The 140,903-nt window shown below is 50.5% G+C and overlaps 3 protein-coding genes and 1 long non-coding RNA gene across 6 annotated transcripts in view; 2 read left to right on the forward strand and 2 right to left on the reverse strand.

Moving 5' to 3' along the window:
- Positions 1-4,391: 4,391 nt before the first annotated feature.
- PHLDA2 (pleckstrin homology like domain family A member 2) lies at positions 4,392-6,447 on the forward strand. Its single transcript, XM_020970807.2, has 2 exons — positions 4,392-5,110; positions 6,026-6,447. The coding sequence occupies exon 1, from the start codon at positions 4,640-4,642 to the stop codon at positions 5,063-5,065; it is 426 nt and encodes a 141-aa protein (XP_020826466.1). The 5' UTR covers positions 4,392-4,639; the 3' UTR covers positions 5,066-5,110; positions 6,026-6,447.
- A 3,734-nt stretch (positions 6,448-10,181) lies between these two features.
- On the reverse strand, positions 10,182-103,413 carry SLC67A1 (solute carrier family 67 member 1). Of its 3 annotated transcripts, none has more exons than XM_020970821.2 (11): positions 103,259-103,413; positions 98,218-98,433; positions 95,271-95,368; positions 94,378-94,523; positions 73,699-73,831; positions 37,729-37,844; positions 35,133-35,243; positions 31,969-32,069; positions 19,980-20,081; positions 17,999-18,119; positions 10,182-10,459 (listed from the first exon to the last, which is right to left on the reverse strand). In XM_020970821.2, the coding sequence occupies exons 2-11, from the start codon at positions 98,383-98,385 to the stop codon at positions 10,254-10,256; spliced, it is 1,302 nt and encodes a 433-aa protein (XP_020826480.1). In that variant the 5' UTR covers positions 98,386-98,433; positions 103,259-103,413; the 3' UTR covers positions 10,182-10,253. The 3 variants fall into 3 exon arrangements, with proteins under 3 accessions (XP_020826480.1, XP_078004825.1, XP_020826479.1); XM_078148699.1 differs by lacking the exon at positions 103,259-103,413 and adding an exon at positions 101,086-101,196; XM_020970820.2 differs by lacking the exon at positions 103,259-103,413 and having other exon boundaries at positions 98,218-99,071.
- Positions 103,414-129,922: 26,509 nt separating this feature from the next.
- On the reverse strand, positions 129,923-139,537 carry LOC144455107 (uncharacterized). The gene is made up of 3 exons (XR_013483772.1): positions 139,451-139,537; positions 132,524-132,576; positions 129,923-131,602 (listed from the first exon to the last, which is right to left on the reverse strand). It is a non-coding gene; the product is annotated as an uncharacterized LOC144455107 (long non-coding RNA).
- Positions 138,947-140,903, forward strand: part of CDKN1C (cyclin dependent kinase inhibitor 1C) — a 2,502-nt gene continuing 545 nt past the window's right edge. The window contains exons 1-4 of the mRNA XM_020970867.2: positions 138,947-139,138; positions 139,472-139,966; positions 140,362-140,617; positions 140,725-140,903. The exon at positions 140,725-140,903 is cut by the window's right edge and continues 545 nt beyond it. Of these exons, the coding sequence (XP_020826526.1) occupies positions 139,474-139,966; positions 140,362-140,612 (744 nt within the window). The 5' untranslated portion in view covers positions 138,947-139,138; positions 139,472-139,473 and the 3' untranslated portion in view covers positions 140,613-140,617; positions 140,725-140,903. The remainder of the gene's footprint in view (positions 139,139-139,471; positions 139,967-140,361; positions 140,618-140,724) is intronic.

A 140,903-nucleotide genomic window follows, 5' to 3' on the forward strand; every position in this document is an offset into this window, starting at 1 on the left:
ACAGCCAGAGGGCCGCAGGTGCGGACTGAGGAACTAAGGCGATAATGGCCGGTGGGGCAGCCCAGGGCAGGGAAAGGGCGTGAGGGCTGCTACACTTCCCAGCTCTGAGGCCCTGGGGTGAGAGGCTTCCCCTTTTCATCCTCAGTTTCCTTATCTGTAAAATGGGGATATTAATGCCTGCAGTCCCTGCCTCTGAGGGCCCGCAGTGAGGGCCTGAGGGTCGTCAGGCCTTATGAAGAACATGTTACCAGGCAGGCTGTACTATCAACGCTCTCCCTCAGAGCACTGACCATGCTAGCTCTCAGTCTCTCATCTTCCTCCTTTCTGGGCCTCAGTTTCCTTCTCTGTATATCTGGAGATGGAGGAAAACATGGAATAGACAAGACGATCTCTGTTCTAAGGCTTCTCCCCACTCCCTCACTCCACGGTCTGAGGGACCTTGAAGTCTGACTTCGGGATTTTAGAAAGGCTTTCATGGCCACAGGCATCAGAATCTGTTTTCTCTTGCTGGTCCCTCTGCTTTGTGGGTAAAAGGACTGAAGCAGACTCCTGGACCATCTAGTCCAATCCCCTTGTCTCACAAACAGGGAAACCCCAAAGCCTGGGAGGGCTTGGGTGCTCCTGAGGTTGGCTGAGGAAGGCTGCTATGCAGCCAGGTCCCCAGGGGAGCCCCGGGAGTCATCTCTGGGCTAGCTCCTCTTCACCAAATGGCCCAGAGAACCCCCAGCTTGTTTCCCAGGTGATTTAGAGGCTTTTACAAAAGGAAGAGGGGAAATGGGATGACGGGCAGCAGGGGAGCCAGCACGCTTTTCCAGTTTCCCGACCAAGCCAGTCTTTGCCTGGTTGGCCCAGACCCTGCCATCCCAGCAGCCTGGGCTAGTTGAAGGCGGGATCTGGCTTTGGAGCCTCTCTAAGGTCCTCCCAGGAAGCCACGGCTCACCCTAGGTGGATGGCACGTTCTATCACTGACTGTATGTCCCTTCCTCCTTCAGCCTGAGGAATTAATTCACTCGCTTATTCACTCATTCATTCATTCATTCACTCACTCATTCACTCATTCATTCATTCATTCACTCATTCATTTATTCATTCACTCACTCATTCACTCATTCATTCACTCACTCACTCATTCATTCACTCCCTCCCTCATTACTCCCTCATTCACTCATTCATTCATTCATTCACTCACATATTCACTCACTCATTCACTCATTCATTCATTCACTCACATATTCACTCACTCATTCACTCATTCACTCATTCATTCACTCACGCATTCACTCATTGGCTCATTTATTCATTCACTCGCTCACTCATTGGCTCATTCATTCTTTTAGCAAGCTTTGAACACCCACCCATGGCCAGGCCTTCTGACCCTCCCAGTAGCATTTTCTCGGCACTTTTTTTCTGGTGGCCTTATCACTGTCTACCTGGCTGGGAGTTAGGGAGGGATGGGGAAGAGCACCCACTGACCTTGAAGCCAAGATTCCTGAGCCTGAATAATGGCTTGGACCCTGACTAACTCTGGGATCATCGGCAATTTCCCATCCTTTCTCTGAATCTGTTTCCTCATCTCTGAAATGGAGATAATAATCCTTCAAGTGCTATGTCCTGGGGCTGCTTGGGGGGAAAGCCCTTCACAAATGGAAGGTGTCATTAATGGCATCCTGCATCTCCTTCCCATCCCCCTCCCTCCCTCTTACTGGGCTCACAGGACTCTTTGGATCCAAAGGGCCCAAGCTCCAAGACTGTTATTAAATTGCCCTGTTCCTTCTCTAAGATAAGTCCAAGAAGGCTGACTGAGGGGAGGACACCTCATGTCACTGAGACCAAGAAAACTGGAACTGCAAAGAATATCATGGATAGAGTGAAAAATGGAATGTCAAAGCCAGAAGGGCTCATGGAGCCTAGAACCTCAGAGACAGGAGAGAACACATGGAATACTGGAACTGCAGGGAACCTTAGAACACAGGATGTCAAAATTGGGAGGAACCTTAGGGTGTTGGAATATCAGAGCTGGGAAGGGACTTCAGCGACCTCAGAGCTGGGAGGAACCTTAAACTTTAGAATACGTGACATCAGAGCAGGGAAGGGCCTTAGAATATAGAGCCCAGAATTTCAGAGCTGAGAGAGACCTTAGAACATGGAATGTCAGAACTAGAGAGAACCTTTGGACATCAAACATTAGAATCGGGAGGGAACATGGAACCTGGAATATCAGAACTAGGAGGGAAATTATAATATAGAACATGGAATGTCAGAACAGGGAGAGGAGCTGGCACCCAGAGCACTGTATATATGTGCCTCACCTGTAAAATGGGGATGATAATATCGCCTACCTTCCGGGGTTCTGGTGAAGATCAAATGAGCTAACATGCATATGTGTGTGTGTGTGTGTGTGTGTGTGTGTGTATATATATATATATATATAATATATATATATATATATATATATGTGTGTGTGTGTGTGTGTGTGTGTGTGTGTGTGTGTGTGTGTATGTATATTTACAAAGTGCTTAGCACTCATAGGGGCTTGATAAATGCTTTTTCCTTCCCTCCCCCATTGTTTAATCAATGACTAGATTTCCAAGGTAGGACTCAAAGCCAGGGCTTTCTGGGTCTCCTACCTCCTGCTGCCTTGACAAATTCGGGAAGGGTATATTCCCAGCGTCGGACTCCACATCTTCCTCTTATGGCCCCAACAATACTAAAAGGTGGAACCTGCCAGAGCTAGGCAGTGGGCAGGGCTTTATGTGGCCAGAGGCCCTTCTTTAGGCTCTGTCCCTTTGGGGCACAGGACAGTGCTGGACAGAGGAGCCCCAAGTCCAACAGGGCTGGGCAATGGAGGCCAGGCAGGTGTTTCCTCCCAGCCTTCCCCATTAGCAGCGCCTGGGCTAGGTCTTCCCTGTCCTCCTCCAAAATCGAATAGCTCATGGGGCTCTGGCCTTCTCTGATCAAGTCATTGGGTCATAGACTAATGGGTTCTAGAGGAGGAAAGTGAGGTTAAGGGCCATGAAGTGACTTCCAGCAAGCACAGAGGCAGAATCGGAATCCAGATCCGCTGGCTCCCAAACCCAGTTTCTTTCTATTCTTCCGTGCTGCCCTCTCCTAGGGCTCCTCGGGGTGGTTTAGCTGCTGTCACGAAGGGAGCAGTCCCCCCTGATCCTCTCACATTCCGAGGCGGAGGCGGGGCTAATGCTCAGGCAGTGTGGTGTTAGGGACTCCTGACTGCGAGAACCTCAAGGGGTGGAGTCAGGCTTTTCTAGTCAGCCAGTCTACAAGCATTGATTAAGCACCTACGATGTGCCGGATACTGTGCTAAGCACCGAGGACAAACTAATGCAAAACTTTGATTCTCCCCCCGGCCCAGCATAGGGCTCAGAATCAATGGGGGTGGGGAAGGTCACCCAGTCATCTAGCTGGGAGTCGGCGCGAGCAGCCGAAGGAAAACGGAGCCTGGAGTAGCTGGCTGGTGGGCGGACTTGGCTCAGGCTGAGAGGGGGAAGGCAGGAAAACCCCATAAAGTGCCCTGAGTGGGGTATCTGCTGGTAGGGTAGGATTTCTGGGTACGAGCTGAGTTAGGAGGCTGTAGAGAGGGGGTGGCATGATCCTCCCGCTGTCCAGGAACCCGAGTTCAGCCCAGCACGGAGTTGGGTGGGGCGGAAGCTCTTTCTTCCCAGGGAAAGTATTGTTGAGCTTGGGGATCGGGGCTCGGGGCTCAGGGCTCAAGGGATGGGAAGGAGATGAGTCACGCCTGGGCTGGGCCGGTGAGGTAGGAGCCGCATTCCTGGGCAGCGTCCACGCCTCTGAGATTGGCAGACAGGGAAGGAGGACGGAGAGCAATCTGGGGGAAGGGAGGTCACAGGGAGCGGGGGAGGGGGTAGAGGTGAATGGAGTTGGGTAGAGGAAGAAAGGAGAAGAAAGAGAAAGAAAAAGAAAGGATGAAAGGTGGAAGGAAGGAAGGAAGGAAAGAAAGAAAGAAAGAAAGAAAGAAAGAAAGAAAGAAAGAAAGAAAGAAAGAAAGAAAGAAAGAAAGAAAGAAAGAAAGAAAGAAAGAAAGAAAGAAAGAGGGAGGAGAGAGGGAGAAAGGGAGGGAAGAGGGTGACGAGGAAGCCCAAGGAGAAGGGACCGCCAAGGACAGTGAGTACTGGGGGCGGCGGGCTGGAGACTGGTGCAGGGGTGGGGGAGGGAAGGAAAGCGAGGGTGACAGATGGGGCAGGAGAGCGGGCGGGGGCGATCTGGGGCCCCGGAAAGACAAAGGGTCCAGCCTGGGGCGGGGCGCCGGCCGGTGTCTGTGGCTCACATGGAAGCCACCGGGCTGGCCTGGGCCGGCCGGGAGGTGAAGGGCGGAGCAAGGGGGCGGGCTTTGGGGCGGGAGGAGGTGACCCTGAGATAAAGCCGCGGCTCGAGGCCAGCAGCCTCAGTGCCAGCGTCATCCCAGCTTGAGAGTGGAGCTTTTCCTTCCGCGCCCGCCGCGCGCCCAGGAGCCTCACCGTCCGATTGTCCGGCCGCTCCTTCTGTCTCGCCAGACCAGCCTGGGCGCTGCGCCCTGTCTCCCTCTCTGTGCCTGTGCCGTCGCGGGCGCCACAGTCTGTCCACGCTGGGGTCCGACGGGCTGGGGTCAGCTGGATCAGGAACCATGAAGGTCCCGGGAGCTGTGCTGCGCGAGGGCGAGCTTGAGAAGCGCAGCGACAGCCTCTTTCAGCTGTGGAAGAAGAAGCTTGTGGTGCTGAGCACCGACCGCCTGAGCCTGTTCCCCGACGGCCCGGCGGCGGCTCGCCGAGGCGCGCGCCCTAAGGAGCTGCGCTTCCACTCCATCCTCAAGGTGGACTGCGTGGAGCGCACCGCCAAGCACGTCTACTTTACCATAGTCACCAGAGACCGCAAGGAGATCGACTTCCGCTGCCCGGACGAGAGCTGCTGGAACGCCTCCATCACCATGGCGCTCATCGACTTCCAGAACCAACGGGCCATCGAGGATTTCAGGAGCCGGCAGGAGCTGGAGCGGGAGCGAGAGCGGGAGCAAGCGGGGCCGCCTGAGCGCAGGCTGGCCCGCGCGCCCTGAGCCTCCGCGTCGGCCTATCCGGCCCAACCTGACTGAGAGACCCAGGTGAGGCAGCTGGGGGAACGGATGGGCGGACACGGCATTCCTGCCTTCCCCTTCCCAGCTGCATCGCCCCGGGAACGCAACCTCGAGCCCGGCTCCTGGAGTCCAAGCGGTGGGACGGGTCTCCAAAGGCTCAGACTCAGACTAGGGAGGGAGCGCGGGTCCAGGACAGCTACTTTACGGGTCTAGCTCCTGACTCTCTGGTGTTCTGATTTTGGAGTGGGAGGGCAGGACTGGGATCAAGTGGGGGGGGAGGGGTGCGGGGAGGCCCGGTCCACGCTTCCCCTAGGGAACCAGGCCCAGGCGGACCATATGGTCTTCCACGGGGAATTCGGGGTCGCTCCCAAGGCCAACCTCCTTCCTCCACCGGCAAAACCTCGGGCTTTTCTCGGGCCAGGATCACCAAAGCTTTATCTCCTGCCTCCAGGACAACCCCCCTTCCCCTTTCTACGTGTCTCCGTGTGGTTAGTGGGATGAGCGAAGATTATTCTAGAAAATGATAGGAGGAGGGTATTAAGGCTGGAGGGGACCGCTGAAGACCGCATCCTCAGTATCCTGGAGGATATATGCCCTGGGAGAGACCAGATCCTTGGAGACCTTCGGGGCCTGGCCTCACAGCTGTAGAGTTTGGGGACCTACCCATGGAGGAAGTGGCCTGGGAGCCTCTCGGGGTTTTCCTCAGTGTAAGCTGGGGGACAGGTTAGAGAGTCTGGCTGCGAGGTCTCAACTAGGGCTTTGGAGCTCTGACTGAGCCCTTCTGCTCCCGGGTAGATCTAGGCTACGAGTAGCGTTCCCTTTGCTCGGGTTATCTTCAAGAGGCGCCCCGTGGTTCCCTCCTATCTCTAGGCCGGAAGGAAGCTCCCCGCCCTCCACTGCCCCACCTTAGCACTGACCCGTTTCTTCTGTTCTCTTCATTAGAACATTCTGGCTGGACCTTGATGGGGAGCTTGTCTTGCCCTGAAAGGCTCCCTGGAGGGCCCGTGAAGGAAGAGATGCTGAAGCTGAGAGCCAGATCTCCCTGCCGGCAGGGAGAGCCCCCCCCAACATGTGCCTCTGGGGCCAGACTTAGGGGGGAAGTGGAACCAAAGACTTTCCCACCAGGGTCTGGGAGCCAGCTGCCGGTTCCCGGGGCCCGCGGTGCAACTCGGACACCTATTTATAAGTTGTGAAGGCTGTGGCAATTCGCTCCTGGAGGGGCGGACACTGCTTAAGTTATTTGTAGTATCTATGTATTTGTATTTATTTGTGACTAGCTGGCTTCAAACATTCTGTCTTAATAATTTTTTTTTCATAATGTGTCCATTCCAAATAAATTACTTGCAATGTTCACTTTTTTATTAGCATGCTGTGGTGCGGTGAGGTTCATTTTCCACCTAAATTTGGGATTTTGAGGGATAGAGGCAGCAGATGGGAGATGCCCAGAGGTGGGGGCCCCAGAGGAACAGGGCTGAGGCTTGAACCCTTGGTTAGTTTCCTAGGGGTGCTGAGACGGGACAGCCAGGGTACCCTGGGATGTACAAAGACCTTTGGTGGATTCCAGGACCATAGTGTGACCTTGGCCCCCCCATCCCCCCATTTCCGGCAGAGTGATTTGCCCTCAGGCCTTTGGCTCTGCTTGGAGTAAAATGTCTCCTTTCAAGATTTCCTGAAGTTCTTGGAACTGGAAGAGTCATCGGTGGTGAAATCAGAGATCAAAGGGCCATAGATCTGAAGCACCTTTTGGCCATTCACTTCCTGCCTTTCAAAGGGCAGAAGCCTGCAGCTCCTGGGGAGGCTGAGAGTAAACCAAGGTTGCAGCAGGGTCATGACTGGGAGCCCAGAGCTCTGGACTCCCAGCCCAGCTCCCTTGCCTGGGCTCCTAGGCAGCTGCTGGGAGCTGGCCCCAGGTGGGGAGGGGAAGGCAGGGCCCTTTTGATGCCCTCCATGGACGTGGATCAGATGCTCTGGGTCGGGAGGGACCAAGGTGTGAAAGGAGGGTGAGACAGTCTTGGGGAAGGGAGGGACCCTGTTCTATACCCATAACCTGTGCTCTTGGGTTGGGGGGGGAGGATTGTCACTGCTTTGAAAGGTATCTGGGGGAAGAAGCTGGAAATGGGCTGGTTCCCTCACTGCCCTGGTGCTGTGGGAGGCCGGAAAGCTGGAGTTTGGTAGCATGAGCCCAGGCTTCCACAGGCTTCCACAGTCCCTCCTCAGCCATAGACTTTCTCCCTTGGTGTCTCTGATTTCCTCCCTCAATGTCCAGGAAAGCCCAGGGAGGAGAGACCCTGGTTGGCTCTGGTGAAACCTATTTCCTGTGTCCCTCTAAATCAGCTGGCAAGCACATTCCTCACAAACTCTTCATAGCATCTCAGTGTTGGAGCCTCAGACATCCCTTCCACACCCCTCCTCCCCAAAGCCTGAGCGTGGAAGGGGACCTGATGACCAAGACTCAGCTTCTGGAGGTCTGCTGCACACTTCCCTCTCTTCCCCAGCCTAAATTTCCTCAGCTTGGAAAGCCTCAGAGCCTGCTCTGCCCAGAGATGCTTTCTGGGGAGAATCGAGCCTTTGCTAGAAAGGGCAGCTGTGCTTGGAAGTGAGCTCCAGGTCTACCCAGGCTCAAGCAGTATTGGGAGGGGGAGGTTAGAGCATGGCCTTCAGAGGTAGCTGGGGCTGTTTGAATGAGCTCCAAGATTCTGATTGGAAATCCGAGGGAGTGGTGTTAAGCTCTCCACAGACAAGCCCTTCTTTCATCTTGCCCCAGACACCCAGACCAGCCTCTGAATTCTCACCTGCTGCCTCTCCCTTACAGATGGCCCTGACAGATGCCAGCCTGGCATCCTACTTTTCTGGACCCCCATTTTACCTCACCTCTTCATCCATGAGCTCTCTGGAGGAAACCTCTCCTACCTCTTGCATTGTGCCTTCAGGGCTTAGGACACACTAAAGGAGCCATTGTGTGAATAGAAACTTCCTGGAGCAGGAAGGTACTTTGGCAGCCTCTGGAACTGCAAGAGAACTCTCCTCCTGTCCCTTGGTTTGGGGCTCAGGACTCTCCCTGGAGCGAGTGATACCAGGATGTGGGTCTTGGTCTTTGGATTTCCAGGGCCTTGAATGCAAGAGGTGCTTAATAAATGCATGTTCGCTGATGGCTGGATGGGTGAGTAACCAGACCACAGGGACTAATGCCAGAGCTCCATTCCTTTGGGGTAAGGAGTGCTGACCGGCTGATGACCCTGGAGGAACCCCCCTCCAGGATACCGTGGTTGGCCATACCCACACTGGGCTGAATGAGGGCACAGCACAGGGAAATGCTGCTACCTGACAGAGGTCGGAGGTGGTTTGGGGTGAGAGCGCTAGCCCCTGGGTGGGCTGGGCATCATTCTGGGGCCTGAGGGAAGGGGAAGGAGAAGGGCCCTGGATGGGGCAGTCAGGGCTTCGGGGAGTACTCCCTCAGACCTGCTTGGCTGAGACCAGATGCTGCAGGGGTCATCTGACCAGTCCAGGCTCTCAGTTTCCATACCCTTGGGCCTCCTTTGGAAAAACCATCCCTTCCCTGGGGAAACTTTTCACTCTTGGCCCCAGGCCCAATGAGGCCTTTTATGTAGGAACCTGGGAACTGGTATGGGCCCTTCCCTAGTGGGGCCGCACAACCCATCTCAACAAGCCCTACTGTGAGCCCATCCGCCCAGACAGAGGTAATAATTGTCTCCAACCATTCCATTTCTCAGGCCTCCAAACTACTGGGGAAGAGCACTGATCACTGAGTCAGAGCTTGTGGGTTCAAATCCCCGCTCTGACACTAACTTCTTGGGTACCCTTGGCCAAGGTACTTGGTTTCAGTTTCTTTCCTCATCTGTTAAACCAGAGTTGAGTGGCCCCTGAGGTCGCAGACTTCTGGCATCCTCTGACTCATGGACCAAGGCAGCTTGGAGCTCAGTTTAGATTACGGCCAGGGGGCCAGCTCAGCTCTGTATCATCCCTGTCTGCCCCCCCCCCCCAAACGCTTATTTCTTCAGGTCCATAGGGGAGTGAGAGGGGTCGTGGTGAGCAGTCAGGAGAGTCAGGTTCTAATCTGGGCTCTGTCACTAAGTAGCTGTGTGACCTCAGGCAAGCACTTTCTCAGCACAGTGCCAGGCATGCAGTAGGTGTTCAATAAATGCTCAGTAACTTGACTTTCCTCCTCTCTGTGGCTCATGGTTCTGATCTATAAAATGAAGATGGGGAGGACTCCATGGTTTCTTAAATTTACTTGACTGGGGTTCTTAAAGTGGGTTCTTGGCTTCCACCCAGAGCAGGCGCGAAGGAGCCCAGAACATGGCGGTTGGCATGCCTTCTCTGGGTAATTCTGTTCTCTTTCATGGACTCTCCGATTCAGCACCTCCCTCCAATCCACTCGCCCTTCTCCTCCAGCCTGGCCTCCTGTCTCCCGTCTCTCTTCCCTCCTCCTTGTCTCTTGTCACAGCCACCTGAGCCACCTGCCTAATGTTCTGACTGTCCCACTCCTGGCTCCAAAGCCTTCAATGGCTACCCCCAACTTTGCCTAACAATGAAAGCAGAAACTCCTGGCCCTGGCACTCAGTGCCTTGTATTACTTGCTTTAAATCCACCATCCAGGCTTATCTCATACTTCCCTTCATGTTCTCTACATTCTTGTTCTTGACCAGCCCTTTCCTACCTCCATGTCTTTGTCCACACAGTCCCCCATACTTTGAAATGCATTCCATCCCTATGCCCTCTATTAAAGTCTTCAGGGCCCAACTGAGAGGCTGCCTTGTCTCCTTGGACCCTCTACTCTACCTTGTTTCCTATGCATCTGTGTCAGGTCTCTTCTATGGACTAGAATCTTCTTAAGGGCAAAGATAATGTCACTTTTTGTATTTGCTACACCAGTGCAGAGCACACAGTAGGAAATTAACCAGTCAGTGTGTGGTGATTGAATAAAATTCCTAGGACTCTGTTCCAGTCTGCCTCCTCCAGGAAGCCCCCCTGATGACTATGGCTCACAGACCATGCTTGAGGATGGTCCGTTCAAGCCTTTCCACCCGGTGACCTTCTGTTTGCTGGACTGGGCTGGGCATGCAGGGAGCCTGCATCATCAGAATAGAGGGCTCCCAAGGGCCCAAGGCATTTATTGCAGGGGTGGGGGGAGGGGGGAGGGGAAACAAGCTCATCCTTGGAGCAAAGATAATGGAGACTTCTTGACATTCTGGGGAACGTTCTTCTTGTACAGATACAAGAACAGGAGCAAGTTGACGGCAAACTGCAGGTGGCCAAAGGCTGCGACTCCAAATCTCTTGTACAGGAGGCCGCCAATGGTGGGGCCGATGGTCCGCGTCAGCGGCTGGACGGAAGCACAGATGCCTAGCATGGCTCCTGGGGGCCAAGGGAGAGAGTCATTAGGCACAGCAGTCAGGGTCCAATGGAGGCATTGATCCTCCCCAACCGCAGGTCATTCTCCAGTGGGGAGTGTAGCATCCCCAGAATCGCCAGCTCAGAGCAGGACAGAACCTTAGAGGACAGCTCGTCCAAACTCCTCACTTTACAGGGGAGGAAACTGAGGTGCAGAGAAGGGGAAGTGAGTTTTCCAAGGCCCCACAGGGAGATATGACCAAGAAGCGGCCCTGATGCCTTCAGGAGCAGAGGACTACCCCCAGAGGATCCCTGTGGAGAGAGGTCATCCTCTCTGGAGACCAAGCAAACAGCTGGACTCAGGACTCAGCCGTCTGCCGCATCCTCCATTTTACCCTCACATGCTAAGCCCTGTTCAAGACCCATCTCCTCCATGCAGTCTGCCTGGATTGCCCCCACTCCACTCTGGGGGCTCCATTATTTCCACCCCTGTTTTCCTCTGCCCTCATTTGCCGGGGTACTCTTTCTTAGCAGACTTAGAGCTCTCTGAGGACTGTGCCTTTGGGCCCTAGGGCCGGGACAACGTCTGAGGGGAGCTAGAGTGCAGATGGGACCCTGTTTGGCTTTGGACTCCTGCCTCAGACATGGACTAGGGCAACCCACTGTGGTTTCCCCGTCTCTTAAACGGGGATAATGATAGCACGAGCTTCCCAGGGCTGTTAATCAGTGTATCATAAGTACTTGTTCACTGATTGATTCCCAAATCCTAGACATCAGCTCTGGTGAAGGGGGCAATGTGATGTCAGGCAAGGGAGCTCAGACAGCTAGGTGGCATAGATAGCTTCTGTGCTGGCCCCAGAGTCAGAAAGGACCTCTGACAGACCGGATCACCCTGGGGAAGCCAATTCTCCACCTGCTTCAGCTTTCTTCTCTTTTCTAAGACGAGAATAGTCAGCATAGCCCTCAATGGACCTCCCAGGAGATGGCGTGGCCAGGTGCTTGATGAGAGGTAGTGTGCTAAGAACAAAGCCAGCTCTCAGGAGGGGCCCAGCAGCCAGGTCTTGGATAGACCAGGTGCCAAGATGCCAGGCCCACAGGAGCTTCCTGCTGCCCCCAGCTCCCGGGCCACAGAGTGTGTCAGGTAAACAGGAACAGAGGAGACTGGCAACGTGGCTGAGGAACAATAATTCTGGTTCTTGCTGGCCAAGAAAGATGTTATCAGAGTGGAGAGCCAGCCCAGTCCCCAGAAGACAGTGTGCTCCCTTCCTGTAAGAGAGAGCACCTGGGCTTTCTGGGAAGCCCTGGCGAAGGAAGGGGCGTCTCAGCCTGGGCTACCCCGAGAGCTCCTCGCCAAGCTGGAAGTAGGGCTGAGGCCAGTGGCCAGAGGCTACCAGGCTCTGAGTTGTCTGACCCTCCTGGGCATCTTCCCTCCACCAGGGCCCCGATGGCCTTGGCACCAGTGCCCCCTGCCATGTCCAGCCCACCCTCGCCTTGGCCTCAGCTTTTCCTGCCCCGTCCTCAGCTAGGCTGGTCCCCAGACAACAGACATCCTAATTCAAGCTCCTGGGCCTGTCCCCTTGGACTATCGTAGCACTGAGCCCCCTGTCCAGCCCCTCCCCTCTCCCCTCTGTCCTTCGCAGTGCCCCCCAAAGTTAGCTTTCTCCTGGATGGCTCTGGCCTGTCCCAGCCTGCTCAGTGGTTCACTATCCCCTACAGAGTATGGCCAAGCACCTCACCTGACTGGCTGCTCTTCTTCCTCATTGTCATAGCCGACATATAGTGCAAAGCAGTGGAATCAGCCAGTGGGCATTTCTTATTAAACACCTATTAGATTGGGCACTATTTTTATTTCCATTTTATACCTGGGGAAACTAAGGCTCAAAGAGTGTGTGAGGTGGGCTTCAAACTCAGGTTTTCCAGACCTCTAGTCACTGCGACACCCCATCCTTCTCCATTAGTGATACTTTCTTTTTTTTCCCCTCTTTTTTTTTTAGGCAATTGGGGTTAAGTGACTTGCCCAGGGTCACACAGCTAGTAAGTGTCAAGTGTTTGGTCCGAGGCCGGATTTGAACTCAGGGCCTCCTGACTTCAGTGCGGGTGCTCTGAGATCTACTGTGCCACCTAGCTGCCCCTTCCATTAGTGATACTTTCCATTAGACTATAAGCTTGCTGAAGGCAGGGGCTCTGTCCTTTCTTGTGGGGGGTATCCTCAGCTAACCAAGAACAGGAGTGACCTAATAAACATCTGCTCCCTTTCTGCAGTGGGTTGCCAGAGCCCTCCTCGAAGCCTGCCCAGCTTGGAAGGACTGGGCAGGGGCTGGCTTCTCTTGTCAGAGCCTTCTAGAGCCAAGGTCACTTCCCTGCTCCCATGAGCCTTTGTACGAAGATGGTATCTGCCCTTGTTGGGAACTGGCTGAGCTTCCCATGGCCAGGGAGGCTGCGGGCTGGCATTGGCCCACTGCAGGGAGGGCTTCTTGGCAGCAGGCTACAGACTAGTGGTGGGATATAGAGTCACAGGGGCTGCTGGGGCCTGGGAAGCAGTCGTTGCTCCATCACAGAATCTTGCTTCCACAGCCCTTCACGGGCCTCGATGACTCTCGCCTCTAATTCAAGCTTCAGGCAAGGCTGTTGGCATCAGCCTAGGTGAATGTGGATCTACTCTAGGCCTTCTGGGGCATAGATAGGGTCTGCAGCCCCTGCCCTCGGGGAGCGGACTGTCCAGTAGGAAAAATGTGATTCCCAGCACCCCAAGACTCATGGAGCCTTTCTTCCCCTTCCCCCAAGGGATGGGCCCAGCTTCCATCAGGCAGGCCTATGAGGTCACACTTTAGGATACCACTGGACATCAGCCAGTGGTCAAACATTAACACCTGCTTGTGTGCTCTGGGGATCAGTGGTTTGTGGGGAGTAGGAAGCTCCCTTCCACCCACAAAGACAGAAAGCCAGTGGAGGAGGCAGAGCCCTGGAGTGACAGGAACTGGGATAGAATTCTGGATCTTCCTTTACTGTGTGACCTTGGGTCAGTGCCTTTGCTTCCTTGGACAATTGTTTCCTCATCTGTAGGTCTAGTGAGCCCTGGGGTCTTTTCCTAATCTTAGTAAATAATTGTAGCCCAAACCCTCTTGGGGGGGGAACACCCAGGTCACTTCTGAGGCCACAGGGGTGGGGGCTGGGTAAACAGCTGTTCTCAGGTTGTTGGGGCACATGCTCCCTCCATATCCCAGGTCTGGCAGGCAGCCAGCCCTGCCTTGTGGGAGAGGGACGTGGAGGAGACACAGACCAGTCAGGGAATGAGGGTCCCAAGGAGAGCGCTTGAGCCGCCAGGCTGATGCAGGACTCCCAGAAGGGCCTGCAGGTCTCACTCTGGGCTTTTTGTGGCAGGGGGCAGGCGGGCGGGGAAAGGCCTGGGCACTGCTGCTGAGCTGTGGAGGAGTCCTCCTGCCCTTTCTCCTTGACCAACTCATTCCAGTGAATAATTATCCAGGGCCTGCTGTCCTCAGCCCTGGGGACACAAGACGAAAAACCTGCCCACCTCCTAGGTTTATACTGTGTGTGTACACGTGTGTGCGTGTTTGTGTGTGTGCATGTCTGTGTGTATGCGTGTCTCTGTGTGCATGTGTGTGCATGTGCACGTGTGTCTGTCTGTCTGTATGTGCCTATGTGTGCATGTGTGTCTCCGTGTGCTCGTGTGTGCAGGTGTGTTCCTGTGTGCATGCGTGCGTGCGTGCGTGTGTGCATATGTGATCACAAAATGGACACAGAGCATGCCCACTGCAGAGAGTGATGGGCGCAAGAAGGGAGTGTTTCCTCTTTGCATTAGGACCCCCAGCAGGGGGCCTTGTATATAGTAGGTGCTTAATATGTGCTTATGGTATTGGCTGGGAGTGGATCAGAGAGGATTTGAGGAAGGAGAAATCAGGGCTGGCTTCCCAGAGGAGACAACTGAGGTCTCGAAGGATGAGGAGGCAGGTGTTCCTCCTGGCCTGGGGCTCCTGCTATCCAGCCACACAACCCAAAAAGCCCCTGGTCACCCAATGATGGGGGCAGGCCATGTGGAGAATGGCGATGTCTGGGACAGAGGATGAGAATCAGGGGCAGGGATGGATTAATTCCGGGGTCCTGGGGGCTGGGCAGGGTCTAGGCCAAGGGGAAAGCAGGAAGCCTGGGGCCTCAGGCAGAATCCCTGGCTGAGAAGGAGACCAGCAGGAATCTGGAGCCCACCACTGATGTTTACCTTGCTTTGCCTCTCTGATCCTCAGTTTCCTCATCTGTAAAATGAGGGGACTGGCTCGGTAGTCCCTCCCAGCTCAAACTCGCTGTGATTCTGTGGGGCTAGGCATCTCTCCAAGGCTGCCTGGCTGTGCTGACTTGGGGCCAAGGCAGGTGGGGTGCTTACGCACCTTCATGTCGTTGAGTCCCCCCGCCCCCTCGCCCCTCCCCGTCCACCCCCCCAGCCCCAGGCCCCTTGTCCCCCAGGCCCCAGATACTGTGGATTGGGTGGGGGGAGGAGGTGAGGAGCCTGCTGTCTCGTCAGGGCTGCCCTGGGAGAGCCAGGGGAGAAGCCTGGCCCTGGGCAGGGCCCACTTACTGTAAGCCCAGGCTGTGGGCAGAGCCGCCCTGCCTTGGCTTCCAGAGAGCCACCCAGGATCAGAAATGGGTGGCAGGTATTTTAATAGCGGCCTTTCTCCCAGGAAGACGCCCACACCGCTTGCAGACAGCTGCTGCTCCAGATCCTGAGAGCAATTAGCTGGAGCCATCTGCATGCCTACGAGTTCCCAGAGCCCCGCTCTGGGAACAGAGGAGCTGATTCTTTCTGAAGGAAAAGGGCAGTGGGCCAGCGCGGGGCCGTGCCCAAGCCTCCCAGGACCTGCTTCTCCCCACCCACTTTCCCAAGGTGCCCACCTTGGACAAGGGACCTTCCCTCTCTCTCCCTCGATGCCACTAAGTGCTCACGGGACCCAGGCCAGCCCATGGCTCAGGCTCCCGGCTCTCTGGCCTCAGCTCCTACATGTCCTCCCCAGCCAGCCTGGCATCCTCTGCCCACTGGACTTCTTCCCACCTCCATACAAGGCTCACACTGTTCTTCCCACCCTTCTCCTCAGCCATGCCACAGCCTACTCATCCTTCAATCCTTTGAGGCCTGACGGGAGTCTCACCTCCAACATGAAGCCTCCTCTGCCCTGCCCCGCCCACACTCATCTTCCCATGGCAGGATATCCTTCCTCTGGTCTCATTTCTCATTTCAGTCCTGGGTGGGGGCGGGGATGAGCTCTCCCTGCCTCCTGGGAGCAAGCCTGATTTTCTCAGTGGCCTAACTCCCCAGAGGCTGCCGGCACCCAGTCTGCTTCTTTACCATGTCCACTGGAGTGGCTGAGCACAGAGCTAGGCACAGAGGGCAAAGAGAAGTGTCCTATGTCTGGGGCTGAGGCAGCTGTTGAAGGTGCCATCGGCAGATGTGGCAGAGGGCTGACCCACAGCTTCCAGCTGCTGCCCTGGGCCACCCTCACCTGTCAGACCTGGCTGCCCTGGGCCACCCTCCTCTGTCTTCTCAGCCATCAGACCTGGCTGCCCTGGGCCTATATCCCACACGCAGGAAGCTCAAATGGTCAAGGGGTAGCTGGAAGGAATCCTTTATGGCCACCTCAGCCAATCCTGTCATTTTACAGATGAGGAAACTGAGGCTCAGAGAGGGAAGACACAGGCCCAAGGTCACACAGCCAGCAAGCAGAGAGGCCGGCCTTTAGACCCAGGGTGCTTCGGGGGCTCAGTCCCCTTAACAGGCTGCTCAGCCCCAGCTGAGGGAGAGAGGGAGGTGCCTGCCTGGGATTCAGTCCTTCTCCCCTCAGGGGAGGGATGGAGGAGGACAGCCCTTTACAGGCAGGAAGCTGTCTCCTGGCTCTCCACAAAGAGCCTTTGAGCTGTGGCCTGGCTCTCTGACAGCTTGCTTGGTGTCACCTCCCCCGCTCCTTGCAGGCCCGCCCTTCTGCCCCAGAACCATTTCCTGGGGGCCGTACCCAGGGGAGCCTTGAAGGGATCTTGGCTTTCCAGGTGGCCTGGAATTCTGGGGAGGTTAGGAGGAGCATAGACTTCTCTTTGCTGGACCTGGATGCACTAGGGAGTGGGAACCTTCAGACACCCACCCACCCGCACCCAGCACTATGAGTTACTGACCTCTTAAATAAAGTCCACAACTCAGAACCTCTTGGCCTATGTCATCACTCACCCCATGGGTCGGTCAAGCTGGACAGCTGTCTGTCCCTGAATATTCCCCTTGCCTGCCCACCTCCCACTCTTTGCTCAGGCTGTGCCCAACACCTGGAACGCCCTTCCTTACCCTCTTTGCCTATTGAACTCCTGCTAATTGTTTAATGGCCAGTTCAAATGCCACCTTCTCTGGAAATACTTGTGGGGAATGATCTTTGCCCAGGCCCTCACACAGCTCAGTACTAGCCCCCTCTGATGTGTGGCTCATTCTGTGTTTTGTACCCAGTACCTCAAGTTTGTGCCTTACTCCTTCCATGAGGCTGTGAGCTCCCTAGGTCAGAGATGGGACAGGTCTGATCTCAACTCTGTATCAGCGTCTCTGACCAAAATGGGTCTATGCACACAGTAGGTACTTAATTAATGCTTGTTGAACAAATGGGTGGATGAAGATGTGAGAGGTAGAAACAGACAGGACTTCGTGGCTGGGGCCGGGCCTCTCCTCAGGCTGCCCCTCCCTGAGAAGGGGACATTCCAGGATTCTCCACAGCTAAGCAGGGAGGATGGGATGAGATGGGATGGGGTAGGATGGAGCCTCCCATGTCGAGGGTGCCCCTTGGGAAGGGCTCCAGGCAGGGCTAACAGCTTTTGTCCCATTCATCAGAAAGGCAAGTTGAGACAGAGAGGCCCAGTCAGCAAGAGGCCTGTGCAGGCCCAGAGTGGCTCTAACTACTGGGATACCTTGCCTCTTGGGGGATGGGGATGGCAAGAGGAGGGACTGTTCCTCCCCTTCCCTTCTGCCACTCCCACCCTGGCCCTCACCATTTATTACCCAGCTTGAGACTACTATGAAGGCTGCCTGACTATTCTCTCTGCCTCTAGTACCAGACTGGTTATTCCGAGGCACTTCTTTGACCCCACCCCTCACCTGCTCTAGGATTCTCTGTAGCTCCCCATTGCTCAGCCCTTGGACATGGCATTCAAAGCCCCCTCAAGCTGGCCCTCACCCATTCTATCTCCTCTCTACAAGGCCAGACTTCTCTCCAAGCAGGCTGGCCTCCCCTCCCTGAGGCTGCCTTTCTCCAAGCAGAGAATGTAGTATCTCTTTTCTTATCAGTTGAGTCTCATCAGCCCAACCTTGCCTCAGCTTTTTGCACTGGGAAGTTTATCTGGGGGGGGGGGGTGGATGGTGGGAAAGGGGGTTTGAGGAGAACATAGGTCACCAGACAGACTGGGCTCTGCCATGGGGCACTCCTGAGGCTGGCAGGGCTGTGCCAGCCTCTCCCACACACCCACGGACCCTAGCCCTGTGCTGAGAACAGAGACCGTGCTCAGGGGGGCTGCCGACCTGCTGCCTCTTACCTGTGTCTGACGGGGGCACCGACTTGGTCAGCATGCTGTCTGTGACGATGTTCATAATGCACATGCTGAACACCAGGCCGGGGACAATGAGGCAGAAATGGAAGACGTTGGTCATTAGGGCCTGTGGGATGGAAGAGTCTTTCAGAGACCACCAGGACCCTCCCAGGTTGGGTGAGGGGCTCCTCAGGTTAGAGTTCTGTGTGCCACACCCAAACCAAGTCTGTGGTGGAGAGAGCTGTGTGTTAGTGTGGGTGTGCTTGAACACGTCTGTGTGAGACAGTGTGAGTGTGTATGAGTATGTGTGTATATATGAGAGTGTGTGTGTAACAGTATATGGATGTGTATGAACATATGTGTGTGAGAGAATGGGTATGTAACAGTGTGAGCATGTGTGTATGAGTGTGTGTATGAACATGTGTGCATGAATATGTGTGTATGAGACTGTGTGTGTATGAGAGATTGTGTAACAGTGCATGAGTGTGTGTATGAAAGAATGTGTGTTTAACATTGTATGTATATGTGTGTGTGTATGAAAATGTGTGCATAACAGTGTGAGTGTATGGCAGACTATGTGTGTAACAGTGTATGAATGTATGTATAAATAAATATGTGTGTGTATAAGACAATGTGCATCTGACAGTGTGTGTATATGGGTATGTGTATGTGTCTGAGAGAATTGTGTGACAGTGTATATGGGTGTGTGTGTGTGAGAGAAAGGATCAGTGTGTGTGTGACAACAGTGTATATATGAGAGAGTGAGTGGGAGTGTGTATGAGTACGTGCAGGTGGACTGCACATACTGAGTGGACTCAGTGGGGGACACTTGCCTGGGAAGCTGTAAGAACTGACTGGTCTACCTGGCTAAGGGACTGGGTCCATTTGGGGCTGGGCTGGGGGAGGAAGTCAGATGTTCCCTCAGGGAGGCTGATGCAGGGGTAGGCTGGGGTGAGGAAGCTGGCATAGACAGGGGGGTGGGCAGGCATCAGAAACCCCCCTTCCTCCATTTCCCCGGTGAACTGGCCTGGCTGGTCCAGCCTGGAATTCTGCCAGTCTTGGGAGCGTCCAACCAGCCCTGAGAATATCTCGGTCCCTCCTAGCTTTCACTTCACCTTGGCTCTCACAGCCTTCTCTGCCTTTGGGCAGAGGGAAAGGGGGAATCACTGTGAAGGCCCAGCCTGGCCTGGCCCCTGGGTGAGCATGCCCACCCTCTGGGCACTGCCTGGGCCGCTAGCTCCATGTCCCTGGGGAGCCACTGGCCCTGGTCCTGGCCTCTTGTCAAATCAAACAGGACCCTTCGCACCAGCTGCGCAGAAGCCATTGCTGGGAGTGAGCCATCCATCATGCTCATTGAAGGCCACACTGGGTAAGACACGAAGTCCCTAATGTGGCATCCTGTTCCTGGCCTTGGCAGCAACCAAAGCAGGCAGCAGTGATGTGGGTGGGCCGGGAGGACTGAGCATCGGGGCCAGGCTTTGTTGCTGACTCTGTGTTCCTTCCCATCTGTAAAGTGGGGGGTTAACCAGATGACATCCAGGATTCCTTTCAGGGCCGACATTGGTGCCCTAAGCCAAAGCAGACATCAGCTCCACCACCGCCTAGCTGTGGGACCCCAGGCCAGTCCCTTCACACTTCCTGGGCCTGCTCCATTTCTGCCTCTGTCTAGGGAGGGAGAGGGCTGGACTAGGCACCCATGGGTCCCTGCTAGCTCTGAATCCTAGAATTCTACAAGATTCTTAGTGCCATATGCTCTCCTATATGAAAACTTCCGCATTGGTGACTAGTGAGAGAATGTCAAATGAGGGAATGAGGAAACAAGGCAATAAGAGAGTGAATGAGCGAATGAGGACATGAGTGAATGAATGAGTAAACTAATGGCTAGATGGGCCAATGACCGAACAAATGAATGAGGAACAGGTGAGGAGCACAGGGTAAGGACGAATGCTCAGAGCGAGGGAAGGAGCCAACGAATGACGAGTCTCACCATAGCCAGGCCCACGGAACTGAAGACAAAGATGCTGGCCTGGAGCAAGGTGTCCTCGGAGTACCGCTCAGTCAGCTGCCCTACAACCAGGCCTTGGACCACCTGAGGAAAGGAGATTTGGATCATCATGAATAGGGTGGGTCGAATACCACGAGCGAGGCATCTACCAAGATGCCAGGGACAATCCCAGGGCATATAAGGCCACTGCTGGGACAAAGGGCCCCAGGCTTCAGGGCCTGTTGCTCCCCAGTTCAGTGACTGTGGCAGAAGGGCCTTCGAGGTTGGCAGGCCCAGGAGCAGCTGTGGGATGGGACCCACACAAGCTCAGCTGCAGGGAGTTTTCTTCCAAGTTCTCGTCCCCTTTCAAGCTGCCTGCCTGCCTTGAGGTTCACTCCAGGTGGGGATCATAGAAGGGGAGAATGAGGAAGGGATTTCAGGGTCACTGGTCTGGGCATCAGGGAGTTTTGTCTGCCTGAGAGCTGCGGAGGGCCCTTCCCCCAAAGAGTTAGGCTTCCCCACTCTGAAGGCAGAGAGTGAATGTCCATATGGGCAGAAGTCGGGTGGAGAAAGGGCCACCTGAAAACAGGCAGTCATTAATGAGAGTAGCTAGCATTTCAATCAGGCTTGAAGGTCTGCAAAGTGTCACCTCCTTTGATGCTGACAAAAATCCTGTAAGGCAGGTGCTCTTATTGTCTTCATTTTACAGATGAGGAAACTGAGGCACAAAGTAGTGAAGTGACTTGCCCAGAGTAACCTAGCTGGTAAGTATTCCAGGCAGGATTTGAACTCAGCCTTATCCTCTGCTCCAGCACCCTGTGTCATCTGGCCACCCTCTTCCACCCTGGAGAGGATGCAGTCAAATAGAGACAGCCTGGGGCAGTGGAGACAGTGCTGGACCTGGAGTCAGGAAAACCTGGGTTCAGATCCTGCCTCCTACACTTGCCAGCTGTGTAACCAGGCATGTCATAACATCAGTCTTAGTTCTTAGCCCCTGCCAGAGATGTCTCAAGCACCACACGAGAGACAAAACAAAGCACCGGGTTTAAAATGCCCCATAAAAAGACTTAGATGACTGATTCAAAGTGAAGTGAGCAGAACCAGGAGAAGAGGACTCTGTGCACAGTAACGGCAACATTGTAACGATGATCTACTGTGAAAGACTCAGCTCTTCTCTGCCATACAATGATCCATGACAGTCCCAAAGGGCTCGTGATAAAAAGCGCTATGGAGTCTGACTTTTTTTTTTGTGCTTTCTTTTTCTTGTGTTTTTTTGCCTGTGTTTTCTTTCACAAATGACTAACATGAAATATGTTACTTGCCTTTTTGTCTAGGGGGAGGGGAGGAGGGGAGGGAGAAAATTTGGAATTCAAAATTTTTAAAAAATGATAAAAATTGTTTTTACATGTAATTGAAAAAATATTTGAAAATAAATTTTAAAAAATAAAATGTTTCATGCAGTTTAGTTACCATCATAAATGAATGGGAACTCAAGTAGTCACCTCCTTTTCACACTAAGGTGTCAAGGACTGATAGCTTAAGATTTGACCTCTGTCAGAGGTATATACATTTTCAAAGAGGAGCCAGGAGCCAACAATAAGTAAGTCCTTGGAAATGACCAGTGGCATTTCAGGTGACCAGGAGCAGGAGCAGGAAAGATACCACTGCGTCAGTCACCCCAGTGGATCTCTGGACATTCTCTACACGAGCAACATACGGCGGCTTTTGTCCTCCTGGCTGGGGATGGAGAGGCCCTGAAAGGCCTCCCCTGGCTGGGAGATGGTGAATCAGCAGCTTCTGCCATAAAACCAGGGCTGGGGCCCAGCCGGCCAGGGAGGGACTGGCTTTTCATGTATGTCGCAAGATTCAAATTAAAGTGGGAGTTCTCTTTCTCATGTCTGTTCCTAGTGGGATGAGTAACGGTTTCAAATCTGTCTTGGCCTGAGCAGAGCCCACACCTGAGACTCCATGGCCTTACCTTTCCCTGACCTGACTAGGGCCTGGGCTTGGATCTGGGCCCCGCCCCTCACTCATGCTATGACCCTGACCCTGTTGCTCCCCATTGGATGTCCCAGATGTACAATGAGATCCTGCCTCACTCTGCCATTCTGCTTCTGTGGATCTCTGCTCTGTCCTGAGTCCAGGGAAGATCTCTTAGGCCCCATGCATAGGCTTCTAACTCTCTCTGCCCCCCATTCCCAGGTGGGACCTGAGGGCAGCTTCAACTGCGGACCCCAAAGGATTCATAGAACAATGATAACCCTCTGGAAGTACGGCTTTGGCTCCAGCTAGCTATATGACCTTGGCTGAGTCTCTTCCTTCCTCTAGGGCCTCAATATCCTCCTCTATAAAATGAGAAATTTAAAAGTAATAGTTGGGCAAAGAAAGCACTTGACCTTGAGCATGAGACCTTAGTTTGAGCCTGAGCTCTGCTGCCAACTCTTCATGTGACTGACTATGGCCAAGTCCCTGAGTATCTCCAGGCCTTACTTTCCTCTTCTATAGAAAATAAGGTAACTTTACAAGGTCTTTCTTTTCGGGTCATGAGGAAAATACTCTGTAAACCCTTGTACATTTGCTGCACAAATCTTTTGCTGGATGCTCATTCAGGTAATGTCCTCTAACTGGAGGTGTCCCTCAGGGCTCTGTTCTGGGCCCTCTGCTCTTCTCTCTCTACTACCTCACTGGGTGATCTCACCAGCTCCCATGGATTTAAATACCATCTATCTCCATGCTGATGTTTCTCAAATCTACCTTTCCTGCCCCAAACTCTCTGATGACCTCCAACTGCAGATCTCCAACCGCCTTTCAGACATCTCAAACTAAATGTCCAGTAGACATCTTAAACTTAACATTTCCAAAATGGAACTCATATCCTTCCCCCTAAAACCTCTCCTCCATATCCAGCCTGTCAATTTCACTTCCGCACCATCTTTGGATGATTTCACCTCTGCAGCATCTCTGGTCCATTTCACCCCTGCAGCATCTCTGGCTGATTTCACCTATACTACATCTCTTGTCAAATTCACCTGTGCTGCACCTCTGGTCCATTTCACCTCTGCAGCATCTCAGGCCCATTTCACCTCTGTACTATCTCCCTAATGCCCCCTTTCTCTCCTCTGACACTGCCCCTACCCTAGTGCAAAACTTCATTACCTCACACCTGGACTATTGTACCATCTTCCTAGCCTCCCAGGTTGCTGAAAGGAGGCTCACAGCTTCAGGGTCATCCTTGACTTATCTATCACTCACCACCTTCCTCCCCCAATCTAATCAGGTTGTCAGAATCTTGTCTCTGTAACCTCTCCAACACCTCCTGTGTTCAAACCCACAGGCCACCATCCCAGGTCAGATCTTTGGCATAGGTTCTTCATTGGATTCCTGGCTTCCAAGCTCTCTTCTTTCCAATCAAGCCTCTCCTTGCCGCCGAAACAACTTTCCTAGAGCACAAGTCTGACCAGGTCATTCCCCTACTCAGGAACTTGCTTCTAGGATAAAGTACCAGCTCCTCTGCTTGGCATATAAGTTTGGAAAGTCTAACTCCCACTCCCTTTTTGAGAATTATTACTCTGTTTCCCTTGCTCGGCTTCCAATCAAGCTTGCTTCTCACATCCTATGTGACATCTCTCATCTCTGTGCCTTTGAATAGGCTGTTCCCCATACCTGGACTGCCCTCACTCCTCACCTCTACCCATGAGAATTCTTAGCTTCCTTCCAGGCTCAGCTCAGTTGCTACCTGCCCCAACCCACCCCTCCCCTCAAGCCTTTCCGGATCGGTCTGGGTGTTATTGCTCCCTCCATCCCTAAATGTTCTTGTATTTACTTTCTAAGTGATGGAAGGGCCCTGAGAGCCATTTTGTCTTTGTGCTCAGGGCATCTAGCATTCAGAAGGTGCCTAATAAATGCTTGTTAAAATGAATGGATTAGGCTGGGGCTCAGGGGAAGGCCCAACGGCCTGGAGAGAGCCTCAAAAGTGGCAAAGCTGCTGGGGTTGGCCCTGTTTTCCAGGTCAGAACTGTTTCCTTCCAGGGTCCTCAGGTTTCCAACTGCAGGCAGCTTGGGGCCCAGCCTGTGGGGAGGACTTAACTTGAGCTATGGGAGTTAAGGCTGGTTAAATGCAGGCCCAGACCCAGCAGCAGCAGAAGCACAGGGAGAGGAAGGAGGTCTTTCATATGAGGGACACAGGGACAATACATTGGCTGTCTACACAGGCCACAGTGACAAAGGGAAGCTGGTTAACTCTCTGAAATGCCAGTCTAGTGTCTACACTCATCATCTGTCATCTGGACTATTGCATCAGCCTCTTAAGTGCCTTGTCCCTTCCACCGTGTCCTCCATACTACTGCCTTACTGGTCTTCCTAAAGCACAGACCTGATCATGTCACTCTCCAGCACAAGAGCTCCAGGGACCGGCTCCCTATTGCCCCCAGGATCTAATTTAAGCTCAGCTTGCTTCCTTCTGGGATTCCTAAGGCTGCTCTGCCTTTCCTGGAACTCACACCCTGAGCCAACAGGCCTCTGGTGCTTGTCCTGTGCCCTGAGGACATTCCCTCCACTTCTACCAATAGAGAAGTGGCCAGGCTCTTGGGCAGGGCCTGGGACTCAGTCCTCTCTGCATACCCTTTCCCCAGGCAAAGAGGTGTACTGTGTCCTGAGCATCACTCCTAGAAGGATGCCTCCATTTTCTTCCTTCTCTCCTGTTAAAAGGCTTAAAGGAAGTGCCCTCAAATGAACTGTGTGGCTTCTGACCCTCCAGAAACATTCACTCTAAACAGGAGACCTTTGCTCAGTGAGTAGTGGTCACATGAAAGCCTCCAGGCTGGTGGGTGGGCCTTCTGGGGGGGATTCAGAAGAGGAAAGGAAGGAGGGAAGCTTCGGCCTGAGGGGGTGATGTTTGCACCCGCAGAAGACCTGCCGGTGTGAAGGAGATCCCAGAGCAATCAGAGGCCTGCAGGGTGCTCAGAGGAGGCTCGCCATCCTTGGAGGGCTTTCCCCTCGTGAACCTCAGAGGGCTCTGCAGGTGCTGGCAGCATCTCTAGTTCCCTTGAATCATTCCACCATGGTGCAGCTGGCAAAGGCTGAGATTTGGAGGTTCTGGGTACTTGACCCAAGTTAGGCTATTGCTTCACGGCTAGACATGCCCGTGCCTTCTTCCTGCTGGTTCACGGTGCCCCTGAAGCCTCTTCCCCAGGCTCATCTCCCAATTCTAAGCTCTCTTCAAGGCCCAACTCAAATCGTCCCCTCCCCCTTTCAAACAGGCCACTCCCCCCCAACTTTCCCACCTCCTCCCAGCAGCCACTTCTCCTTTCTCCGGGGCCTGCCTTTGGCCTCACTCCCAAGGCACTCAGTCTCCAGTCTGCCACTGACTCTTGCCAAATCCCTTTCATTCAGTTCAACACTCAAAACTTATCAAGTGCCTTCTAGGGCCAGGCCTTGTGTTTGGGGACTAACCCTGCTCCTTGGCAGCCCACAGCTTCCCAGAAACTCTGAGCTGGGAGGAGCTGGGGGGCCCCTAGTCCCCCCTGTAAATGCTGGTCCAGCCTCTGGGAGCCCTCCTGGGAGGGGCAGCTCACATCTCATACTTTACAATTCCTATGGGCAGCCTCTTCCACACAGGGACAGCTGTCATTGTTAGTTGTCATTTCCTTATATGAATCTAAATCCCTCTCTCTGGATTGTCCCTTCCTGGGGGCTCCGGGCTCTGCCTTCTGGGGCCAAGCAGACAAAGGCCAGTCCTTCCCCCATAGGTCAGCCATCCTGATAGTTGATCAAGTTACCCAGTCTTCTTTTCTCCAGCCAAACAACCCCAGCCCCTTCTGCCTTTCTATAGACCCTTTCCAATTCATTAATGTTCTTTCTTATCTGTGGGGCCCCCAAATGAACACAGACCTGAGTTCAAATCCACCTTCAGAAACTTACTAGCTATGTGAGCATGGGTAGCCACTTAACCTTTGTCTGCCTCAGTTTTCTCAATTGTAGAATGGGGATGATAATAGCAGCTACAGCTCAGGGTTATTGAGAGGACCAGATGAAATGTTATTTGTAAAGTTCCTAGCATGGCTTAGTAGGCACACATAATTGGTGCTTAGTAAGTGCTTATGCCCTTTTTTCCTTCCTTTTATGTGCCTTGTCTACTGTGTCTTCTACCTAGCCATTAATTCTTTACACCCAGGTGTCATATTTTACATTTGTCCCCATTGAATTGCATTTCTTACATCTCTTAGCATTTTAGGTGGGGTGGGGGGATGGAACCTTGCTGGGATTGGTGGTCAGAACTGCTTAGGTCTGGGGTTGACCAAGTAGCCTCTGTTGCCTCTTCCAAACCATAGGGACCTTGGCTTACTGTGTGGGCTTAAGTTAAGTGTGGAGGGACTTGGCCAAGGTCACACTTTGAGCCAAGCCACGAAGCTGGGTGTCTTAACTCCTAGGCGGCGTCCTTTCCATCATCGCACTCCTATTGTATACACTTTGGGAATCATAGAGCCTTAGTAACTGCAAACTGTCAGACATAAGATAGCTACTACAGAGGACACTGACATGGTGTGCACATGGACATACCTGTGAGGTGATTGACATCCATCACCTCATTTGAGCCTCATAACTGCCCTGGGAGGGAGGTGCTATAATTATCCCCATTTCATAGAGGAGGAAACTGAGCCTGAGAAAGGCTAAGTGACTTGGCCCCAGTGTCCTGACTGGTAAGTGTCTGAGGCTGGATTTGAACCTGGATTCTTCCTGACTCCATGTCAAGCACTCAGTCCACTAGGCCAGGTAGGTTTTCTATTACAGCCACTGGAATTGGAAAGGACTATCAAAGGTCATCTAGCCAGACCCGCCAATCACTGCCCTCCCTCTCTAGGGTGTTGGCTCTCTCTACCTCTCCTGGCTCTGCTCATAAGTAGGGTCCAATTTCTCCAGTTCCATCTGAAGAACTCTCCCTTGAATCTGCTGTCTCTTCAAGCTAGCTATAAACCTGTTTCTCTAGAACACTTGGAAGAAAAAAAGAAATGAAATGAAAGGAAAGCTCGGGAAAGAGACCAGAGGCTTACATGGAGACACGATACAGCCATGAGGTCAATGGTCAGCCATCTGCAGGAGCTTTCTTTTTTTTTTTTTTACTTTTAGGCAATTGGGGTTAAGTGACTTGCCCAGGGTCACACAGCTAGTAAGTGTCAAGTGTTTGGCCTGGTGTCGGATTTGAACTCAGGTCCTCCTGACTTCAGGGCCGGTGCTCTATCCACTTCGCCACCTCGCTGCCCCAGGAGCTTTCTTTTTGCAAAAAGGTGGAACTGGTTTCTGGAGTGAAAATGATGGAGACTCAGAGGGAAGCAACAGCATCCTCTGGGCATTTGGGAGGGAGCTGGAAAGGAGAAGGGGCAGGGTCTGACAGGAATCCTCCACTTTGGGGGAGTGGATTTCACAGGTTTCCAAATCAGAGTAGGGGCAGTCCCATGGATTAAGATGGAAAATGCTAAAGGAACAGGAGACATGATATACTCTCAAGACAGAAACTCTAAAGGTTCAAAGAAGAATCCCCCAGAGTTGGAAAAAGAGAAGGTGTTTGAAGAGACTGATGTGAGTGTCCAGGGAGCTCACCAGCCAACCCACTGAAATCCTAAAAAGGCACTTCTGGAAAAGAGGCACAAAGACAGGTGAGAGTCTGAACACAATAGCATAGCTCGGGCAATAGCGAGAAGGCCCCCGTTGGGAGCAGGAGGATCCCAGGGGGATAGCACTGATGCTCAGGGTGGAAGAGACAATGGCAGATGGTGACAGAGGGAAGGCACAGCTGCTCAGGTGTTACTCTCCTCTTTCCTCAGCCAGGGAGAATGACCTTTGGGCAGAACAAACACGTGGCTGCCCAAGCTCATGCATGCCCTCGCCTCCCCAGTGGGCACAGGCTCTGGTGGTCTGTGGCCCCTTGTGCTACACTCACATCCAGCCAAATGGGCCTGAGCTACTCCCTTCCCCCAACTCAGCTGGCCCTCTCTGCTCCTTTACTCCCATCATACCGTCTGCCTGGAATACCAACAGTGAAGAAGAAGAAGAAGAAGAAGAAGAAGAAGAAGAAGAAGAAGAAGAAGAAGAAGAAGAAGAAGAAGAAGAAGAAGAAGTAATTATAGTACGCTAATATCTATGTAACACTCTGTGGTTTGCAAATCACTTTGTATCCATCCATCTATCTCTGTATATCTCCATCTATTCATCTATTTCTATCTTCATCTATGAATCTATATATTGATCTCCATTTACCTTCATCTACATATGTATGCACGTGTCTATCTATCTATATATCTATGTATCTATGCACATGTGTATCTATGTGTATGTATCAATGTATGTATCTTTGTGTATGCATGTATCTAAGTGTGTATGCATGTTTTGATGTTTCTATCTGTCTATGCGTCTATGTGTGTATGTATCAATGTATCTGTCTATGTATCTATGCATGCATGCATGTATCTATGTGTGCATCTATGTATCAATATATCTATCCGTGTGTATGTATGTGTATCAATCTATGTATCCATGTATGCACATATCTATGTATCAATGCATCTATCTATGTCTGTATGTCTGTATCCATATATGCATGCATGCGCATGTATGTATATGTATGCACACATGTATCAATGTATCTATCTATGCATGTATCTATGTGTGTATGTGTATCAATCTATGTAGCCATGTGTATGCATATATCTATGTATGTATCTACGCGTGTATGTATGTATCAATGTAACTATCTATGTATGTGTTGACATATCTATCTATCTATCTCTCATGCAATTCTCATAACCCCGGAAGGTAAATGCTATTACTATTCTCCTTTTCTAGAGGCAACAAGTGGGTGAGTGACTTGCCCAAGGTCACAGCTAGCAGCCCAGGGTCTGAGGCAGGCTTTGAATGCAGGTCTTCCTGAGACCCAGCCCAGCAGTCTGTGGGGGGCAGCAGGGGGCTGCCTGTGAGCCCCCTAGGCCCTGCCTCTGTGGTGCCCCAGTCCCGAGTGGGCCTTCCCTTCTTCAGGTTTCAGGGAACTCTTTTGGGGCCCCTCTGCCTGGCTGTCACTGTCCAGGTGATGTCTCAGCTTGTCCACGGGGCAGCTTCCTCAAGGCCGGTCCTGGGGCCTTGGCCATGGCTCGCGCTCAGTCAGTGTCTGATGACTTGAATGCTGGGCCTTCTGCCTGACCCAGGAATCCGTCTGACAGATGCACTCGGGCACAGGTTGGTGCATGGGTGGTGTGACCCTGGAGTCAGGGGAAGCCCGTCGAGGCCCCTCTTGTGTGTTTCCTTGGTTCTATTTTCTCAAAATGGTGCTCCGGCTGGCCTGGGTCCCACTACACGCATATGCAGAACTGAGCATGGCAGCTCTCCACGGGCCCATGTTCCACATTCTGGGGTCCTGCGGTTTGGCTGAGGTGTACAGTCCCAACTTCCCACAAGGCCAGGCGTCTACTTCTTCTTCCCTCTGTCCCCAGGCACCATCCTTAGCCCTTTGGCCCAGGAAGTGACCAGTGCCTGGTGGTGGGAGGCCATCCCTGCAGCCTCAGGCTCAGGCCCTTTGGCCAGACTGAACCAGAAATGCTACACCAGGGTGGAGATGCAAATGATTACCTGTTGAGGGACAGGAGCCCCACATTTGGAGCCAGAGGACCTGTATGATCTTGCCACATTCCTCCCTGCTGTCTGGGCCTCAGTTGCCCCCCTCTGTCAAATGAAGGGGTTGAGTCTAATGAACTCTGAGATTTCTCCCAAATTTGAACTCCTCTGCTTTCCCAGTCTGCCTGGAGCTCTAGGGCCAAGTGGGGAGCCAGGGATTCTGACCCAAATAGAGAAGGGTCATTGGGATATCTGGCAAAGTGCCTGCTGACTGTCCCACCTCTGACACCATGGATCAGCCTCTTGGCTGGGCGTCTGAGAGAGGGACTGAGGCTCCCACAGAGAGACGTCATCCGACCTCTGACCTAATCCAGTCATCTGTCATCTCCTCTTCAGGCTGGCCCCCAGCCCCTAGCCTGGATCTCTTCAGGTATGGGGAGCTCACTGCCTCACACGGGAAGGAGGCAGTGTGCTTCTGGCTGGTTTTGGGGCTTGTGTGAAGAGGGCCAGGCCCTGCCTCTCCCCCAGCCCGGTGTGACTGTTTGTCAAGGATGAGTCTTCTCAACAAAGCTTATCAAGTGCAAACAGAGGTTGGGCTGGGCATTGTAGGGAAGGCAGGCCACCCAGCCCCCACTTCCGAAGGCAAACAAGCCTGGCTTCTTCAGTGGAGACATCTGTGTGTGCTGAGCATCCCCGCCCCCACACCAGGGAAGGTGCTCTCCACTCCAGAGCAGCTGCAGGCTGGACTTCTGGCTGCCTCTGGTCTCTGTAGGAATGGGTGGGCAGCTGCCAGGTGTGCCAGGGCTCTGTAGGGAGGTGGGGAGGGTCAGAGCTCCGGTTCCATTCAGCATGGGGCCATCCAGGCTGGAGCAGGGCAGTGCTATGCTCAGGAGAGCTGGGTGCAAAAGCCAGCTCCATGCTGTACCAACCCTGGACAAGTCCTTCCCGAGCCTCCACTTTCTACTCTGTAAAATGTGGACAAGTCCCTCTGTGGCTGGGCTGGAGGCAGTGATGATGATGTGAGTAGGTTCTGCCCTCATGCTCCTGATGAGCAGCCTGCCTGAAGGCCTCAGTGACAGAAGCCCTTCATCTCCCTTTGGAGCTGGGTCGGGGCTGGACCCTGAGAGCCCCAGCCCAGGGAGTCAGCCGTCAGGGACCGGGAGGAGTGTATGCAGGGGAGAGGGCCTCTCGGGACTTGGCTGCCCTGGGTTCTGCTCCTGCTGCAACAGGGCATCGTTTAGGTCCACTGCGGCTTGGTCTTCTTATCTGTGCATCTTTTTTTGGGGAGGACAGGAGGCACATGGGGGTCTCAGATCCACTTCAGCTCAAAATCACAGTCTGAGCATCCCTTCTGTCAAATGACATCAGCCAGGGCCACGGGTGGGGCTGTGGCCAGAGGCTGAGCTGGGCTGGGGGTCGGCCTCTAGGACCTGGGCCTCAATAGACCCAGACTCAGGTACCTACATAGGCCACAGGAGGACCAAGGCCTGGTTCACTGACCAGGGATCCAGGATTTGGCTACAGGCCTCAGGAACTAGCCTCACCATCCTTCCTGGCTATCAATGCCAAGTCACTTCTCAGATGTGCGTGTCTGTACTGCCTGGCAGCCTGGCTCCTTAGGGACTCCCCTCCTGAATGTCTCTCCTCCCCTCCAAGCCCCTGGGGCTGGAGGGTCTCCCTTGCCCCCCCCCACCAAGCCCCTGGGGCTGGAGAGGGCTGGTGGGTAGAGAAGAGCCTCTAACAGCCACATTTTGTCTTAAAGTGTGCTCCCACAACACCAGCTGCACGTAGCTCCCTGACTGGAAAGTTCTGCAATGAAAACTGATTTTGTTGGCACAAGGGTGTGCCCAGCCTGGCTTCTTTTGCCCAGGAAGGCCCAGTGTGCCCTCAGTGAGGAGCTCTCTAGGCCCTGCTGCCCACCTCTCCTGACCACCAGGAGCGGGTTTCCCAGAGGGGCTCAGCCTCCCATATACCATCACCTGCTGGGTGCCTTTGGGCAAAGGGCTTACCTTCTCTGATCCTCAGCTGCCCTGGCTGTCAGCTAGGGTGGTTGGACTAGATGGTTTCTAAGGAGAACCTCCTAGCTCCCAGACCTATGTTCTGAGGGCCCTCCCTGCCCTGACATTCCATGAACTATGTTCTAGGGTGCCTCTCAGTTCTGACATTCCATGTCCTATGTTCTAAGGGCCCTCCCTGCCCTGACATTCCATGCCCTATGTTCTAGGGTGCCTCTCACCTCTGACATTCGATGTTCTGAGGACTCACATGCATGTTCAGGGTCAAACATGGTGCTGTGGCCTCACTCTCCTTTCCTTCCACCCTGCCCCTCTCCCGGAGTCAGAGGAGAGATTGTATCTGGCCCTGGTGCCCACAGGGCACCTGCGACACTTACCATCTGGAGAACCCCGGAGTAGGACATGAGGTACCCGGCTTGTGCGGCCTCCAGCTCGAAGAAGTTCATGGAGATGATGGAGAACATGATCATAAACAGCCCTGGGGAGCAGGGGAGGCCAGTGAGGAGCTGGGCTGGGAGGGAGGCTGGGGGAGGCCTCTAGGACCGAGGGGAGAGTCCGGGCCTCTCACAGCCACCAGAGCCCTCCCTCTCCTCACAGCCTCTCTGGGCAATGCAAGCATTATTATCACCCCCTTTTCCAGAGGAAGAAACTGTGACCCAGAAGGGAAAGGCCTTGCCCAAGATCCATCCCTTAGTGGCAGCCATGGAACAGAAAGCAGAGCTGCTTCCTCGAGGGAGAGTCTACACCTGCCCTGAGCAGGAGGTGTCCACTTCTTACCTGCAGACCTCCAGAAGGGAAGGGAGCCAGGACCACCTGGAGAAGGCTTCAGTTCTGGGAGGGTCTCCTAACATCCAGCTGCCCTCCGCCCCCGGTCACCGCACCCCTCTGCCCAGTCCCTCTTCCTCGAGATAGCCCTACAGATGCTGGGAGACTCTGAGGGCCCTCCTCTCATCTATAGGAACAGCCTCTCCCTTCCCTTCAACAAATTCTCATGAGACACGGACCCGAGTCCCTTCATCCTCCTGGCTGCTCTCCTCTGAACTTACACTCAGGGCTTGTCTCCCAAGCTTGTTAGAATTGTTTGAAGAATAAGGGTAAATAAGTGGTGAGTGAGAGCCTGGTAGGCTTAGCCATGAGGAAACTTTGGTCCCTGGTTCTCTACCAGATATTTGCCTGCTCAGAAATATTTCTGGTGAACGTCCCGGCTCTGGGCAACCCTGCAGAAGAAGCCACATGGCCCTGGGCACCAGGGAGGTGACTGTGGCTGCGCCCCTTCTTTGTATTTGCACAAACACATACCACACACATGCTTACACACGAGCACACATGCACACATTCTCATACAATGCACACCCATGCACACACACATACACTGCACTCCTGCATGCATGCATACACCATACTCACACATACATGAGTACATGTGCATGCATGCAGACATGCACACACACATGCATGCATACATACCCTCTTCTAGCTTGAGGCTTCACAAAGTACCTGCCCAGCGCGAGCTGTGGGCTTGTGTCATGTAAAGGGGCCTTTGCCTCCTGGCCCAGGATCCCACTGGGGAGCCTCATTTCACATCCTGGAGGAGTGGTGAGAGGCCACATGTGAGGAGGTCCCCAGCAAGTAGGACCAGGATCTGCACCAGGGTCTGCACTAGGGTCTGCACCAGGGTCTGCAGGGTCCCCATGCCCAGAGAGCGTCTTGGGAGTTCGGATCTCAAGCTGGAAGGGGCCTCAAAGGCCTAGTCCAGCCCCAACATTTTACAGATGAAGAAACTGAGGCATTGAGCAGTTAGATGGCCTGTTCAAGGTCACAATGGCAAAGCTGAAGTTTGGGCCCTCACCACTGCCCCACATCTCCCCAACCATACAGATCATGCCCAAATAATCCAGATGAAAGCCCTCTTCAGCCTTTGTCTATGTCCTACCTCTAAAGTACTGGGAGCCTGGCTTCCTTGTGGGGCTAGGGGGATAGCTAGACCACAGCTAAAGGGGTCTAGACACTCTCCCCCGTGGGGGCTGCTCTTTAGTCTGGGTGCCCGCCCTTGGCCCAGCCCCAGGGTCCTGCTCTCTGGGGCAGCTTAGGACAGGAGATGAGTATCGGCCTGGAAAAGTGGGTCTTAGTGGGACACAGTAGGAGCATGAAGGGAAAAGTGGGGTAGGGCAGGCCAGGGAACATCTGAGCCCAGCCCCCACCTCTACCCACAATGGTACCTTTGGTCTAGATTCTGGGCAGGTGGGGACACAGGCACAGAGGCCCCATTGTCTGGGCAGTACCCGCTTCTCAGGGTTTCTGATTGCTTCTGGCTTTAAGGGATTTCACCTGACTGAGGGAGGTGACTAAGGGAGCCAACAACCCAAGCAGATTGAGGCTGTGTTCTGGTTGCCAGGAGGACCCTGCCCAGCTGGGTGATGGGGGTGCCCAGGCAGCCTACCCTTCAGGGAAGGCCAGGGACAGGGAAACCCTGCCCTAGGGACCTTTAGGGGGCTGGGCCCCCAGCCTGGCTCCCCTTCTCACCTTCAGGGCTGCCCCACCCCGACCTGCCTGCTGCCTAACTCTGGGGTCCACAGTGAACCCAGGGGCTGTGAGTGCATGGCTGGGGCCTAGCACCTTCCCTGCAGACCAGAGGAAAGCAGCCTGGGAATGACACATTTGTTCTCAGGGTCAGTCACCAACTCTCCATTTCCTCAGCTGTAAAATGGTGATGATAATACCTACAGCCCCAGTGGGTAGTCGACAGGGAAGCAGCGTGTGAACCTTCACGTGCCCTAGAAGTTGTAGCTGGCATTGTTAAGGGTCCAGCCCAGGAGACCTTTGCCAATGATGCCCACCTATTGGCTGCTTCAGGGTTTCCAAATCACCTTCTGAGGGGCAGTGACGGGGCGCTGCAGTGGATAGAACACCAGCCCTGTAGTCAGCAGAGCCTGAGTTCAAATCCGACTTCAGACACTTACTAGCTGTGTGACCCTAGGCAAGTCACTTAACCCCAATTGCCTCAGAAAAGAAAAAGAAAACACCTTCTGAGTACAATACTGCCATGAAGGGCATGTGAGTCCTATCACATCTATTCTGCAGACAAAGAAACTGAGGCCCAGAGAAAAGTGACTTCACCAAGGTCACACAGAGGAAAGTATCAGTGGCAAATCCAGCATCTTGTTCAGCTCGGCACAGCTGATCTGAGGGAGGCCACCTGCCCCTTGGCCGGCCTGGGCTGTCTGCAGAGGGCAGAGTTGGGGTCCTTGGGAAGGGCCCACCCTGGCCCTGGAGCCCCTAGGACACAAACCCCGAGGAGGGAGTGAGGCTCACTGTGAGGTCAGCTTTGTCTACAAGGGGGAATGGTTTGGGGCTTGGGGCTTTTCTGGGGAGCATCCCAGACAGCCATGGCACTGCAATGGGTATGAGAGGTGGCAGGGGTCAGCGTGTCTAGCCCCCTGCCAGCTGCCAAGTGGGTTTCGGCCAGGGACTCTCCTTCCCCCTGCCTTCCGCCTCCTGTGGAGGCCTGGCCCCTGGCTCTGCTGAGTGGGCTGGGACTCACCTGAAGGAAAACCAGAAAGGATCTTGATGAAAAAGACAGACCCGACTCCGGGCAGGGCCAGCAGGCGGGCAATTTCCTTCAAATCAAACACGCTGGCTGCTGGGGGTGTGCCTGGGGAGACAACAGAAGGGGGTGAGCCCCTGTTAGTACCCACAGTGGAGGAGACTAAGGCCCAGAGAGGGAAGCCCCCATCTATCTGCCCAAGGCTATGCTGGAAGTGAGACTCAGGTCAGGGACTGGAACCCAGGACCTCGCAAAAACAGATGCGATGCCATTGAAACCTTGTCTGAGCACCAGGCAGACCTTGCTAGCAGTCCAGCCCAGACAAAGCCCGCCTGGCAGGAAAGTCAGGACTCAAGGATATTTTTAAAGCATGTTTTACCTTCAAGTCCACTGAATGAGAGAAGAGTGAGCTATCACGGACAGAGAAATGCCCAAGCCTCTTCCACTACCTGCCTGGCTGGCTTTGGGCATGTCACAGAGCCACCCTGACCCTCAGTCTCCTCCTCCATAGAACCAAGGGGACTGGAAGAGATCTCCAACATCCCTTCTATCTCAGTGGATAGAGCACCGGCCCTGAAATCAGGAGGACCTGAGTTCAAATCTGGCCTCAGACTAAACACTTGACACTTACTAGCTGTGTGACCCTGGGCAAGTCACTTGACCCCAATTGCCTAAATAAAAAAACAGTCTTTTCTATCTCTAAGATCATAGGGCTTTCTAGGCCCTTTTAGGTCCTACTTCAATGAATAGTTGGACCTCAGTTTTCTCATCTATGAAATGGGTATAAGAATAGCACCTCCCTCCCAGAGTTGTTAAATGATAATATATGTAAAGTGTTTTGCAAGCCTTAAGGTAGCAGCTGCTGCTGCTACTACTAAGAACAGTTTGCAATTGGCATATCAAACTCCATTCCACTCAGATAAACAAAGGTGTTTCAGGCTCAGCAGAAAAAGCAGGGGGACCTAGGGTCAGAGGACCTGAGTTTGAATTCTGGTGGAGAGCTTTCAACCAGGGGAGGGACTGGGCCCCTGAGAGCGGCTGGATGTAACAACATTCCTGCTAAGTATGACTGTTTCTACCTGCTTATACCCCAGCATCTCCTAAGTTGTGGCACTGTGGGACAAAGCCCTGATCTCTTCACCTTAGTTATAACTCTAACACAAATTCAGGCCCAGCCCAGAGTTTGTCAGACACCCAGTCTAGAGGTCATCTGTGACCAAGGCACTGAGGGACTCCTGAAGGGGGGGATGTCAGCCTAATTCTGGTTTTTTGTTTTGTTTTTTGCTAGGCAAAGGGGTTAAGTGACTTGCCCAGGGTCACACAGTTAGTAAGTGTCATGAGGCCGGATTTGAACTCAGGTCCTCCTGACCCCAGGGCCAGTGCTCTATCTGCTGTGCCACCTCACTGCCCCACCTCACTGCCCCAGTGAGCGAAATTCTGATGGGCGCTTTGGTGGGGGGAGGGCTGGTCTATGAATGAAGAGGAATGTTCCTGCAGGGTGGGTCAGGCAGTGACAGAAGTCAGGCAGAGAGAAGCCAGCCAGGCCTGGGAAACAACACACACACACACACACACACACACACACACACACACACACACACACTCTAACGGCATCTATGTGCTCACAGACAACAGTTCCAGAGAAGGACTCATCGGTGCCATCGTGAAGCAGGTCCAGGTAGATCTGAGAACCCAGCAGGGCCGTAGCCAAGGATTCCCAGAGTCAGCCCTCTGGTTTGTGTGCCTGGACATGTGTGCCTGTCTGTGGTGGATGGGAAATGTCTGATCAAAAGTATGTTTAAAGATCACCCACCATACTCTCAAGTGGCTGCAGCTTCCCCCTTCCTGCCTAGCCTGTGCTGTGTTGCATAGAACCCCCTTCTATAGAAGGCACAAGAGCTCTAGAGCGCTCAGAGCTGACTGGAATCCAGCCCCGTCTCTTAGCTGAAGAGTGAAACGACACCCCAGAGGCACCAGGGGTTTGCCCAAGCCCAGGCGGGCAGTCAGTGGGCAGAGGTCCTCGGCTTCAAAACCCACCTGCTTGCTCCAGCAGCAGGGGGCTAAATTTTTGGGGTGAGTTCTGGCCTCCAAATTGCCAACTGGAGACTGAAATAAACAAGCAGGAAAGGCTCAAACACAACCCAAAAGCCCAAGTTATTCACAAGCCAAAGTGGAGCATATTTGACACCTACCCCCCAACAGAAGACTGGGTGGGGCTCCAGTCTGGTCTCTTCTCTCGTGGACTTTTTGAAGGTCAGTTTGAGCCTTGCCCTGACCCTGGAGGCCTCTCCCTGGCTCTGTGGCACTGCTGTCTGCCTTAGACTAGAAGCAGCTGGAGGGCAGGGATTCTCTCTCTACACTCACACACACACACCACACACACACACACACACACACACACACACACACACACACCCCACACTCACTCTCTACAGCCCCTGGCCTTGGGCTGTGCCAGGCTCTGGCAGATTGAGGTGGGAGCAATGTCTCTCTTTCCCCAAAGCCCAGGAAATCAAAAAGGGGGCTCACTTTGTTCCTGGGGAAACTGAGGCTCAGGTTCACCCTTCTTCAGGCCCCTGACCCCCATGCTTACCTGATGGGGCTCTCTCAGCTTCAGAGGTGGCCTTGGTGTTTGCGGGGATGCACGTGAGGCTGACCAGGGTGCAGATGGCGTTGGCCAAGAAGGCGACATAGGCAGGGGAGTAAATGCTGGGAAGGGAAAAATGTCATGTGTCATAGTCCTGGGATTGATCAGCTTCCCTCCCCCTCTCCCCCAATCATCCCGCCAATACTGCCTGAAGTCCAGAGGCCTGGGTGTGAGTCTGCTCTTTACTGTCCATGTGAGGGTCCTCTCAATTTCAGGAGCTCTAAGTACCCACTAGTGTTAGTGTCCCCTCTTCTGTGGGGGGTTCGGCACTAGATAAGCAAAGACTCTACAGAATGTCAGTTCCCTGAGGGCAGGGACTGGTCCACTTTGTCTCTATATCCTCTGTGCCAAGCACAGAGTGTTTCTTTAATAAATGCGTGTTGATTGTTAAAAGGCGAAAGTGAAATCATCTCTGCCCTCTAAAGGTTAACATTCACCTGAGGGTGGGGGAGGGGAGGCCAACAGGTCCACAGACCAGGAAATACAACATGTGTGCAGAATTTGTATGAAATTATTTGTGGGAGTGGGAGCAAGTCTAATGACTAGAGAAATCAGGGAAGTCTTCTCCTAGGAAGAGATTACAAGGCCTTCTGGGTTTCAGCAGGGGGGGGGGGGTGAGGTGAATGGAATAAGCATTTAGAGTACCTACGATGTGCTAAGTGCTATACAGATATTTTCTGATTTGATTCTCACAACAGCCCTTCAGGGAGGTGCCATGGGAGGGAGGTGCTGTTATAGTCCTCATTTATAGTTGAGGAAACTGAGAAAAACAGAGGTGAGGTGACTTGCCCAGGGTTATTCAGCTAGTAACTCTATGACCCTGGAAAGATGCCTGAGTGTGTGTGTGTGTGTGTGTGTGTGTGTGTGTGTGTGTGTGTGTGTGCATACACAAGACAGAAAGGAGAAGAGAATATCTCAAGGCTTCAATCCAGGCACAAGAAGAGGCACATCCACCCTCTTCTGCCTTCCCTCTCCCCTCTCTCTCCCCCTTCCTCCTCCTCTCTTTCCCTTCCTCCTCCCTTCTCTCCTCTCTCCCTTCTCTCCCTCCTCCCCTCCCTCTTCCCCTCTCCTCTCTCTCCCCCCTCCCCCATCAAGACAGGCCAGCCTACTGCTTCCTTTTGGCTGAATCACAGCTCCCTGAGTGGCGTTGCTGAGGATGCACAATCTTTGGCCCGTGACCCACTCCTCCTTGGAAGCCTGGCCCACAAAGGCCCCATTCAGCCTGTTGGATTCCTCCAAGGATGCTCCCCCATGGGCCTTCGGCCCCTGGGTGATGACATTGGAGGGGGGTGTCAGAGGGAGGGATGCTGGAAGCTAAGCCAAGCCTGGTCAGAAGGCAGAGGGCTTAATGTTGCCTCTGCTCCATCTCCTCCCCCACCCCTACTGTGGACAAGTCACTTAGCCCTGCTGGGCCTCAGTTTACCCCTCAAGAAAAGGAAATGGTTGGATTCTGGCATCCAAGGTCCCTCCGGCTACATGTGCTCTGCTCCTCTTTTGAACCTCAGTCTATAAAATCTACAAAATGTGGGGTTTGAACTCATTGTCATAGAACCGAGATCCAAATGCTGCTTATTAGCTGGGGAAGGCCAGGCAAGCTCCTCCCTCCCCCCACTCCTGCCAGGCCTCAGTCTCCTCATTTGTAAAATGAGGGGGTGGACCAAGATAGCCCTCAAGGTCTCTTCCAGCCACCCCCTGCCCTCCGAACCCTCATTGGAGCAAGCTTCCCTCAGTCCTGGGGCCTCCCTCCAACCCCCTAAATGTACTGGAAGAAGCCTTAGAATTGGCCCAGCTCAGCCCCGGCATAGTGCAGAGAGTCCCAGAGACGGTGGGAGAGCCACTTAGGGGCCAAGGCAGGATTCACACTCAGGTCTTCAGACTTTTCCCAGCAAACCTTCCAGGGCCCTTAGGAGGGCCTGGACTGCAGGATAAGACCATACCAGCTCCCTAGCCACAACCAGAGGCTTTCCTAGGGTTAGAGAGATGAGGAAACTGAGGCCCAGGATGGGGGAGGGCAGGTGCCATTGGCTTTCTTCAGCTGGTGTGGGGGGTGTTGGGCGGTGGAGGGAGGGTCAGAGGACAGGAGAATCATAGGTGGACAGAGCCCATTTTATTTGCCAGACCACCAGTCCAGAGCTGAGCGGTGGGGTCAGAGGCTCCAGACACCGGGATCGCCTGGGCTGGCCCGGGCTTGGGAGGGCAAAGATCCATGAGATGTAGTCGGCCCCTCTCTCCCAGTTTCATGATCTGCTGCCCTGGGCCCCAGGGAGTGTCAAGGGGGGAGGGGAGAAGCAGACCGAGGCTAGACAACCTTTCTCCTCATTCGAACTGTCTGAATGACAAGCCTGGAGGGCAGTGCCCTCTTCATCACTGTTTCCTCATCTGTAAAATGGGGATTGCAGTACAATCTACCTCTCAGGGTTGTCATGGGGATAAAATCAATATTTGTAAAGTTCTTGGTAAACCTTAAGGTGCTAGATGAATAATTAGATTAGTTATTATGATTATTCAATCAAATGCTGCATTTGAATCCAGCTTCTGACACTTATTACTAGTTGTATGACCCTGGACTAATTGTTTTAACCTCTCTGAGCTTCAGTTTCCTTTTCTGTAAAACAGAGATACCAACAAAAGTTGTGATTTGCACACTTGCAAGAGATCTTATGCGTTGGAAGGTCTGGGTTGGCCTCCGTGGTCTCTGGGGAGGTCACACATCACACACACACACACACACACAACACAACACACACACTCACATACATATACACATACATACACACATACCACACACTCACACACATACATACACACACTCACACACACTCCCCAGAGAAGGGTCCCTTGGGCTAGAAGCTCTTTGCCGGGGGTCTCTTTCTCTCTCTCTGTCCCGCACCTGCCCAATCCGGTCTGGCTAAGGGCTCACCCTGCCCATCTGATGAATGGGCCCATTAAGCCTGGATGTAAAATGCTGTTCTCATTCAGTCTGCCTGGGTCTTCAGGGTAAAGTCCCAATCCGGCCTGTTGAGTGGGTGGACAGACAGGCAGGGAAATTGGGGGAGGGGAGAGTGGCAGGCCAGGAGACCTGAGAAGGCAGTTTTTGTTTATCCCCTCTCCCTCCAATACAGGCCTGGCTGGGTCTCTCCATCAGCCTCCATGGAGGCCTTCCCAGATCTAGGGTGTGTGCCTCATTCTAAGGCCAGGACTTCCCCTAGGTACTCAGTACAGAGGGTGGGGAGTGCTGGGGGGCAGGGTCGGGCCAGATGGGCCCACTCCCCCACATCTCCATGGATGAATGGAATACTTTCGAGCTGCTGGAATGCTCTGACCAGCTGCAGCTTGGGGGGAGGGGGGCAGGCCCGTCCCAGGAAGGGGCGGCCGGAAGCAGCAGATCCAGTACAGATGAGGTTGGGGGCAGCTGCTCCACATTCCTGAGGACCATCGTCACTGGGGGCCCAGCTCCGGAAGTCCTGGCATTTTAGGCTCCCCGGGCCAGGCAGGGGAGGGGGGTGACCCCTGAGGCTCCTCATTCATCCTCCCACGTCTTGCAGAAATCCCTCTGACAGGTGCGCCTATAGAGCAATCTTTGGACCCTTTCAGTGATGGAGAGCTCCCTCCCTCTCCCCCAAAGCAACCGGTCTATTGTGGTCTTAATATTAGGGCTGGAAAGAAACTGAGATAACCTTCAATCTGACCTCCTGATTTTACAGAAATGGAAACTGAGGTCCAGAGAGAGGAAGGTGTCTTCGGAGACCTCAGAGCTGGGAGGCTACCTCCAGACCTAGAGTGCGGGGCCCGAGAGAAACCCCTCTTCATCCCCCTACGTTATGTCCCCTGCCCCCTGGCTTTGCGTCCCCTCCCCCCAGACTTTGTGCCTCCTCGCACCGGACTTCGTGCTCCCTCCCGCCCGGACTTTGTGTCCCCAGGGGTCCCCATTAGGATGGAAGCTGCTCCCTTTGCTCATTTTGGACCCTCAGTTTCTGTCACTGGCTGCTTCCCTCCCATCTACACACATGTCCGAGTCTGCCCCCTCCCCCAAACATCTCACTTGACCCTTCCATTCCAGCTCCCCATCCTCCCATCTGCTGCCCTTTGTGGGAAGCTCTTTAAAGCCCCATCCCCTCTCTCTTTAACCCCTTACAGTCCAGCTTCTGGCCTCATCATTCTGCCCAAGCTGCTCTCTCAGGAGTCACCAATGATCTCTTAGGGGCCCCGACCAGTGGCTTTTTCTGGGTCCTCATTCTGCAGGCCTCTGCAGCCCCTGACGCTGTCGGTCACTCTCTCCTCCCGGATCCTCTCCTCTCTCTAGGTTTTCAGGACCCCTCTCCCTCCTCTCCCCTGGTTCTCCCCCTCCCTCTCTGTCTCCGGCATCCCCCTCCACATCACCCCTTTGGAGTGTGGGTGTCCCTCAGGGCTCTGTCCAGGGCCTCTGCTCTTCTGCCTCTATAATACCTCACTGGGTGAGCTCCCATGGACTTAATGTTCATCGATCTCTATGCTGATGACTCTCTAATCTACCTTTCCTACCCCAGTCTCTCTGCTGACTTCCAGCGTCTCATCTCCAAGTGCTTCTCAGACACCTTGGGCTGGATGCCCAAAAGACATCTGAAACAACATGGCCCAAACAGAACTGTGCCCCCGACTCCTCCCTGTTTCTTACCCTCGTCTCTAACTGTTAGCCAAGACCAGCTGTTTTCCCTCCATGACATCTTCTGAATGCGCCCCCTTCTCTCCTCTGACGCTGACACCAGCACCTCACAACTGGCCTAGTTGAGAGAATGAACCCCCAAATCTGGAAGGGTTTTAGAAAGAAATGTGTTTGGTCCTTTGGCAGAGACAGCCAGGAAGGAGGCTGGCCCCTCCACACGTCCTTGTGAGGCGACGTTCTGTAGAGTTGAGACCAGGACAAGGACAGGGACACACCTGCTTGGCCACATACAGGCAGAAGGTCATCTCCCAAAAAAGGCAGTTGGAGGTGTGGAATTTGGGTGGACCTCTGATGAGCCCTGGGTGGGAGCTCACCTCTCAGAGGCATCTCAAAGTCTACAGAAAGCTTAGCAGCTAGACAATGTTCTGGTCACATAAAGCCAGTCAAACAATATTAATAAAGGATAAATAAGCAGTATTTTCCACACCTGCTGGGGGTCTGCCTGCCTCAGTCTCTCCCCCTCCAGCCCATCCTCCTCTCAGGCACCAAAGGGATTTTCCTAAAGCTCAGGACTAACCATGTCCTTCCCTTCCCCCAAACTCCAGTGGCTCCAGTACAAACATCTTCCTTCGTTTGGCCTTTGAAGCCCTTCATAAGCAGCCCCCTCCTCCCTTCCCCAGTGACACCAGCTCCTTCAAAGGCAGATGACGTGGGCTTGGCAATGATCCCTGGGGTTTTCACTCCTGAAGGAGGCATTTTTCCCAAGTGAATAAATCATTCAAGAGAGAAAGCCTGTCCCTGGCTTGGTCGGGCCAGCATGCTGGCATTTGCCCTCCTGGCCAGCCTGTCAGTCAGGGAGGCTCTGGACAGGAAAGAGCCAAGGAGGAACCCGTATTTAGTCATCAGTGACCCTGCTGTGACCTGCCCCAGAAGAGGTCTGCCCCCAGCAGCAGGGAGCATAGGCTCCATTCTTTGCCCTTTGCCCTAGGGAACAGATGCCAGGCTGCTCAGGCAGACAGTGCCTCAAGACTGTCAGGAGAGCCACTCAGGGCCTGATCCGCTACTGGAATGGTTTACAGGCTGGTATAAAGGAAAGAACACTGGCTTTGGAGTCTTAGCTTCCAGTCCTGGTTCTGCCTCTTACAAATTATGTTTCTTTGGGCAAATCATTTCCCCTCCTGTGCCTCGGTTTCCTGTTCTATAAAATAGGGACAGCGTTATTTGCTCTCTTTCATCCCAGAGCTACTGGCCTGTACTGTGGAAATGTGATCTATAGGCCCTCTGCCCCGACTCCCTCATTTCACAGATGAGGGAGGCCGAGGCCCTCAGCTCGGAGTGACTATTGGAACTCAGGCCCTCGGACTCCAGGCTCAGTGCCCTTCCCATTGTGCAACGGTATCGGCTGTTGCCTAGCTCCACGACCCTGCATCTCCAGACTCTGGGTATTTGTGCTAGCTGTGCCCCATGCCTGGCATGCTCGCCCTCCTCATCTCTACCCCCTGGTTTCTCTGGCTTCCTTCCAATCCCAGCAGAAACCGCCCCTGCAAGAAGCCTTTCCTGATCCTTACTCTGAGGTCGCTCACAACGTCTCCTGTCTGTCGTGTGTTTGTATGCAGTGTTTGAACGTTGTCTCCCTTCAGACCGTGAGCTCCCCGAAGGTAGGGATGATCTTTTACTTGTTGTGTTCTGCTCATTGCTTAGCACAGCGCCAGACACACGGTAGGTACTTAACAACAAGCTTGTTTCCTGCCTGACTACGCTCAGTCAGCCTCCTCCCTCCAGGCCAGAACTCCCTGCCCGCCTCAGACAAGAGCCTTCTCCCCTAGGCCTCTGATGGATGGGGGCCCTTCTCATAGGTCCTGCTCATCTCTGCCCCTGCGTAGCCAGAAGAGAGCAGCACCAGGCACCCCTTGGCCCCCTTCCCATGAGTCATCTCTGCCAAGCTGTCCACCCCTCACAAGACAACCAGGAAGCTCGTCTTCACAAGGAAGATGCAGCCCTCACAGGGCCCCCAGTCCTCAGAACCCCCACACCCTGAGTGTCAGCTGATCCCCCATCCCCCCCCACCCCAGAGTCTCAGCTGATCCCCCATCCCCCCACCACACCCCAGAGTCTCGGCTGAGCCCCTGATCCCCTCACCACACCCCAGAGTCTCAGCTGAGCCCCCATCCCCCCACCACACCCCAGAGTCCTGGCTGAGCCCCTCGATTTCTTCTCCATGTCCCCTCTGCTGCCTCCCTGAGGACCCATCTTCTGGCCTCAGCTGCAAAGCCTCCAAGCAGGGGAGACGCCCCTTCTGCCCAGGCAGCCCCTCCACGGTGGCGAAGCTCGTTCTCGGCCCCTCTGCACCCGGTTGGGTTCCCGGGGTTAAGAGGAACAAGGCAGACCCCTCTTCTGTGCAATAGCCCAGTTCACACCCCTAAGAGTAATGAATTCTAAACTTCTTCCCAGCAGGGGGACTCCTGTCTCTACTTTGGTTCAGTTCAGAGCATACCATAGGTGCTTAATCAACGCTGCTGTCCAGAGGAATGGACCACTTGGGGATAAGTCTGGGACAAGTGAACCCATTCACGTATCCAACAAACCTTTCACTGAGCACGCGCCGTGTACTGAGCCCCCACTGCAGGCCTCCCATGCCTTGTCTTGTAGTATGCTGTGTGGTAAGGGCATGGGGAGGTAGACTAAGGCCGGTGGGAGGCTGGAGGAGGCGAAGGGAGGGCTTGGGGGCAGGGGCCAGGAGAGGGAGCTGGGCTCTGACTGCCAGGCTTTGAACACAGTAGGTGCTTGGCAAAGTCAGTCCAGCTTTGTGGCAGGGCCCCTAGGAATGCACTTGCCCTCCTGGGGGGACCACACAGCGGCCCTCGTCCTCCAGTTGAGCCCTGGGACCCCCAGGCTTTAATCCCTGCAGTGGGAGGGGGACGGCCAGAGCCACATGCTCCAGACAGGTGCAAGCCATTGTCCCAGCCAAACAGAGAACATGGTCCGCAGGCACACCCCCGGCACACACACTCCAGCAGCTGGGGGCAGGCAAGCTCCTCGAGCGACAGCTTGCCCCCAACCCCCACCGACCTCCTCCAGGTCCCAGCTGCTGTCTGGCTGATGCTCCAGTCTCCCTCAGAATGTAGGCAAGGTGACTCTCACAGGGGCTCAGTCGTGGAGTGGCTATGTGACCCCGGGCGAGTCACAACTCTTCTCTGGGCCTCAGTTTCCTTCTTTGTAAAATCACGGGATTGGACTTCATGGTCAGCTTTAGCTCTGCGATCTAGTGGGCAGGTGAGCAGAAAAATGGCAGAACACGTACAACCTATCCTCTGGGACGAACTGCCAGTTCCAACAACCCAGACACCCAAAGGTCCATCTCAGTCCTCAAGGGGGCTGGGAAGGAAGATTCCCATCCCTGCCCTGATGGGTATGACAGGGACAGCGCTGGGTCCAGGGGGTAGGGTCCAAGGACCTGGGTTCGAGCCTTGGCTCCAATGACACCATCTTGAGCCACTTCTGCCCCTCTGGGGGCTGAGAATTTCTACGACCTTTTCCAGCTCCAAATTCCAATGTCTAGGCTCGGGGCTCAGCCAGCTGGGGCTGCTGGGAATTCCTGCCGTGCCTCTCAGCCCACCCCAACTTCTAGGGTTCCTAGCACACTCCAGGTTGGAGCACTCTCGCAAACTCGGTCTTGTCTGCCTCCCACAACGACTTCATGTTCGTGTTTCATCTGAAGGCCAATGGGGTAGGGGTGGGTGTGACACAGGTGGCCCTGCGCTGCCCCTTGGCTGCTTGCTGTATCCTGAACTGAAGGCTGCTGGGACCCTTAGCCTGAGTCCAGACCAAAGGTGATGCTGGCCTGGCCTAGGGTGGGGTCACGGCATGAAGAAATAGAAGGGCTGTGGAAAGCATATGGAGGCTGATTGGGTGGGGATGGCACCAAGCTTCTGAACTTGGGCCCCTCCACAGAGACAAGGAAGTTCGGAAAGGGGGAGGTGGGGATCCAGAGGGGAAGAGCAGAGAAGAGCAAGGGTCCTGGGGATGGGGGAGGGAAGAAGAGCCAGCAAAGTGGCCATCCTCCCTTCAGGAAGACCCTCTGAGTGGCCCATCTGCCATTCTTCTATTAGAGGGGTCTGTCAGGGGCTGTCATAGAGAGGGCCCAGGCTAAGCGAAGGTCTCTGGCAGAGGCTTGGGGACCACCAGTGTGCCTCCTTCCTCCCCGCCCCCGTGGCCCTGACCATCCAGGTGCTTTGGGCTCAGTGTCCTCATCTGCCAAATGGGTGGGACAACCCTGGAGGGTGCGCAGGGTGTTTGGAGGAGAGCCCTTGGCATCCTCTCTGCTGTCCCCTAGCCTCCCTCTCTCCCAGCCCCCCCCCATTGATTGCTTCGGGTTCCACCCTCTTGTGCCCAGTGACCAAGCCAACAGGTCCCTCTGCCCCACGACAGGCCTTCAGATACTTCAAGGCCACAGCTAGACCTCCCCTGAGGTGAACATGCTCAGCTCCTCCTCCACGACAAGGTCTCCAGACCCTCTTCTGGACGTTCAGCCCTTCCCCACATGTCGTGTGAGCACAGCACTAGAGTTGAGGTCTGGCCATGGCAGAGGACAGTGGGACTGCCACATCCCCAATCTTGGAAGCCAGGCCCCCTCCACAATGGCAAAGCGTTCATAGGCCACCACCCCGACAGCCCTGCTAGTGTGCATTGAGCTCATAGCCCACTAAGACCCCCAGATTCTTTTTCTGATGGAACCAGGAATTAAGCTTTGACTGAGGGGTCTTCCAGGAGGGGAAAGAAAAGAAAGCTGGCTCAGCTCATGGTCCATCCCTCCTCATCCGGGCACCCTGGTACCCTTTCCCCCAGCAGCAGAGCAGGGGACCTAGAACCCTTCTCCGCCCTAGGGATGCTCCTCGATCCCTGACTTTGCCCCAGCTGCTGATAAGGCTGTGGGGTAAGAGTCAGGGGAAGGGCAGGCCCAGGCCCAGGCCCGGGTAGGTTCCAGGGCTCAGCTCCTCAGAAAAAGCTGACAGAGACAGTGAAGCCACTGGGGTTCCTTTCAGGGTCCTCAGGGCCTGTGGAAGCTGATCTCCTACCAGGGAACAAAGTGGGAGATGGGATGGCAGGGTCAGCTCTAGCGGGGCCAGCCCAGTCCTCCAACCCTAGCCCTGAGAGGAGGAAGGGCTCTCGACCTCCTCAACTCACAGAGAGGGAAACTGAAGCCCAGAGGTAGGGGCAGCTCCAGGGTGGGGGAGATGCCAGGGGTCCCAATTCCCAGCTCAGGGCTCTTTCCACCCCCCCCAAGGGGAATGTCCGTATTTGAGGACTCGAGAAATATCTCGCAGTGACCTCACCTTCCATCATCCCCCTCACCCAGAAAGCCAGCCCCATTGCAGGGGATTGTGGGAGGGTGAATTTCCTGCTCTTTGGCCTTCTGCCTGTGTTGCTTCTAGGAAAGTCTGCATTTCTGGGAAGGCCAAGGGCCCTGGGCAGGACTGGAGGCCTGGAGCCAAGAATGTGGCCAGTCATTCCAGACTAGCCCAGGTGGGAAAGGCCGGGGACCAGCTACCCTGCTTTGGGCTCCCCTAGAATCACAGGAATCAGGGGAGACTCGTTCTCCTGGTGATGAAGGGGACCATGAGCATGCCGGAGCTCTGGGAAGGCTCTGAGTGCAGGCCTTCTGACAGCCTGAGAGAGAGGTCACCAAATACTGGGGAGCCTTGGCTGCAGGGTGGCCCCATCCTGGCAGCTCCTGAGCTGTAAGGGAGTGGCAATCTGCCCTGGTGGAGGGAGAGCCTATACCAACAAAATCCTGCACCCAAGAACTAGAGCAGTGTGCAGACGCAGAGCTGTAACCAGGGTGGGGCCCCTGGCGTGTTGCCTCAGGGTGCTGGAATTGAGAGGGCTCGGACAGCCCTAGTGCTAAGGGTCATCTGGCTAGCAAGAAGAACTGGCCACACTCAGTGGCCCCGCCCCACATGAGCCCTTCTGCAGCCCAGACCATCTCAGTCCCTACTGCCGACTCTACCACACAACTCTGTAGGTGCTTGTGCCACGGCCCTGGGTCTGGATCCCAGATCTTGCACTGCCTCCCTCCGTAACCTTGGACAAGTTCCTTCTTTGTTCTGGTCCTCAATGGCCTTTTCTGTAGAATAAGGGCTCTGCCCCCTTCCTCTGGAAAGCCGGGGCCCCTGAAAGGGGCTGAGATCCTCGTCTCTTCCTCTGCTTCGGGCTGTTCAGGACCAACCTCCATGATGGGAGGCCGCAGGGAAGCCTTCCAAGAGAAGAGGCCTTTCTTCAGGGCTCCGGCTGGGGATACTTGCGTCACCATCTGTGACACGCTATGGCCAAAAACAACCGCAGCTCTGTCTTCTCAGCTCTCTAGAAATCCCAGAGGCCAGGCCTGGCAGCTTGCTGACACTTGGGGTCTATTTTGGGAGGAGGAGGAGGCAGGGCTGGGGCAGCAGAGTTAACTCCTGAATGTTCCCCTCCGGGGTGCCCAGTCATGGACCCAGCCCCAATCCCCCACAGATGGACCAAGAAGAAACAGGGGCAGGGAACCCTTCGACTGAGACTGGGGAGTTGGCCCCCAGCCCTGCAAGCAGTGCCCCTGGGGACCCTGCCCTGCTCCCCAGGCTGCTCCCTAGGGTGCCATGTTGGCATGGATGGTCCTGGAGGAAGACTGGAGACAGGTGGGCATCAGGAATTCAATTTAACTCAATGAATATTTGTCAAGCACCTTGTGTGTGCCAGGCACCTGTGCTGAAACTGAAGGTATAGAGACAAAAACTGAACAGTCTCTGCCCTCAGGGAGCTTCCAGTCCACTGTGGGGCTCCAACAGGTATGCAGAGAAGTAAGTATGAGATGATTTGAGGAGGCAGAGAGCCCCGGCACAGTGGAAATAGGGAAGGCTTCCCTGTCCCCTGAGCTGAGCTTTGTAGGAAGTTAGGGCTTCTAATAACTCCATGGGCATAATTCCACATTGCTCTCCAGAATGGTTGGATCAGTTCACAATTCCACCAACAATGAATAAGTGTCCCAGTTTTTCCACGTCTCCTCCAACATTTGTCACTTTCCCCTTCAATCATTTTAGTCAATCTGATAGTTTATTTATAGGTCAATTTCCAAAAAAAAAAATTAGAGGAAAAGAACCTGTATGTTCTAAAATGTTTATAGCAGCTTTCTCTTTGTGGTGGCAAAGAACTGGAAACTGCAGGGATGCCTATCTACTGAGGAATGGCTGAACAAGCCGTGGTGTGTGACTGTGATGGAATACTACTGTGCCGTAAGAAATCATGGGCGCAGCGATTTTTAGAAAAACATGGGAAGACTTACATGAAATAATGAAGAGTGAAATGAACAGAAGCAGAAGAACGTTGTATGTACTAATAGCAACATTGTTTGAAGAATGACTTTGAGCAAGTAAGTCATTTTGACTGCTATAAACACCCAACTTAATGATAAAGGACGTAGGAAGGAAGACACTGTGTCCAGAAAAAGAACTGATAAATACAAGCATGTCTAGAATAATTTTTCACACACACACACACACACACACACACACACAGACAAACACAAACACCCCTATTTGTATTTAATGGTAGCCATCTTGGGGGGGAGGGGAAAAAAAAGAAATCGACAAGATAATTTTGTTGTATATTTGAAAGGAATAGCAAGTTGTGCAACGGTTGATTTGCAGTTTCATGTGCAATCTTTTCATCATACTATGTTATGGAAATGTTTTTTTATTCCATAAATTAAAGAAAAATTAATATATTTTTTAAAAAGCAAGTTAATACTTCTAAAAGGGAACCCATTCCAGGCATGGGAGGGCAGCTGGACCAAGGCAGGAAGATGCCTTTGGGCTGCGGGAAGGGAGCTATGTGACAAAAACCTAGAGAGTTGGGGGCGGGGGAAGGGAGCCACCCCACGGAGGGCTTTGAAGGCGGAGCAGAAGAGCACCTGTAACCTGCGGGCAAGAAGGAGCCCTGGGAACTTCTGGAGCAGGATAGTGACCACATCAGAACATGAGGAAAAAGGGCTAGAATGGGGCTTTGTGAGGCCAGGCAGTGGTAGCTCCATTTTACAGATGAGAAAACTGAGTCTCAGACAGGCAGTGTCAGAGGCACGATCTGAAGCCAGATCCCTCCTACCTCAATCTCCCTACAACTTCCACTGCTTCTGACCATGCCGCACTAGGTTTGCTCAAAGGAGGACCAGAGCCCACTCTGGCCTAGCCAGGCCATGGCGACACAGGAGTTGGGACCTCCTTGGGGAGAGGGGGCAGGGAGACTCCTAGCCTAAGAGAGGAATGGGGAGGTGGGACGAGTTTCCCTTTTCCCATCTGTTCTCTCAGCGAAATTGCCCCCTCCACGCCCAAGCCTTTGAGATAGGCAACTAGTTACTGATAGACCCACGTACTGATAGCCTGGCCGGCAGCTTGTTACCGGAGGGAGAGCTGCTGAGCTCGGGTCGTAGGCCTCCTGCCTCAAAGCCCTGCCGCCTCCTGAGTCATCAGGTGCCCAGCCATGCCCCGAGCCTTTGGCCAGGCAGTAAATATTTAGGCAGTGGGTTGGGCAAAATGCCACCTCAGCAGATGGGGCTGCAGGGAGGGGCTGACAGCGAGTGAGTTATTTGTGTGGAGGGAGCGTCTGGCACCCCTGGGCACGACCCTCCGACTCATCGGCCCATGTTTCCTAGTCTCCTCTCCGCTACTCCAGGCAGGCTTAGCTGCTCCTCGCAGGGAAGGGACATGCCCACGGTCATGCAGCCAGAAAGAGCTGCGCTGGGACTTAGTTTTCTTCTCTGTAAAGTGGGGAACATAAGAGTGGGCTGGCGAGAGGATCAGATGACAGAGAGCTGTTCTGCCAAGTGCTTGGTAACCTTCCTCAATGTCCACCATCGTTGTTACTGTTATGAAGAAGCCGGGTCCTCTCAGTCTGCTCAAGCTGAGTCCCAGCTCTCCCCACCCCCCCAGCTCACTTCCTTTCTCCCCCGTGCCTTTCTAGGTCTCCGGCCCTCTGGATGCCGTCCAGCCCTCACGCGGCTTCTTGGGCTCCTTTGAAGACTTCTCTAACCATACCTTTGACCCCATCTTGCCCACGTGGCTTGGGGCAACCAGCTTTGTGACAGTCCCCAGGCAGGTCTCTCCTCCGTAGGGGCCAAGGACCACAAGGTGTGTGTGTGGGGGGGTGATGAGTGGGGGCTTAAGGAGGGGTCACTGGCTGCTGTGGGAGGAAGAGATGAGGTCAGGACAGGGAAGTGGGGGCTCTGTGTGTGTAGGGGGACTGGGGCTGACCACCCCCTGAAAGGATAGATAATACCTTAGCCCTCAAGGAGAAGGGTGCTCTGACCCCAAAGTCTGGTGGCAAAGGCAGCCACCAGCCATGCTTCAGACACCTGACCCCTAGCCCAGCAGAGGGGCTGGAAGGGCTGGGCAGTAACCCTAACTCACAGGCTGCCATGGGAGAAGGGATGGGAGCCATTATTTCCGTAAGACTGGCAGGTAGCAGAAACATAGCGAGCGCCCCTTCACTAGCAGGAGCTAGACCAGGGCTGCGCTAGGGAGGGTGGACAGGACAATCTCAGACGGCCCTTCCAGAGCTGTGGGCTCAGGATCCTTGGTGAGGAAGGATGAAGGAGGCTCTGTCAGCCAATGGTACCAAGCTTGAAACTGTACTGAGGTATTGCTCTAGGCATGTGTGGGAATATATGGAAGAAACTGAATCATCTCACATAGGAAAAGACCTTTCCTACTACCCCCAGTAATGAACCCCAAATGGGTGGCCCTGGAATCTTACCCAGCCCTCTGAGGAAGGCAGATATTGTCTGCTCCATTGAGCAGATGGGCAGACTAAGGTTAGGGAAGGGCATTGACTAACCCAAGGTTACCCAGTGAGTCGAAGGCTGAACCAGGCTGCCCTACCAGGGCTCCCCACGGGCTCACTGGGCAGTGTGGCCGACTTGGTGGGGGGCTGGCAGGGGGTACCTCACCAGGTCCTCTTCTAAGTCCCTGGGATAACCCAGGGCAGCTTTTGCCCAGGGGAGGGTAGGAATATGGCTGCTCTGGGGGCTGCTTTGAGGAGGGGTCTTCTAGGCCCAGTCTCTGCCTCTATGCAGGTCTGCCCTTCTGTGCCCTCAGAGAGAGGGAGATTGTCTTCTCCTATGGGTTTGTGGGGGACTAGATGGGGTCTAAATAGGAAGTTTGGAGTCTTAGATTGAACTTTTATCCCTTCCCTGCTAGAGAGCAAGACTGAAGGTGAGCAGGACCGTGCTGGGCTCTTTGATGTACTATGGGTAGAAAGGTCAGCGGCAGCTCAAAGGAGATTTTCTGCAATCTGTGGCTGACAATGTACAAGGAAGGGCTTCTCTGAGAGGGTGGGGAGAATTCCACAGCTGACAATGGGCTGTAAAGGGGACAAGTCGCCTCGGGCCCAAGGACTTGGGAGGAGGCAGTTCAAATCCTCCCACCTAGAGCAGGCCTAGTCATCTGAGGCGGAAGCCCTAGGCTAATCGGTTTCCCCCAAAGCTCCCCATCTGTGGCCCCCCAGGGTCATGGCCATGTCAGAGGAGAGACCCCTCAAAGGTAGAAACGACAAGAGAGGGCAACTGACAGGCCCCGTGCCATGGAGTTGAGGGCAACAGCTCAGCTAGGAGCCTGGATGACGGGGAGGGTGGGGGAGTCCTAAGAAGGAGCAGGGGTGCGGGGGGGGTGCACGAGGGAGGGGGAGAGAACGAGTTCCACCAGGGACCTGCTGAGTTTGAGATGCTATGGGGCCCAGTCCAGGGGGTCCCAGAGGCAGCTGGAGATGAGAGATCAGAGGCCGAGAGAGAGCTGAGGACTGTATAGATCTATCTGAGAGTCGTCGACATGGAGGCTGGATCCATGGGGCTGGGGCACCCACACCACACCCAGGATACAACAATGACGTCAGGGGCCCCTGCTACACACAAACTCAAGCCCTGACTCCTCGGCCTGGCATTTGAGACCCTCCAGAAGCCGGCTCCAATCAACATTGCAGGCTCATCTCAGCTGACTCTCACTACCTTCCCCGATGCCCTCAGGAACCTTGGCTCCTCACCCCTGCTCTGTGCCCTCCTGCCATGCATCCTGAGGGGCTCTGTGCCCTCTTCTCCTAACACAGGGGGCTGAAAGGCTGCCCATTCTTCGAGTCTGGCTCTGAGGGCCACCCTCACCAGGAAGCCTTCCCTGGTTCCTCTCTGGCACAAAAGGAAGCGTCTCCCCCTTCCCAGATGCCTATCGCTCTCATTGGCTGCTCTATTCTGGCCTTGGCCGCCTCATTCTGCCCTGAGTCCCCCTGGTCCAACCCCTTCCTTTCCCAGAGGAGGGCACTGCAGCCTCAGGAGGTCAAGTGACTTTCCCAAGGGGGTCACCCAGGATCACAGGATCCAGACCTGGAAAAGACCAGCCTCTGAGGCCCAGGCTTGCCAAGGTCACACAGGCAGGAATTTGATCTCATATTCTTCTTGCTGCTGACTCCTACTTCCTGCTACCTGCATTGTCCAGAAGGAAAAGGAATGCCTAGTTTCCATTTCAAAGCCAACATGCCCACGATGACTGGGAGGCTGTGGCCAGCACCGTGGACAAACTTGGTTCAGGTGGCTTTCCTGGGCAGACAGAAGCCATGGGCAGCCACTCACCGCCTGGCCAGAAAGAGCTCCCTCAGGCAGGGGCCGGGCCCAGGAACAGGGCGGCCTCACCCTGGATTAGACCTGGCTGTCCACTGACCTCTGATCCTCCCCTTCTCTCTTCTCCCCTTGAGAGCAGAGGCTAAAGGGTCTTCTGTTTTCCCCCCTCCGCCAGGGGCCTGGCATGGAGGACACCCTGTATCCTCTCACCTTAGTTGTCCCCCATATCTCCATTGAGCCTATCCTGAAAGTCTGGGCTGGTTTTGGGGTATCTGGGCACTGACGGGAGAAGGGCATCAAGACAATCCCTTCACCTTCCTAGGGGGTGCCTGCGGGGTGACCCTGAAACTGCCCTGGCTCCCCCTCCTTTCCTGCCAGGGTCTGACCACCCCTGCTCCCCTGCTCAAAACCCCCCACTGGCTCCCTATCACCTCTAGGGGCAAATATCTTTGAAGCCCCCCATGACCTGCCCCTCCCACCTTTCCAGTCTCCTTACCCCTCCCCCTCATCTTCCATGCAGTGCCCCAGCCTCCTGGCTACTCCAGGAACAAGCCATCTCTTGGCTTGGCCATTGTCTCTGGCCATCCCCCAGGCCTGGAAGGCTCTCCCTCCTCCACTCTGACTACTGACTTCCCTGGCTTCCTTTAAGTCCCAACAGAAATCCCACCTCCCACAGGGAGCCTTCCCCACCCCTTCCTCTTCTCATGATTTCCTATTCATCCTGTCTATAGCTTGCTTTGTACATATTTATTCGAATCTTGTCTCCCCATTAGATTGTAAGCTCCTTGAGGGCAGGGACGGTCTTTTGCCTCTTTTTGTATCCTCACAGCTTAGCATAGTGCCTGGCACATGCTTCTTGACTGACTGACTGACCCTTTGCCAGGTGCAAATCCCTTCTGCTCACCGAGGGTTCCCTTACAACTCATATTACTGACACCGAAGAGGAGTAGAGAACATTTGGACAAGGTATGTAACACAATAGGATGACAGCATGGGACAGGATGGGGGAATGGACTTATTCCACAGGGAAAGAGTCACATCAGACATCAGAGATTATTCCTCTGGACCATGAGGCCCTGGCACATACCAAATGGTGTTCCAAAGTTTGAATGAGCCGCTTTGTAAGGTAGTGGGTTCTCCATCCTTGGAAGTATCCAAGTGAAGCCTCATTACTACTGTAACAGGTGTTGTAGAGAGGATTTAGTGCCGCTTTGTAAGGTAGTGGGTTCTCCATCCTTGGAAGTATCCAAGTGAAGCCTCATTACTACTGTAACAGGTGTTGTAGAGAGGATTTAGTGACCTCTGAGGACACTTTCAGTCCTAAGATGGATGAATCATCCCTGACTTGCCTCAACTGGGAGAGGACTGCATGGGCCTCCAGGTGGTATCAGCCACGCTCACTGTCCGAGAGCCAGCTGAGAAGATTTTCTTGGGTGAACTCTGGATTGCTCTCCCAGCCGGTCTGGCTGATAGCAAACCGCCTGGCCAGAGGCTGGGGGCAGGGATGCAAAGGGAAAGCCCAGCTGGGTGGTCTCGAAGGTTCTATTCAGCCCAGGGGCCGGAGGTTGGCACGGAAGGGACCCTGAGCCAGGGATCAGAGAAACTGGGCTATTTATGGTCCTAAAACATCACTTTTATCTTTGGGAATGTCTCTTCCCCAGTCTAGGCCTCGGTCTACCCACCTGCCAATGGCCAGTTGGATAGGGCGGCCTCTTAGTTCCGTTTCGTTCCAGATGGCTGGTTCTAGGTTTCCCCAGGTCACATGTCCAGTGGGGAAGCCCTAGAACTCAGATTGGACTCAGCCCTCCCTGAAAGGAAGGCCAGGTGAGATCATCCCTTCTCTGGAGCCTCAGTTTACTAACCCGTAAAAAGGCCCTGTCATGAATGACCACCCAGGGTGTTGAGAAGCTGAGTTAATTAACCCTCATCAAGCAGTTTTGGGTCCTGGGTTGAAAGGAACCTGGGGATGTAATTGAACATTCCCTGGGGTAGGTAAAGAGACAGAACAAAACTAATTTTGTTTTCTCCAAGAGAGCCACCCACCTGGAGAGAGGAGGGAAGAGGGGCCTCCTCCAGGAAGCCTGTTTTGACTGTACCTTCCTGGGTCCCTCCAGCCCAGACTGACTTCATCCTCTCTGCAGCCAAACTTTGTGCCCCACTCCCCACCCCACCCCCAGGTTGGGCCCAGGGCCCCAGTCTCTTAGTCACCTCTGGCCTGCCCAGGAGGTACTTTGGCAGCCCAAGGAGCTGGGTGGGCCTCCCGGTGCCCCCATGGGGGCGTCAGGGAGCAGAAAGGATTCTGTGACGACCGTCTTCCAGGCCCGGCCCCTGAGGTCTGACCCTTCCACCCACACCAGGGGAGGAGCTGAGAGGCACTGGGGGGCAGTGGACCAGGAGTCTGCAAGGCCTTGAGCAGCTAGTGACTGGGTGAGTGGTCACTTGACCCTGCTGGGACGAGCTCCCTCAGCTGTAAAAAGGAGGGAATGTTGCCTGAAGGCCCTGGGACCTCAGTGAGGCTCCAGTGACCAGGCCTGGACAGCTCTTTGCAAGCCTCCTGGGCTGTGTGGCCATCAGTGATGGGCAAGGGACCACAGCCTCTGCAATGCCCACAGTCACTAAGCCAGGGCCCCCATCTCTGTGCACACGCAGGCCCCCAAGCAGAGGGGCTGCCAGAGGCCGGGAGCCAGCCCTGAGCCTCTCTTAGCAGATCAGGGGCTGGTGATGCCCCTGGCAGGGAGAGCAGCTGCCAGTGGGCCTGAGGCAGACAGAGAAGGTCGAGGGCGAGGCCGTGAGAGCCAAAGTCCAGAGATGGGGGCCGAGAGCAAGCGGGAAGCAAGCGCAAGAGATGGGCCCACCCAGCTGACTCCACCGAGCAGTTATTAAGTGCCTTCTGTTACGGAAGAAACCCCTCCTCTCTGAGTTCATGTGCTGGCTAGCTTGCTGCCGAGTGTCTGTCTTCCACAAGGCAGGAACAATGGAGGCAAAACAGGATTTATTATCACACCCAAGCAGAGATTCAGACCTCCAAGAAAAGTCAGCTGACCAGGAAGATTCTGATAAGGCTTCTCATGGGAAAAATGACATCAGAGAGACAATTCTTTGACATGTTGTGATCTTGTGCATTCCTCTTAGGAGGCAGGGAGGTGGCATGGCCCAGAGCCAGGAAGACCTGACTTCAAATCTGGCCTCAGACGCTCACTAGCTGTGTAACCCTGGGCCAGTCACAACCCTGTTTGCCTTAATCCATTGAAGATGGACACAGGAAGCCACTCTGGGATCTTTGCCAAGAAAACCGAAGGACAGTATGGTGCATGGGGTCACAAAGAGTTGGATGTGACAGAATGATGACAACAATATTCCTCTTAGGCCATCACCATCGCAGAGACACTAGATCCACAGTCCCACACCTCCTTCAATGTTGTGCAAAGTGAACAAATCTAGTTCAACAGAATCTCAATCACACGCATCCCCTGAGGAGCAAACTTTGTCAAACAAACTCTGTAGGTAGACTAAGTCAGGTTACAGACTCATAAATGGGCAGACTGAGGAGGAGGAGGAGGAGGAGGAGGAGGAGGAGGGTCCACGGGTCTCCTGGGAGTCCAGAAGTCAAGGCTCTTTCTCTGGCTTCTCGTCTAAGGGGTGTTCAAAGCTCTACATAAATTTCCACATCCCAAGACACAGCATTTGTTATGCTGAGGTTAACATTAAAACAGACTTTTAATTAACCAAAATGTGCAGAGAGAATGGCCCTGAGTCCCAAAGAACCAGAGGAAATCAACAGTTCCCACAAGAGAGCCAAGTGGCGGGTCCTGGGCTGGTCCCTGGGGATAGAAACATAGAAAAGACAAAGGCTTCCATCCTGGGGAGGGCGTGTCTGAGGCCAGACCTGAACTCAGGGCTCCTGACTCTAGAGCCAGAGTTCACATTTACCGCCCAGGATTTGGTCACACCTGGGCCATAAGACTATCACAGGCAGTAAGCATTTATTAAGCACCCACTGTGTGCCAGTCACTGTACCTTTAAGCTGACAAGACAAAGAAAGGCAGACAATCTGGGAGCTGAAGGAAGCCAAGGAAACCAGCAGGCAGAAGAGAAGGGAGGGCATTCCAGGCATGGGGCACCATCAGAGAAAAGGTCTGGAGGCTGGAGATTGGAAGGTCTTTTCTGAGGAGCAGCTGAGTGGAGAATGATCAGAGACAGGACAGTCTAGGAAGGTGATCCATTAGAAGGTTACTGCAATAGTTCAGGGGAGAGGTGATGAGACTCTGAATGATGAAGGAACACAGGGCACAGACTACAGTAAGCACTTAATAAATGCTCGTTACATGACGGACTGACGTGAGTCTTGCAGAGCACACGGCCGGCTCACAGAACTGCAAGGGAGCGGTGTCTCTGGCCAGGGTACCTCGGGTCTTGAGTCTGCCATCGGGAGGTAGAGTGGGATCCCAGGCAGGAGCTGGCCCCAGGCAGGGGATAGGCTGAGGGGCCCTGGAGGGGGGGGCTGGCCGGGGTAACACAGGAGTCTCCGCTCTCTTCACCCTCTCCCCATCAGGCCCTCTCCCAAATCCTCAAAGACTCCCATCTACCTTCTGGTGGAGAAGGAGGTCTGGCCTGTTGATCGAGGCAGCCTCCCCTCAGCCGTGCCCCCCATGCAAACAGACCCAGGCAGGGACAGGCAAATAGCCCTACCCTGCTGCCCAGCTCCTGTTTAACATGCAAACAAGCCCGGAAGCCTCATCCCAAAAGGCAGCAACTAAAGGCTAGGGTGGGGGGGCGTGAGGGAGGAGGGATGTCCCGAGGCCCAAGACCAAGGAGGCAAGGGCACTCGGGTGCCTCCCTGGGCCTCCCCAAGGAAAGGGACAGACAGGGCCGCCTTTGCAGGGTCAAGGAGGGCTGAGAGCAGATCACAGGACACCTGAGCCAGGAAGCTCCCTCCAGGCCACACCAGTCACTTTGGAGATAAGGGCATTGAGGGTCCCCAGAGACAAGGGGTCCTGTCCTTAGGCTAGAAAGGCTCTGAGCAGGATTCACACCCAGGACCTCTGATTTGAAGCTCTGCCAGCTTTCCCTTACACTTCAAGGGCAGGCAACAGAAAGAGGGATGGCTTGGGAGCGAGAGGACCCGAGTTTGGGTTTTAACTCTCCCCTGCGGCTGACCTGCTCACTGCAGTGATATGGAGAGAAGATGGGCAGTGGGGAGGGAGCAAACTCAGGAGACCAGCAACCTGTACAGAGCTAGGGCTGCCAGGCCTGGGGAGGTGAGAAGGGAGCCAGGGAAGTGAGGCTGGGAATGGCCGGGTTAGCCTGGAGTTGCCCTGTGGCCTCCCCAGGGTAGGGGGCCCTTAACAGCCTTTGGCCTCTTGGGGATCTAGAGAGCTCTGCCCTCGGGCTACTCTCTTTCTCTCTGTCTCTGTCTCTGTCTCTTTGGTGAGGCAATCAAAGTTAAGTGACTTGCCCAGGGTCACACATCTAGTAAGTGTCAAGTGTCTGAGGCAGGATTATATATTTCTTTCTTTTCTTTTCTTTTTTGGCTAGGCAATTGGGGTTAAGTGACTTTCCCAGAGTCACACAGCTAATAAGTGTCAAGTGTCTGAGGCTGGATTATATATTTCTTTCTTTTCTTTTCTTTTCTTTTCTTTTCTTTTCTTTTCTTTTCTTTTCTTTTCTTTTCTTTTCTTTTCTTTTCTTTTCTTTTCTTTTCTTTTCTTTTCTTTTGTCTAGGCAGTTGGGGTTTAAGTGACTTTCTGAGAGTCACACAGCTAGTAAGTGTTATGTGTCTGAGGCCTCATTTGAACTCAGGTCCCCCTGACTCCAGGGCCGGTGCTCCATCCACTGCACCACCTAGCTGTCCCTCGGGCTGCTTTCTGATTGGCTTAGGGATTCTCCGTCCTTGCATTGGGCCAAGGACCAGCCAGCCCGGGGCAGAACTGTGCAGCGGGGTGCTGTTTACCTCGGACGGAGTCCCGCCTCCTCCTCTGCCCCGCGGGGGCTCCTGGCATCTCTCTGCCGCGCCCTGGTCCAGGCACCTGCCTGAGTGCAGACCTCCCCAGTGCCCCCAGTTACAAAGCGCCCCCGACTTTCTGTCCCCCGAGTGGCCCCAGATGGAGAGCCGGGGCAGCTAGGGGCGCGCCTCCGGAAAGAAACTGATTGATGTTACTGTGGGAATGACTGACCTTCTTAAAGCCCAACGCTCACTCCGAGAGGATGCGGAAGCGCGCATTAGGGGGAGGGGAGGATTTCATTCAGCCACCTGCCTACACCACGCCCCGAGTGACGGGCCCACACTTTCCCTTCTGTTCCCTACTTTGTTCTCCAGAGCAGGCTGGAGAGGGAGGTAAAGTAGGGGTGACCATCTCCCTTTTACAGATGGGGAAACTGAGGCCAGAGAGAGGAAGTAATTTGTCCAAGCCAATGAGCAGGACTTGAACCTGTGCTACTTCTCTCCCACAGTGAAGGGTCACCTTGGAGAAGGTGGACAGGCTCAGGGGCGCCCACATTCCAGAGCATGGGGCAGCCCCCTCCTCGGTCCTCAGGGACAAGTTTGGACAAGCTCACATGTGGACTGGCATGAAGACAAGACTGTTCAAATGTGACTGTCTTAGCTCCAGCTTTGGGGGAAAGGGACCTGAGGGGCCTGAGAGCTTCCCCGGTTTGAGTTCCCAGGGGGCGAAGCTCAGGAATAGGCCTGAGGTCCACGACTCTGTTCTGACTCTTTTCTGCTCCAAAGCCTGAGGCCAGAACCAGACCTCTTGGAGTCTGTGCCCTGGCATGGCGCCCTCACCTCTGTCGGGCCCTGAGGCTGGGGTTTGAGGAAATGGCTTTCCACTGAGTACTTGGAAGGAATCTTCAAATCTGTTTAAAAGGAGGCAGCCTTGATTGGTGGGAATTTGCTGGGCTTGGAGTCAGGAGGCCTGGTTCTGGACCCTTCCTCATGTCTCTAAGCCTCAGTTTACCTAGTTGTAAGATGGGACCATAGAATTTATTAAGTGCCATCCAGGGGTATTGTGAGGAAGCAGCTGGACCCTCTGTAGCCTGAAGGACACTCTCATCCTTTGGGGTTGAAAAGCCCTTAGCCTCAGTTGTCAGCCCCAAACACACTCTGCTCTTTGCCCTACTTTGAAATTCACCCTGAGTCTTGTGCATTCAGAAGGGGGACAGAGATTGGGGAAGAGCTTCTGCCTCCTTCCTTCCCTCCCCTCAAGTCCTTCTGTACCCCAGGGAGCAGGAGGGGAAAGGGAAGGACAGACTCAGGGCCTAGTCTGCAGTCGCTGCCCCCTGCAGCCAGGCTCTGGGTCTGGGAAGGGGTTGCCCCTGGGGTAAAGGCCTGGGCCTTCCCCTGATGTGAGCTCACTGCTGTGTTTGCCCAGACCGGAAGCCCAGTGCCTCAAGGATGTGGCTGTGGTTGGCCTTTCCAGCCAGGCTGGAATGACAGGTACTGCCAGCCTCTGCAGACACCAGGCCCTACCAGCTTCCCAGACTCCTCCTGGTCAGGTGTGCCCAAGCACCATGGCTCCTGGGAACTCCTGCTCTGTCTTGGGAACCAGAAACTCAAGCTCCCATCTCAGCATGGCCACAAGCTGGCCATGAGAGTGGGGCCAGGCCTGCTCACTTTCCTGGGCCTCAGTGGTTCTGGCTGTACAAGGGGTCAAGAAGACCCTGCCCTTGGAAGTCGTTGAGGGTGAGGGAAGGAACCTCTAGGAAGAAAATTCAGGGCATATAAGCCACTCTGCCCCTGGTCAGACTGCCCTGTGGAATGCTCGGTTCAGTTCCAAGCATTCCAGTTTAGGAAGGCTATGGATCAGCTAGAAGGCACCGTGATGCATAGGTACCTGAGTTCAGATTCAGCCTCAGACACTCACTGGCCAAGTCATGGTCACCTGTCTGCCTCAGTTTCCTCCACTGTAAAGTGAGGGTAATAACAGCCCCTTTCCCCAGGTTGTTGTGAGGATCAAATGAGCGAATATTTGAAAAGCCCTTTGCCAACTTTGGAGTGCTCTGGCAATGCCAGCTGAGATGGAGAACGCCCATAACAGGGCAGTCGGGATGGGGGAAGGGCCTTGAGATTGGGCCCTTGTCTGGTGTGGCAGGCCTGTCCTAGGGAAGAGGGCAGACTGACGAGCCTGGAGGACAGTCCCAAAGACCCAACGTCAGGGTGGATGGGTGCTAAGAGAGCTGTCCCAGCATGGAAGGGGCCACCTCGGGCAGCGTCTCCCCAGTCTCCAGCAAAGGCTGGCTGGCCCCTGGGGGGTGGGTATTATAGTCCACGTCCAGTGTTAGACTTTGGTCTCTAAGGTTCCTTCTATGGCCAAAGGGCTGGTTCTTGCAAAGATCTTGAGTCACATTCATTCACCCAGCCCACATCTATGGAGCACCTGCCGTCCTGAAGCAGAGTCGTGGGTTTTAGAAAATTAGGCCTTAGAAGTCATCTAGTCCAACCCCCAATGCCCCCATTTGCCAGATGGGGAAGCTGAGGACTCTAGCAGTGGGTTCCTTTCCTAGTAAAGGAGGAGGGGCATTAGATGTCTCTGGGGTCCTGCCAGCTCTTAATCCTTTCCCCCCAGGTCTGAGCCCTGGCTCTGTGCCATGAGAGAGACACAGACAGGGTGGTGGGAGTTCAGGCGAGGAAGGAGGGATCAGAGGAGCTGTGTGGAGGAGGTGGTGGCAAGATAAGCGTTCAGGGCAAAGGCCCAGAAGGGGGAAAGTGAGGGCGTCTGGTGAGCAGGCAGCATTGGCTGGAGCCGTGGAAGGGCACGCCTGGCACAGCCCGCTGCCCCATTCACTGTGACTCACCCAGCCATTCCCATCCCCCACAGGTCCTCCTCTCCAGGGATGAATGAAAAGGCACCTGGGAATTTTATGAATGAAGCAGGCTTTTCTCACGGCCTTCCTTATCAGTCTTTCCTGTGGGGGAGGAGCAGAAGCCTGGGCTGGGCCTCTCCTATCGCTGGCACCAAGTGCCTCAGCCGGCCAAGGTTCACTTCCTCTCTGTGAGTCCCGGAAAGTCCAATAGGGCACGGCCAACCCAAGCGACCCGGCCCGGGCCCAGTTCTCCCTCAGATCCATCCTCATCACTGCCAGTTCAGTGGGTTTTAAGGTTGGCAGAGTTTTCCTCCCAACACCCCTGTGAAGGAGGTGAAATAAAGAGTGTTGGCTCCATTTTGTGGAGGAGAAACTAAGGCCCAGAGCTAGTAAGCAGCAGAGGCAGAGAAGCAGGTCTGGCTTCACTGCCCTCTCCTGCCCCCCTGCCCCCCATTCTAGTGGAATGTTCTTTCTCTCCTTGCCCTCTGTCATTCAGGGCATGGGAATGCCCCTTTTCTAGAACTTTTCTGGCAGTGGTGGCCCCAGCTGGCAATGACATTGAAAAGAAGCTTCTGCTCCCAGGCCCCAAGAGGCAGGGCACCCCAGCCTCCACTCTCTGGGGCTCAGGATCAGACACTGCCTCTTCCTCCTCCTCCTCCTCCAAGCTGATCTGAAGCCAAAGTGTCCCGAGTGTGTGTGTGTGTGTGTGTGTGTGTGTGTGTGTGGGAAGGGGTGGGAGGGGTGGGGGGGCAGAGGGGAGACCGGATTTCCTGGGGGCTGGACAGGGGCTTTGAAAATGACATCTAAGGAAACTCTGCCTCCTTCAAAGAGGAGGAAGCCCACAGGGCTGCCCATTGTAAGACCTCAGCCTGTCTCACTGAGGCCTGAGTGTGCTCTCCAGCCTTCTGATCACCTCCCACGGGTCCCCAGAAAAGGTCACCTCCAGAAGGGCCTCCCCGGGAGCTTCAGAGCCAAGGCTTGTCGAGTGGGGGAGGGCTGCTGAAGGCCATGAGATTTTGAGCCATATGTGGGCTAATTCAACCCAAACCTCCTTATTTTACAAAGGGGGAAACTGAGGCCCAGAAAGGGGAAGGGACTTGCTCTAGTCACACAGGAAGGAAATAGCAGAGCTAAGGGCTGAACCTTGGCCCCGATCACACACCCAGCCCTCCTTCCCACGGCCCCAAGCACCCTCCATCCGTGTGGCCTGTGCCTGTCCAGGGCACTGTCTTCCATGCAGAAAGGGCCTGACCCCTAGGGCAGGGCTCACTCACCAGTCTCTTCTCATCTGGCTAGCCAATCGCCCTGCTCTCCAATCTAACCCAAGACAAACCTCTACTTCACACCTGGCAAGCATAAGACCCTCTGCTCCATTCTGGGGATACAGCCTTTGCTAAACATGAGTCTTGTAGAGGTTCAATAGCATCTCCACCCAGTGGGAAGCTGGTGCAGAGGGGGGTCCTGTGCCCACATGGGCAGAAGGCTCAGGTCCTGGCTGCTGCCCCTCCCAAGAAGGGGCTCCCAGGCCACAGGCTGGCTCTGAGTGGGTACCCTGGGCAGCTCATCCCAAGGGGCCTAGCATATCACATCATTAACCTAGAAACCAACACCCACCAGGCCTCTGGAAAGCTCACTTCAAAGTCAGTATGAGCTATTTCTCTTGGGTCAGTCAAAAGAAAGAACAACCTTGTAAACACAATTCCCAGGGGCACCTTGGACCCCTTCCAGTGGGGAGTGCAGCCCCCTTAACTCTCTGGGCAACAGAGACTGTCCCCAAGCATGTGGCTCAAGATGGGTGGGAAGACAGGGCCCAGGACTTAGGAGGAGGCCTAGGTCAACGCCCCTTGGCTCCCCACACTCTGGGGCCACACACAAAAGTCCTGGTGGGAGGAAGCTGGGGGAACCAGAAAGCTGCCTTCCCAGGCCCCCCACTCAACCCCCAGACCAAGAGGGAAATGGCATGCCTCCTTCACATTGGGCTGGAACAGGGATCCAGGCGGGACATAGGGGTCAAGGGGGCACTCGGCTCAGTTGGGAAAAATGCTGAGTGGGCAGGAGGATGCCTTCCCTCTGACATCAATCTCTCTGGTCTGATTGAGGAGGGTGGGGGCAGGGGCAAAGGGGAGCAGCTAAGCTGAGAATGTGAGAAAAGCCCAGGCCAGAGAAGAGTCTGTGGGAAAGGTCAGGGCCTGGCATCAGGTGGCAGTATGGCCCTGCCTGGCCTGGGGGCCAGACTGAAGCCAGGCTGGACCTGGAGGCAGAGCTAGAAGAGGGGAAGGAAAGGAGGGAGAGAGCCTGGAGTAGAGCCCTGAGTTCTGGCACAGCGTATAAAGCATAGGCGCAGAGAATGAAACAGAAATCCCAGCTCTGGCCCTTGTAGACCTTGGCCAAGTCATTCACCCCGCCAGGCTTCAGTTTCCTCCTCCAGACAAGAAGGGCTTGGCTCTTTCTAGCACTAAGGTCTGCCCATCCTCTGACCTCTGAAATGACCTAATCCCCTCATGGAGAAGGGGAGGAAATGCATCCTTGTTGCTTCATTGATGAGGAAAACCAGGTGCTTCTATCTGAGCCCAGGGCTGGGGACTTGAGCCAGTAAACTGCTCTGGGGCCTGGGGGCCGACTTGGAGTCTCAGAACTCCAAGCCCAAAGGGCCCTCAGAGGCTCTCCTTGACAACCCCCCCCCCACAAGATCCAGCCTCTGTTGGAAAATCTAGTGATGGGGAGTTCACTGCTTCTTGGGACAACTCTTTCCCTTTCTGGGCATTAGAAAGCGCATTTTTTCCCTGAACTGAAATCTTCCTTGTGAGAAAACTGGGAAGAAAAGAGCCTATCAGAGCTGAAGGAGTCTTAGGGGTTGTTGGTAAAATCCTTTCATTTTATGAATGGGGAAACTGAGGCCGGAAGAAGGAGAGATTTGTTTGAGGTCACCTGGGAAGATGGCATCAGAGCTGAGATTCCAACCCACATCCTCTGGGTTGCAGCTTGGGAAGCGAGCCTTCCTACTGCCCCACCTGGAGTTAGCCCAAGGCCCAAGGTCTAAGCATCAGGGCAGTCCAAGAAGCTTCACTCTCCCAGGTTTGGACTTGCCTCCTCCCCACTTTCCCCTCTCCCCGTGTGCCAGTGATTCTAAGCCTGCGCCCGCAGCCTGCCAGAGGAGAAGTCAGGAAGGGGAGAGTCCCCGCCTCCACTCAGGGCTATTAATAGCTCTGAGCCAGTGCTTGAGGATGGGCCTGGGACCACAGCCCTGACTGTTAGTCTGGAGGCTCCGACAACTTACAGGCCAGTGCTGGCCTCTAGCGGCAAGAGGGCTGCGGTACTCCTGGGAACCGTCTGATCTATCCCTGATCACTTCTCCATCCGTCCATCTTTCTACTGTTCATGTAGCCATTCCACCATTCTGGACAGCAGTTTGGAGCTATGCCCAAAGGGATGTAAAACTGGGCATACCCTTGGGCCCAGTAATAGCGCTGCTGGGGATGTATCCCAAAGAGATCATACAAAAGGGAAAGGAGCTATTTGTACAAAAATCGTTATAGCAGCTCTTTGTGTGGTGACAAAGAATTGGAAACTGAGAGGACGCCCATCCACTGGGGAATGGCTGAGCAAGCTGTGGCCTATGGTTATGAAGGAACGCTATTGTTCTATAAGAAAGGACCAGTAGAATGATTTCAGAAAAACCTGGAAAGAACTACATGAGCTGAAGCAGAGTGAAGTGAACAGAACCAGGAGAACATCGGACACAGTTACAGCCATGTTGTGTGATGATCAGCTGTGAATGACTTCACCGTTCTCAACAATACAATGATCCAGGACAATTATGTTCATCATTCATCCATCTACCATTTATCCATGCATCCATCCATCCATCCATCCATAGCTCGTCTCCACATCTGTTCATCCGTCACTCACTGCATCTATCCACCTGTCCATCACTTGCCTATCTGTATGTCCATTTAGCCACGGTTCATCCATGTATCCATCTGCTTATCTGAGTCCATTTGTCTATTTATCTATCCACCCACACATCTATCTATTTTCATGTTGTTGTTGTTGTTCAGTCATTTCAGTCGTGTCTGGCTCTTTCTGACCCCCTTTGGAGTTTTCTTGGCAAAGATCCTGGAGCAGTTTGCCATGTCCTTCTCTAGCTCATTTAATAGATGAAGAAACTGAGGCAAACAGGGTGAAGTGACTTGCCACAGCTGGTCTGAGGCCAGATTTGAACTCAGAAAGATAAGTCTTTCTGACTCTAGTTCCAGCAATCTATCTGCTGCTGTAGCTGCCCTAGAGTATTCATGCAACCCTTCATTTATCCATCCAGTCTATCCATCTATCATTTGTCAGTGTATCCATCTATCAGTTGACTATCCATTTATGAATCCGTTATTCATCTACTTATGCACACATCACACATTTATTCCCCTATACCTATCTGTCTTCCAACCAATTCATCTATCCATCATTCATCTATCCATTATCATGTCTGTCCACCTATCCATCCATCCCATAACAAGAGCTCCAGCTCACCCAGCATGGAAGGCTTGCAAAGTGCTCTGTTCAGTGTCTCCTTTGATTCCCTAAGAGTTACTGGGGGCAAGGCAGTGCTGGGCGTGAAGGTGTCAGGGAGGACAGACAGTGGCTTGTCCAAGGAATATCTCTGCGTGAAATCTCTCCAGCAAGATGCAAAGAACAATTATAATTATTCTGTGATGATGAAGAGGACGAAGAGGACGCAGTTAGCCAACTAATCTCTATGTTACAGTTATAGATCCCAAACCATTTTTGAGCATTCAACCAAAAAACTATGCAGGAATCAGACCCTGCTCACAGATAAAACTGCTGCCTACAATCTCCAGCTATAACATCACTGGTCCATGAAAATTTTAGAACTACGACTTTAATAGGTGTTGCCATACCAAATACTCATAATGACGTCGAATGAAAAGCTTTCAAAATATAGCTGAATACATGAGAAACATGAAGGACAGGATGAGGGACCTATCATTCTCATCATCTTGCCTCCTAGATTATCTCAAAAATGATTTCAGGGAGCCTGCAGAAGACAAGCTTACATCCTGCCATGTTTATTCAATTAGAAAAAGTCATCATTTTATCCATTAAATACAAAAGACAAAAGGAAGGCAGCCTGTCCAAAAACCTGTTTACAGCTCTTTAGACTGCATTACGCTATTTTATCTGAACTCAATCAAAACAGGAGATGAACAAGACAATGATGATGATGGTGGTGATGAGGGTGGTGATGACAGTAATAATAATAAAATGCCTTCATTGATGACCACGAAGCTTCAGGCTCCAACCTGCACTCATCATGTATTACAAATCTATGCAACAGAGCCAGCCATGACAAGAATGCTGAAGGATCTGATGTCTACATGGAAACTTCTCCACTTAAAATATGCCACTGATAAATACCATTAGCAAACAACAAGCATTAAGAGTCTTCTATGTGGCCGGTACTCTGCTAAGCACCGGGGTACAATATAAAACATATCTGCCCTCAAGGGGCTGACATTTTGTCAGGGGAGAGACCGAATACGTATATAAGTGAAGATAAAATAGAGACCAAATAGAAAGTCTTTTAAGGGACAACAGCAGCTTGTGGGAGCAGGAAATAGTTCAAGTAGAAGGTGGAGCCTGAGCTGGGCTTGGAAGAAAATGAGGGATTCTCAAAGAATGAAGTGAGGAAGGTCAGGCGCCCATTCTAGGCATGGCAGACAATGTGAACAAGGGCACGGAGAACAGAGATGAAGCATTATGTGTGAAGAATGTGGAAAAGGCCAATCTGGCTGGATGGCAGAATGTTTGAGGAGGTCAAAAAGATATATTGGGCTTAGACTGGACAGGGCTTTAGACGTCAGAGTATTGGATCTGATCCTGGGGCAATAAGGAGTTTCTGGAATTTATTGAGCTAGGAGTGGGGAGAGAATGTATATCTGACCTGGTTAGACCTACATTTTAGCAATATCAAGGGCAAGAAAACATCATATTTTATTTCAATTGTCAAGAGCATTTTTCAAGGAGAATGTCTAAACCATTAGGGTTCTGCTGAGCCCTCAACATCATTTCGCCTGAATAGATCTGAGTGTGGCCCACCATACATCCACACCACTGTATGTATCCAATGTGATTGCTGTTGGTTAACCTTCAAGTGGAGTCTAGGAAAGGACCAAGATCCAAGAGTAGAACCCAAAGGTTCTCGAGTAGTAGAGCCCACAGTCGCACAGTGGGTAAGCGCCCACGCCAGCACCAGGACCCTTTCCAATACAACCCTGGACATTCCCACTGAAACTGATATTGCTATCATCATGTGACTATATACAAGGACCTGAGAAGTCATTTCACCCAGAACCCTAACTTGAACTGAGGCCTCCAGGGGTTAAGTGAATTGCCCAAGGTCTCACAGTGACAGACACAGGATTTGAATCTGGGTTCTTTATATATGTGATTGAATTTGGACTTCATAAAAAGCACGTGAGGCAGGAAGTGCAGGCCATCTTGTCTCCATCTTACAAAGAAGGAAACAGAGGCTTATGGAAGGCTTAACCACAATCTCACAGTTGGTATTTGATAGAGCTGGGACTTGACTAACCAGGTGGAGCCATAATGCTCTGAGCATAGGACTTGAAGGGGGAGCCAGGACTCTCTGCGCTTTGGATAAGCCTGTCCTATGCATTATCCCAAGTCGTTAAGAAACCTGTGAAATAGGTGTGGGCCAAGCAACATGGGGGAGGTCTAGTGCCATCTGGTGGACAGCCTGTGGAATGCCTCCTCCACCATTTTTGTTCACAGGAGACTCCATCTGGCTTTTGGAATCCAAAGAACACTTAGTCTCTTCTCAATCTACCCCAGGCCAGATTCTCCCCCTTTATGACTTGCGGCTGAAAAATTTAACCCCTGATTAGGTGATCGGCTTCCTCCCTTAAGTGAGGCTGGCTCTGGGTCAGCCTTCCCAGACAGAGCTTGAGTGCTTGTCACCCAGTCTTCAAGTGTCAAGGGACGCTTCTCTTCTCCCCACCCCCAGGGAAGCCCCAAGGGGGGCAGGGGCACTGGAGATGCTGCAACAGCAGCAACAGCAACAGCAACAATGGTGTGCTCACAACATTCGTTTTTTATGAGATTTTAAGTTCCAAATCTTTCTCTCTTCCTCCCTTCCCTCTCCCCTCCCCCAGACAGCAGGCAATCTGTTGTAAGTTATACCTGGCAAAGCACTTTCATCTGAGTCTCACAAAAGATTGAGAAGTACAGACAACAACCTTGCAGGGGTTAACCCCAGTTTAAATATGGGGAAACTGAAGCATAGAGAGGGGAGGTCATTTCATCCATGGTCACACAGCTCATGTCTCTATCACACTTTACTGTTTACAAAACCCTTTGCTCAAACACCCCTCTGAGGTCTGAGGCATAACATTGTCCTGATTTTACCGGCCAGGAAAATGAGGCACAGGTAGGCCTGAAAGCCAGGGCTTTTGCTCTTACCATGACCTGCCTTTCTAGCAGTCTGCAGGGACACTGCTGGGGAGAGAACATTCTGGATTCTGGCACTGGGATTCAATTCTGGCCCTGAGACAAAGCCCCTCACCAGCCTAATTTTCCGGGCTCAATGCTTATTACTCTTACTCAGTGTAGTCTAAGTTCTAGCCAGCCTAGGCTACTAACTGTTCCTGAACTTGGCACTCAGTCTCCCATCTGAGCCCTTGCATGGGCTGAGACACCTGCTTGGAATGCCCTCCCTTCTGATCTCTTAGAATCCCAGGCTCCTTCCTGCTCAGCTCAGGCACTGCCTGCCATAGGAAGCTTTTCCTGATGCTACCCTTGCCTCCTCCCCCTCCTCCTCCCCCTCCCCCTCCCCTTCCCTCTCCTCCACTCATCAAGGAGCTGCTTCAGGGAGCTTGTGCTGTGCCCTCCCAGCAGAATGCAAGCTCTCTGAGGGCAGGCAGTGTTTTTGCCTCCTGATCCCCAGCATGGAGCGTGAGCACAGGGACTTGCTTTTGGGTCAGGACGTGGTGTAGGGAACTGTGGACCATCGCCTTTGCCAATACGAATTCTTAGAGCTGGAAAAGTCTTTTGTCTTTCTATACCCAGTACCGAGGACAGTGCCTGGCCCTGACTAAGCCTTGGTAAATAACTGCTGGCTTATTTAGGGAGAAGTGAAATGATTTGCTCAGATAAGTTGCACCTGAACCCAGGTCTTTCTGGCATAGAGGATGTCCTTAACACACGTATGTTGGGGTGGAGGAAACATTGAAACCATGGAAGAGGAAAGCCTGACATTTTTTGTAGAGAAGGAAACACTTTGAGCAAAGTAAGTGTATGCACTACTTGTTCTGAGGGGCTTTTGGTGACCTCCTGTCTATGGAACAAAACCTGCCTCCCTGGGCTTCAGAAACACTGGGCACTGACCAAAAACTTGGTTGTGTGCAGTGTTGGGAGGCCTGGACAGGGCATGAGTGTGAAAGGGGAGACACAGGCTTGGGGACAGTTCTCTCTGCAGTCAGTGAGTCCTCTGGCTTTGGGACTTCCTTTGGAGGTGAGGCCCAGGTTTAGAGTTCCCTCCCATCTCATCTGGCCTGTCCTGACTCCTGAGAACTGGGTAGAGTCCTCTGGCCTCTTGAGTGTCTGTAGCCCCTCTGAATCCTCCCTGCATGATGGGGACAGTGGGGCATCTGGCCCTGTGCCCTGGCCTGGCCTGGGCAACCAGGCTGACCTGGTGGTCAGTGCAGGGTCACATATGCCCATGGAAAGTACAGCCCATCCCCATTTCTAAAATATATAGACAATTAAGTCAAATTTATAAGAATACAAGTCATTCCCCAATTGATAAATGGTCAAAGGATATGAGTAGGCAGTTTTCAGATGAAGAAATTAAAGCCATCTATAGTCACATGAAAAAAAGCTCTAAATCCCTATTGATTAGAGAAATGCAAATCAAAACAACTCTGAGGTACCACATCACACCTATCAGATTGGCCAACATGACAAAACAGGAAAATAATAAATGTTGGAGAAGATGTGGGAAAACTGGAACACTAATGCATTGTTAGTGGAGTTGTGAACTGATCCATCCATTCTGGAGAGCAATTTGGAACTATGCCCAAAGGGCTATAAAAATGTGCATACCCTTTGACCCAGCAATAGCACTTCTAGGTCTGTATCACAAAGAGATAATAAAAGTGGGAAAAGGACCCACATGTACAAAAACATTTATAGCAGCGATTTCTGTGGTGGCAAAGAATTGGAAATTGAGGGGAAACCCATCAATTGGGGAATGGCTGAACAAACTGTGGTATATGAATGTAATGGAATACCATTGTGTGGTAAGAAATGATGAACAGGCAGACTTCAGAAAAACCTGGAAAGACTTGTATGGTTTGATGCTGAGTGAAGTGAGCAGAACCAAGAGGACTTGGTACACAACAACAGCCATGTTGTACGATGACTAACATTGATAGACTCAGCCCTTCTCAGCAATGCAAGAATCTAAGACATCTCCAGAGGCTTCGGGATGGAAAATGCTGTCCACATCCAGAACTATGGAGTTTGAACGCAGATCGAAGCAGACTATTTGCTCTTTTTTTTCTTCCGTTGTATTTTGTTTCCTCTTTCTGGTGGTTCCTCCCATTGCTTCTAATTCTTACTTACAACATCACTAATGTGAAAATATGTTTAATAGGAATGTCAATGTATAGTCTGTATGAGATTGTGCACCATCTTGGGGAGGGTGGTGGGGAGGAAGGGGGAGAAAAATTTAAAACTCAAAAGCTTATAGGAGTAATTGTTGATAAATCAAAATAAATTAATAGTAATAATAAAAAAAAAAGAAAGTGACAGAGGCGGAACAAAAAAAGTATGGCTCGTTTGTACTCAATCTTCTCTTTGCAAGGGTGGTTGGCTACTCCCTCTGCTGGGCAGAGAGTGTCATTGCAGGCTCAGCCGACATCCTCCAGCTCTGCCTCAGACACCCATCCCTCCTTCCACAAATGTCCATGCACAGCAAAGAGCAATTTGAAGCCTGAAGGGAGCCAGACTCCTGATTTTATAGATGGGTAAACGGAGGCCCAGAGAAGAGAGCCTGGTTGCCTAAGGTCACTGAGGAAGCAAGGTCTCTGACCTCAGGTCCACCAGCTACACCAGCTTGTCCAGAGCTTTCCCCTTTACAAAAACCTCACTCTCTGGGCACAAGAAGCCTATGAGAACAGCAGGAGCAGGGAGACTGAGGCCCAGAGAGGTGACAGGTCGAAAGGCTAGCATGAGGCAGAGCTGGGAAGAGAAGCTTGACTCTCAAATCTGTCCCCAGGCTCTAACCCCTTCCATGACGCTCTCTGCCCTTCTCTCCCCGTCCAAGATAAGCCAAGCCTCTCCTCTGGTGTGGCCCCAGAGCTCCACGAGGGTCCACAGTAAGTCCTTGGGGCAGTCTACTAGTCGATGACCATCAGTGACCTTCACTAAGGGTCTTAGGTCTGCCACGGCATTGCATCCACCCCCTGCCCCAGGGCCCTGTCAGGCTTTACAGGTATCACCCTCGCTTACAGATGGGGAAACTGAGGAACAAAGAAACACGACCAGCCCACTATCACATGACGGGTCTTCCTGACTCCAGGGCCAGCATCTTGACTGTTCTGCCACCCTGCCTCTGTCTAAGCAAGACACACACACTGAGTATTCCCTTGCTGGCAAACACAGTCACAACCATGTGCCCAGCCCCTTTGCTCACAGTTCCTGCCTAGCTTCATCCCCCAGGGGCCCAACAGAGCCAACCTTCTCCCGGATTTTGCTCACTCCTCACCAGACATAGCACAAGGTCCAAGCCAGCAGGCAGCTGGTCACTCACCCAAACTTGGTGTTCAGCGTCCCGCCAAGCATGGAGCCCAGGATGACTCCTATTCCAAAGCACAGGCCCAACTTCCCCAGGGCTGCAGGGCGATCTGCTGGGGACGTCATGTCTGTGATGACCATCTGGGCCCCTGGGAGAAAGGGAGACCAAGGTGAGGCCCACGTCAAGGCCAGGACCCCAGGGGTGTCTGGGCTGTCTCTTCCCCAGGGCCAGAGCCATCCTTCTCCTGCCTGTAACCCCCCACCCTCCTGGTCCCCAAGCCCTGGACATTCTGCAGCCCCTGAAACTTCTTTCAAACCCTCCCACTCCTTTCCTTTCCCATGACCACTACCCAAGGTCATTCTTTCCTGGCTCTGGGGATGATGCTGGGGATAACCTTGGGCAAGTCACGTATCTTTCCTGGGCCTCAGTTTTCTTATCTGTAAAGTGGGGGGGGTAGGGCTTTATGGCCTCCAAAGTCCCTTCCAGCTTCAATGGTGTGTGTGCCCTTTGATTAGACCTTGCCTTTCTGCCAGCCTCTCTGCCCTGTCCTGCCACCCCTCCCCCAACAAGTCATCACATTCATCTTTCGCATGCCCATCTCTGACTCTGCTGTTCCCCCAAATGTCTCCAGGGGCTCTCCTCTTGACTAAGAGATACAGTTCAGATTTGGTCTGGCATTCAAGGCCTTCCTCTGACCTGCTTCTCCAGTCTTATTGCCTACTCCTTTCTCCGCCCTAGGATCATAGGCTCAAGAGCTATGGTACCCTGGAAGGAGGCCTGGCTCTAGAGTCAGAGGAGGCAGGGTGGGCCAGAGGTTAAAGCAACTGGGAATCAGGAAAGGTTCAAATCCCAACTCAGACACTGGTGAGCTGTGGCATCCCGGCAAGGCCCTTCATTTTTGGGACCCTCAGTTTCCTCACGGCAAATTTAGAAATGTGGCCTGGAGTGTCTACATGCCCTTCCCTCTCTAAATCTGTACTTCTGTGGGGCATCTAGGTGGCACAGTGGATAGAGCACTGGCCCTGGATTCAGGAGGACCTGAGTTCAAATCCAGCCTCAGACACATAACACTAGCTGTGTGACCTTGGGCAAGTCACTTAACCCCATTGCCTAGCCAAAAAAAAAAAATCTGTGCTTCTGTGTGGGACTTTGCCCCTCACTCACTGTGTGTGACCCCTTTCTGGGCCCCAGCTTCCTCCTGAGATACCGTGTAAAGGAAGATGCTATAGTTATTAGTGTGTTAGAAAAAGCCAACATATTATGTTACTACTATCTCTTAAAACAGCCATGAGGGCTGAAACCAGCATGAAATCAGGGGCCTTGTACTCATGTAGAATATTGATTTTGGAACCTTTTTTACACAGGTTGAAAAATTTCAGGATATTTTTCTCTGATTTTTGCCAGAATCAGTGTGCATGTGTGTGTACGCATGCGTGTGTGCGTTGTGTGTGTGTGTGTGAATATAAAAAGCTGACTATTAATTGGATAAATGCTTAACTGGAATTGCCTTTGGAGTCAGCTAAATTATATTTACTTTTTAAAAAATCATACTTGGATTTTTATTGCTTTCAGTTCTGAATCATTTAAGCTCCTTTTATAAGAGTAAATATACTAAATGTTTCTTTTTTAATTCATATAATTTCATACATGTTCTAAATTCTTTCTTATCACTTATGCTTTATTTTTGTTTTTTTTTTTTTTGGCTAGGCAATGAGGTTAAGTGACTTGCCCAGAGAGTCACACAGCTAGTAAGTGTTATGTGTCTGAGGCCAGATTTGAACTCAGGTCCTCCTGAATCCAGGGCCGGTGCTCTTTCCACTGCACCACCTTGCTGCCCCTCACTTACGCTTTGGATAGCAGTGTCTAATGCTTTAGAAATGTTTACAGCTAGAGTTGACCTTATGTTCCCCATCCAAATAATTGATACACTACGTCCTCTAATGGTTGCTTTGAAATGAGGTTCATTTATACTTTTGGTGTATTCAAACCCAGTTTTGGCATGATTAAACTGTGGTATGTGTTAAAATTCCATGACTTTCATCAAGACGCTTTATATTGCCACTATATAGGGACAGGAAAGTTGATATACCATCAGCTCACTTAGAACAAGCCTAGCCACTTCTGAGAGCCAAGATGGTGGAGTAAGAAGTAAGTCACTCTCACTCTCCCCTATTAACCTTTGAAAGCCCAGAAAATATTGTCCCAGTAAAAACCCTGGAACAGCTGAGCCAGCAGAAAAGTGCAGCAGTCCTGTATCTCAGGAAGCTTGGGGGATTAATGGGAAAGGCCTCTCTTGCTCTGGAGGAAGAGGAGCAGTACAGGATGGGAGGCATCCCAGCAAGCCACACCTCACCATCCCAGGGGGAGATCCTGAGCCCCAGGGTAGTGGAGCAGGTAAGTGCCAACACCAGGATCCCTCCGAGTACCTTGGTACAGGCAGGGAACTGGTAGACATCAGCTGGGAAAACCACCACTTCAATGGCCTTCTCCAGCAGCCTAACCTCCTGGTGCCTCAGCACAATTCCAGGAAGCACAACTCCAGGAGGCAAAGCTCCAGACTGACAGACATCCTCCGGCAGCTGAATATTTGAGTGCAAGACCTGAGGGAACAGGCTTGTCCCAGGGGCCAGACTCCCCACCCCCACCCTGAGAGCTCCAGGTTTGCTGACTCCAGCCTAGCACCAGGTAAGCTGCCAGGATCCTACAGCCTCCAACTGCCAGCATCTGAGGCCCCAGCACACAAAGCCAGTGACCAGGTTATGGGCTCTCAGCACAAGAAGTTTGGGTCAGTACCCTCTGCGCTCTAGCAGGAGAGCTCAACTTTTTTTTTTTTTTTGGAGTCAGGAAATGGGCAAACACCATGAGCGAAAAGCAGAAATGGACAATGAGCATAGATTCGTATTATGGGGACAGGGAAGAGCAAGACACAAATTCAGAAGAGAACCACATCGTCAATATACCCACATCCTAAACCTCAGAGGGGAATATGAGCTGGTCTCCAGCCCACAAAGCCTCCTTGGAGGAGCTCGAGAAGGATTTTAAAAGACAGATAAGAGAGGTAGAAGAAAAATTGGTAAAAGAAATGACAGGTATGCAAGAGCAAGTCAATAGCTTGGGAAAGGAAGAACAAAAATTAACTGTAGAAAACAAGTCCTTAAAAATACAGCTGGCCAAATGGGGGGGGGGGGAGTACACTGAAGAAAGCAACTCTTTACAAAGTAGAATTGGCCAAATGGAAAGGGAGGCACAAAAACTCATTAAAGAGAAGAACTCCTTAAAAAGTAAAATGGGCCAAAAGGAAAAATCTAAAAGAAGAAAACCATTCATTAAAAATTAGAATTGGGCAAGTGGAAGCTAATGACTCTGTGAGAAATCAAGAATCAGACAAACAGAAACAAAAGAATGAAAAAATAGAAGAAAACATAAAATACTTTATTGGTAAAACAACTGACTTGGAAAATAGATCCAGGAGAGATAATTTTAAAATTATTCATTTACCCGAAAACCGTGATGAAACAATGAACCTGGACAGCATCTTTCAGAAAATCATAAAGCAAAACTGCCCTGAGGTCCTAGAACCAGAGGGTAAAATAGTCATCGAAAGAATCCACTGATCACCTCCTGAAAGGGATCCCAAATCAAAAATACCAAGGTTACCAGGTCAAAGAGAAAATACTGTAAGCAGCCAGAAAGAAACAATTTAAATATCATGGAACCACAGTCAGGATTACACAGGACCTTGCAGCTTCCACATTAAAAGATCTTAAGAGAGTGGAATATGATATTCTGTAAGGCAAAGGAGCTTGGATTACAACCAAGTATCAACTACCCGGTGAAATTGAGCATAAACTTTCAGGGGAGGAGGTGGACATTCAACAAAATAGGAGACTTTCAAACATTCTTGATGAAAAGACCAGAGCTCAACAGAAAATGTGATCTTCAAACACAAGACTCAAGAGAGGCATAAAAAGGTAAATGGGAAAGAAAAAAAAACATGTTATTAATAAAAACTGTTTTACATCCCTGCAAGGGAAGATGACACTTATAACTCTTGAGAACTGTATTGTTATCACAACATTTAAAAGGGGTATACATAGAGGGCATGAGTATAAGTTGACTTTGGTTTGATGATAAAAAAATTAATTAAGTGGTGAAAAGGAATTGTTCTGGGAGAAGAGGAAAGGACGAGGCAGACAAGGGTAAATTACATCACATGAAAAGACACAAAAGCCTATTACAGTAGAAAGAAAGAAGGGAGGGAGATGAGCATTGTTTGAACCTTACTCTCATCAGATTTGGTTCAAAGAGGGAATAGCACAGACAGGTATAGAAATCTAATTTACCCGATGGGAAGTAGGAGGGGGAAGGGAAAAGAAAAGAAGGGAGGGAAGAAGTAAGGGTAAAGGGGAAGAAAAAAGAGGGGACTGATAGAAGGGAGGGAAGACTAAGGGACTCGATGGTTAAAAGCAAAACTCTAGTGAGGAAGGGAAGGGAGAAAGGAGAGAGAAAAGCAAAAACGGGGGGAAATAGGTTGGAGAGAAAGACACAGATAGTAATCATAACTCTGAATGTGAATGGGATGAACTCTCCCATAAAATGGAATCAAATAGCTGAGTGGATTAAGAACCATAATCTTACAATATGTTGTTTACAAGAAACATATTTGAAGCAGAGGAATACATACAGGGTAAAGGCAAAAGGCTGGAGCAGAATATATTATGCTTCAGCTGAAGTAAAAAAAAAAAAGGCAGGGGTAGCAATCCTGATCTCAGACAAAGCAAAAGCAAAAACATATCTAATTAAAAGAGATAAGGAAGGAAATTACATCCTGTACATCCTGCTAAAAGGTACCATAGAAAATGAAGTAATATCATTACTAAACATATATGCACCAAGTGGTATAGCATCCAAATTCTTAGAGCAGAAGTTAAATGGAGTTATAGGATGAAATAGATAACAAAACTATACTAGTTGGGGATCTCAACCATTCCCCTTTCAGAACTAGATACACATAACAACAAAATAAACAAGAAAGAAGTTAAAGAGATGAATATAATTTTAGAAAAGTTAAATATGGTAGACATCTGGAGAAAATTGAATGGGGATAGAAAGGAATATACCATTTTCTCAGTGGTACATAGCACCTACACAAAAATTGACCATGTAGTAGGGCACAAAAACCTCACAATACAATGCAGAAAGGCAGAAATATTAAATGCATCCTTTTCAGATCATGATGCAATAAAAATTACATGTAATGAAGGACCATGGAAAGATAGACTAAAATTAATTGGAAACTAAATAATCTAATCTTAAAGAATGAGTGGGTCAAACAACAAATTATAGAAGCAATTAATAACTTCATCCAAGATAATGATCATAACAAGACAACAGACCAAAACTTATAGGATGCAGAGAAATCTGTCCTTAGGGGAAGTTCTATATCTCTAAATGCTTACATAAATAAAATAGAGAAAAAAGAAATCAATGGATTGAGCATGCAACTAAAAAAGCTAGAAAAAGAACAAATTGAAAATCCCCAACTAAATACCGAATTAGAAATTCTGAAAGCCAAAGGAGAGATTAATAAAATTGAAATTAAGAAAACCATTAAACTAATAAATAAAACTAAGACCTGGTTTTATGAAAAAAAAAACAATAAAGTAGATAAACCTTTGATTAATTGACTTAAAAAAAGAAAGAACAAAACCAAATTACCAGTATCAAAAATGAAAAGGGAGAATCCACCACCAATGAAAAGGAAATTAAAACAATAATTAGGAGCTATTTTGCCCAACCGTATGTCAATAAATTTGGGAATCTTAGTGAAATGGAGGAATATTTACAAAAATATAAATTGCCCAGATTAGCAGAAGAGGAAGTAAAATACTTAAATAACTCCATTTCAGAAAAAGAAATTGAACAAGCCAGCAATGAACTCCCTAAGAAAAAATCTCCAGGGCCAAATGGATTTACGAGTGAATTCTATCAAACATTTAAAGAACAATTAATTCCAATACTATAGAAACTATTTGGGAAAATAGGGGAAGGAGTCCTACCAAATTCTTTTTATGATACAAATATGGTGCTGATACCTTAACCAGGAAGAGCTGAAACAGAGAAAGAAAATTATAGACCAATTTCCCTAATGAATATAGATGCAACAATTTTAAATAAAATATTTGCAAAAAGATTACAGCAATTTATCATGAGGATAATACACTATGACCAGGTAGGAACACCAGGAATGCAGGGCTGGTTCAATATTAGGAAAACTATGAACATAATTGACCATATCAACAATAAAACTAACAGAAATCATATGATTATCTCAATAGATACAGAAAAAGCATTTGACAAGATACAACACCCATTCCTATTAAAAACACTAGAGAGCATAGGAATAAATGGAGTCTTCCTTAAAATGATAGGTAGTATCTATCTAAAACCATCAGCAAGTATTGCATGTAATGGGGATAAGCTAGAAGTATTTACAGTAAGATCAGGAGTGAAACAAGGATGTCCATTCTCACCACTGTTATTCAATATCGTACTAGAAATGTTAGCTTAAACAATAAGAGAAGAAAAAGAAATTGACAGTATTAGAATAGGCAAAGAAGAAACAAAGCTATCACTCTGTGGAGATGACATGATGATATACTTAGAGAATCCTAGAGAATCAAGTAAAAAATTACTTGAAATAATAAACAAATTTAGCAAAGTCGCAGGCTATAAAATAAACCCACATAAATCATTGGCATTTCTATATATTACTAATAAAGCCCAACAGCAAGAGATAGAAAGAAAAGTTCCATTTAAAGTTACTGTAAATATTATAAAATATTTGGGAGCCTACCTGCCAGAACAAACTCAGGAACTCTACGAACACAATTACAAAACACTTTTCAGACAAATAAAGTCATATCTAAATAATTGGAAAAATATCAGTTGCTCATGGGCAAGCTGAACTAATATAATAAAAATGACTATTCTACCTAAATTAATTTACTTATTCAGTGCCATACTAATCAAACTGCCACAAATTTATTTTATAGAGCTAAAAAAACAATTAAAAGATCATCTGGAAGAACAAAAGTTCCAGAATATCAAGGGAACTAATGAAAAGAAATGCAAGGGAAGGTAGCCTAGCTGTACCAGATCTTAAATTGTATTATAAAGCAGCAATCATCAAAACCACTTGGTACTGGCTAAGAAATAGAGCTGTGGATCAGTGGAATAGGTTAGGTATGCAAGACACAACAGTCAATGACTATAGTAATCTACTATTTGATAAATCCAAAGACTCCAGCTTCTGGGATAAGAACGCACTATTTAACAAAAGCTGCTGGGAAAACTGGAAAAGAGTATGGCAGAAACTGGACATAGACCAATATCTTACATCCTATACCAAGATAAAGTCAAAATGGGTTCAGGACTTAGATATAAAGGCTGATACTATAAGCAGACTAGGAGAGCAAGGAATAGTTTACCTATCAGATCTATGGAGAAGGGAAGAATTCATGACCAAACAGGAGATAGAGAACATTGTGAAAAGCAAAATGGATCATTTTGATTATATTAAATTAAAGTTTTTGCACAAACTAAGCCAATGCAACCAAGATTGGAGCCAATGTCTCTGATAAGGGCCTCATTTCTAAAATGTATAGAGAACTGAGTCAAATTTGTAAGAATACAACTCATTTCCCAATTGATAAATGGTCAAAGGATATGAACAGGCAGTTCTCCAATAAAGAAATTAAAGCCATCCATAACCATATGAAAAAATGCTCTAAATCACTGTTGATTAGAGAAATGCAAATCAAAACAATTCTGAGGTACCACATTGCACCTATCAGATTGGCCAACATGACAAAACAGGAAAATAATAAATGTTGGAGAAGATGTGGGAAAATTGGAACATCAATGCATTGTTGGTGGAGTTGTGAAATGATCTAACGATTTTGGAGAGCAATTTGGAACTAGGCCCAAACGGCTATAAAAATGGGCATGACCCATCAGTACCACTTCTAGGGCTATATCCCAAAGAGATCATAAAAATGGGAAAAGGACCCACACGCACAAAAAATATTTATAGCAGCTCTTTCTGTGGGGCAAAGAATTGGAAATTGAGAGGATGCCTATCAATTAGGGAATGGCTGAACAAGTTGTGGTATATGAATGTAATGGAATACTATTGTGCTATAAGAAATGAGGAGCAGGCAGACTTCAGAAAAACCTGGAAAGACCTGTATGGACTAATGCTGAGTGAAGTGAGCAGAGCCAAGAGAACATTGTACACAGTAACAACCACACTGTGTTAAACTTAACTCTTCTCAGCAATACAAAGATCGATGACATCTCCAAAAGACTCAGGATGGAAAATAGTATTCACATCCAGAGAAAGAACTATGGAGTCTGAATGTAGATGGAAGCAGACTGTTTTCTCCTTTTCTTCTGTTGTTTTGTTTTGTTTCTTCTTTCTTGTGGTTCCTCCTATTAGTTCTAATTGTTCTTTACATCATGACTAATATGAAAATATATTTCATAGGAATGTATATGTACAGCCTATATTAGATTGCACGCTGTCTTGGAGGAGGGTGGAAGAGGAAGGGAGTTAAAACTCAAAAGCTTATGGAGGTGAATGTCGAAAACTAAAAATGAATAAATTAATTATTAAAGAAAAAAAAAAAGGAACAAGCCTGGTAGTGATCTGGACAAATAGCTTTGGGAATCAGTTTTCCCTGAGATGTCCCCTCAAGTGCATGAGTGTAAATCTACAGCATCTGCCCAATCAGTGACTGCTGATGTGAATATTGAATGTGCAGGGTAGCTTTCCCTGACTCTGGGGGATTTTATATGTGGTTATGTCACACACAGTGCAAAACCTGTTGTGATCACTGCTTTTGTCGAGTTTTTAACTTAGAAATGTTCCACACTAATTTAATTCTGTGATCTTAAATGTTAGGCTCCTAAAACCATTTAGGCAAACTCCCTTTCTTTTATAGAGGGGGAAACTGAGGCCCCCAGAGCCCAGATTCAAGTACACCAGGTTCTTGGATTTAAAACCCAGAATTTTCTCCCTGGAGATCAGCACGCTGCAGTCTGTGCATGCTGGCTTACCAGGCTCCTTCTCAGGTCCCCACCTTTACCCACAGTGCTCCTGTTGCTTGGAATGCCTGTCCTGTTCTCACAGAAACTGTCAGGGACCAGCTCTAGTTCCTCTGCTGCCCCACCTCCCCGCACAATCCTACCCTCCTTCTCTGACTTCCTGTGGCTTCTAGTGGGCGGGACCCACAGTGTCACAGTCTGTCTTTTGGCTTTCTTTGTATCCCTGGTGCTCACCACAGTGCCTGGCACATAGTAGGAACTACATAAATGCTTGTTGTATGGCTGACTGATTGTTTCAGGGGTCAATTCAGTCTTTAATATATATTTCCAATTATATGTAAAGACAGTTTTTAACATTCAATTCTAAGATTTTGAGTTTCAAATTTTCTCCATCCCTTACCTCCCTGAGACAGTAAGCAATTTGATATGGGTTATACGTGTGTAGTCATGCAAAGCCTATTTCCATATTAGTCATATTGGGAAAGAAGACACAGACCAAAAGGGAAAAAAAACCGTGATAAAAATAAAGGAAGCAAAAACAAATCTGTTTTGATCAGCATTCAGACCACATCAGTTCTCTCCGGAGGTGGACAGCATCAACTGGCCTTTGGAATCATCTCGGATTGCTATCTGTTCATTATACAATGTTTCTGTTACTGCGTACAATGTTCTTCTGGCTCTGCTCACTTCTCACAGTATCAGTTCATGTGAGTCTTGCCAGGTTTTTCTGAAATCAGCCTGCTCATCTTTTCTTATGACATAACAGTGTTTCCTTACAATGATATACCATAACTTGTTTAGCCGTTCCCCAAATGATAGGCATTTCTTCAATTTCCTGTTTTTTGCCACCACAAAAAGAGCTTTGATAAACAGTTTTGTACAAACAGGTTCCTCTCCCTTTTTAAAAACTCTCTTTTGGGGTCAGCTAGTGGTGCAGTGGATAGAGCTCCAGCCTTGGAGTCAGGAAGATCTGAGTTCAAATATGTCCTCAACCACTTGACACTTACTAGCTGTGTGATCTTGGGCAAATCACTTAACCTCGATTGCCTCAGGAAAAAAAAATCTCTTTTGGATACAGACCTAGTATGGTGTTGTTAGATCAAAGGTATTCATAGTTTTATAGCACCTTGGGCATAGTTCCAAATTGGTCTTCAGAATGATTGGATCCTTCAAACTCCACCACCAGTGCATTACTGTACCAATTTTCACAGTCCCCTCCAAGATTTATCATTTTCCTTTTCTGTCATATTACTTAATCTGATAGATGTGAGGTAGTACCTCAGAGTTGTTTTAATTTGCAGTTCTCTAATCAATAGCGATTTAGAGCATTTTCTTTCTTTTTTTAATCTTTTTTTCTCTTATTTCTTTTTTATTAACCAAATATTTTTATTTTAAAGCTAAATACAAAATGAGGAAAAATCCATTGCCATGTACACGGCAGATCATAAAAGAGGATTCAATACAAAACAATAAATTTCCATTTCAAGAAAGCTTAAATAATAAGCTATGCTTTGTTTTCAAAGCTGCCCAGCTTTTCCTGAGCATTTTTGTAGACAGCTTTGATTTCTTCTTTTGAAAACTTCCTGTTTGTATCCTTTGACCATTTATCCATTGGGGAATGACTTGTATTCTCATAAATGTAACTCAGTTCTCTATGTATTTGAGAAATGAGGCCTTGATCAGAGACGCTGGCTGTCAAGATTGTTTCCCAGCTTTCCGCTTCCCTTCTCCTCTTGGTTACTTTGGTTTTGTTTGTGCAAACCCTTTTTAAATAATCAAAATTATCTGTTTTACATTTTGTAGTGCTCTGTGTATCTCGTTTAGCTGTAAATCCTTCCCTAACTCATGGCTATGACAGGTAAACTATTCCTTGCTCTACTAGTTTTCTTATGATAACCCCCTTTATATCTAAATCATGTACCCATTTTGACCTTATCTTGGTTCAGGGTGTGAGATGTTGATCTAAGCCTAGCGTCCGCCATGCCGTTTTCCAGTTTTCCCAGCTGTTTCAGTCAAATAGTGAGTTCTTGTCCCAAAGGCTGGGATCTTTTGGTTCATCAAAAACCTGATTAGTATAGTCATTTTCTACTGTATCTTGCGTATCTAATCCCTCCACTCATCCACCACCCTCTTTCTTAGCCAGTACCAGATAGTTCTGATCAATGCCACCTTATAATACAGCTTGAGATCTGTTACAGCTAGAGCACTGTCCTTCACATTTTCTTTTCATTGAGTCCCTTGATACTCTTAACCTTTTGTTCTTCTAGATGACTTCCATTATTATTTTTTCTAGCTCTATAAAATAATTTTTTTTGCTAGGTTGATTGATACGGCACTGAAAAATTAAATTAATTTAGGTAGAGTTGTCATTTTTGTTATATTAGCTCAGCTTACCCATGAATGATTGATATTTTTTCTGATTATTTAGATCTCAATTTATTTATGTGAAAAGTGTTTTCCAATTGTGTTCATATAATTCCTGGGTTTTTTCTTGGCAGGTAGACTCCCAAGTATTTCATATTGTTTACAGTTATTTTGAATGGAATTTCTCTTTCTATCTCTTGGTGCTGGACTTTGTTGGCAATATATAGAAATGCTGATGTCTTATTATTCTGCAACTTTGCTAAAGTTAATTACTTCAACTAGTTTTTTAGTTGATTCTTTAGGATTCTCTAAGTATAACATATCATCTGCAAAGTGTGATAATTTTATTTCCTCATTTCTATTCTAATTCCTTCAATTTCTTTTTCTTCTCTTATTGCTATAGCTAACATTTCTAGTACAATATTGAATAAAAGTGATAATGGGCATCCTTGCCTCACCCCTGATCTTCTTAGGAAACTTTCTAACTGATCCCCATTACAGATAATGCCTGCTAATGGTTTTAAATAGATGCTACTTATCATTTTAAGGAAAGATCCATTTATGCGCTCTCTAGTATTCTTAATAAGAATGGATGCTGTATTTTGTCAAAAGCTTTTTCTATATCTATTGAGATAATCATGTGATTTCTGTTGGTTTTGTTACTGACATGGTCAATTATACTGATAGTTTTCCTAATGTTGAACCAGCTCTGCATTCCTGGTATAAATTCCACCTCATCATAGTGTATGATCCTTGTGATACATTGTTATAATCTCCTTACTAGTACTTCATTTAAAATTTTCACATCAATATTCATTAGGGAACTTTGTCTATAGTTTTCTTTCTCAGTTTTCACTCTTTTTGGCTTGGGTATCAGCACCATATTTGTGTCATAAAAGGAATTTGGTAGGACTCCTTCTTCACCTATTTTCCCAAATAGTTTATATAGTATGGCAATTAATTGTTCGTTCTTTCATTCTTTCTTTCATTCTTTCTTTCTTTCTTTCTTTCTTTCTTTCTTTCTTTCTTTCTTTCTTTCTTTCTTTCTTTCTTTCTTGCTTTTTAGTGAGGCAATTGGGATTAAGTGATTTGCCCAGGGTCACACAGCTAGTAAGTGTCAAATGTCTAAGGTCGGATTGGAACTTCAGTCCTCCTGACTCCAGGGCTGGCGCTCTATCCGTTGCACCACCTAGCTGCCCCAATTAATTGTTCTTTAAATATTTGGTAGAATTCACTTGTGAATCTATCTGGCCCTAGGGACTTTTTTCTTGAGGAGTTCATTGATGGCTTGTTCAATTTCTTTTTCTAAAATGGGGTTATTTAAGTATTCTATTTTGTCTTCTATTAATCTGGGCAATTTATATTTTTGTAAGTATTCATCCACTTCACTTAGATTGTCAGATCTGTTGTCGTATAATTGGACAAAATAATGCCTAATTATTGATTTAATTTTCTCTTCATTGATGGTGAATTCACTCTTTTCATTGTTGATACCGATAATTTGGTTTCCTTCCTTCTTTTTTTTTCTATCAAATTAACCAACAGCTTATCTATTTTATTGATTTCCCCCCCCATAAAACCAGCTCTTACTTTTATTTATTAGTTCAATGGTTTTCTTACTTTCAATTTTATTAATCTCTTTTTTGATTTTCAGGATTTCCAACTCGGTGTTTAATTTGGCATTTTTAGTTTGTTTTCCTTCTAGCTTTTTTAGCTGCATGCCCAATTCATTGATCTGTTCTTTCTCTATTTTGTTGAGGTAAGAGTTTAGAGATAAAAATTTTCCCATAGGTACGGCTTTGGCTGCATCCCATAAGTTTTGGTATGTTGACTTATTGTTGTCATTCTCTTCAATAAAATTATTGATTGTTTTTATGATTTGTTCTTTGATTCACTCATTCTTTAGGAATAGAATATTTAATTTCCAATAATTTTTACATATCTTTCCATGGCTCTTTACTGAATGTAATTTTTATTGCATTATGATCTGAAAAGGATGTATTTAATATTTCCACCTTTCTGCATTTGATTCTGTGGGGTTTTTTATGTTGTTGGTGTTGTTTTTTGTCCTAACACATAGTCAGTTTTTGTGTAAGTGCCACAAACTGTTGAGAAAAAAGGAATATTCCTTTCCATCTCCACTGAGTTTTCTCCATATGTCTATCATATCTAACTTTTCTAAAATTCTACTCATCTCCTTAACTTCGTTCTTGCTTATATTATAGTTAGATTTATCTAGTTCTGAGAGGGGGAGGTTGAAGTCTCCCACTAGGATAGTTTTGCTGTCTATTTCCTCCTATAACTAATTTAGTTTCTTTAAAATGTGGATGCTCTACCATTTGGTGCACGTATGGTTAGTATTGATTCATTGTCTTTGATGCCTTTAAGCAAGTTGTAGTTTCCTCCCTTATCTCTTTTAATTAGATCTATTTTTGCTTTTGCTTTGTCTGAGATCGTAGTAGCTACCTCTGCATTTTTTTGTTCAACTCTGGCTGAAGTATTATAGATTCTGCACCAGCCCTTACCTTTACTCTGTGCATGTCTCTCTGTTTCAGATGCGTTTCTTGTGAACAATATATTGTATGATTCTGATTTTTAATCCACTCTGCTATCTACTTCCATTTTATGGGTTGAATTCATCCTATTCATATTCACAGTTATCACTAACTGTGCATTTCCTTCCATCCTATTTTCCCACTGTTTATCCTTCTCTTTCTATCTCTCCTTTCACCCTCTCTCCTCACCAATATTTTGCTCCTGACCACCACCTCCTGCAATATGACCTCTCTTCTATCAGTCTTGCTCCCCCTCCCCTTTCTTACCCTCCTCCCCTCCTTCCCTATAGGGTAAGATAGATTTCTATACCCAACTGAATGTGTATGTTATTCCTTCTTTGGGCCAATTCTGATGACAGTAAGATTCAAACAATAGCCCCTCTCCTCCATTTTCCCCTTCACTGTAATAGGCCTTTCATGTTTCTTTGTGTGATATAATTTACCCCATTCTACCTCTCCCCTCTTCTCCCAATGCAATCCTCTTTTTCATCTCTTAATTTTTTTGGGTGGGGGTATCATCCCAACAAAGCCAATTTATATGTGCACCCTCCATCTATATATGTCTATACTCCTTCTAACTGCCCTAATAGTGATACAGTTGTAAAGAGTTACAAGAGTCATCTTTCCATGTAGGAATGTAAACAGTTTAACCTTATTGAATCCTTTATGTTTTCTCTTTCCTGTTTATCTTTTTGTGCTTCTCTTAAGTCTTATATTTGAAAATCAAAATTTCTATTCAGCTCTGGTCTTTTTTATCAGGAATGCTTAAAAGTCCTCTATTTCATTAAATATATATATATATATATATATATATATATACACATATATATATATATACACATATATATATATATATACACACACACATATATATATAATATATATATATATATATATATATATATATATATATATATATATATTTTTTTTTTCCCCCTGAAGAATTATGCTCAGTTTTGCTGGGTTGGTGGTTCTTGGTTTTAATCTTAGCCCTCTTGTCTTCTGGAATATCATATTCTAAGTCCTCTGATCCTTTAATGTAGAAGCTGCTAAATTCTTTGTAATCCCAACTGTGGCTCCATGATATTTGAATTATTTCTTTCTGGCTACTTGCAGTATTTTTTATTTGACTTGGGAGTTCTGGAATTTGGCTATAATATTCCTGGGAGTTTTCATTTTGGGATCCCTTTCAGAAGGTAATTGGTGGAGTCTTTCAATTTTTATTTTATCCTCTGGAATTAACATATTAAGGCAGTTTTCCTTGGTAATTTCTTGAAATATGATTTTTAGACTCTTTTTTGTGATTATGGCTTTCACATGGTCCAATAAATCTTAAATTATCTTTCCCAGATCTATTTTCCAGGTCAGTTGTTTTTCCAATGAGATGTTTCATATTTTCTTCTATTTTTCATACTTTTGATTTTGTTTGACTGATTCTTGATGTCTTGTGGAGTTGTTAGCTTCCACTTGCCCAATTATAATTTTTTTTCCAATTATAATTTTTAAGGAATTATTTTTAGAGAGCTTTTGTACCTCCTTTTCCATTTGGCCAGTTCTGCTTCTTAAGGGATTGTTTTCTTCAGCCAATTTTTGTACAACTTTTCCCATTTTTTTTTTTGTGATTCCTTTACCAAGCTGTTCTTTTTTCATGATTCTCTTGCATTACTTTAATTTCATTTCCCAATTTTTCTTCTGCCTCTCTTATTTGATTTTTTAAATGCTTTTTGAGTTCTTCCAGGAGGACTTTTGGAGCCTGTGAGAACAATTCACATTTTTCTTTGAGGCTTTGCATATAGGCATTTTGACCTCTTTTTCCTTTTCTGAGTTTGTATTTTGACCTTCCCTATCACCATAGTAACTTTCTATGGTCAGGTTCCCTTTTTTTTTTTTGTTCATTTTCCCAGTCTATTCTGTGACTTTTAAAGTTTAGCTCTGCTGCTGGAGTGGAGGGAGCACTGTCCCAAGTTTTTTGCACCAGGGGCCAAGGGCCTGGCCACTGGTCTATTCCACTGGGCACTCATCTGCTGCACTGGGGCCACAGAGTCAGGCCACTGGTGTGCTGTGCCACAGTTGAAGCCCCCAGCTGACCTGATATGCTGCTGGCTTACTGCACTTGTACCACAGGGCCTCATCACTGGCCTGTGCTGGACCTCAGGGGCTCAGACATCGCCTGCACTGGACTGCTTTCTCCTTTTACCTGAGTGAGACGGACCTTTCCTGCCAACCTTCTAAGTTGTCTTGGGCTGGAAAATTTTATCACCCCATTTTTTTGTTGATTCTGCTGCTCCAAAATTCATTTTGAGGTGTTATTTTATAGTTGTTTGGAAGTGAATTTGGGAGAGCTCAGGTGAGTTCCAGCCTTATTCCACCATTTTGGCTCCACATCAAGGGAGTAGAATCAGTCAGTTCAATCTTGCCCTGGATTGTTATGAATTGTGTTGACTGGGACCACTACAAATGCATAGCATTTTATTTCCCTCAGGCTGAAGCTTGAGGATGTTTCTCTTCTGTCTTTATCAGATGATAAGCTCTCTGAAGTCCTAGGAGAGAGGCTGGGTCTGTATCTCCTGTGTCCCCTAAAGTGCTAGGTCCCCAAGGCCAGGGTTTGGGGCTGCCTCTCCTCTGTCTTCCTTAGAGTATAAGCTCTCTGAGGTAAAGGCTTGGGTCTGCTCCTCCTGTCTTCCCAGACTGAGAGCTCTCTTAGGGCAAAGTCCAGCTATACTCCCCTCTGTCTCCTCTGCAGTCTAGCCAGGACAGAGTTGTATACAATAAGTATTTGTTGACTTCTACCATAGGATAACAAATTTAGGGTTAGAAAGTCATCCCTGTCATTCCATGTCTCCCTATGTTTCTCTCTGAAATCTCTTTTTGGTCCCTGCTCTAACTCTTCTGCCCTCCAGTGTGCCTTCAGACCTTTACCCCTATTTTCGCTTCATTATTCTTCCTCCCTGATTTTGACCGTACAATTAAACTGTTCAACATTAGCATCACCTCCATTTAGTTTCTTCACTTTTGTCTCATCTCTGCTCACACTGCAACAAACTCCAGCCCTGGATTGCCCCTACCATCTATCTCTCCTTCTCCTATTGACATGTTGCTGAATAGAGTTGGAAGAAGTTATGAATTGTGTTGACTGGGGCCACCACAAATTCATGGCATCTTATTTAAACTGGGCTCTCACTGCAGCAAGGCAATCCTTCTGCTCCTCCATAATTGATTCACAATCCTGCTCTCCTCAACAACCTTCTCTGCTTTCTTCAAGGCTCTCCACACCTCCCACTCACCCCCACCCTCTCAGGTGAGGTCTTCATCTCATATTTAACTGAGAAAATAGAAACCTTTCATCACAAGCTCCCTCTCCTTCCCTTCTCCTTCAAAACCTTGAAATCAACCTCATTTGACATCACCCTTCCTTTTCTCCTCTCTAATGAAGAGGTAGCCCTTCTCCTTGACAAAGCAAAACTCCTATACATGCACCCTTGGTCCTATTCCCTCTTATCTTCTCTAACAGATTGCCTCTATTATTATTATTATTATTATTCTCTCTCTCTCTCTCTCTGTTTCTCTATCTGTCTCTCTCAGTCTCTGTCTCTCTATGTGCATCTATCTCCATCTCCCTTTCTCTCTGTATGTCTTTGTCTCTATCATTTTTAATCTCTCTCAATATATCTATTGCTTCTTTCCCTGCTGTCTATAAATACACTCCTGCCTCAACCATTCTTAAAACCCTCACTTGACCCTATGATCCCCTAAGCTATTGTCAAACAACTCTCCTTCCTTTATCAGTCAAACTCTTAGAAAAAACTGCATACCCTCCTTGCCCCTGCTCTCACTCCTGGTCTCCTCTCACCCTTCAATCCTTTGTAATCTGGCTTCTGACTGTAATTCAACTAAAACTGCCCAAAGTTACCAATGATCTCTTAACTGCCAAATGTGGTTACTTTTTTCTTCTTGTGTGTGCCATAGTGGGGATTCATTTCATTTATGGGTTGGACCAGAAGGTCCCTTTCTGCTCTGAATTCTGTGATGCTCTAGTCTTCACCCTTCTTGATTTCTTTCATAGCATTTGTTAAACTTGTCTAAGTCTGAAAGGGATACATCGAGGGTGCTCACCACTATTCTAGTTTTATAATTTAAGCGTAATCTTAATTCACTGTCTATGGTACTTAGCATGATATAGTTTTCCTATTTATCTCTTTTATTCAATCTATTTTGTTGTTGCCTTATCTGAGATTATGATTGTTTCCCTTGTTTTTTAATTTAATTTGGGTTTAATTTATCTGAAGCATAATAGATTTTGCTCCAGCTCCTCATTTTAATCTGTGAATCATCAGGTTTCAAAAGTGTTTCTTATAAACAACTCTTGTTAGGTTCTTCTTTCTAATCCATTCTGCTGTCTCCTTTGTTTTATGGGTGAGCTAATTCCAATGACATTCATTTGATGTTGATTGTGTGTTTCCCGCCTCCAATTTGCTTATACATTTTCCTTTCTTTGATTCCCACCATTGTTTATTGAGAAGAAAAGGGTGGTGAGAGAGGAGTGTGCATTCTTTGCTTGATTCAGTCTGTCATTCTCTTCCTCTCACCAAGACCACAATCACAGGTTTTTACTCTTTCTTTCTTTCATTATATTCTTTCATTTTAACTTATTTTTTAATTAATAAGAATTTCTATTCTCTTCCTCCCTCCCCATTTAAAAGGAAAAAAAGAAAAGAAAAATCCTGGTCATAGTCGAGCAAAACAAATTCCTAAATTGTCCATGTTCAAAAATGTATATCCCAGGGACGGCTAGGTGGTGCAGTGGAAAGAGCACCAGCCCTGGATTCAGGAGGACCTGAGTGCAAATCCGGCCTCAGACACATAACATTTATTAGCTGTGTGACCCTGGGAAAGTCACTTAACCCCACTGTCCAGCCCCCACCCCCCAAAAAAAGATTTAAAAAAAATGTATACCCCAAACTGTCCCGATTCCATTCCCTCTCTCTCAGGAGGTGGGCAGCGTGTTTCATCATGTGTCCTCTGGAATTGTGGTGCATGGTTGCATTGATCAGTCTTTCAAAGAGGTTTGTCCTCACGAATGTTGTTGTTATTGCATAAATTGTTCTCCTCGTCCTGCTCCCTTCACACTGCATCAGTTCATACAAATCTTCCCAGATTCCCTAAAACTGCCCTTTTAATGCTGACCTGGGCTGGAAAAGTCGCCCAGTGAGGTTTCTGCTTGCACTTCTCCACTCGCCTCAGCTGGTGCTCTTCTTAGATCTTTGCTTTTTGAGAAGACCTGAGCTGTATGCTTCCTCCTGCTCCACAGAGTTTGACCATCTTCCTTGCCTCAGGATTTGACCCTGTTGATCATCTTCTCCTCCTGGATGGTGTCACAACGCAGCTCCCTCCTGTTTCTCTGCTCCTCTGCAGTCTTTCTTGCTCAGTTTTTCCCAGTCACCCAAACTCTGGGTGTCCCTTAAGCTACCCAGTGGCTTCTTTCTCTTTCCTCTCTACATGTGCTCCCTCTCTCTCTCGGGGACCTCATCCCTTCTCACAGGCTCAATGATCATTTCTACACAGATGACTTCCATGCCAGTTTCTCTGGCCCTGGTCTCCCACCTGAGCTTGGGTCCCACCTCTCTTGTCTAGACAAAGACAACAGCCTCCTAATTGGGCTCCCTGACTCCAGTCTCTCTTCTCTCCCATCCAGCCTCCATACAGGGCCCAAAGTAGTATTCTTAAAGCACAGGTCTTACCACCCACCTCCCCTGCTCAGGAAGCTCCCATTGCTCTCTTTTGCCTTGTGGATAAACTATGAACTTCTCTGTTTGGCTCTGAAAGCCTGTCACCTTTGACCAGGCTGTGCCTCATGTGTAGAAAACACATTCACCTTACCTCCATGTCTTCGGACCCTTAGCTCCCTTTAAAGCTCAACTCAAAGCCACCTCCAGTGTGAGGCTTTTAAGGGTCCCTTCACCGCTCATCCCAGTTTCTTCCTCACCAAACGCCTTGATTTTTACTGGGTATACATTCTATATTTGTTCATCTAACCTATCTTGGGCCATGCCCATCATGCCACCTGCCTGCTGGTCCGGTAGATTCCCCAGAATTCTGGGGGTTCATGCTGGCCACAGACACTGGAGAACTCAGGGTCCTCAGCACCCAGCAGGCAGGAGCACTGTGGGCATGGCCAAAGGCGGGTCACACTTCTGGGCGTACCCATTGCTTCCCAGCTCAATACTGTGACCTCTTGGAAGGGAGGGGCTGCTTCCCCTCTGACTTTGTACCCCCAGCACCAGCGCAGGGCCTGACGCCCGGAAGGGGCTTTGGCGAAGCATGCTGACTGATTGGTTGAAAGATTAGACTGGACAGTCAAATGCTCTTGTTTTCCTTTCCAGAAGGAGGGGAAAGTCATAGCTTTAGGTCACCCAGGTAGTATGTGGAAGGACAGAATTTGGGTGTAATCTTCTGAGCTGGAGCCCGTGCTGTAGAGGGCCAGGAAAGACAGGGAGCTGGGAGAGTCCAAGGAAGGAAGCGCCTCTTTCCAAATCCTTCTCTGTCTCTCTCCTGCCTCCCCCCTTCCTGTGCCTCTCCCCCCATTCCCAAGGCCAAGCCATAAGACCTAGGGGCATGATATTCTCTTCCTCCACGCCCCATTCCCGGGACATTTGGGAAGCCCCAGTACCTGGGAGCACATGCATGAACATAGCTGGGATCCGGGACACCACTAGGAGAGGAACGTTTGTGGCGAAGGAGATAAGCAGGTAGAAGCCAGAAGCAGCCAAGAAGGAGAGGGTCAGGGCTGCCCGGGCCCCCCACTGGTCAGCAAACCTGGGAGGAGACACAGAGATAAGGCTGCCCTGCTCAGGTGCATTAAACAGGCCCCCAGGAAACCCTTCTGCCCTCACACCAATTCTCATGAGGCTCATGGGGTCTGTTAGGGCAAGCCCCTCAGACTGGTTTCAGGCCTTCTGCTTTGGGCCAGGGGAAGGGGAGAGAGGAGGAGGAGGAAGGAGGAAGGAGGAGGAGAGGAGGAGGAAGGAGGGAGGAGGAAGGGGGAGGGAGGAGGAAGGAGGAAGGAGGAGGAGAGGAGACAGAGGAAGAGGAGGAAGGGGAGGAGAGAGGAGGAGGAAGGAGGAAAGGAGATGAGAGGAGAGGGAGGAGGAGGAGGAGAAAGGACGAAGGGGGAGGAGCATCTTAACTAGTTCCACTTGACTGACTTTTTTCCACTTTCCCTAGTGTGCCTATGGCATCACCCTCCCCTTACCCGCAAACCTTCAGGGAAGGGAAGCAGCTCAGGCTTAACCCCCAGGAGGCAGAGCAAAGAGACCTCTCAGAGCTAATTGAGTTCAGTCCCTGACTTTTACAGGCAGGAGAAGTGTGGCCCAGAGAAGGAAGCTCACCTGCCCAGGTCACCCATCAAATTCACCTCAGCACTGAGATTAAGTACGCAGGTACACTGAGACCCCTCCCCCCAGCTCCCCCAGCTCCTCCAGCCTGTCCCTCTGTGCTCTCTCTTCCCCAGGGAGGCAGGCAATGGGGGTGCCTCCCTTCTTTCAGGAGGGAGAGTTACATTACCTGCCAAAAATAGGTCCTCCCAGGAGCTGGAGAACGCCAAAGAGGGTCTGTAGGTAGCCAAAGCCCACGGAGTCCAGGCCCAGGTCCTTTGCCAGATACTGAAACCCAGAAAGTGCAATGTGTCTTATTGTCTGCAGGGCATCAGGCTTCTAGAAGGCTTTACTGTCCATTCTCTTACCAAGCTGTCCTAGTGACCTCTGAGAAAGCTTGGGCAGGAATTACTCATCCTCCTCTACAGATAAGGAAACTGAGGCACAGAGATGGGGAGTGATCCCAGACATAGGGAGAGAGAGAGAGAGAGAGAGAGAGAGAGAGAGAGAGAGAGAGAGAGAGAGAGAGAGTACACAAAGAAGACCCAGGAAAGCTGAAGATATTTTAGAACAGAGGAGGCCTGGGCGTGCTTGTGGGCAGCCAGGAAAGAGGGCAAGATGGAGGAGGAGGCAAAGCCAGGGAGGCTTCTGAAGGCGACAGGGAGGCCTGGGATGAAGAGCATAGGTGAGGCCTTAGTCTTGGAGAGAAGGGCCATTTCTCCCTTGGAGACCAGAGCTAAGAGGGGAGAGTGAGGGTGGTGCAAAGACGTCCTGGTGTATGGCCCTGGGAGGGGAGGGGGCTCACTGTGGACAATCTCCCAAAGGTAGGCCACGATTCCTCTGCTAGGAAGGGGCATCTGAGCTTTAGGGAGAGAGGAGAAGGCTTGGGGTGTCATCAGTGGAGAGTGTGAGAGGGGAGTCCCTCAGGCTAGACTTCGAGGCTGTCCCGTGCAGTAGTGAGGGCCCTTCAGAGAATAGGCCTTGGCAGCACCTCAGTGGCTCCATCAGCAGCGTAGGGATCGGAACAAGGCAGGCAGGTGTCAGCGCCAGCACAGCTTTGGGGTCTGGCCAGATGTTGCCAGTGTTAGGACAAAGGCACGAGGGATTCAAAGGTCTACGAAGCCTCTGGCTAATCGTTTAACATGAGACAGTGTGGGGCGCTGGGTAAAGCAGTGGGCTTGAGGTCAGGAAGGCCTGGATGCAAACCCCAGTTGGCACACTGTAACCCTGGACAAGTCACTTCTCTTTGGGACTCAGTTTCCTCAAAGAAAAGGGGTTGGACTAGCTGCCCTCAAAGGTCCCACATCCCTTAGTCTTGGGGCCCCAGAGCCAAGATGATGGGGGAGGGAAGGCCAAGCTGGGAGGTGGGTCGGGAGAACAGAGGGTGGGGAACCTTGGAGGTCACAGTGAGGATGCAGAGTGGGTATGAGGGAGTGAGGGAGACGGAAAGGCTGCCAGCATGGAGAGGCTAGGGCACCCACGGGAGCTGGGCAGCCTGGCCATTTAACACAACACCCTGGGGCAGAAGAGCTGGTGATAAAGATGAACATGTGAGCCCTCAAGAGGAGGTGGTGGGAGCCAAGACGAGCAGCCGCCTCCTCCCGACCCAGTGCTTTCAGGGGCCCGAGGAGAGACCAGGCCCGGGCCTGGTACCACATGGGGAGGGGCTGGTTTCCAAGAAGACAAGGAGGGGATACCCAGAGGGCAAGGCAGGACAAGTGGGTTGTTGGGGGAGAGCTGTAGTGTCCAGGCAGGACAGGTGGGGGGACCTGAGAGGCATTCTAGCCTCAGTGGACACTGACAGCAAAACTCAGGCACCTCCAGACCACCAACCCTGTCTGGGGACACAGCCCCCATGGACGTGGGAGCTGTGGCCTTGCTCTGTGGGCACAAAGGCGGCTGCAGGAAGAGCCAGAAATGAAGGTTCTCACTGGCAGAGTCCTCAGCACCAGCCTGGGGGCAGTGTCAGAAGCTGATAGCGAAGGCCTGCCCAGCGGCTCTGCAGCAGCCCTTCAGGACTGCTGGACCTTCTCTAGGGGTTGCCTCCTGAGGGCAGAGACTGTCTGATGATTCTATTTCTGTCCCTAGAGTTCAGGTCAGGGGGCAGGGCACGGGCCACACAGGTTCTTGCATATGCATTCACTTCCACCAGGTCCAAGCCCATCTTTTTCCAAAGGAGGGGCCTCTGGGACTTGGCCAAGATTGCTCAGTCAGGCAGTCCTGGAACCAGGAATGAATGGGGCTGGGCCACTTCACCCATGACTCTGGTGGAAAAGTCATGGCAGAGAATCCTGGGGAACGAAGCAGAAGAGCCTCGGGCCCAAGGGAATCTGCCTGGACCTCTCTCTGAGCCCCCCTGCCCTAACCCACATACCGGCTGCTGACCAGCCACCACCCTCCTCGACATGGGGTGTCGGGAGACCAGGATGCTAAGGCCCAGCTCCAGCACAAGGCACTTTCTGGGTGATGTTCTCCACATTCCTTTCCCTCTCTGGGCCTTGGTTCCCTCCTCCATCAGCTGCTCCGAGCACCCTCCCACCCCTGGGAATCCCCTTGGGGAGCCATGCATCCCCTCCTGTGGTAGGGGCTGGGGGAGGAGCTGTCCAGTCTTACAGAGGGCTTTCAGGACCCTTCTCTCACTTGGTGCACAGAGCAGCCTTGAAAAAGGGTAGGGCAGGCATCAGGATCCCCCTTTTACAGGTGAAGAAACTGAGGCCCAGACAGCCAATTCATGGCAGGGCTAAGCCTTGAATGCGGGTGTCTGGTCTCCTGGCCAGTGCCCTTCTAGTGGGCCACACTACCCCTTCAGGTGAGCCCCTGAGCAGGGTGTGGAGAGGCAGCCTGATGGGGCCCCAGGGGTGAAGGGACTTGTCCGAAGTCATCCACTGAGACCATGACAGAGCCGATTCTGGAGCCCAGGTCTTTGATGCCACACCCAGGGCTGCTTCCAGGGCATCTTTGCCCAGGGCGAGCCTCCCTCCCCCACAACAGCAGCCCTGGTTCATCCAAGCTCTGCCCTTGGCCCACGTCCAGCCCCTGCTCAGGCGGCTATGGGAGGGAGCCTTGGTTGGCACTCGGCTGCCCTCCTGAAGGGCCTCGGGCTGGGTCCCCTTCCCACCTCCAGCAGGACCACTCACCGGCATAATGGAGAACTGCATGAAGAGACAGGTGAGCTCCACAGCAGTGAGCACGTAGGTTACCCGGAGGACAAACTGCTGACCTGCATCTCCTGGAGAGGCTGGGCTCTCCTTCTGGGGGCCTCCCTGGGCCTTCCTCCTCTGCTGGAGGTGGGTGTCTACCTGCATCCTGGCCTGCTTGGGGTCCCGGCTGCTGGCATAGACTACAGGAGGGACCTGGTAAGAGAGGAGGCAGCAGGGGAACCACTCAGCTGCAACTGGGCACCCTGGGTGCCAAAGTCCTGTTGAGTGTGGGCCACCTGCCTGGATAGTGCTGGCCAGCGCTGGGCGGGGACTGAGGCCCGGAGGGAGGGGAGGAAGAGGAAGGAGGCTGGCTCTCCAGGGGAAGGTTTCTTGAACTCCAAGGGTGGAGAGAGGGAAATTGAAACCACCACAACCCCGCCTCCTGACACCTGGTGGCAGCTCCAGAAATGCCAGCTCAAGAGCAGCCTTGACCGGTGAGGGAGACATCCCCAGGAATCTGTACGCCCCGTCGGGGCTTTGATCTCTGATGTGGGGGAAGTATTACAGCCCCGAAGGAGGGGCCGAGGAGTCAGGGACCAGGAGCCTCCTCCGAGGGTGACAGTGGAGCCTCAGTTTCCTCATCTGGAAATGGGGATAATCACCCTCTAAGGACTACTCCTTAGGGCTGGTGGGAGGGGCCGGTGAGATGGTGTGTAAGGGGCTCTGCTAAGCCTATGGTCACCGCTAGAATGGGAACTCTTGGCGGGCAGGACCCTTTCTGCCTGGGTCTTGTATCTTCATCGCTCAGGTCAGTGCTTGGCACATATAAATGCTTGTTGACTGGCTGACTGGCTAACTGAAGTACCTGGCTTTGCCACTCATTGCCTGGGAGGCCTCCCACCGGACTGCCATTTACCCTCTCTGGGCCTCAGTTTCCCCATCCATCGAAAGAAGGGGATTGGTCTTAGGCTCGGTCCTTCCAGCTCATTCCTCGGCTTCCGAGGGCCCCCAGCCTGGCTTCTGGGCTCCTCAGCCCCCATCCCCCTTCCACCTTGAGGCTTCTTGGCCCGTTTCCTGTGGCCAGCTCTGGGTGACATCACTAGTTCTTAGGCTGACAATGGGTGTTCTAAGTCGCAGGTCAAGGCCGAGGACTTTGTCCCTGCTGGATAACTCCTGTTACTCATTACCCTGAGGAGATCTGCTGGGTCACTCCCCTCCCCTCGGTGAGAGACGGGATCCAGCAGATTCCCTTCCTCCAGAGTGACTGGACCCAGACCCAGCCGGCCCCCCTCCAGCCTCTAGGCAGACCAGCCAATAGTCAATCACAGCACCGACCAACTAGATTCTATTTCCCCACAATAGCCCTGAGAGGTAGGGAGTAGAGATCGTGATCTCCATTTCACAGATGTAGAAAATGAGGCTCTGAGATGGGCAGTGACTGAGCAACCCTGGCCTCCATCATTCCTTCCTACTCCACCACTGGAGAATCCTGGCTCTGCCATCTGCTATCTGGGGGCCCCCTCACCCTATTCAAGGATCATGATCCTTAACTCTGATGTCCTGGGGGCCTATGGAAAGGAACCCGTTGTCCTCGAGCTCTGGGAGCTGAGATTATACACACCAGCTGACAAGGTAGCTCACGGGCCTGGGACAGCCAGGTAGAGGTGGGCTGGAGGTGGGCCTGGTAGGACAGGGAGAACGGGAGAAGCCCAGAGCAGGGGGCACGGCAGGCAGGGGGCAGGAGGTGCTGGGGATCCAGGGATCCCCTGGATGGCTTGTGTGTGTGTCTGTGTAGGTGTGTGTGTACAGGTAAGTGTGTGTGTAGGTATGTATGTAGGTGTGTGTTCATGGGTAAGTGTGTGTGTGTGTGTGTAGGTGTGTATGTGTAGATATGTAGGTGTGTAAGTGTAGGTGTGTAGGTGTGTAAGTGTAGATGTGTATGTGGTGTGTGTATGTAGGTGTATGTGTAGGTATGCAGGTGTGTATGTAGGTGTGTGTGTGTATAGGTGTGTAGGTGTGTATGTAGGGGTGTGTGTAGGTGTGTGTGTAGGTGTGTGTGTATAGGTATGTAGGTGTGTGGTGTGTGTGTGTGTGAGGGGGGAATCCAAAGGGTAGAGGTCATCTAGCTCATGCCATGGCGCACGCAGGGGCTCTTCCTTGAATTTGGGCAGCAAGCAGGTTTTCAAATGCAAAAAATAAAATCAAAGGAAATAAATTCTATTGAGACAGTTATCAAAATATTTTTTGCATGTGAACAACCCCTGACCCTCACCAAGCCCAGAGCCCCAGGCCAGGAGTCTACACTGTCCTAGGAGAGGGCGAAGGGGGCAGAGGGCTGGGGAGAGATGGGTCGCTGTCTCTGTGGGTATGGGGGCTGCCCCAGGGAGAAGAGACCATCCTGGAAGGTCTGGCTCCCAGAGGACAGAGCCGGGAGCAGTGCAGAGGCGGCTTCAGTCTGCAAGGCAGGACGTGCACCCCATCTCAGGACGATGTGGGCCCCCTCCGAAGCTCTCTGAGCATAGGATGGGGGCCCCCTTGTTGGTCTCGACCCACTAAGGAGAGAGCTCTGGGCCAGGAGTCAGGAAGACACGAGTTCAAATCCTGCCTCAGACACTAAGCACGAATCCTCTCTGAGCATTGATTTCTTCATCTGTAAAATGGGATGAGAGCAGCACCTCCGTGCCAGGGTCCTCCTGAGGACAAAATGAGAGAATGCCAGCAAAGCTGTCTGCCAGCCTTAGATCACCTAACTTTACTGCTGCTGTTCTTACAATTAATTATAGCATAATAAGAACAATTATCACACTCTGTCATTGTAACGCCCCATGATTGTATGGCATTGTTAATAACAAGAATGATACCCACGCTATCTGGTGTGAGCAGGCCAACAGCTGGGCTCCTACCCAATGGGGCGCCCCTGGGGGGCAGCTCGTGCCTCCCCGCCCCCGGCTGGCCAGGGCTTGCTGGGAGGACCCCCTGCAGGACAGACAAGAGAAGAAGCCCCACAGCAAGGGCCCCAAGGTAGCACGACCCTCCCTTTCCTTGGGTGTGGAGGCTGCTTAGGCTAGGGGCCTCTAAGGGTCTTCCAAACTCAGGGTGTTGGAGCTGTCACTGGGCTGAGCTGTGACCTGCTCTTCTAGGATGGTGACCTGCCTGTAGGACTGTGTCTGAGAGAAGGAGAGTGGGCTTGCTCTCCCTCCCCTGGTCAGTCACCGTGCCTGAAATCCCACCATTCCATCACATAGCTTCAGTGTGGGAAGGGCCTTCCCAGGTCTCTGGTCCAGCATTTACCTGAACAAGCAGCCTCTCCACAGTACCCCCAACGGGGTGTCATCCATCCTGTGCTTGAAGACCTCCAGTAAGGGGGAGCTCACTACCTCCTGAGGCAGCCGGCTTCATTTTGGGTCTGCTCCCCGTAGGGGAAAGATTACCTTTGCAACAAGCAGAAATTTGCTTCTCTGCCCCTTCTCCAGGCTCTGCCTCCAGGGGCCAAGTGGAACCAGGCTAATGCCTCTTCCATGGACAGTTCCAGGCTACATTCCCAATCCCCTTGGCTGACCTTTGCAGGCCACGAACTCTCAGGCCCTTCCCCATTCGGTCTCCCTCATGTCCCGTCAATGTCCTTCTTACACTGGGCTGCCCAGAACTGAGCACAAGGGGGTCAGCCTGGGGCAGGGAGCAGCAAGACAGCGATCTCCCTGGGAGGTCTGGGTAGCCTGGCCCCCTTGCAGCCCGAGCCTGAATTTGGGGGAATTCCTTTGGGCTGAAAAGAGGATGTGACTTTGTGTCTGGGGAGGGACATTTATCAGTTTGCTTCTGGAGAGTAGGTGGAGGGCTTGGCATTGTGAGCGCTGAAAAGGGGAAAAGATGAAAGGATGGGGAGAGAGAGTGTCCACAGCTCATTTGTAATCAGATAATGTCAGAACTGGGAGGGACCATAGAGGACATCCAGTCCAATGCCCAAATTTCACAGGTGAGGGAACTGAGGCACAGAGAAGGAAAATGTCTCTTCTAAGCTCCCACAAGCAGTAAATGTCAGAGAAGGGATTTGAACCCCATGCCTTCTGCTCTTCCTGTTTCCTGGGCTGTCACCAAACCTGTGCAGTCCCTCAGCACTGGGAGGGGCCTCTTGCATCCCCTGCTCCAGCCTCCTCAGCTTACCGGAGACAATCACCCCCGCATTCTCCACCTGGCCACCTTTGGTAATTCTGGAGCTGGTTTTGTTAACAGCTCCACAGAGGAAATATGACCTGCTTGGAGTCTAATCCCCTGGCTGGAGGCATCTGGCCGCTCCTGCCCAGCCCTGGCCAACCTGCTTCAGAGTAGACCCCGTGGGCAGCAGACAGACCAACAGGGTGGTTGGGGGATGGGCTGAGAAGAGAGGGGCAAGGGAATGTACATTTATTAAGCTCCTACTATGCGCCTGGCACTGCCCTGTGTTTTATAGATATGTCATTTGAAACCTTTTCCTTCTCCTGCACCCCACCCACAGCTGTGATTTCCATCCTTACAATGCTTTCCCTACAGCCACATTATTACAGGTGAGGAAACTGAGGCTCAGAGATGGGGAGGGGCTCACTTAGCCAAAGGGGCATGCGTGAGAGCTGGGTCTTACAGTCTGAGATCATAGCTCGCCCACTGCCTTGAAGCTCAGAACAAGGGGACCCTGGGGTGACACTGGCATCCGGGGCCCTCCCCAATGACCATTTATTGGTGAACCTTAAAGAACTGTTATTATCATTATCACAGGGCAGCTCAGGATCTTAGCTCTCAAGGCAGGGAACTCAGAGGAGAAAACTGAGATACGGTGGTGCCTAGGTCACCTGCAATTTCAACTGTGCTCCTCTGACTCCAGACCCCACATTGGTTTCCTTGAACCCTGTGAGACTGAATGGAGCATTGGTGCGCTTCCCCCCTCCCCCAAACTGGGGCCCTAATGTCCTTCTGATCCTAGTCCTCCTGGGGGCTGCCCCAGTGCCCAGCAGAGCCCTCCAGGCTCCAAAGGGAGGCCTCTGGAAAAGTGCCAGTCTCTACACACCTGGGCCACCGTCCGGAGTCTCCAGTCAGCTGCCCCCTGGCTGGCCTGCTCACTGGGGCAAGAGAGGCCACTCCAGGATGGCCCTGAATGTTGGGAAGCCGGTCGGTCCAAGCAGGAAGCCAAAGCTTCAGGTTTTGTCTCTGCCGGGAGCTGAACACGTGGGTTGGGTAACTTCCTGAATCTCGTTGGTTGGGGGAGGTCTGGCAAAGCAGCTTCATGGGTTAGGCCCCATGACTCACACGGGTCTGGGGAGCTGGCTTACTAGGAGCTCACAAGCTGAGCTAAAACAGGGACTGAGTCATGAGAGACAATAAATCCACCATGTCCCCTGCGGGCCAGACGTTGTCCCTGAAATGCCCATCCACCAGGGCCTTCAGAGGCCTGGCAGCTATCCAGCCTGGCAAACAGACAGATTAGGTTGTGGGATCAGAAAAGCCCAAGCCCCAGATTGGGCTTGGAGACACCTTGAACACACTGGCCAAGCCCCAGCTGCACTTGGCAGGGTCAATTCAATCCCAAGGCATTTCTAGAGTGTGTGTTTACTCTGTGTTAGGCATCGTGCCAAGGGATGAGTATACAGAGACAGAAACGAAAGTCTTTCCCCTCAGGGAATGTCTTTGTATGCCCAGCACCCAGCCTGGTACTCAGTGCACAGTAGATGCTTCATGAGTGCTCACTAAGTTGGATTGGAACGTCTTAGAAATCATTTATTATCATTTCCTTTTGATGGCATTCTTAGAGCCAGTATGCACTAATTCAACAGTAAACACATTAAACACCTATCAGATTGGAGTCACTGAATGCTTGTCATACCAAGTAAGAAACCACATGGAAGGCCAGCAGTCACTTCTGGGCCCATAGTTCTGAAAGAACAATGACAAGCTGGGCTGCCTCTGGTAGAGAGAGACTGTCACTGCTCTCAGCTCCCATCCCTGGATCTTCCAGAAGGGACTCTGGGATGATGATCGTGTTTGCAGTGATCCAATCAGCCCCTAGTCCTCTTTAAAGAAAAAAAAATTATTTAATTTTTAGCATTCTTTTCAAATTTTGAGTTTCCAAATTCTGTCCCTCCCTCCCACCCTTTCCCCCACCCACTGGGAAGGCAAGCAATGGGGTGCCAATTGTACATGTGAAATCATGAAAAACACATTTCAATATTAGCCATGTTTCAAAAAAAGCAAGAAAAATAAAGAAAGTGAGAAAATTCTACTTCAGTTTGCATTCAGAGTTCACCAGCTCTCTCTCTGGAGGCCGCGAGCAGTTTTTCATCAAGAGTCCTTTGGAACGGTCTTGGAACATTGTATCGCTCAGAGTAGCTGAGTCTTTCACAGTCGGTCAGCACGACAATATTGCTGTTACTGCACACGATGATCTCCCTGTTCTTCCTATTTCACTTTGCATCTGCTCATATAGATCTTGTCGTGTTGTTCTAACAATTCCCCTCATCATTTTCCCACAGCACGATCATATTCCATCACAATCATAGACCACAACTTGTTCAGCCATTCCCCGATGGATGGGCATCCCCTCAATTTCCAAGTCTTTGCCACCAGAAAAGAGCTGCTATCAATATTTTTGTACATGTGAGTCCTTTCTCATTTCCTTTGCTTTCTTTGGGGACCTAGCAGTGGTATTGATGGGTCAAAGGGTATGTGCAGTTTGATAGCGTTTTGGGCATAATTCCAATTGTTCTCCAGAATATTTAGATCAGTTCACAACTCTACCAACAATGCATTATTTTCCCTCGGTGTCCCTATTTTTCCCTCATCTACTCTAGCATTTGTCATTTCTGATAGGTGTGAGGTGGTACCTCAGAGTTGTTTTAATTCACATTTCTCTAATGAAGAATGCTTTAAAGCATTTTTTCATGTGGCTATTGATAGCTTTGATTTCTTCTTCCGAAAACTGTTCACATCCTTTAACCATTTGTCAATTGGGGAATGACTCTTATTTTTATAAATTTGACTCAGTTCTAATATATATTTGAGAAATGAGGCCTCTATCAGAAAAAAAACCTTGCTATAATTTTTTAAAATTTTACTTCATTGTCTATGATACCTTTTAGCAAAGTATAGTTCTTATGATTATCTCTTTTAATTAGATTTATTTTTGCTTTTGCTTCATCTGAGATCATGATTATTATGCCTTTTTTTTTCACTTCAGCTGAAGTGTAACTCATTCAGCTCCAACCCTTTACCTTACTCTGTGTGTGTCTCTCCGCTTCAAATGTGTTCCTTGTAAACAACATATTCTGGTTTTTAATCCACTCTGTCTGCTTCCATTTTATGGGTGAGTTCATGCTATTCACATTCACAATTATGAACACTAACTGTGTATTTCCCTCCATCCTATTTTTCCCCTGTTTATCCTTCTTTCTTTCTCCTTTTCACCCTGTCCCTCCTCAAAAGAGTTTTGCTTCTGACCACCACCTCCCCTAATCTGCCCTCCCTTCTATCAGTTCCCACCATCCTTCTCTTTATACCCATTCCTTTTTACTTCCCTGTAGGGTAAGATCGATCTCTATACCCTGTTGAGTGTGTATGTTATTCCCTCTTTGAGCCAAGGCCAATGAGTAAGGTTCAAGCATTTCCTACCATCCTCCATCTTTCTCTCCACTGTAAAAGTTCTTTCATGCCTCTTTTGTGTGAGATAATTTACCCCATTCCACCTGTCTCCCCTCCTCCCAGTGCATCCCTCTTTCTCACCTCTTAATTTTATTTTTTGGATATTATCACGTCATAGTCAACTTACATCCATGCATTCTGTCTATGTCCATTCCTTTTAATTTTCCTAAGAATGATCAAGTTCTTAGGAGTTACAAGTATCATTTTCCCATGTAAGAATGTAAACAGTTTAATTTTATTGAATCATTTATGATTCCTCTTTCCTGTTTACCTTTTTTTATGATTCTCTTGAGTCTTGTATTTAAAAGTCAAAATTTCTCTTTAGCTCTGGTCTTTTCATCAGGAATGCTTGAAAGTCCTCTATTTCATTAAATATCTATTTCCCCCTGAAGGATTATACTCAGTTTTACTGGGTAGATGGTTCTCGGTTAGAATCCTAGCTCCCTTGCCTTCTGGAATACCATATTCTAAGCCCTCCAGGATGCTTTAATGGAGAAGCTGCTAAATTTTGCCTTATCTTGGTTGTGGCTTCATGGTATTTGAATTGTTTCTTTCTGGCTGCTTGAAGCATTTTCTCCTTAACCTGGGAGCTCTAGAATTTGGCTATAATATTCCTGGGAGTTTTCATTTTGGGATCTCTTTCAGGAGGTGATCAGTGGATTCTTTCAATTTTTATTTTACCCTCTGATTCTAGGATATCAGGGCAGTTTTCCTTGATAATTTCTTGAAATATGATGTGTATGGATTTTTTTAATTATAGCTTTCAAATAGTCCAATAATTCTTAAATTATCTCTCCTCAATCTATTTTCCAGATTAGTTATTTTTTACAACAAGATATTTCAAATTTTCTTCCATTTTTTCATTCTTTTGATTTTATTTAATTGATTCTGGATGTCTCATTTGTTTCCACTTGCCTGATTCTAATTTTTAAATAGTTCTTTTCTTCAGTGAGCTTTTGTACATCTTTTTCCATTTGGCCAATTCTGCTTTTAAAGGAGTTCTCTTCAATGGATTTTTGTGCCTCTTTTTACCATTTGGCTTATTTTGTTTTTTAAGGTATTATTTTGTTAAGTATTTTTTTTTGTGCCTCCTTTACCAAACCATTAGCTCTTTTTTGCACAATTTTCTTGCTCTACTCTCATTTTTTCCCAAAAAAAATATTCCTCTACCTCTCTTATTTGATTTTTAAGCCGCTTTTTGAAGTTATCTAGGAATTCAGTTTGTTATGTTTTTTGTTTTTTGTTTTTTTGGAGAGAGGAGTCTGAGACCAATTCACATTTTTTTCTCTGTGGCTGTGCATGTAGCAGTTTTGACTTTGTTGTGTTCTTCTGAGCTTGTGTTTTAATCTTCTCTGTCACCATAGTAACTTCTATGGTCAGATTGGTTTTAATTGTTGTTTACTAACTTTTCCTTGACTTTTAACTTTGTGTTAAAGGTGGGTCCGCTCCTGGGGTAGAAGTATCACTGTCCCAAGCTTCATGTTTTTTGTGCTGCTGTTTTCAGAGCTAGTTCTGGACGTCTGGACATTTTCAGTTTTTCCAAGGTAGTATGACCTAAAGAGAGGTGTGGTCACTGCTCCCCTGGCCTGTTCTCTGGTCTGTGAGTGACCACAAGCACTCTTTTCTGTCCTAGAACTCTGACTGGCCTTCTACGAATGCTCCTCCTCACCCTGAGACTTCAACCAGAACTGCATGGGACAATGCAACAGAGTCCTGCCCCCAGTGCAAGCGAAGGGCGGCCTGTAACCTCCTTCTGACCAGTTGTTCAATGCCTTACCACTATCACCAATTCAGTCACCCCCAAGGCCTGCTGCTGGCTTGTCTGTGCATGACCCAGTGAGACAGACCTTTCCTGAAGATCTTCTAAGCTATCTTGAGCTAAAAAATTGTTTCACCCTGTCTTTTTGTGGGTTCTGCCACTCCAGAATTCATTTTGAGGAACTATTTTAACATTGTTTGGAAGGGAATTTGGGAGACTCAGTCAAGTCCCTGCCTTTACTCTGCCATCTTGGCTCTACCCCTCCCACCTCCAGTCCTCCTGAAGACTATGGGAGGGGTCCCTTCCTTGGCCTGAGCAGCCCCACCACAATGAACATTACTGGCTGCCTACCCCAATAGTCAGATCATCCAATAGGGTTCCCATAGAGATGGAAGGTTTCCTCTAGAAAGAGATGGGGGACACAACGCTAGTGATAATAATTCTAATACTAATTCAGGCTGGCCTAAAGAGCAGTCACTAATGGATCAAAAATATCTTGGAAGGAAGTCTCCAGTGGAGTGTCCTGAGGATTTGTGCTTGGCCCTTTAATGTTTAACACTTTTACTAGTGACTTGGAAGAAGGCCTAGCAGGCGGCTCATCAAATAATAAAGAAGATTAAACATTGGCAAGTCGGGTGATAGAGTCAACATCCTCAAAGCTCTGGGCAGGCTAGATGCTGGGCTGAGCGTAAGAAGATGAAATTTAACTGGGAGAAATGAAAGTCTTGTGCGTGTCTAATGGCGATTGCCCTGGCCCCAAAGCCTGGAGGCCGAGTATAACAAGTCTAAGTCTGACCCTCCCCCAGGGTTCTCTGAGGTGTCTGATCTTTCTGCTATTGGCTCCAGTCCCTACCATGGTATCTCTCAATATTAGGGGTCCCCTACACCCCAGTTCCATTTAGCCATTAGCAGTCAGACAGCTTTTACCAGAGGAATATTTACTTCAAAGGCGTGGTGAGAATAAATATACAGACAACTCCCCCTCAGTACATGAGGGGAAAATCTCCCCCTCCTCCAGCCCTGCTCCACCTTGGTCTCTGGGGAAGGAAGCGAATCAGGCTCAGGGCTCAGCTAGGTCCTCTGTAGCACATTCTCACCTGCTCCCAAGGCCAAAGCCCTTCCCACCCCGCTCTGCCTTAGGTCCCAGGCACCACAGGCTTCTCAGGGCCTCCCTGCTGGGCTGGCAGCAATCTCTGGCCTGGAATTCTATTCCCAAGGATGCCATTGCTCTAGTCCTGGTCTGGTGGGGATTTCACTGTCTGTGCCTACAGCTGAAAAGGGCTGACAAAATGGACCAGAACAAAACCCCAAGCCCATTTTGGGGGTCCACAGGACCTCAAAGGGGTAGGTTTGCAGACCCAGGATCTGTGCCCCCGTTCCCACATTCTGAAGTCAGCTTTCGCCCTGAGTCGCTCTGCCTCTCCTAAAAGAACAGAGCCCAAGCAAGCCAGGAGAACCCCGGGAACTCCAGCCAAACGGCTTGTCCATCATAGCAGTCATCCTGTGCATTCCTGTCACCTATCGTTATCTATCTCATCTGTTCCCCAAAACAAACCTTTGAAGTACTGTCCTATTTCAGATGAAGAAGCCGAGGCTCAGAGGGGCTGGCCCTTGTTCCTTTTTGAATATGACACTCCTGGTTGAGGAAGCGCTTTTTTTTTTTTTAGGCAATTGGGGTTAAGTGACTTGCCCAGAGTCACACAGCTAGTAAGTGTTATGTGTCTGAAGCCAGATCTGAACTCAGGTCCTCCTGAATCCAGGGCCAGTGCTCTATCCACTGTGCCACCTAGCTGCCCTGAGAATTATCTTTTTATACCTTTTAACCAGGATATGACCAAGAAAGTTACTTTTGTAAATGTTTAGCAGTTGACTAGACTAGGAAAGCTCCTTAGTTCCCAAGTTTTAGCTGTGATGAAAAGAGTTAAAATAAACATTCCTGCACATGTAGAGCCTTTTTGAGTTGTCCTATCAGAGCATGGATTGACAAAATATGGCACACAAATGTAACAGAATATTATTTTGCCACAAGAAATGACAAAATGGACAGTTTTAACCCAATCTGGGAAGATCTCTTTGTATTTTTTTTTATGTAGAGGAATATTAGCAGAACTAGGAGAATAATTTATAGAATGGCAGAGAAAAACAATTTGAAAAACAACTTTCTAGAGAAAAATGACCCTTGACGGATTTAAGAACTCTGATCAGTGCAATGATGAGTCCAGAGGCCTGAAGATAAGACATGCCTCTTACCTCCTGCCAAATTGATGATGCCGAGAAAAGACGTACATTTACAGGCATGGCCAATTGTGTGTGTGTGTGTGTGTGTGTGTGTGTGTGTGTGTGTGTAGAGGGGCAGTGAGAGGATCACATTATCAGTGCTTATAAAAAGAAACACATCTATGTGAAAAACTAAAGTAACAGTCTTGGTCATATCCAGGTTAAAAGATGTGAAAAGATAATCCTCTGAAGAGGAAACATTGTTAATGATTACTTGAAAAGGGCTCAGCCTCACTAATAATCAAACTGGAAATCAGAACAGTATTACAGTACCACTTTACACCCGAGAAGGACACGGCAAATGGCTCCAGTATCCTTGCCAAGAGAACCCCCAACAGGGTCACAAAGAGTCAAATCCAGCCTCAGACACTTACTAGCTGTGTGACCCTGGGTGAGTCACCTCACCCTGTTGGCCTCAGTTTTCTCACCTGTAAAATGAGCTGGAGAAGGACACGGCAAACCACTCCAGTGTCTCTGCCAAGAAAACCCCCAAGGGCTCACGAGGAGTCAGACGTGACTGAACAACAGCAGAGACAGCCACTTTAAACCCACCCCCCGGCAAAAAATAAGGCAAAGAGGCAGAAGGGGCACTAGTTCCTGACTGGCGCCGTGGCCGCCTTGGGGAACGTGCTGTGGATCTACCTGCAGATTTGCCGTAAAAGTCTCAGGGGACACGTTCCCGAATGCTCCTGCACAGAGACGGTCTCTTGAGGGGTTTCATTCTGTAATTCACCCCTAGCTCCTTCTGCCTTAACAGGGTCTACAGACCTTTCCCATTTGGGGCTCTCCTTTTCTTGGCTCCCTCATGGAAGTGGCAAAATTCTCTTAAATGGAGAAATCCTAGTTTTGGTCAGCAGGGGGAGCCCTGAGACCACAGATGGCTTTCCAGACCTTGGCCCCCTTCCCAGAAAGCAAAGGAAAATGTAGTTGGGGCAGCTAAGAATGCTGGGGATTACAAAGACGAGGTGGGGACCCATCCTCGTGGAGATCAGTTCCCAGACATCTTTAAGTTGATCTTCCTCCTCTGTTCTTAAATGTTCCATAGCAAAAAAGAAGAACCAAGGCTGAAAATCCCTTACCCCACAGCCCATACTCCCTATAACAAAATTCTTCCCTGACCAACTCACTGCAGCCCGGGGCCACCTCTTCCTCACCAGGAGGGAGCACCTCTGAGCCAGGAGTGCCTGACCTTCTGACAGTGCCCTGGAAACAGGGGGAGGGGAGTTTGCTGGTCTCGCCAATGGCTTAGCCTCAGAGCTGGAAGAGATCACAGACAACCTTCATTCCACGATCTTCATTTTACAGAGAAGGGGAGTTAGGCCTCTGAGAGTGGAGAGAGCACTTGCCCAGGATTACAGGGAGGGCATCAGTGGCAGAATTGGGATTTGGAGCCAGGAGGATGATGGGGAGCTCAGTGGCCCACTAAGAGTTTGGAAAGAGCCGCATCAGGAGGGGACAAGCCCTCTCACACCTCTGCTTCTTTGGGGAAGATTCACATCTGCTGGAGCTGAACTTTAAGGCTTTCCAAATAACTGGCTTCACGACGTGGTGGAAGATGGCGCACTGGCCTGGACATCAGGAGTCTTTCGTCTTTCTCTACCGCTCAGTCTGTGTGGCTTGGACAGAGCTGCTTACCCTCCCTGGTCTTCCTCTGTTTTTCTCTGTGTATCTGGGTTCAGTGTCTAAGGTCCCTCCCTGTGTAATACATTAGAAAGAATGCCAGACTGGGAACAGAGAGCCTGAGCTTGCTACATATAGCTAATTACTTCTCCCTGGGCCTCAGTTTCCTCCTCTGTAAAATTGGGGGGTTGAGCTGGATGGCCTGAAGTCACTTCCAGCTCTTAGCCTATGGTCTGAGGATCATCTCCAAATTCCACCCCAAAGAGAACAAGGACAAAGGGAGACCAGTGTTTTTCCCTGGTGCCAAAGGGTGGCCCCAAAAGAGAGGGCAAGTGGTCCCTGACTCTGGAACTCGGTAACAACTTGTCTCAATGATCTAAGCAAGTGGGAGCCAAAGTGGCTCAGTGAGAAGAAGGGAGAGAGCCATGGCTAGAAAAATTGGGCAGAAACAATCTCAATATTTAACAAACCAGCCACCCCTCAAATCTGATCCTGTTGAAATGGATAGATTGTGTGGTTAGGACTTTGGGGATCCTGGGGCTCCTTGGCATCAGTGGGAGCCGACCCGATCGACTTCTGGGGCTGAACGCTGTCTTTCTTAGGTCCAAGGTGCAGTCAGGCTCTGGGTGGGTCGGCTGGGTGCAGTATCCCAGATGGCCACCAGGTGGAGTGCTATGACCCACTTAGAAGGCTTGTCAGTCGCTTCGTGGATTGTGCTTTCTAAACCTGCTGCAGTGATCTAACCGGCCACCAGATGGCGCAGAGCCGGCCGACTCCCAGGCTGCTCCTCATCATGGCTGGGGATGTGGTTTGGGTGACAAGGCTAAGCAGTTTGGTTCAATGTTACCCCACCTCCCACGAAATTATTCTAGAGGATGAAATGGAATATTATTCCAAACGCTAAAACTTAAAATGTGCAATCTACACATTCTATGAAGGCCACCTCTAAGTTCATGATATTCAGGGGTCACAAACGGCACCCCAAGGAAGAGAGGAGCTAGATCCGTGATCTCATTGGAGCAGAGGACTCCAAGATGGGAAGATTCCCTCCACAAATACAGGTGGACACTTCTCCGGTAGTTACAGGTTCAGAAATAGGTCTAGAGTGCTGAGAGGATCTATGACTCACCTAGGGTCACTTGTCAGGACAGATGGACCAGAGGCAAAACCTGAACCCAGGTTTTCTTGGCTGAAGGAAATGTTTGCTCCCCATCTCAGGATCAAGAAATAAGAGCAAGAAAAGCGGGACAGCGGAGATCAGTTTCCCCTCCAGTCCCCGGTGGAACGGGGTTCTCAATAGTCAGGTCCCTCTTTCCTTCCCTCTGCTCCCAGATCAGGATCCGGGTTCTCCCTGAGTCCCAGTCTCCAGGGGCCTAGCTCCCTGGCTCATCTGGTCACACTGGCTACAGCAGCAAGGGCTCTGACAGCTCCCACCTTCCTCATGGAAGACCAGCAGCGCAGACATCCAGGCTGCCTGGTCGGCAGCTTGGATATCTGTGGCCCCGTGCCCCCAGTGCCTCCCTGGCGGCCAGGAAGCCTTGACTCCAAGGCCAGTCCAAGGAAGAGCAGAAGCCAACCCTGGCGCTGCACTCTCTCTGGGAGTGTTTTTCATTTCTCCTTGCTAGCACGTGCTCAGTTCACTGTGACCCCCAGAAGAGAGGAAGGGCAGGCACTCTCTTGTGTTCCAGAATCATCAGTAACTGCTCCATCGCCCCAGAGCCAGAGGAAAGTAGTCATTCCAAGAGATAAAAGGACAAGGCGGTGGCACTTGTTACATAGTGCAAATGGTGGAGAAAAGTTGGGGGTCCAGTACCACTCAGTAGGCATTTATTAAATGCCAACTGTGTGCCAGGCACTGATCTGAGCCCTGGGGGCACAAAGACAAGAGAGAAACAGGTCCCCTCCTTAAGGAGATGGTGTGCTACCCAAGGGATGCAGTATGTGCCCAGAGTCCAAGGAAAATCAAGGTAGCAGAGTACAAAGTGAGGGTGAGGCAGGAAGCAGGAAGGGCTCTGGGGGGGCTGAGCCCTGAGTCTTTCAAAGGTGAAGAGTGAATGCATTTCAGACCTCAGAGACAAAAGCATGGAAGTGGGACCAGAGGAACTGCTGGGCTCTGTGGCTAGATTCACAAAGGGTGTGAAAGGGAGGATGGAGGCAGGTTAGATGAGACAGAGAGAGAGAGAGAGAGAGAGAGAGAGAGAGAGAGAGAGAGAGAGAGAGAGAGAGAGAGAGAGAGAGAGAGAGAGAACTGAGAAAGATGGAAGATGAAGATAGAGGATGGATAGATGGATGGATGGAGAGAGAGAGAACAGAAATAGAGGATGGACAGAAAGACAAACAGATGAGAAAGATGGCAAATGGAGATAAGAGGATGGATGGAGGGACAGAAACAGAGAACAGAAGTAGAGGATAGATAGGTGAGAAAGATAAAGGATGGATGGATGGATGGATGGATCGATGGGTGGGTGGATGGAGAGGACAGAGTGCATGGGTGAATAGATGAATAGATAGATAGATAGAGAGATAGATAGATAGATAGATAGATAGATAGATAGATAGATAGATAGATAGGGGACAGATAGAGCACTTAAATGCATACCAGGAGCCAGGCACTAAGCCCAGGGCTACACATACAAACAAGGAAAAGTGAGCCTGCCTTCCAGGGGCTCTCATTCTAATAGAAAGAAGACCACCCATAATGGGGAGCTGGCAAAGGGAATGGGGGAAGGGAGAGGAAATTTGAGGAAATGGGGGGATTGGGTGGAGCACTGTGACCCTCCCCCCTTGCCCAAGATAAAGGGAAAACTCCCACCAATGGCTGGGAGAGGACTCAAGATGCTGGTGAGAAAGATAGGGATGGTGGGCTGCAAGCAGAGGCATGTTACAGAGACAGCTGTGAGAGGGTGGTGGAGACCTGGGCTCCACAAAGAGAGGCCTTCATATTTGATTCTAGAGGTACTAGGGAACTACATAAGTTTATAGAGCAGTGTCCCTCTGTGCCATGGGGGGAGAGAGGAAGAGATGCTGTCGGTCCCTGGCCTTGGCTGGAGAAAAGCTTATGATCTGTATTGGGAGACAGAGAAGGGAAGTGTGGCAAAGGGGATGAACTTCTTTAATTAGGAGTCACAAAGCTTCGGTTCTGGTACTGGGTCCTTCACTCACCAGAAGTGGGAAAGGAACAGAGAGTACTAGGCAGCTAGGGAGTGCCGGGGTGCACAAAGCTGAGGGGGCTGAAGTCGGAAAACTGTGGCCTCAGACACTAACTAGCTATGTGACCCTGGGCAAGTCACTTAACCTCAGTTTCCTCATCTGTAAAGTGGGAATAATGATAGCACCTACTGCCCCCGGTTATTGTGACGACCGAAGGAGATAGTATCTGTAAACCCTTGGTGTAATAGTTGCTGGCTATGGTTGTTATCAGACCCAGAGGGATGTACGCCCCTAGAGATGGACACAGAGCCAGAGAGACCATGCTGGCTGCCCAGCCCCCAGCTCTGAAATAGACGCCTGGTCCATGGGGCTACCGCTGCTCGGAGAGCCCACATCCCCCCGGATCCTGGGACAGGAGCTGTCTGCCCCAAATGGAGGAAAAAACCCCAGGTGGCCCATAACCAAGGTAGGTGGTGCTTCAACTAAGGAAGGCAGAAGTCCTGAAGAGGGAGCAACTGGCCGAGGCTGCACAGAAGGCTTCCTGGAGGAGGCAGAGTGAAAGGCGGGAGGCCAGGATGGTGAAGGGGCTTCCATTGCTGAAAGGAATGATCTGGGGAGTGGGTGTTGAGCTTAGAGAAGACTTGGGGGTGGGGATGAGACCTGCCTTAGGGCACCTAAAGGGTGGGGGAGTCCTGTGGGGGAAAGGTTGGCCTTGTTCTTCTTTGGCCAAGAGAAGCTAGAGCCAAAAGTTATGGGGGAGGGGCTGAGAGGCCACTGGAGGCTGGATCTAAGAACTTCCTTGTGGGCAGTTCCTCCTTCCTTCTTGTGCTTTGCTCAGAGAGGGCAAGGGTCACTATTCCCATTTTATAGATGAGGAGGCTGAGGCTGTGAGATCTGGTAACAGCTCACATATATACAAGCTTCATATTTTGCTTTTTAAAATTCAATTTAATTTTATCTTCAGCTCTAAATCCTCTCCTTCCTCCCACCCCCAACCCAAGAAAAACAAAACCTGTTACAAACATGAGTAGACATGCATATAGACAAGCAGAACAAACTTCCACACTGACCATGGCTAAACACGTGGCTCCAGCTCTGTCCTTATATCTGTCTGTACTTATGTCTATACCTACGTCTATGTCTACATCTATCTCTGGCTGCCTATACTGCTCTCTACTCTCTCTCTCTCTCTCTCTCTCTCTCTCTCTCTCTCTCTCTCTCTCTGTTTCTCTCTCTCTGTCTCATTCTCTGTCTCTCTCTATCTCTCTGTCTCTGTCTCTCTGTCTCTCCATCTCTCTCTCTCTCTCTCTCTCTCTCTCTCTCTCTCTCTCTCTCTGTTTCTCTCTCTCTGTCTCATTGTCTGTCTCTCTCTCTATCTCTCTGTCTCTGTCTCTCTGTCTCTCCATCTCTCTCTGTCTCTCTCTCTGTCTCTCTCTGTCTCTCTCTGTCTCTCTGTCTCTCCATCTCTCTGCCTCATTCTCTATCTCTCTATCTCTCTGTCTCTCCATCTCTCCTCTCTCTCTCTCTCTCTCTGTTTCTCTCTCTCTGTCTCATTCTGTCTCTCTCTCTCTGTATGTGTTTCTCTCTCTCTGTCTCATTCTCTGTCTCTCTGTCTATCTCTCTGTCTCTGTCTCTCTGTCTCTCCATCTCTCTGCCTCATTCTCTCTGTCTCTGTCTCTCTGTCTCTCCATCTCTCTCTTCTCTCTCTGTCTCTGTCTCTCTCTGTCTGTCTCATCTGCTGATCAGGACCCTAAGTCTTTCCTTGTTGTCTGTACAATATTGTGGCTGTGATGTCAGTCACTCTCCTGGCTGTCTTTACCTCCCTCTGCATCTATCCACAAAGGTCTTCCCAGGTTTTTCTGAAGCAGTCTCTCCCACCGTTTTGTAGGATTCTATCTCCTTTGCGTGCCATCACCTGCTCGGCTGCTGCCTGATGGAATGACGGCCCCCCAGTTTCCAATGTAGCTGTCCTTTTGTACTTGGAGACTGCCTCTTTCCTGGTTCCATATTTTACAAAATCTCACTGGATCTTATGCCACTCAGCAGGGAGTGTCCTGAGAGGAATTCGAACCCTTGTCTCCTGGTACTAAGTCCACTACTCCAGGTTTTACGTTGTGTGCCCTCTGGGATGGAGAGAGCTGCACAACTGGAAAGGGAGTGAGTTCCCTGTCACCAGTGGTCTTCAGTCAGAGGCTGAAGGGACACTTACAGTACAGGGAATTCCTGGATCAGTCCAAGCTGGCGCAGAAGCCTCTGGACCCTTCCTGCTCTCAAATTCTGTGAAATATAGCAACAATGTGGCTATACCAAGGGCCCTTCCTAGGGCCAGCCAATGGCTCCTCGGCAGGAACATGTAAGTGGGGCCCAGCTGCCTCTGGGATAGAGACAGGAGGGCTTGATGCCCTCCATACCCTTCATGCTTCCCTCCTGGCCCCACGCCTGGCCACTCACCTCTCAGAGATAGTGTCTGACAAAGCTGGTGCCCACTGGCATGTTTTCTCCCTCAGATAACTGGAAGTCAGTAAGTCTCCTGGCCTGGACATCAGATTTCAGCAAGACGATGAGGGAAAAGGGGATGAGGAAATGATTCCATGAACAGGAAAAATAGGAGGTTAGGAAGGTAATGGGCAGTTAGGTGACACAGTGGATAGAGTGTGGGCATGAAGTCAGGGAGACTCATCTTCTGAGTTCAAATCTGGCCTCAGACACTTATTAGCTGTGTGACCCTGGGCAAGTCACTTAACCTTGTTTGCCTTAGTTTCCTCATCTGTAAAATGAGCTGGAGAAGCAAATGGCAAATCACCCCAGTGTCTTTGCCAAGAGAACCCCAAATGGGATTCCAAAGAGTTGGGCAGGACTGAGATGTCTGAACGACAACAAAAGAATGTAGCAGGTGTTTTGGGAGGGGCAGAGAAGGGGGCCTTTTCCCTGGGTGGGCAGCGAGCTGGCAGGTGAGCCAGCCTCTGTCAGCAGAAGGAGAGAAGATGCAAGACCTCATGTCTCTGCCAGGGCAGCATCTGAGGCACTGTAGGCCCCCAGACTGCCTCTAATCGAACCCCAGGCTTTCCAGGAGGCTGCCAGGCTAGCTGGATCCAGATGGGCAGATGTGCTGGGAAACGCCCCTGGCATCCACTGGAGTGGCACCAAGGAAGGGGCAATTAGAGCACAGTGGGTCAAAGGTCCACAGACCTCCAAGGACAGATGTTTCCAGAGATGACGGATGGGGAAGAGAGGAAGGGGCTGCTTAGCTAGAGCACTCATAGCCCTCCAAAGAGGGCCGTGTCTGTCCATTCGGGCTCTCAGAGGAAGCGCGCACAGGAGAGGTTCAAACAAGGAGCGAAAGCAGAAATTCAGGGGGAAAGAGGACCTCCACATGGATCAGTGAGCAGTGATTTTTTTAAAAAAAATACTTTTTCCATTTGCATGCAAAACCAATTTTTAACATTTATTTTTTAGAATTTTGAATTCCAATATCTCTCCTTCCCTCACTTTGCTCCTCCTTCCTGAGAGGCAAGCAATTTGATGAAGTTATACGTGTGCAGTCATGCAAAACATATTTCCATATTAGTCATGTTGTGAAAGAAAACACAGACCAAACATGAAAACATGAAAAAATAAGGCAAGTGCAGAACGGTCTGTTCCACATTCAGACTCCACTGGTTCTTTCTCTGGAGGCGGACATGAGCCCTTTTTCTCCTTTGGAATTGTCCTGGATCATTGGATTGCTGAGAAGAGCCGTCATTCACATCTGATCATCATACAATGTCGCTGTTAGTGTGCAATGTTCTCCTGATTCTGATCACTTCACTGCATCAGTTCATATAAGCCTTTCCAGGTTTTTCTTATCACAATCATTTACCACAACTTGTTCAGCCATTCCCCAGTTGAGGGGTATCCTCTCAATCTCTAATTGTTTACCATCACAAAAAGAGCAAAACATTTTTGTACATATGGGATTTTTTACCTTTTAAAAAATCTCTTTGGGACACAGACCTAGTAGTCCTGTTGCTGGGTCAGAGAATACGCCCTTTGGACGTGGTTCCAAATTGCTCTCCAGAATGGCTGAATCAGTTCATGACTGCAACAGCAATGCATTAGTGTCCCAATTTTCCCACATCCCCTCCAATGTTTATCATTTTCCTCTTCTGTCATATTAGCTAATCTTGTTGGTGTGAAGTGGTACCAAAATTGTTTTAATTTACGTTTCTCTAATCAATAGAAATTTAGAGCATTTTTTCATATGACTATAGATAGCTTTGATTAATTCATCTGAAATCTGCCTGTTCACATCCTTTGACCCTTTGTCAATTGGGGAATGACTCATATTCTGATAAATTTGACTCAGTTTCCTATATATTTGAGAAACTAGGCCTCTATCACAAGCACTTGCTGTAAACTCCCCCCACCCCCACTCCAGTTTTCTGGTTTCCTTCTAATTTTGGTTACCTTGGTTTTGTTTGTACAACCCCTTGTTAATTTAATGCAATTGAAATGATCATTTTACATCCCATAATGCTTTCTATCTTGTTTGGCCTTCAATTCTTCCCTTAACAATATAACCGGGGTAGAGGGGGCAGCTAGGTGGTACAGTGGATGCAGCACTGGCCCTGAATTCAGGAGGACCCGAGTTCAAATCCGGCCTCAGACACATAACACTTACTAGCTGTGTGACCCTGAGCAAGTCACTTAACCCCGATGCCTAGCCAAAAAAACAAAAACAAAAAACAACCCCCTGAAACAAAAAGACAATACAAACGACAGGTGAACTATTCCAGATTCCCCTGATTTGCCCATAGTGTCACCCTTTATGTCTAAATCATGTACGCATTTTGACCTCCTCTTGGTATATGGTGTCAGATGTTGGTCTATACCTAGTTTTTGCCAAGCTGCTTTCCAGTTTTCCCAGCAGTTTTTGTCAAAGAATGAGTTTTCATCCCCAAAGCTTGGGTCTTTGGGTTTATCAAACACTAGATGACCGTGGGCTTTCACTGCTGAGTCTTGAGTCCCTGGTCTGACCCACTGACCCACCACCACTCTGTTTCTCAGCCAGTCTCAGGTTATTTTGATGATGGCCGCTTTCTAATACAGTTTAAGATCTGGGACTTCATTGAGCATTTATTAAGCTCCTACTGTGCTCCAGACATTTTGCAAAGTGCTGGAGCTACAAAGACAAAAAGAAACAGTCCCTCCCCTCAAGGAACTTCTGTTCTACTTGGGGAGAGAATCTGCTCTCAGACACTTACTACTGTGTAACGGGATCACAGAGGACATGTTGGGGATTAAGGTGCAAGAGGACTGGAAAGGGAGGAGGGGCAGGTTAGCAAGGGTTCTGGAGGACAAACAGAGCATTTGGTGTTTGCTCCTGGAGGTGACAGGGAGCCATCGAAGGTTGTCGTGTGGGGGAGTGACATGGCCAGATGTGCCTTTAGGAAAACCACTTTGAAGGCTCAATGGAGGATGGCCCGGAGAGGGGAGAGACAAGGCTGTCAGGCTCGTCGGCAGCTACTGAAGTGGTCCAGGTATGAGGTGAGGAGGGACTGCCCCAGAAGAGATGAGACCAAGGTCAAATCTATGAGACTTGGCGGCAGATTGGAGTGTGTTGTGAGAGAGCGGAAGGGATTAAGGTTGCCAACTAGGTTGGTAGCCCGGTTGGCTGGGAAGCTAGTGAGGCCCTCCCTGGCAACAGGGAAGTGAGGCAGAGGAACGTGCCTGGGGGAGGGGCCATGAAAGAGCTGCTTCAGTTTGGCTCACGGGGAGTTTGGATTAGAGGTCCAAGAGGCTGTCAGCTGACGGTGTTGATCTGGAGGTTAGGAGAGAGGGGAGGGCTGGGAAAGCAGGACTGAGAATCCTCTGAGTAGAGTGACCAGTGAAGCCAAGGGCTGACAAGATCCTGGAGAGAAATAGCATAGAAGGTGAAGAGGAAAGGGCGCAGGTCTGAGGCAGGAGTTCGAATGGACCTTGGGCTGTCTCACCCACCTCCTCATTTTACAGAATTTAAAGGACAAGACACATGGAGCTAACCAGCCTGTGACAGAGGATTACCTTCTAAACGGTGCCCAAGAATGGCCCCCAACCAGCAGCCTCCCAGGCATGTTATCTTTCAGGGAGGCCATCTAGCTCCCTCTTCCCTTCCAGGCCCCACTCCTCTTCTCCCTCCCAAACCCTCAGGAGTGACCTTGGGGCTGGGGCCTGAAATGGATGGTCCTTTCTAATTATTTCCCCGACTTCCTTGAGTCCAAAAAATAGGTTTAGCAACATTCAGATGGTCATATTATCTTCCTGAGCTGGGCCTTGGTGGGGAGACTGAGTCAGGGTTAGTGGCCAGGAGGTGTCATTACCTCGTACAAATCCATGGGCTCCTCTGGGTTCTCTGAGCATCCCTGTGTCTGACAGTATGAACCCTGCTCCAAGGAGGGTTAGGCTGGGAGCCAGCTCAGACTTTGTGGCTGAATTGCATCCCTGCAGACTCTAGTGATGGTTTGTTCCACTGGGAGTCCAGGCAGTTTCAGATGAAAGAATTCACACTCCGAAAAGCAGCTTCCATTTTCCAGCAGAGCCTGCTGAGGTTTCCTGATCTGGGCTCGGTTCTGCTTCACCTCTTACTGGGCAGGTGGGAGGACAGAACCAGGCCCTTGGAAGTCCAATAAAGGCTGGGAAGTGGCCACTGTGGCCACTGGTCTTCCCCTGCAGGCTGCAGGCTCTGAGACGTGCTCTCTGAGAGAGGAGGGTGCCCCATGTCCCCATCCACGTGGACCACATGAACATGTGTGTGTCTGAGTCACGTCTGTGCCATGTGGACAGAGGGACAGAATATCAGTTTTTTTTGTTTTTTGGTGAGGCAGTTGGGGTTAAGTGACTTGCCCAGGGTCACACAGCTAGTAAGTGTCAAGTGTCTTGTCTGAGACTGGATTTGAACTCAGGTCCTCCTGACTCCAAGGCTGCAGCTCTATCCACTGTGCCACCTGGCTGCCCCAGAATATACAGTTTTAAGCTAAGAAGGGGACTGGACCTGGGATCTCATTGGAACTCTCAGGGATGCATCTCCCCCTCTCAATGCAGGTAAATCCCTCCTCTTCAAACAGGGTCTTGGAAAGTAGCCGGGAGGTCCGGAAAGGTTAAATGTCTTGCCCAGAGTCGAAGTCAGCATGACCCCAGCCCTGAGGTCCTTCTGCTCTTTCTCAACTAGCCTGCATGGTCTGTTAAAGCCCAGTTTTAAAAGTATTTAAGAGAGACCCATCTTCTTCTTGGCTTCACTAAGTGTGCCTGGCACCACAGTGGCCCCATAGAATCCTCCCAGTTCAGGGAGTGCCTGAGCTACTGGCCAGGAGAACTTACAAGAGAATTATAAATGCTGGGGGCTCTATAGTGGAAACCCTTTGTGTTAGGACTGGGCTGGTGGGAGGGCAGGGAAGGGATGCTTAGGATGCTCAGCCCACAATCACCCAGAAGACAATGGCCATTTCTGGGCTCCTCTGGGGGGCAGACAGAATGTGGCCAGGCTTGCTCTGGTCAGCTGAGGCTGGAAGAGAAAAGTCCAGGGTCCAGCTGCCCAGGGGATGGCATCCCTGGGGGAGGAGGGTAGAGAGGAGCTGGACTTGACTCCCCTCCCCATCACTAGTGTTCCTGGCATCCTGGAGAGCAGAGAAATCACTCTAGGGTTGCAGACATCCCCGGAAAGAGTCAGGAAGGAAGCTGGTAATTAAAGCCATAACTGACATTTCTCTAGAGAGCAAATGTTTACAAAGTGCCTCACCTCTTGTCTCACAATAACCTAACCGGGGGTGGGGTGGGGTGGAGGGGGAAGTGGCAGGTGGGGAAAGCCACAGCTACTCTCGGTCCTATTTCATAAGAGGAAACAAAGGCTCAAAAAGTTAGTTGATTTAGCTAGAGTCACAGGGGCAGGAATGAAGCCCAGGTCTGCTTCAGTACCACTCCATGGTGGTGTGGAGATGGATTAGGTGAAGGAAGAGGAGAGTTGCTGAGGACTTCGAAGCTCGTGGAGCTCAAGGGACTTGGCCACGGTCACAGAGGGAGTCGGGGCACAGCCAATGCTTGCACCCAGATCTTTGGTCTGGCATGCCTGCCACAAAGCCAGCCCTGGTTCTCTCTCCTGTGTGTAGCTAATGAAGTGCAGACGTCGTGCCGATCACATGGCCAATGATCCAAGTGGCATTTTTCAGGCCTGGGGGTCTGGTGTGACATCTGGGCACACCAGCAGTGGCTTCGTCACTCTGGTGCCTTTGGCCCACAGACAGATTACTTTGTGTGCCCTGAGCCCAGCACCGCTGATGTCAGGACCAGGGAGAGTCCACAGGGGGACAATATCTGGCCAGCCACAGCAAGCCTGCAACTAGAAAGCCAGCTTCCTTCATTTCCCTGGGAGACAGGTGCACAGACAGACAGACCAGCAGGCAGAAAGGCAGGAGGCTACAGCCACCCTTGGCTTTCCCGGAGATGACTGTCTTCCACACCTAGCCACAAGGGGGCAGCAGAAGCAGCCAGGCTTTGAAGCCTTGATTTGAATCCTATTAGGTCAAAACAGGAAGGAGCCTGAGAGATTGTCTCATCTACTGGTGTCACTTGACAGAGGGGAAACTGAGACTTCCTGGGTTTGCTCCTGCTCCTCCCACCGCCTCAATCTTGCCTCCATGGTGTCCTGGGGCTTGATCTGGGAGCTGGGACATGCCAAGCAGAGATTTAGGAATCTCCCTCCTGAGGTTCCCTTTCTATTAGAAGGGAAGACTGCTGAATGGGGAGAGCAGGAAATGGCCCAGGACAAGTGACGGAGGCTTCGTGGCAAAAATTAGCTGGAAAACTGTACAGAATCCTGAGCAGGTGGAAGGCTGCTCAAGTCAGTGAACTAGTCTAGAAACATAGTCACCCAGGCTTAAGCCAAACACACCTTTTCTCAGCAGAGAAAGGCATCAGAGAGGGAAGTCTCTTGGCATCTCAAATGTACAAAGGGCTCTCCAAGTTTTGTGGTATGTGGTGGGGGTGGGTAGAATGTGAGGGTGGGGAAGGGGCGCTGACCTTGGGACACAGCAGAGACAGGCTGGAGCCCAGCTCAGGGGCTATGTTCTCTTGGAGACCGATTCCTAACTCCCTGGCCCCCTCCTGGCCCCAGGTACTCACATTTCTCCCTCTTGAAGTGACTTGGTGTATGCTTTGGGAAGAAACATAGTTTAGATAACATCCGAGAGCTAGAGTCAGAAATACGTTGGTTCAAATTCTGCCTCTGAAAGTTACTTACAGTGTGACCTGAAGAGGTCACTTCTTTTTTTTTTTAATATTTAAAAAAAATTTTTTTTTCTATGTTTTGAGTTGAAAATTTTTTCTCCCTTTTTCTCCCCCCACCAAGACGGTGCACAATCTGACATAGGCTTTACATTTACATACCCATTAAACATATTTTCACATTAGTGAAGTTGTAAGTAAAAATTAAAATCAATAGGAGGAACCATCAGAAAGATGAAACAAAACTCAACAGAAGGTAAAAATAAGTGAGAGCGATTCGACTTCCACAGTTCTTTCTTTGGATGTGGACAGCATTTTCCATCCCGAGGCCTCTGGAGATGCCTTAGATCCTTGTAATGCTGAGAAGGGTTCAGTTTAACAACATTAGTCATTGCATAACATGGCTGTTATTGTGTACAAAGTCCTCTTGGTTCTGCTCACTTCACCCAGCATCAGACCATATAAGTATTTCCAGGTTTTTCTGAAGTCAGCCTGTTCATCATTTCTTATAGCACAATAGTATTCCATTACATTCATATACCACAACTTGCTCAGCCATTCCCCAATTGATGGCATCCTCTCAATTTCCAATTCTTTGCCACCACAAAAAGAGCTGCTATGAATATTTTTGTACATGTGGGTCCTTTCCCATTTGTTTGATCTCTTTGGGATATAGCCCTAGAAGTGCTATTGCTGGATCAAAGGGTATGCACATTTTTGTAGCCCTTTGGGCATAGTTCCAAATTGTTCTCCAAAATGGTTGGATCATTTCACAACTCCACCAACAATGTATTAGTGTTCCAATTTTCCCACATCTTCTCCAACATTTATTTTTCCTGTTTTGTCATGTTGGCCAATCTGATAGGTGTTGTGGTACCTCAGAGTTGTTTTGATTTGCATTTCTCTAATCAATAACGATTTAGAGCATTTTTTCATATGACTATAGATGGCTTTAATTTCTTCATCTGAGAACTGTCTGTTCATATCCTTTGACCATTTATCAATTGGGAATGGCTTGTGTTCTTATAAATTTGTCTTAATTCTCTATATATTTAGAAATGAGGCCTTTATCAGAAGACTGGTTGTAAAAATTCTTTCCCAATTTTCTACCTTCCTTCTAATCTTAGTTGCATTGGCTTTGTTTGTGCAAAAACTTTTCAATTTAATGTAATCAAAATTATCCATTTTGCTTTTCATAATGTTCTCTATCTCCTGTTTGGTCATGAATTCTTCTGTTCTCCATAGATCTGATAGGTAAACTATTCCTTGTTCTCCCAGTTTACTTATGGTATCAGCCTTTATATCTAAGTCCTGAACCCATTTTGACTTTATTTTGGTATATGGTGTGAGATTTGGGTCTATGCCTAGTTTCTGCCATACTTTTTCCAGTTTTCCCAGCAGTTTTTTTCAAAGAGTGGGTTCTTATCCCAGAAGCTGGGGTCTTTGGGTTTATCAAATAATAGATTACTATAGTCATTGACTACTGTGTCTTGCATATTTAACCTATTCCACTGATCCACCTCCCTATTTCTTAGCCAGTACCAAGCAGTTTTGATGATTGCTGCTTTATAATACAATTTAAGATCTGGGATTGCTAGGCCACCTTCCCCTGCATTTCTTTTCATTAGTTCCTTTGATATTCTGGACCTTTTGTTTTTCCAAATGAATCTTGTTATTATTTTTTCTAACTCTATAAAATAATTTTTGGTAGTTTGATTGGTATGGCACTGAATAAGTAAATTAGCTTAGGTAGGATTGTCATTTTTATTATATTAGCTCGGCCTACCCATGAGCAACTGATGTTTTTCCAATTATTTAGATCTGATTTTATTTGTGTGAAAAGTGTTTTGTAATTGTGTTCATAGAGTTCCTGGGTTTGTTTCGGGAGGTAGACTCCTAAATATTTTATAATGTCTACAGTAAGTTTAAATGGGATTTCTCTTTCTATCTGTTGCTGTTGGGCTTTGTTGGTAATATATAGAAATGCTGATGATTTATGTGGGTTTATTTTACAGCCTGCAACTTTGCTAAAGTTGTTCATTATTTCAAGTAGTTTTTTACTTGATTCTCTAGGATTCTCTAAGTATATCATCATGTCATCTGCAAAGAGTGATAGCTTTGTTTCTTCTTTGCCTATTCTAATGCCTTCAATTTCTTTTTCTTCTCTTACTGCTAAAGCTAAGGTTTCCAGTACAATATTGAATAACAGTGGTGATAATGGACATCCTTGTTTCACCCCCGATCTTATTGGAAATGCTTCTAGCCTGTTCCCATTACACATAATGCTTGCTGAAGGTTTTAGATAGATGCTATTTATTATTTTAAGGAAGACTCCAGCAAATGGAGAATTTTTTAATACTGTGGATAAGTTCACTTATCTTGGCAAGTATACTTTCCAGGGATGTACACATTGATAATGAGGTTGCCACATGCATTGCCAGAGCTGGCTCAGTGTTTGGGAGGCTCCTAAGGAAAGTGTGGGAGAGAAGTTATCAGACTGACTACCAAACTGAAGGTCTACAGAGCCGTTGTGCTGACCTCGGTGTTGTATGCCTGTGAAACCTGGACAGTGTACCAGCACCATGCCAGGAAATGGAATCGGTTGCATTTGAATTGTCTTAGGAAGATTGTGAAGCTTACCTGGCAGGATAAGATACTGGATATCAACTTCTTTTCTTGAGCTAAAGTGCCAAGCATTCAAACTCCAATGTAGAGAGCACAACTCTGCTGGGCTGGCCATGTTGCTTGAATGTTAAAAGTACGTTTGCCTAGAAGGCTATTTTACAGAGAACTTACACAAGGAGGTCAGAAGGAGCAATCCACAGACACTCTCAAGGTCTCTCTGAAGACCTTTGGAGTGGATTGTGAGGCATGGGGGACATTGGCACAGGACCGCCCAACAGGGTGTGCCCTCATCAAAGAAGGTGCTGTGCTCTAAGAACAAAGCAGAATTATAGCTCAAAAGACACTTGAGATGCACAAATTTTGAGACATCTCGACTCCAAACATTCCTGTGATCTATTTGGGACCGACCTGTGGTAGAGCCTTCCAAGCTTATATTGGTGTGACCAGCCATCGTCGGACACAGTGTACTGCCCCGATGTCATGATGTCATTTTGAAGGTGACCTCTTTGAGCACGAAGGGCAGCAGTCAACCAAGCATTTCTTTTTTTATGTATCTTTTTCATTAATTTATTTTGAATTATCAACAATCACTTCCACAAGCTTTCAAGTTTAAAATTTTTCTCCCCTTCCCTCCCTCCCTTCCCTCCCCATGACCTCAAGCAATCTGATATAGGCTCTACATATACATTCCTATTAGACATATTTTCACATTAGTGACGTTGTAAATAAGAATTAGAACCAATCAGAGGAACCACCAGAAAGAGGAAACAAAACACAACGGAAGAAAAAAATTGCAAAGAGTCTGCTTCGATCTGCTTTCAAACTCCATCGTTCTTTCTTCTTTGTGGATAGCGTTTTCCATCCCGAGGCCTTTGGAGATGTCTTAGATCCTTGTAATGCTGAGAAGGGTTCAGTTTATCAATATTAGTCATCGCATAACATGGCTGTTATTGTGTACAACATTCTCCTGGTTCTGCTCACTTCACTCAGCATCAGTCCATACAAGTCTTTCCAGGTTTTTCTGAAGTCAGCCTGCTCATCATTTCTTATAGCACAATAGTATTCCATTACATCCATATACCACAACTTGCTCAGCCATTCCGCAATGGATGGGCATCCCCTCAATTTCCAATTCTTGGCCACCACAGAAAGAGCTGCTATGAATATTTTTGTACACATGAGTCCTTTTCCTATTCGTATGATCTCTCTCAACCGAGCATTTCTTAAGCATCTGCTAGGAGCCAGGCACGAGCTAAATGCTGAGGATACAAAGAAAGGCCAAAAGACATTCCCTGCCCTCAAGGAGTTCCCAATCTAATGAGGAAGACAAGAAGCAAACATATATACAAACAAGACCTGATAGAGAAGTAACCCAGAGAGAAGGTGCTGGGATTAAGAGGGGCTGGGAAGGCCTCTGGTAGAAGGTGGGCTTTCAGCTGGTAACTAAAAGGAAGCCGAGGAGCTCAATGGTCAGAGCAGAGGAGGGAGGGTGTCTCAGGTGTGGGGGATAGCCAGAGAAGATGCCCAGAGACCAGAGATGGAGGGCTTGTTCCAGGAACATCCGGGAGGCCCAAGTCATCCCCTTAGTTTCCAATTTGTGGCTACCATGAAAAGAGCTACTATAAATACAGTTGTGTATTACGGAGTTTGCACAGATGTATCCAGAAACCATTTTATCCAACTATGTGCTCTCTAGAGGAGGAAGCAGGACCACAGAGAGGAAGAAGGCCTTAGGTCACAGAGTTGGGGGGGGGAGCAGCTATATCTACTTCTGAGGAGGTAGAATTCGCACCTAGGACCGCAGAAGTAAAATCCCAGGTTGGGTTGAATTTGCTTTCCCCCTCTCCCACGAGGTGGATACATTTATGTTTCTTTTTCCCTTGAAGATTACATTGTATTTCTTTCTAAGCCTGTGGGTACAGGGAAATCAACTCTGGAGGACTGAGCACTATTGCCTGCATGCCCCCTGCAGGATTATACCCTGGAGGTAGGGAACAGCTCCTCCCGGTCCAAGGTCCTCACCTCACAAGCCTGGGCTCCAGCTGCAGCCCCAAAGCAGCAGGTAACTAAACACTTTCACTGATGGCTGCAGAACAGAAGCAAAACTCACGTCCCAGGCAAGGGGTCCTTCTGGGCCCTGTGGCCGCAAGGGCAGAGGGCCTGGGGCCTCAGGCTTCTCTTTTTGTGAAATAGCTTGGATAAGAGGCCAGTGGCCCTGGCGCAGGCTGAAAGAGTAGACACACGGAATCGAGACTGGCGCCGGGAACACGGCCCTCTCAGTGGAGACAAGCATGGTGTTGGGAGTAGGTGGAGTCCTGGAGGCTGGGCCGAGAGAATGAATGACTGTGGACAAGTGCCATTTACAGAAGACGTTGGCGAGCACCAACCCAGCCACGCTCTGTTAGGAAACCTGGAAGAGGGACACTGGGTATCTGCCTCTGTCCGTGGCTGCCCATCACCTTCGAAAATCGTCCATTCAGTGTTCATCACCTGGCGCGCTGCCTTCCTTTCCGGGCCTCTTACCCCTTCCTTCCTTCCAATTCCTCCACTGGCCTCCTGGCTGTTCCTCACACAAGACCCTTTCTCTCTTAGATCCAGGCATTTTCATGCCTAGAATGTTTTCTCTCCTAATTTGCACCTCAGATCCCAAGCAAAGACCCCCTTCTGTGAGAAGCCTTTCCCAGACCCCCTTGAGCCTAGCACCTTGCCCTCTGAGTTAACCTCAATCTACCCAGCCTGTGTCTTGTTTGTATCAGACCTCACCCCCTCTGAAAGTCTGTGTTGCTGTTTGTGGCACTGGCTAGTCAGCCGGCTAGTATTTATTAAAGCCCTACTATGTGCCAGGCACGGTGTTAAGTTCTGTGAATACAAAAAGCACTCCAGAAGTTCCCAGTCTAGTGGGGGAGACAATGTGAAAACAACTATGTGCGAACCAGACCTACAGAGGGTAAACTGAGGGTGGTTTCAGAGGGAAGGCCCTAGTGTTGGAGGGGAGGGGGTTGGGAAAGCCTTCTTGCAGAATGTGAGACCTTCAGCTGGGACCAGAAGGCAGCTAGGGAAGCCAGGAGGGAGAGGTGAAGAGGAAGAGCAGAGAGGGGCGGGCCAACGACAGCGATCAGGATTGGAAGATGGAATGTGCTCCATGAGGAGCAAACACTGAGAAGGCCGATGTCGTGGGATCACAGAGTTCGTGCATGTGGATGTGGGGAGGTGAAGGGTGAGGAGTCACCGATGACACCCAGCCTGGGTGGAGAGGATGCTGGCACTCTGCACATGAGCAGGGAGGTTAGAAGAGGCAGAGGGGCCTTTTTTCCATTAAGGAGAAGGCTTTTTCTTTTGTTTTCTTATTTATTTGGTATTTTATTTTCCCCCAGTTACATGTAAAAACAATTTTTAACATTCGTTTTTAAAACTTTGAGTTCCAAATTCTTTCCCTTCCTCCCTCCCCACACTCGAAGGGGCCTTTTTTTTGGTGGGGGGAGATGATGAATTTTGTTCTGGATGGGTTGGGTTTAAGATGTTTACAGGACACCTAGTTTAAAATGTCCGATTGGAGATGAGAGTTTGGAGGGGAAGAAAGGTTAGGGCCAGCCAAGGAAATCCGGAAGTCTTCCGCAGAGATAACTGTGCACTCCATCTCCCAGGCTCGAACCCTGGGTGTCATCCTCGATTCCCATCTTCTCAGTCATCCCCCAGTCCTGCCAGTCCTCCCATAGATCTAGGCATTTTGGTGTTCAGACATCAGCCATGGAAGTCCCATCGTCTTGCCTTGCCTGGCCAGATCATTTCATGCCTAAGTGATTGCGATGCCCTTCCCTCTCCCTCCTTCTCTCTGTCTCATCTCTCTCCCATCTTTGACCCACCTTTACCCGGCTAATAAGGTGATAAGTTGGAGGATGACCATGTAGCTCTTAAATACAATACTTGAAATATATTTCAGAATGAAATATGATATAATAATGAAATATGACAATGCCTCTGCTTGGAATTTCAAGCCCTTTATAACCTGGCTCCTTCTTACCTTTCCAGACTACTTAACTCCCCTCCACACATGCCATGATGGCCTCACAATCTCCCATCTCCACACCTTTGCCCTGGCTGTCTCCAGTGCCTGGAATGCTCTATCCTCTCACTGCTCTCAGATTCCCTGAGTTCCTTCATGACAGTTCCAGTCCCACAACCTGCAGGAGTCCTTTCTCAGTCTCCATCCACCCCACCCCCAAGTTACTCTCTCTTCCATCTACTCTGAATATATCTGCACGTATACTTTATATATATGTATATGTGTAAAGCTTGCTTATGTGTTGTCTCTTCCATGAGAATGTGAGAGTACCTCCAGGGCAGGGAACGTTTTTGTTCTTCCTTGTACACCCAGTGTTGATCCTAGTGCCTTGAACACAGTAGGCACTTAATCAGTGCTTGACTGACAGTTTCACCTCCTATCCAGACCAGGAGCCAAGGCTCTCCCCCATTACCAAAAGAATGACCACTGGACATCCTGCACAGCTTGGGAAACAGGGCTCCCTCAGGTCTCCTGCCACCCTTGCTGGTAGGGGAACCAGATTTTTTTTTATTAATTTATTTTGATTTATCAACAATCGCTTCCATAAGCTTTTGAGTTTAAAATTTTTCTCCCCCTCCCTTCCTACTTCCCTCCCCAAGACAGCACACAATCTGATATAGGCTCTACACGTACATTCCTATTAAACATATTTTCACACTAGTGATGTTGTAAGGAAGAATTAGAATCAATAGGAGGAACCACCAGAAAGAGGAAACATAACTCGACAGAAAAAAAAAATAGCAAATAGCGTGCTGCTATCTGCATTCAAACCCCACAGTTCTTTCTTTGGATGTGGACAGCATTTTCCATTGTGAGGCCTTTGGAGATGTCTTCGATCCTTGCATTGCTGGGAAGGGTTAAGTCTATCAATGTTAGTCATCGCACAACGTGGCTGTTACTGTGTACAACGTTCTCCTGGTTCTGCTCACTTCACTCAGCATCAGTCCACGCAAATCTTTCCGGTTTTTCTGAAGTCGGCTTGCTCATCATTTCTTCTAGCACAATAACATTCCATTACATTCATACACTATGATTTGTTCGGCTACTCCCCAATGGATGGGCATCCTCTCAATTTCCAATTCTTTGCCACCACACAAAGAACTGCTATGGATATTTGTGTACATGTGGGTCCTTTTCCCATTGTATGATCTCTTTGGGATACAGCCCTAGAAGTGGTGTTACTGGGTCAAAGTGTATGCACATTTGATAGCCAGACAAGTCACCCTCACACAGCTGCCAGAGTCATTTTCCTAAGACTCGGCTCTGACTCTCCCATCCTCCCTCTAAAGTTCCCTGCCTCTGCCCTCACCTCTCTTGCCTAGCCCAGTAATTCCCATCTGGCTGGTGCAAAGGGAGGGCAAGAAGCATTTGTTAAGTGACTGCTACATGACAGGCACCGTGCTCAGTGCTTTTGCACATATCTCATTTGGTCTGAGGCTCGCAACAATAATCCTGTGATTATCCCAATTTTACAGTCAAAGAAAGTGAGGCAGACAGGTTAAGTGTCACACAGTTGGTGTCTGAGGCTGGATTTGAACTCAGGTCTTCTTGACTCCAGGTCCATCACTCTGTCCACTGTGGTACCACCTGGCCCACCTGGGAAGCCAGGCCAGGGCTAGTGGGCCATGGACTTTGGGGGCCTGGCTGAGCTCAAGGAAGAGCCTCAAATACACAGCTTCCTCCCTCAGAGCCTGGCAGACCAAGTGAAAGGGGCAGGCTGGGGACTTAGTGACTCCTCCAAAGTGCTTGGGCTTCTTTCCAGACCTTGGGCATCTCTTTCTACCCTGGATTCGGCTACCCCTTTATGGAAAAAGTGAACCTCCAAAGGCCAGATCCCAGAGAGTGCAGCTGAGCCAAGGGTGGCATTCCAGAGTCCCATTGGGTGAAATAGAAAGAGGAAGTCTGCTACTTACCTGTGTGACCTTGGGCAAGTCCCTTCATCCTCCCTGGGCCTTAGTGTCCTCATCTGTTGAATGAGGGGGAGATTACCTGTAAGGTTCTTACGACCCTGTAAAACTGGATGGATTTCTGTGTCATCAGCGGTCCTGGGGCTTGACAAAGGACCTCTGGGGAGGGGCGTGGAGGGGTGTGGTGGTAGCAGCTCCTCTAGAAGGGCTACAGCCCCCAGGATGGCTCATTACTCTTGTGGGGGATTCTCCAAAGTCTGATCCAGGCTGGTGAGCCCTGATGCTGAGGGAGGGGGGCGGTGTGGTGCGTGGAGATCAGTGTGCTTGACTCCACGTGACAGCCTTCCCTGGGCTCCCCACCTATCATTCCCTGGCTTTCCACGCCTTCCACTCTGTCTTCTTCTCCCCAGCTCCAATAGAGGGCAATGTCGGGTAGGGATTCTGGATCTCCGAATAAAGGAGGATGGCAGGCCATGCCATGTCATACCACCACAGGGAGCTGAGGGGGGGCACCTGATTTTCACACAGGCCTCTGCTTTGGGGACACTTTCTCTGAGTTCTTACTAGAGGCCAGCAACCTTGCCCTTCTCTGAACTCTTCACCTTGAGCTCTGTTTGTCTCCCACAGGGGGCACCTCACTGTACTCCGAGTCTTTCCTTTCTGGGTTAGTTTTGCTTCTACAGCCAGACCCTGGGCTGCTTCAAGATCTCCTCCCCCGTCGCCCCCCAGGCTAGGCTCTGCCCCTTTTTTTCTCTACACTCTGCCTGCTAAGCTTTCCTGTGGATCCCAGGGTTTCTGAAACCCCCATGCTCAGCTCAAAGGAGGCTTCCTCTATGCAGACCCTTCAAATCTCCACAGCCTCTGGCAGAAAATGTACCTCCCCGACCCTGTTTTCTCCAGAGAGCTCCAAGACATGCTCAGAAGACTAACTGCCCACACCTTCCCTTCCTTGGGGTAAGACCCAGTGCAAACCTACACATCATGCTGGTGGCTTCTAGTTTCTGGAGTCTGGGGGTGGGTCCTCCTACTCACCCTGTCATCAAGAGTCTGGGAAAGAGGGAGAACCAAGCACACCTGCAGACCTAGGTTTAGATGTCTTTGTGCCCTTTGAGCCAACCTGCCAGGGCAGTGCAAAGTCTGAAAGCAACGCAAGCACATGGGGTCCTTCAGAGGATCTCCCTGGCCCTGCGACATACAGCAAAGGAAGAGACTTCCTTGCAGTTCACAGGGCCAGTGGATGGAACACACCCATTGGCAGTGTGGGGCCCATAAGTGCCCATTGATCTTGTTTGGATGGATGCATGGATGGATGCATGGATGGATGCACGGATGGATGCATGGATGGATGCACGGATGATTAGCACTGCTGCAAGTTATAGGACATTCTGGTGGAGGCAACTGGAAATTACCCAACCAAAACACATGCTTGGGGCAGGGGAGTGGGCAGCTAACAACAGCTGGCATCATCCCCAGAAGTTGGCATATTCTTAAGGTCACCACAATACCATCTCCATGAGTTTCTTGGATTGTTCATATGATTTTAATGGGAGAAATCTCATAAACCATAAAATCCACCTCCACCTCATAGACCTTAAAATCCTCCCCTACCCCCATTTTACAAAGGAGGAAACAGAAAATTCAGAGAGGAAGGCACTTCCGTCCCATTGGCCAAGACTTGAAGTGAAATGGCGGATGCCCAAGGAGCTGCCCACATGGGCAGGTTGGACAGAGCATCCACCATGCTGTCTAACAGGGTCACACGACGAGCCAAAAATGGTGCTGAAAAGGAGACCTGGGGGAATAGCCCGGGAGGAGGTCAGCTATGGACTATAGCCAAGGCAAGCTTGTTAAGCCTGGAGCCAGTTCCACCCAAAAGCAGGCTTTTTCCTAAACAGTTCCATTAAGAGTCTGCATCCCATTATACCCAGGACAACAGCCTCCACTGAACCTTCCCCTGTCCAGCCCCACCTGGTCTTCGGGGCTGTGCCAGGCTGCCATTGGATGGGGCGGGACAAAGGGAACATAGGTGTGGCTGTTTCAGTAGCGGTGGATGCAGAGGTGAGCTCCCAGCAAGGGTGAAGGGTGCCTAGGGTACCAGAATAGAGGCCACCTCTTCTCTTTGTCCTGGGCAGTTAGGAGAAGTCAGAGGGGCAGAGTTAAGCTTTCCTTTGCTAAACTAATGATGAGGCCAAGCACCAAAGACAGTAACAGGAATGGGGGCTCATCCATCATTTTTCTTCCTTTTCATTGAGAAACTCACCTTTTGGGAGGAGGCAGAATTCTTTTTTCTGCCCCTGGAGACTTGAGAGAATCAGTCCTTGGGGATTTCCTCAGAAGGACTGTTTTCTTTTCCTTTCTTTTTCAAGTCTCTGAGTGACATGAGAAAGGACTGCTGAGCACCTACCTGTACTGAGTCTTCCCCCCTCCCCTTTGGACATCCCAGCTCTGAGGATTGCTGGGCTTGGTCCTCCAGGTACAGCTGAGTCATTCTGATGAACGGCTCTCCTTCATTTCTCAGGCACCTGAATCCAAGGTGAGAGAAGACTCGCCATCTTCATGCTGGAGGATAAGTTTAGTGGCTTTGAAAATTGTTAGCCAGAAGGCTCTCTTCTGGAGTGCCCACAGAAACTGGGCATTCCCAATTCTCCTAAAGGAAAATTCCTTGACAGGTAACGGCCTCCTGCTTGTTCTAAATCAACTGAAGCCATGAGGCTGGTCCCAAAGAGGCTTACAGTTTTAGGCTGAGGGAGGGTCCCCACACAGGACCCATAGTTCATTTTTTAATTTTTTTTTTATGCTAGGCAAAGGCTAGGGGTTAAGTGACTTGCCCAGGGTCATACAGCTAGTACGTGTCAAGTGTCTGAGGCCAGATCTGAACTCCTGACTCCCAAGGCCAGAGCTCTATTCACTGTGCCACCTAGCTGCCCCAAGACCCATAGTTCATGTTGGACACCTCTATATCTGATTCTCTTTCCCCCCCCCACCACCCTTGGCATAAACAGGAGACTGAACCACACCTGTTTGTCAGTCTAGAGATGATGCAGGTCCTAGAATCTATGAGCTGGGCTGGGACTCAGAGGTATCAGACCTAACCTCTTGCTGGGGGCCAAGGGCCCCCTTCTTATGTCCATGTCAATGGCCTGGCCAGCTGCTCCGGGATCTCTTTGGTCATGAGCAGTCCTTCGGCTGGCTACACTCACCCAGCTTTGTATCCTCCGTCTACCAGAATTATCTTCCAGCTCAGTGGGCAGCTTGGGGCTGGTGCTAGTACGTGGTGAGAATCTGAACACACTGGGTCCCTCCGCCCTGCCCTCTGTAAGACCCTCTTCTAAGCCTTCATCGCATCCTGGGAATGGCTCTTGACTCCTAGTGACCAGAGCAGGCTCCAATTTCCCCGTTATTCCCAAAGGGCTGCAGGGGGAGGAAGAGATCTTGAAGCTGGCCAGTAGCAGGCAAAGTCTCTGAGACTGTCTCTCTTCTCCCAAAGTCTGGCCATCCTTCAATTTGAATGTGCTGCTGGCTGGGGGTAGGGGGGATCGGACTTACCCTGGATTTCTCAGTATTTCAACATAGGTCTGGGCTATAGTTTAAAATGAGGATGCAGGGAAAGAGATAAAAGGAGCCCTCTGGGGCCTAAAAACCTGTCCCCCCTCATGTGAAAGCCAGGGGGGTCTCTCATTCTGCCTCTGAATGTGTTTGTGCTGAGCACCTCTGGAGGTGGGGGATCTGGTGAAAAGGCAAAGGGGGTCCTGGTTCTCTGGCAGCTTACGATCAGGGAAATGAAAAAGCACGCCCAGGGCTATTGAGCGGCCAGGCCTGCAGGGCCAGGCTACCTGCAGGTGCCACAGTGCACAGGTTAAGGGCTGGGGAGTTTGAGCATCTAAGTTTGCAGGCCAGCTTTGCATGTTGTTTTTTGTGTGGCCCTGAGCACATCGTATGTCTCTGGCTTCCTGTGTAAAATGACCCCATGTGGCCTTTCAGTCCCTTCCGACTCTGAGTCTCTGATCCTTCCCTTCCCAGGTCCTCAAGGCAGGGCCCACCAGGCTACCCAGACTCTGTAGTAGAGGTTGGGGCTCCATGAAGCTTCCTACCCGTGGGCTGGAAGGGAGAAGGGAAAGGGAGGCCTGGCATCCTAGAACAAAACAGTCAGAGGAAGGGAAAACCCCCAGGCCTTCCCCTCCTCCCCAACCCCTTCCAGTGCCCCTGGAGTCTAGGGAACTGCAAAGAAGCGGAGCAGCAGGGGGTGGGATGGACTGCAGGTTTATAAGGCCAATTAGAGACCTGATGGAGAATGCCCGAGTATTTCTTCTATAGAGGACTCTTAGGACAGGCCACTCCGATGTCTAGCTCAGGAGAATTATGGGGAGGGCTGGGCACTGCTCTCTGTGATGGGGGGGGGGGACAGAAGGGGAAGTGGTGATGGAAGAGGCACATGGAGTCACTGGAATGGAGGGTCCCCAGTCACAGCACTCCTGAGCCCCATATTGGGGAGCTGACCTCAGCCTAGCTGAAATCCAGGCCCAGGGCCAAAGCAGAGTAAGACAAAGGCAAAAGCCGAAGATTGGAGCTGGGTCAGTGGAAAGAGCCCTGGGTGCTTGTCAGAGAACCTGACACTTCCTAATTGTACACCCTTGGGTAAGTCACTTCCCCCTCCCTAGGCCTCAGTTTCCCCCAGAGTAAAATGAGGGAGGTTGGGGTTCCTTCTAACTGCAGATTTGTGATCCTAGGAACTGTGAGAGAGTTTGGGGAGCTGGAGAGCTCTGAGGAGAGGCACACAGAGCACAAGGTAGGAAGAAAGAAGAGCAGGGGAGAGAGACAGAGACAGAGACAGAGACAGAGAGACAGAGAAACTGAGAGACAGTGACAGGGACAGAGAGAAACACAAAGAGAGACAGAGACAGAGAGAGAAGAGACAGAGAAGAAACAGACAGAAAGGGAGAGAGAGAAACAGAAAGAGAGAAACAGAGAGACAGAGAGGAGAGACAGAGAAACTGAGAGACAGTGACAGGGACAGAGAGAAACACACAGAGGACAGAGGAGACAGAGAAGAGACAAACAGAAAGGGAGAGAGAGAGACAGACAGAGAGAAACAGAGACAGAGAAATAGAGAGAGAGAGACAGAGACAGAGAGACACAGAGAGGAGACAGAGAAGAGACAGACAGAAAGGGAGAGAGACACAGAGAGAGAGAGCAGAAAGAGACAGAGAGAGAGAAACAGAAAGAGGCAGAGACAGAGAAACAGAGAGACAGACAGACAGAGAGGAGACAGAGAAGAGACAGACAGAAAGGGAGAGAGACACGAGAGAGAGACAGAAAGAGACAAACAGAAAGAGACAGAGACAGAGAAATAGAGACAGAGACAGAGAGATAGAGACAGAGGAGACAGAGAAGAGACAGACAGAAAGGGAGACACAGAGAGACAGAAAGAGACAGAGAAAGAGAAATAGAGAGACAGAGACAGAGACAGAGAAATAGAGACAGAGACAGGAAACAGAGAAGAGACAGAAAGAGACACAGAGAGAGAAACAGAAAGAGACAGAGACAGAGAAATAGAGAGACAGAGACAGAGAGAGAGAGAGAGGAGACAGAGAAGAGACATACAGAAAGGGAGAGAGACAGAGGGAGAAACAGAAAGAGACAGAGACAGAGAGGACCGAGAAAGAAAGAGAGAACTCTCGGAACTTTGGTCCGAGGGAAGTAGAGGCAACAGGAACAGAGGCAGAGGCAGTCCTCGCCAGTTAGACAGCCGGGGCTCCACAGAGGCCACGATGAAGCCCCAGGCTGGGGATGGGGGGCACACACAAAGGGACAGGCTCAGCCTTGCTTTCCCTCTGAGCCTCGGAGGGGGCCCCGAACCCCGAACTTCCAAGCCCTAAGGGCAGCAAAGGCGTCTGTGCAGGGGTGGAGGAGAGCAGGCGCTTCCCCCCGCTCCCCGCAGCCTCCGGGAACCTCTCTGCAGCGTTAAAAGGAAAGGGGGAAGAGCTAGCGGAGCGGGGCGGAGGGAAGGGAGGGGAAGGGAGGGGTCCCGCGCCCCGCGGCCGAGCCCCCGCCTGCAGACAAAGAGCTCGGGACTTGGGGGGAGGGGCGGGGTGGGGCGGGGCCCAGTAGGGGAGACGGGGGATGGGACGACGGAGTGGGGCAGGGCCGGTGTCACGTTACCCCCGCTTCCCCACCCCCCTTCCCGGCAGGAGCGCGCGGCCGGCCCGCCTTCCAATGGGCCGTGGCCCCCGCCTGAGGCCGCGGGGCGCCTGCTCCCCCCGGGGGGGTGTGTTCCGGGGGCCAATGGGGAGCGGGCGGGGGCGGGGCCGCGTGCGCCCGGGGGGACCAATGGCAGCCGTGTTGTCTAAACAGAAAATACTATTATGCTAATGGCGCGGGCGCCCCGCGGGGGGGGGGGCCGGGGTGGGGGGGTGGGGCGGCGCAGGTATAAAGGGGCGCGGCGGAGGCGGTGGCGCAGCGCGGGGGCCTCCCTTCTGCTGCTGCTGTTTCTGCTGCCGCGGTAGCCGCCTCTGCCCAGTGCCCGCCTGTGCCCAGTGCTCGCCTGTACCAGCGCCTGCGACTGCTGCGGACCGGACGGCTCGAGCTGCCCCCACCCCCACAGCGTCGGAGCAGACCGGACAAGTGAGTAGGGAGTGGGCTCGGAGTGCGGAAGGAGGGGGGGGCCCCTTGGAGCAACCAGGACTGGGGCGTGCGCCCGCTAGCCAGCCCGAGGGTCTGCGGACCACGAGCCGCTGTTTCGCTCTCTCCCTCGGCCTGCCGGCCAGCTTGGGCTGGCTCCCCGCCCCCTGCAGGGCCTGGCCTGACCACCTCCTCCTCAGTCGTCCCCCCCACTCCCCATCACCCCTACCACTGCTCCGTCCCGTCGAATCTGCCCGGTCCCGCCCCGCCCCTCCGCGCCCGTCCCGTCCGTTCCTCCCTCCGTGGCCGCCTGACCGTCTGCCAGTTTCCCCTCAGGGATGGACTTCATGGGCGACCGTCGGGCGTTCCCGGTGGAGGCCAGCGCGGGCGTGTGCCGCACCCTCTTCGGGCCCGTGGACCACGAGGAGCTGGGCCGAGAGCTGGTGGGCAAGCTTGCCGAGATCAGTGCCGAGGACGAGCGCCGCTGGGATTACAACTTTCAGAACGACAGACCGCTCGTGGGCCCGGGCCGCCTGCAGTGGCAGGAGGTGGACGAACACACGGTGCCCGCCTTCTACCGCGAGACGGTGCAGGTGGGCCGCAGCCGCTTCCCGCTGCTGGTGCTGCGTCCCACGGCCTGTCCCCCGCTGCGGCCGGCGCCCGGCTGTACCCCAGACTACGAGGGCCCGGGACCCGAGAGCGCCGCCGATGCCCCCGTCGTGGCCATCACGGACGAGCTGCCCCTGGACGCTGACATCGACTTGGACTCGGGCTTCACCATTCTGGCAACTGCCCGAGCCGGTGCACCCGCCAGCAACGCCCTCATCACAGGTGAGCCTGGCCCCGCCCCCAGTCCAGTCCTGGGTGGCTGTCGAGTCGGTCCTGGTCCCTAGCCTAGCTCCGACTCTTTGCTGGTGGAGCCTGTGGGCGGGGCCAGAAAGTGACCCCACCCAAGTGGATTAAAGGGCCAGCGATTTACTTCAAGAGCGGCTCACGCTCCGAAACCGTCGGGAGGGCAGGCAGTCCTTTGAAAGCGGGTAGAGGAGTGGAGGGAGCTACCTCGAGCTTTCGGTTTAGGGGAAAAAAGGCCGGGGGTGGGGATTCTCACCTCTCCACTCGAACCGCGTAGGAGCCGGGTTCCAGAGGACGCTTAGGCTCCTCGGGTTAAGCCCGGTTCTTGTCTCCTGGTTCAGGCTTTCCCAGATCTGTTGTTTGTTCATTCGCAGCTTTCTTTGTGAAGCGCAAGAGGCCCCGAGCCTTCAAACCTTTTCACCTGGACCACGATCGGGCACGCGGGCGGAGCCCGGATCCCGCCCCTTCGAGCCCGGATGGCTCGGACGGCTCCGGTTCGGACAGCTCGGTGGGCAGCTCAGGCCGGGACAGTCCAGCTGGCCGCACTCGCCGCGTCCGCCGCACGCGTCGAGCCCGCTCGGCCGCCCCTCCCTCGGAGCAGAGGCCCTGTAAGCGCAGTCGGTAAATAAGGTGAGTTTAGCTCTGGTCCCAGAGGGTAGCTCTGCAGCCCACAGCTCGCTTGTGGCCTCGGGGCAGCCTTTCAGTTTCTGATCTTCCTCTTTCTGTGTCTCCGGCAGCTTGTATTCCAGCAGCCTGCGGATGGCCTCTACTCAGACTTCCCTGCACCCTGGAGGAGAGGGCAGGTGCAGGAGGAGGGGGCAGCCCTCCCTTGATCGGGCGAGCCAGCTGTCCAACCGGGAACCGCCTCCCTTCAAGCAAGCCCTCAGAAGGACCGACCTGCTTTGTACTTTGATGT

Source organism: Phascolarctos cinereus, unplaced genomic scaffold (assembly GCF_003287225.1).
Source record: "Phascolarctos cinereus isolate Bilbo 61053 unplaced genomic scaffold, phaCin_HiC Scaffold_9;HRSCAF=440, whole genome shotgun sequence".
NCBI classification, from domain to species: domain Eukaryota; kingdom Metazoa; phylum Chordata; class Mammalia; order Diprotodontia; family Phascolarctidae; genus Phascolarctos; species Phascolarctos cinereus.

Excerpts from the sequence above, each read along its gene's own strand:
- PHLDA2 (XM_020970807.2), top strand. The coding sequence starts at position 4,640 with ATGAAGGTCCCGGGAGCTGTGCTGCGCGAGGGCGAGCTTGAGAAGCGC.
- SLC67A1 (XM_020970820.2), bottom strand. The coding sequence starts at position 98,727 with ATGTCTCCCTCACCGGTCAAGGCTGCTCTTGAGCTGGCATTTCTGGAG. Across the intron at positions 94,524-95,270 it reads GGAGGACCTATTTTTGGCAG|GTTTGCTGACCAGTGGGGGG; the intron begins GTAATGTAACTC and ends GTCTCCTCCCAG. Across the intron at positions 10,460-17,998 it reads GGTGCCCCCGTCAGACACAG|GAGCCATGCTAGGCATCTGT; the intron begins GTAAGAGGCAGC and ends CTTGGCCCCCAG.